Source organism: Salvia splendens, chromosome 6, assembly GCF_004379255.2.
Source record: "Salvia splendens isolate huo1 chromosome 6, SspV2, whole genome shotgun sequence".
NCBI lineage: Eukaryota > Viridiplantae > Streptophyta > Magnoliopsida > Lamiales > Lamiaceae > Salvia > Salvia splendens.
In genome coordinates, this window is record NC_056037.1 from 1245203 (window position 1) to 1385859 (window position 140657).

Here is a 140657-nt window from a genome sequence, read left to right on the forward strand (position 1 = left end):
ATAACACCTACTAGTAGTATTTGCTTTCTAAAATAATCAATTTCAAATTTTACTAGATAGGTCAAGATATAATTCATCTTATTTTACTAATATTATACGCATATATTCCTATCACCCCACCATAAGCAAGACGTTTTATTTAAGCATTCGTTTAGTTTTTAATAGTTAAAATAAAGAAAGAGTAAACTAAGAGAGAGAATAATATAGAGAAAAGTGCTTAAAAGAAGCATCTAACTTATGATTGAATGGAGGAAGTAACATAAATTTTATATATAATCATTCTAAAAATATACATATATTTCACATAAAGAATTATGGGACGGAGGGAGTATATATAAGCATTACATAGACATCTCTGTAGAGTAATAGCGAAATCAGCTTAATGTAATAGTATGTGACATAAAAATGGACCGACAGCCAAAAGTGACACTCACAAAAGTCAAGTTTCAGTTTATCAATCCATACAACCAATAGCTGGAGATAGTACTATTAGCCTTATCAACAAGGTAATGCAAAATTAAGTGGCTCTCATTAATTTCAATTGAGTTTCTATAGATTCATTTATCTTTATGTTCTGTGATTGCAGTTTGCAATAAGCTTTCCTTCCTTTGTTGAGATCTCAAAAATGGCTTCCAGTCTTCAACCTCTCATCACCATTCTTGAAGGAATCCTTGATCCTCACCAAACACGATGGATCGTTGATGAAAACAACCCTCAACTCCAATCCCTTCTCGATAAAGCTACTTCTCTTCAAAAGCTCCTTGATAGTAAATCTTCATTAACCAAACTAGACAGCCGAATAAGAGAAGTAGCACATCAAGCTGAAGACATCATTGAATCCCACATGGTTCATCACATGCTCTCTGGTTCTAATTGCGTCATATTCACTCTTTCAACACCAGATCTGCAGCAAGTAATACGAGATCTTGATTCTGTTATGGAGCAAGCGGAGAAGCTCGTGGAAAACAAGATTCTGCCAAGCAAGTCATCCAGTGCTGCGGTGGGAATTGATTCTGCTATAGAACAACTGAAGCTCGCAGATAAGAAGACGCCGTCTAGCAGTTCATCATCGAGTGTTGTGGTGGGAATTGATGGAGATCTGATGCAGCTCAAGGATAGGCTGGTCGGTCAGCAGCAGAAGAAGCTGGAGATCGTCCCCATTGTTGGTATGGGGGGAGTAGGTAAAACCACTATTGCTCAAAAGCTTTATGAAGATCCATTGATTGTTGATCAATTTGCATTTCGTACTTGGACCACTATCTCACAAGATTACAATATGCTGCAAATTCTCAAAAGCCTTCTTCATTGCATAACTGGACAAGAATTTGATCAACAAATTGATGAGTTAAAAGTCAAGCTGCATAAGAGCTTGTTCGGTAGAAAATACTTGATTGTATTAGACGATATTTGGAGCACCAAATTCTGGGATGAGATGAGGATGTATTTCCCAGATAACAACAACGGGAGTCGCATTGTGATCACCACAAGGGAATCTGATGTGGCGAACTATGCTAACTCTTCGAGTCCACCACATCAGGTGCAGTTGCTTAGCAAGTCTGAAAGTTGGAATCTGCTCCGCCAACTTGTGTTTGGAGAAGAGGAGTGCCCTCTTGTATTGCAAGAGATTGGTCCAAAGATCGCCGAGGATTGCGATGGGCTTCCTCTAGCCATCAGTGTGATTGGAGGGCTGCTATCTAAGACGGAAATATCAGAAGATGTTTGGAGGAAAATTGGGGACAATGTAATAGCAGCAATTTCTGGATCAGATGACCGATGCTCTACTATACTGTCTTTAAGTTATAACCACTTGCCAAATTACTTGAAACCATGTTTTTTATACATGGGAGCTTTCCCTGAAGACTACAAGATTACTCGCCCCAGACTCGTACGTTTGTGGGTTGCAGAAGGATTTATAAAATCAAATGGGGAAAGAAGTTTGAAGGAAGAGGCTGAGGATTGGCTAAAGTCTCTAGTCGAGAGAAATCTATTTTTGGTTAGAGTATACACGAATGGAAAACCATGGAGTTACAGCATGCATGATATGTTGAGGGATCTGTGCATTAAGAAATATGGTGAAGACATGTTTCTAAATGGTCCCAACAAGTTCACATTCTCTAATCCACGCCGCGTGAGTTTTCACACCAAGTTTCAATCGGAAGTTATTAATGATTCAGCAGAGTCAATGTCACTAACTCGATCTGTTTTATACATTGATTTTCGGAGTGCTGAGTTTCCATCTGGTGCATTTTTTGCTGCAAGATTGCTAAGGGTGTTGGACTTGGATATGCGTACGCATAGGTTCCCAACTGAAATATTAGAACTTGTCAACCTACGCTTCTTACGCGTCAACCTAGACAACTCAGGCACCATACACATTGTAAGTATGCCAAAAGGAATAACAAGATTGTGGAATTTGCAGACCTTGATTGCTCCTCTTTTCCATGTTAATGAGCCAGCTGAGCTATGGAAGCTCTCTGAGTTAAGCAATCTTGAGTTATTTGATATTCGGTTGTTAAAAGATGAGGAAATGAACTATAGTGTCCTGAAGAAGCTGGAAAAGATTTCAATTCGTATGGGAGTACAACTTATAGAGGAGGCAACAAGTTGGGATGGTTTCCTCAAAAGCATTCCAAACATTAAAAAGTTGTCAATCAATGACAGAGACCGAACTACATCCACGGCAATTGATCTTAGCCATCTTCACAAGCTCGAAAACTTAACATGCCATTATATGACAAGTACATCCTCTCCAGACGGTTTCGGTTGTTGTTTCAGAGTAATATTTCCTTGTAATATTAGAAAACTAAATCTGTCTGTATGTAAAATAAATTCGGGAGTGTGGGGGACTCTGTGTGCACTACAAAAGCTGGAAGAGCTCGAGATATGGCAATGCAGTTTTGAAAGGAAGGAGGAGACATGTGAAGAAGAGTGGGAGTTAGCAGATGGAGATGAGTTTCCCTCACTGCAGGTTCTACGTCTTGTACACTCGAGGATTGTGCGCTGGATAGCCGATGAGACCAATTTTCCTAGACTCCGCCACCTCCATTTATATAAGTGCAAGCGTCTAGAGGAAATCCCAAGTGGCATTGGAGAGATCTCAACACTCCAATCAATTCGTGTAGACTGGTGCAGCAAATCCACAGCGGCCTCAGCAGAAAGGATTATGGAGGAACAATCTGAAAATGGAAACGACGATCTCAAACTGTATATTCATGGCACTTCCGAAAGGTAATTAACTTGAAGATTTTGAGTGCTAAGTTATATGCAACACTGTAATTTTGATTGCACATTCATGCATACACTTTTCATTAATTCCATAAAAAATGCACATGTTTTTTAGTATGAGTATTTTTTTTTTCTTCAAAACATACTTTTAACTTAAGGCAATTTGGAGGATTTTATATTCTTCGGAGTGGTCTCTTCTTTCCTACCTAACTTTTTATAGCAATATAGAAATACTTTCTCTGTCCCGCACGCAAGAGTATACACTCTTAGTTGGACACGATTTTAATACATAATTGATAAAGTAAAAATGAGATAGAAAGAAAAGGTAATTAAATTATTGTTAATAGAGAATGAGTCTCATTTCATTAGAGAAAAAAAAAACTTGCTAAAGTTAGAAAGTGCATATTTTTATTGGGCGAACTAAAAAAAAAGAATGCGTACTCTTATTGGACGGAGGGAGTATAACAATTAGTAAGTTATTTCATTTGATTTTTAGTAATCTTTTCTTTCTAATTAGGTGATTTCATTTCCACTAACCATATTCAATTTTTTTTCTTTTTATTGCTATCTTAATTTGACAATTCCACATTAAAACTTGCATGTGCCTTCCCGGAATATGTTGTTTTGGTTGATGTCTGATAATTAACGTCTCGTAAATAAGTTATCAAGCTATGTCATTGTCATAACCTTCATTGATTGCAAAATTATAACAAATTAATAGTTTGTTGCAAAATTAGAACAAATCAATAGATCAAATGCAAAATTTGAATTTAGTGAACATTTAGAAAGGTACAGACCGGTTAGAATTTTGAATTTTTATAAATAGATAGTATAATTTAAATTTTAAAAACATAAAATTTACTACCATATGATCTACTAGTACTTATTTTCAGTGGATCATAAATTTGTTGAAGTGCAGTATTTTTAAAGAAATTGTACATATTCGTAATTTAGCTTGGACATTTTAATTTTTAACCCTACCCAAAATTTGGTGAACGCTATCAGTTTTCTCATGCTTTGTTTCGATTGAGTTGTTAAAATTTTGTGATGTTACCTATTTGTGATTATATCATGGTTTGATCGATTGTGTATGCCCTATAAATATGTTAACCCATTAATATGTTGATAATAATGACAATGTTAATGATGATAATATGTGATGTTAATGCTAAGGCTAATGTTGATGTTAATATTCTGTGGTGTTAATGGTAATGCTAATGTCAATAATATGCTCTGTAAATGTTAATGTTGTTTGATGTTATTGCCTTATCAATGCTAATTCAAAGCTAATGTAAATGTTTTGCTAATGTTAATGTTGATGTCAGTAATCTTTAATGTTAATGCCCTGTTAATACTAATTCTAATGCTAATGCTTTGTTAATGTTATTGCTGATGTTAATAGTCTATGATGTTAATGCTAGTATCAATGCTGCTGCTAATAATATGTGATGTTGTAATAATGTATTGCATCATGCATGCAGGGATGATGATAATGATGAAGAAGAAGATTGAAGACTATAGACAGACTGTGTTTACTTGTGATGTTAATTTTGGAATACCTCATTTTTGTTTTTTTTTTTGTGTTTTAATTTGGGGTATTGTTGTATTTACTTATGAGTATAAGTTGATTGTGAGTTTAAGTTTGATAATACACTCATTTAAGTTGGAAAAAACTTCTCAATTAAAAACTCACCAATAGATTAATGATAAAAAAAAATATGTAATTTTGTCCAACAAAGAAGCATATATAAAGGCATAAATTGTTAGGGAAAATTACAGAGAAGGTGAACAATCGGATATTCTGAAAGGCGTGAAGATCACTTTCAGATCAAATCAATTTCGGTGGTTCTACCAATTATTTGATCGAATACAATTCAGGTTTCGAACGATTTCGTATATTTTTCTGTCATCTCTTCGAACCAGAAATGATCAATAAGAAGGAGCAGAAGCGAAGCGATGCGTCTCTTCATCTTTCATAACTGTTTTAACAGTTTTTGGCGGTTTGAGGAAATTGCAATTTGGTCCTTCAATTATCGGAAATTACATTTCCGGATGAAGATTTCTGCATAGTAACTTTAATGAAGATTCCGGAAATTACATCTTTCATAATTGTTTTAACAACTCGACCCCAGCCAGGGGCTCAGCCCCTTGGACCCCGCCAGGGGCTGTCGCCCCTTGGACCCCGCTACTCAGGGGCGCTGCCCCCGTACCCCCGTCTAATCATAACGAATTCAAACAAGTGTGCACTCCGCACTTCCAACTTATTTGATGTCTCATTATAATCATATTGATCAATCAAGTTAATCCAATTACACTAAAATATCCAACAATCCTCCCCTATTTTAGTGCAATCCATGATTAACTAAAACAAGTCATCACAAAATTCAAACTTTTGCATAAATGAATATCGTAACGATTGAATTTCACCTTAGTACATTATACATTTCATACATTCGAATACACATGGTGTCTCTAAGGATTGAACCATGGGAACTCACTTTGAATACACGAAGATAATGTACACAAAAGCTTACATACAAATATGTTCTATCTTGACACTATATTTACTAGCCTATGTCCTTATCCTTCATAAACATGTCGAAGCCAAGTCCTAGCTTCTTGAAGCGGCTAAACTTCATGTTTATATAGGTAGTTCATTTATTCTTGCACCTACATATGCAATTTTTCAAAAGAACTATTAAGAATATATACATTCAACCTCCTTAACTTGTAGGTTTGAACACATACCTTGGGATGATTCTTCAATGTGTTCCAATATCCAAATATTAAGCCTTCCACATTGAATTCAGCATCTAGTATCATACTAAATGGGAATTGGGTATCTTAATATCAAATATTTGCAGTGGACTTTAATCCCATCCCTATAGCCGACTTGTGCACAAGATCTCTACTTGACCCTTTGGTTAAATGATCGGCTAAATTGTTATGAGTTCTCACAAACTCCACAGATATCACTCCATCCATAATAAGTTCACGAATCATGCTATGTCTAACACCTAAGTGTCTTGACTTTCCATTATACACTTGACTATATGCCTTAGCCAAGGTAGCTGCACTATTGTATCTGATAGATATGGGCGATATCGGTTTAGGCCACAATGGAATTTCATAAATTAAATTCTTTAGCCATTCAGCCTCTTTACCGGCTGCTGCTAATGCCACAAACTCTGATTCCATTGTTGAATTTGTGATACAAGTTTGTTTCTTTGATGCCCAACATATAGCACCACCTCATTGTTAAATTATAGACATAATTATAAAAACATACTAGTACTGCAAAGTAAAGCTATATTTTTGTGTGTAAATCTTGATAAAAATTAGTAAACTAAATATATATATAGTATATAATTGTTGCGTGATTGTACACACATGAATGATGAATGCATGTTTAATAACATGAATTTAAACACCAAAAAATATACTATTAATTCCATTGTAAAATCCTTCGAATTCCACAATAAACTTATTCATACTAAAATGAAACAAAAAATAACAAAATCCCGTCGCTGTCAGCAATGTCTCCAAAAAATAATCTGAAGATCATCAAACAAATAAAAAAATCCTCCAAATTCTTCTTCTTCTTCAACCAATCAAAAGCTCCATAATCTAATATCTTCTTCTTCAACACAACAACCGTAATCACTCCCCATCACCATACTCGAATCAAAAAACACCCCATTCATCATCTCGTAGTACTTTGGGGATTCAAAGTTGTACCACGACATCTCCCCATCACCATCACCGCCACTGCCGCCACCGCCGTCACAATCAGCAGCAGCCAATAGAACTATACAGCATATTATATAATAGTAATATTGAATGTAAATTCGGATTTTGGTTTCTCATAAATCAGAAAATCGAACACAATTTTTAATTTTAATGGTCCGATTTTGGATATTTTGTCCACCCTACTGATAATTATCGTTTTTTCTCCCGAATAATAATACTAGCAGTAGTAATGCCGTATGCAGCATATTTTTCAATATGTATTTAAACTTATAATCGTGTGAGAAATCGATTTAATGTCTATTATATTTAAAATGTTATATATTGCACGTCATAATTGAACAAAACCTAAATTAAAGCTTTAATAATAGCAATAATATTAGTTCAACTAAAAAATCACCTGCATGTTTATTGAATGATTCTATCACCTACTACTAAAAATAACTTTATACTTAAATAATTAAACTTTAGGGATGTGATCAATTGCTAATTAATTAGCAATCCAAAATTAAGACCATTTTTTAACTATTAGATTATAAGATCTAGCGGTTGATATAATGTCAAAGGGGAAAATTTAAATGACTATTAAATAAAATTAAAGGGCATTATTGTCAATTCTCTCTGATTAAAATTATCCTAAAAGTAACTCTCTCGATTTACATTATTTTTTCGCAAAAAATATATCAAATTAAAGGTAATTTTATAAGGATTCTAACGAGATATCACTTGCATATGTTCTGACGACGTTCTTATGATGAAATTTGGTGATTTTTGTTTCGGTTTTCGTATATGTTGATAAGCATATTTTTATCAACAAATACATTAAAAATCTCAATATAATGCATATAAAATCTCAATATAATGCATGTGAAATCTCAATAAAACTCTGTTGATATTTTGTCTACTATTTATTGAGATTCGTAAGATTTAATCTCATCCACTCATATTAAAATCTAAGGGTGGAGATTTGATCTTGATTTTGGATTATGATGCTATAAGCAATAGATGAGGACCCTTAAAATTTATTAGTTATCTATGATTTTCATGTTATACATTTATATTAATTATCTTGTAATCTCAAGTTTTTCTTATATATGCAATCTTTAGAGTCAAACTAAGTATCCCAATTCCTAGTGTAAATTTTTTAAAAGATTTATAGTGGTATTATATTTCTTTTATATACTTCAAAAAGTCAAAAAGTATGTGCTCAATTAGGTGACTTACCACACTCATTTGTCACAACAATCTCTAATCTAACTTTTGAAATAGGATAAATTTTAGAATTTAGAAACAGCTCCATCTTGCTAAAATATTATACATATAGTCAGAAAGTGCATATATGGATTAGTGTTGTTACAATTTGACTAAGCAGTCAAAGTTGATGAATCGATATCCTCGTAATATTAATATTAATAACAATACTACTACTACTAATAATAATAATAATAATTTTATTTCGTATCAATTTTATTAGTTCTTCCTAAGTATTTTATCTTATATTTATATATAAATAATAAGAGCCGAAGTATGGTTTGATCTATAAAAATTTTAAAAAATCTCAGTAAATTGTAAGTTGGACAAAAGAAGTGTAAATAACAATACTAGACATGCCATCTTCCAAACAAAAGGTTTAATCATATCTTGTAAAACATAAATTTTTGCAAAGTTCAATTCTTAAATGAGTTTAATGAAATGATTACTTGGCATATTCGTCTTGCCTTTTATTGGAAAGGAAAAATAGGGCCTATTTTTCAAGTATTATCATCATTTTCTGAAGTTTTGTACTTTTGTTTGGATTTAAATCCCGGCAATATAAGATAATATCATATAATTTAAATAATATATAATTTAATATTAATAGTCAATTTAATTATATAAGACGCTAATGAAGCGGAACTTAGCTAAAGAGGTTTGTCCTTTTCAATAGGTCGATGGTTCACATAGGTAAATAAGGAACTATCGATCAATTTTTTTAAAAAAAGCTCGGATATAAAAAAAAATTAACTAGCTATTATTCCTTATATTATAAGGAATCATGTTGTATAATAAGCCAGCCTAACATAATTATAACATGAAGAATAGATATTCCACATCATGGATAAGGTAGAAAGGCTTGAATTATCAGAAAATGATCATGAATAATAAACAATTGATTGCATTATAAATGTCCCCTCAAATTGAAGGATTTGGATTTATATAAATATATAAATGTCAATGAGTTGAGTAGATTGTGAACCAATGTTCATCCGAAACAAGTGTTTATTAACGCTGAAAACGACACTTCATTTAATTATTAGAGATGAATCATTAACATTAAAGTTTTATATATAATAAAGGGAACTGAATTATTCTCTCGTATGTATAATTATTTCAGTCAGATATGTAGCCACATAGTTGAAAAATATTTCATCAACTATTTGATTTATAATTGAAAAACAATTCTAGTCTATGTGTTTATTCATGTAGAGTTGATTGAGGAGAAAGTGAGGATCTACACAATAAAATATATAGGATTGATTATATTAACGCATTCTTAATTCATACAGTATTAATTTGAAGTATGCATTTTCTTTAATTGAATGAAACAATTATATAACTAAATCATAAATATTTTTATCCAAACTATCTCCAATTATGCTTGAAATAAAATAATTTTGCTGTCGAAAAAATAAAATGTTGAAATGTAACAAACTAGTGGGTAAAAAAACAAAAATAGTTATTCTGCTTGCATATAAGAGTAAATGTTGTGAAAATTTAAATCAATTAACTCCAAATATATATACTGTCATACTTGAGAGATCGATTGACTACTATATATGACCCAAAATTTTAAAAATTCCATTTAACAAATCTTGTAGGTAATTAAAAACAAATTCAACTTTTTAACCCATTTGAATGTTGCTATCTTTCACTATTTACTTATTTAGTAAATTCATTTCTTTTAACTTGGGGGATGGGGATGATATTTCGACATTTATTTGACATAAGAATTCAAAATTTATCAAATACTTTTGAAACTTATTGCTTGACGATTGCCCTCTCTTATTATCAATTTCACCATCTTTTATCAGATGATTGGAATTATTTAAATATCCCATCACAAAATTGATAATATGTGAAGCCAAACCAGAATTTTAAAATCTAGATAAATAAATCAATTTTTAACATCCCATAGATATTTACATCTTCAACTCTAAATGAACTCAATTATATTTGAAATGACTAATAGTACTACTATATATAAAATATACTATTAACTTTTATAACAAGCTATTAACTTTTAATTTATTATTATTCTCTTTCAATACAAATATCTATCATCACAAATCTCTAAACTCCAAAAGTGAATCGAGCAAATTGAAAATTTTATTTGGAAAAAGAAAAATTATTATCCCTTAAGACATGGCACCAGATCCAACGCATCAAACTTCCTAAATAAATTTAAAAAATCAACTCATCAAACTTCAATAAATAAATACAGTAAATAAATAAATGAATAAAATTGAAAAAGGCATCTAGAGTAATGTGATTTTTCGGAGTTTGAACCCCCAATGGGTAACCAAAGGTAACACCACTCTTATATTATAATCCATCAATTTCATAAACATATGGATTTAATAATTTTTGAAATGGAAGGGGAGTGCTACACGGCATTGCACACAATCATACATACTTTAAATAATTTTTAAATGATTGAATTTTTTTTATAGCATATGTAATGTTCGTTTTATAAGGTAAAGACTACTAATCAAGAATGTCTTTTGACGCAAACTCTCTAGGATAAGAACATCAAGTATAATATCATATGAAATGATATAGTATAAATTATGGAATTTGATCCGTTTTGAAATTTTAATTCTATGAAAATTATGAAATTTGGATTAGCTAGCATGTAGCGAATTTTTTTATTGAAATTGTATCGGAATCATATGTAAATGATACCATGTGAGTTGTCGTTTATTTATGCATGAAATAATGTCGTTTGGTTGAAAAACATCAATTATAATTTTTCTGACTGATTTTAAAAGTTATGAGACGGATCATTAGACAACCAAATTAAAGAAGGTTTTTTCCACAAATTTCCAAAAAATAGTATTGATAATCCAATGGATAAACTTTATCTGCATCGAAAAAAAATTGCAAGAAATTTGAATATAGGATGGTGAGTAAAGCGAAGAAGAATATAACATGGCTCTATTTCAAAAATTGAAAAAGAAGCAAAAGTAGTTTGCCTTTCTCATGCTAAAATATTAGTACTACACAAAAACACAGATTGCGGGTCAAGCTACAAAAAAGTTGAAGATATTCACCAAAATACCCAACCACTTATATTTTTTTCAATGAATGTAACAATATTCAAATTCAGAAATCAATATGCAAAGACCATCAATTAGAATGACAATTCAAAATGCACAAAATATGAGGTTAACCCATCTCCTTTAACAAATATATCAATCTCGCAGCATACAACATATCTAGATAATGCACACGCAACATTCAACGCAATATTCTCTTATTTATTTTGTGTATTTACCATTTTATAAATCCAATACAAAACCAACGACATTTTAAAACAATAACAATATATTCTATGAATTACATGATATCATCATAATAAAATAAAATAAAAGTGATCCCATAATATCTTATGAGACCACAAAAATCATTCTTTGTGTATGAGAACATTGATTTCTTTTGCAATTTATGATGAGAGATATCTCAATATTTTCTTTTTGGCAAAATATTTCAAAAGCTTTGTGCCAAAAACCACGTCGCAATTACGTGAGAAGCATATCTCAGTTGAATCCGACAAGCCACTTGCTTGGTTAGAATTTTATAATTTGGATATGAGGCAAATCCATATATCAAGACCATCACAAAGGAATAAGGATAAGGCCAAATATTATTTGGATACAATCGAATCATATCTTTTATAACAAGGCTATAAATTTCTTATCATGTACTAGTATCAGAATAATAGAGATAAACTTATGGAGTATAAATTATATGCATATAATAAACTTAAATTCAAAAATAATCGGACTTATTTATAATAATTTTACTTTTATGAATAAATAAACAAAAATTTTAAGACTAAATTATGGCGAATTCGTACCCGAGACCTTTAGTCTCATGTATTGCACACCAATTTTAATATTTCCTTATTAAATTGTTTTTGTTATATTATTCCCTCCTCCAATAATAATAATCGAAGTATAGTCATTTTGTTATTTTGGTTAGGGCTGGGAAAATATACCGAAATACCGCACTTACCGTACCGAAAAATACCGAATTTTCGGTATACCGTACTTTTCGGTACGGTATGATACCGTACCGACGGTTTTAGGTACGGTAAAGGTATGCATTTTGTATATACCGCGTATACCGCATTATACCGCATCATACCGCAATTGCGGTATATACCGTAAATTTACGGTATATACCGCAAATAACACGGTATACCGCAAATACGGTATATACCGCAATTGCGGTATATACCGGAAATCACGGTATACCGCGGTATACCGCATATTGCGGTATACCGAAATCATGGTACGATATACCGACAAAAGCGGTACGGTAACGATATCTAAATTTTGGTATACCGACTTTTCGGTATACCGCAAAAGCGGTACGGTAAATGTATGGTTTTTGGTCATACCGCACGGTACGGTATGCGGTATGGCCATTTCGGCGCGGTATACCGTACAGTTTCAACCCTAATTTTGGTACGTTTCATAATAGTGGAGTCATTTTCATTTTTATTAAAAGTCAACACATTTATTCTCGCTTACTTTACTCCTTCATCTCTCTACCATTTTAATTTTCTACTTTATTGTTCATTTACTTAACTCATTTAACACAATTTTTCTTAAATTCCGTACTGAAAAGAAACATTTCCGCTATTATAGAACGAAGGGAGTAAGTTATAACGTAAAATAGATCAATTTTAAGAACGAGAAAATATGATTAACGTATTACTCCTATTAGTTTAGAGTGAATAAATAAAAAAGTGAAAAAATAATGAATCATGCTACCAAAAATGGAAAGAGGCTAGTACATATTTAGAATGAGTCAACATAAGAAAAGTAACCTTTTATGATAAATTCACACATGAATTTTAGTTTGATTTGAATATAATTATACTAATATCCAAAGGAAAATAACCTTTTTCAGAATCCACAAATATTTAATTTTAAAACCATTTTTAATAATTATTCTATCCATCATAATAAAACTATTTTTTTCATTTTGAGTCATCTCATAACTATATCTCATATTTCATTCATAAATATATTTAAATATAAAATACCTAAAAGGTTTAATTATACATACAATCCATGTTCATTTATATGACTACAAGAAAGAAACTGATCCTATATCTTGCCTTCTCCAATCCAGAACACATTCTTGCAAGAAATGGATATAACATGGTCTATGCAAGATTTGACAAATAGATTTGATTTAAACCTTTGCTGGTATTCCAAGCATGAACAATACCAGCAAACAGGAACTGACATTATAGATAAGATATTCATCCAATAACAAACAGACAACAGGCTGGGATCATGAATTTTGGACTCAACAAAATCATGGGCCTCATCCATTGAGTTTGACCCCACTCAAAAGTAGAGAAAAAGGGAGCCAAAAAAAGATTTGATCTTCCATGAAAAATGATTCATTTTTTTCTCCATGGAAGGATGATGTATACATGGATTCTATGTACAGATTGATGTATGGTCGACCTACTCGGAGCACGCCTCCCTCCGGCTTATCGGGGTGGCGATTTCTTTCATTGCTCCTTTAATAGAAGCCCGGTCGCGGGCCAGATTTTTAACAGTTAGTGTCGCAAAACTTTCGATTCTTCCTATTCTGAACTGCTTTCACAGCAGCAATTCTTGCAGCAGTGGCTGCCTTGTTCGCAGCAGCCACAGCCGTCTCCACCTTCTCGTCCACACGCCGCAGGTGGATAGCACTTTCTGCCGTCTTTCTTGAAGCCTGCCATCGTACGAGAAGATGGTTAGACATCAACATTGTGCAGAAAATACTCCCTCTCGTCTCACTCTAATTGACACATTTCCAATTCAGCACGAGATTTTTATGCAAGTTAAGTAGAGAGTATGTTTTCATTTCCAGTCCATCAGAGTAAATGTAAAACTCGTCCAAATTCTCGATATATACCTGCACGGCGCGAAGAACTGCGTCTGATAGAGGGGGGAGGGGCGTCGTGAGGCTGCCACAATCCCACTCACCGGACCTGTTCATTCCGTTTCTGAACGTGTACGTACCATAGCCTTGCTTGCGCCCCTCATGCCATGACCCCTCGTAGCAGTGGCCATTGGCGAAGTGGTAAGCTCCGAAGCCGTGGATTTTGTCTCCGAAATACTCCCCACCATATCTATCTCCATTCCTATAGAAGCAAGAGCTTGATTTAGACTTAAGATTGATCAAGCAAGAGGTGAAACAGAAACAGATGTTCAAGAAATGCGGTGGTTGATTTCTGGTGAAATTTCCTCAACTGATTGACTGGTGAAGACAGAGACATCAAAGCTGTATAACAACTTGTGCATTATTCAACATCATTAAGCATCATTATCCAACTAATTATATACAATTGGATCATGAGACCAAATGATTCTATAAGGTAAACATTAAACACACACATCAAGCACAGATTTTTCCATTTCGGGACATTATCTCATTTAATCATCTCTCATTCAAGCAACACAAAACCATCAAATTCCATACATAAAAGCCTGCAAACAAATTCAAGAACTGAGAGTAGGGAAAAGGGATATCACAAAAATCAAATCTTTAGCCAAAATAATTTTCTGTTTTGGGAAACAACAACAGATCATCATCTCATTTAATCACATCTCATTCAATCAACACAAAGCCATCAAATTCCACACATTAAAGCCTACAAACCAACTCAAGAACTTCAAGTATGGAAAAAAGACACAATAAAAATCGAATCTTTAACCTGAAATGGTAGCATCCAAGGCCATGCTTAACACCATACTTGAACTCCCCAACGTAACAGCTCCCATCCGCGCAAGTCTGCACTCCAACACCATGGCTCTGCCCATTACACCACTCTCCGGCATACGAATCCCCCGTATAAAACTTGTACACGCCGTATCCATGGCGCAGGCCTTGCTTATACTGCCCTTTGTACTTACTCCCTTTCGCCCAGCTCTCAATCCCATACCCATCATACCTTCCATCAATCCAATCCCCTTCGTATTTCCCGTTCACAACGAAGCTATAAACCCCACTCCCATTGCACTTCCCGTTGTGAAACTCACCCTCGTAGAAATCCCCATTGGTGTAACACTCCACGCCTTCCCTCACCACAACAACCTCTTCATTCCCCTCCAATTCCTCCGAATTCGGCTCACCGATGAACCACTGCACCGGCTTGGATTGACTCTTTGAGGAAAAACAGCAACACGAAAGGCCCAATCTCCCATCACAGAGCCCCTTACACAAAACGAAGCTTCTCCCAATCAAAACCCTGTTTCTCGAAACGAGGAAGAGCAAGACCGCGACGAGGATTAAGGCGAGGAGCAGATTCTCCGAGGTGGAGGCGCCGTCCCAGTTGAGAAAAGCGTAGAGAAGAAGGAGGAGAAAGGCGAGAATCGGGAGGGGATTAGGTCGAGCAGGTGGTGGGCGTGGATTTCGGTGAGGCTTCTGCTCCTCGAGGTCTGCTATTTCTTGATCGGAATCAATCTCGCTCACCGATGAAAGGCTCTGAATCGAGGAGCGGACGGTGGGGGAGGAGCGGAGCAGGGAGGAGTTGGTTCTAGTGAGCTTCAGCTGGCTTTTCTGACCGTCCATTTTTAAGCTGAGCCCCGCCGTTGGATGGATATATCTCCGGGGGTGGGATTCGGCGCCGGTATCATCTCCGGGGGGGAGCAGAGATTAGCGTAGAAGAGAGAAGAGTGTTTGTTGTTGCGTGGGTGAGAGAGGAAGAGTGTGTCTGAAATTTTAGAGAGAGAAGGAAGAGTTTGAAGCTGAGGAAATGATCAGACTGGTCCGGGTTTTTTGTAGAGGAGGAATATGGTGGGGCCAATCTGCATTTGATTGTGACCGTTGATGAAAGATCTACGGTTGAAATTGGTTGGAGATTCTCCGCCGTCGGATTGAGGAGGATGAAGAAGACGATGATAACCAGATATTTTTACCGAATAATGTTATTTATTTACTTTGCGTGTTTTTTTTTTGCTTTTCATTTTTTTTCTTGGCGGCGTAGTTTTATTGTGACAATTTTTTAAGATAAGTTATAGGAAAAATCATGAAATTATGTAAATTTTGGCTTATTTTCAATTTTATAAAATAGACAGTACAGCGTATATATTATGGTGAAACTATATATGACATGAAAGTGGAGAAATTATGCATGGACATCATCACATGCGATGATGTCAATTCATAAAGAAAATGTTAATGTCTGATTAAAAATATTAATAATATATTAAAATTTTACTCTTAAACCACCGATATTTTTTTGTCCATGGATAATTAAGAATTAAATCCAAAAATTTTATAATTTTTTCTAGTGATTTTTATTGTTGTATTACATACTGAAATTTAACCATGCTTCAATTTGCCTCAAAAGTTTATAGGAAAATAATATCTTTGGTCTAATAAGAAGAATCTTACTTTTTCTCTTGCACGGAGTTAAAAAATACTAGTAGAAGGTACTGGTTTTATATTTATATTTTTATGATTACATATAATTGAAATGAACTAATGCAGTATGCAATATTTATCGTAAATAATAAAATTGGAATAAAAATTTTATTGTACTATAATTTAAATGACAAGGATAAGATTTTTATTAGAGGGAACGATTAGTGAATTTAAATCTAGGCAACGATTAGTGTTATTAAATCTAGCCAACGAAAAATGGATCTTAGTTTAAAATTTGAATTCTAAAAATCAATTGAGTTCAACGTAGATTTGTACGCACTTATTTCATTTGAACCCAATTCAGCAAGTATACATTTTTAAGTAGTCAAATTGACCAGTAGAATACACACATTATTATAAAGTTCACATTTTTATAGCACATTTCATGTGTTGCAGATAAAATTTTATAAATGACGACAAAATGCAACGCTGTATAGTCTTCAAATTGATCGGAACTCATTCCGATTCAATAATCCAATTTTTTTAAAAATTAATTTAATCCAATTCGGATTAACCGAGAATCCGAACAATGCTAATCCAAAAAATCTGAAGTTGTATTTTCCTATTGATAGCTTGACTTAAAGCATGCTAAAACATTTATACTAAATTTAAATTTATTTTAATATAAAATATAATTTAACTCTAACCAATTATACTGAACTTAAAAAAATATTCTATATATTATGTTTTTTACTCATAAAATTTGAAAATAAAACTAATTTTGTTTTAGTGTAAATCTATAAATAAGACTTTTTACTTAAAAAATCAAAAATATGATTAATTTTGGACCTCACATTCCACAAGCTTTATCTTACTATAGAAATAAGACTTATGAATTACTAATTTTTTCAAATACTATACTCCGTATTTCTTAAAATTCGTGTCGAATCAACTTGTGACATTCAATAGCGGACGAATGGAGTACAATATTTTCCATCTAAGAAATCTTATTCCAAAATGAGATGTTCAAACAAGATAAACTTATGGGCTGAGATCCTCCGCCGTGCAATTTTGTACCATAGCAGCTCTTGTTGCTCCTAATACAACCGAGTATGTTCATCATTTCTTCTAATTTATTTATTTTTTATTTTCGTATTAGGAAGAGCAAGAACAGCTCTACATTCGATGTGAACTCATTTATACTTTCTCAATCCCATAAATATATGGGCATTGGATATGACATGAGAATTTAAGATAAAATTGGTAAAATAATAAAGAGGAGGATAATGATATGATAAAATAAGATAGATAGGAGGAGGAAGAGAATGATAGTTAAATAGTGTTAGTGGATAATGAGACCTATATTATAAAATTGATATAACTTTTCAAAAATAAAATACATATATTTTTGTGGGACGGACGAAAATGAAAAGTACATATATTTTTATGGGACGGAGGGAGTATTAATTTTTAGAATATTTGAAGATAGATGAATCATTTTCAACTTATAATAAAAATCAGTTACACAACTCGTATTTAACATCATTAATTGTCATGTTCCATAGAAGCGCGAAGTATAGGAGCCAAAAATGATTGAAAGACGCTCCAATCAATTTTCCCGCCAATATTCCCTCCAAAAATCACTGCCCTCTCTCTTCTCTTTCATTCTCTATCTGAAACCCTAATTCACAGCTTCGTAGAGCTCAGCTAGTGTCGCAAAAAACCAGTAAAACCGCATGAAAATTCAAAGAAGCAAGAGGAGAATGACACCATTAGATGAGTCTTGGAGAATCACACCCGCCAAGATCCACTCTCGCAAGAGACAAAAGAGCAGCCGACCATCCCCCAATCCCAATCCACTCGCTACCGTCTTCACGCGCAGCAGGTCCCGCATATTCTCCCACCAGAACCGCTCCGGATTCTCCAGACCCAACCCGATCGCCAGAAAACCCGTCCCCACGATGGAATCGTTTCTGGACGTGAACTGCATCAGTGCCCAGCGGGCTCTGCTGACCAAAGATCTCCGGCATAAGAGGGTTTTCAGTCCAGTCGTCAATTCAATCGAGGAGAAAAACGAAGAGCAGAGCAATCTGTTGAAGGGCTTCGCTCCGAGCACGGTCCCGGATGTCGATGATGCGAACGATTTTGAGCTTGGAAAATCTGAAATTGATGGGGTAAATGATCTGAAATTGAAAGATCAGACGATTCCTGGAAATGCGTCTCCTCCTAAATTGAAAAAGGTAACAAATTGCTCTTCTTCAGATTATACGCCTTTTATTCTAATTTCTTGGTGTTTTTGTATTGGATAAAAAATGGTCATGGAAATTCTTGGTTTGATTTATAGGGTATTAATGGTTGTCAGACGAGGAAGGTTTTCAAGACTCCCAATTCATTCAGCTATAAAAGATTGCTTCCCCATTTGATGGATATTGTCAATGATTCATCTAGTAAGCACTTACTCAGCTGTAGTTTTAGTAAAATACGATGTCGGGAATGCTAGATTTAATTACTTTTTATGATGTAGGCGTTTCCACATTTGAATTAGTAGATGCTGGAACTAAATCTATGTTTCCAAAGTTGGATGGTGTCGGTTTTGAATCGAGGTCTATTGCTGAGAATAGCTGTGCAGTCAAAACTGAGTGTGTTGCTCCTCGGTTTAATGATTTAAGAAAAGTCTCCACCGTTAAGCTGAATTTGAGTGGTGCGGATGATGAACTGGATCAGACTGCAGAAGCTATTTGGCCGCTGGAAGTGAAGGAAGAAGGTCGTCAGAGTGATGTGAATGGAGTCGATGCATCAGTTGAGGAAAGGATTCAGACGACCCCTCCCGACCCTTGCATCCTCGCTAAAACAGAGGTTGGTTGTGGCAGGGAATCATCGGATGCTAAGAAGGACCAAACTTTCATTGTTGGCTGTGAGAAGAGCAACAATGGCTCCTTGAAGCGGTGTCCAAATACCAAAGATGGTGATAATTTGATGGACAAAGCCGTATGTTTTCTTTGGTTAATGAGCAATAATTTATCTTGCTGCATTTCCAATGAGCTTCATTAATGTCAATTTGCTTTCATCCAGGCTTTGAATCCGTGTTCCCGACTAAAGTTCTTCAGGAATTCTAGGTCAGTCAGTTACAGGAGACTGCTTCCGTTTCTGATGGACATATCGAAAGCTGATTCCTGTAAGTAAAAATATTATGCTAGAAATATCACTTGCACCGAGAAGATATACTATTGTCTCTAGGTTTCATCACGTATTATTAACTATTGTACAGGTACTGCAGCAAAGCTCCCAAAAAAATTGCATCAGGTTGTTTCGGAAGAAGATAGACAGCCAGCTCCTTCCGCCACCGCTCAACGCTGTTTTGTGAACAATAATCTGAAAGAAAAAACATGCGAAAGAATGCACGATGAAGCTAGAATTCAAACTGCTGCAGATGGTTCGCCTCCTGATAGTAATAGTAATCTGAGGTCGGTTAATTCTGCAACTCTTCCTGATCTAGGCACCGTGACTGAAGAAACTGGACAAAGTCAAAGTGGTCTGGCAAAGTTACCACTAGATCTTGGATCAAAAGAGAGTAGTTTAGTCTCGGAACCATCGTCGGTCTTCAGTTGCATTCAGACCAAGCAACATACTCCTGAAGAGCCCAGGTCAGCTGAGAAACACGATACGTGCTTGAGTGTAGGATTAGAACTTCATAGTGGCAATACTGATTCAAGTGAAATAGTTAACTTGAAGCAACCCTCATCCCCAATCAACACGTTGGATCATTTGGGTGCTTTGGTTTCTCCTAACAACAAGCCTTTCAAGGGAATACTTAAGAGAAATCGCCCAGGATGCAGAGGGCTATGTGATTGCTTGAACTGTGCTTCTTTTCGTCTTCATGCTGAAAGGGCATTTGAGTTTTCAAGGAACCAGTTGCATGATGCGGAAGAAGTTGCATCACAGTTAATGAAAGAACTAGCAAATGTCCGTCTTTTATTGGAGAAATCCATCGCTGGAAAAGATGATTCTGCTAGCATTCGACCCAATACAGTAAGTTAAGTCTTTTAGTTTTATATCTTGGTGAAGGCTATTATATTCAACAGTTAAAATGAGTTTATTTACTATGTAACTATTTTAATATGTGATTGGTATATAAGTAGCTTATCACAACCTTCTTTGTTTTTATGAAGGCTATTATTAAAGAAGCGTGTGATAGGACGATCGAAGCAGAAACTCTGGCAAAGGAGCGTCTTGGTGAATTGAACAACGAACTTACTGTCCATTGCAGAATCCCAGTATGTATATCCTTCCAAGATAGATCTAATATTTCAAATGTTATCAGCAACTATAAATGGCAATTGTTTAACTTTATTTTCATCCAAGCAAAATTCTGCGTGTATCGGGAAGTAGATGCACACCAACAAGTTTCTAATTGGTATTCTTCAAACCAACAAGTTTCTAATTGGTATTCATCAAATTCAGGTGATGCTGCAGCCCAAGGTAACTTTTGCTCTTAACAATCAATAAAGGGATAGCAGCAGAGAAGCTACAAGAACTAATGCGTGTTTGCTGAGACGCGCCTTACCTCTGCAATGTATGCATTGGTGTCATATTATGTGATAGCCATTAGATTCCAGAAGCGTAATATACATATGTTGCGTGTTTTATATAATGAAAGAGATCTCATACTACAGTCCTTTGAGAAGAAGCTTTTTCTTGATCGTCCTGCATTCTCGTTACTTCTTATTTTCGCGTGATAATGAAGTGCGGGTATTTCTCAGATGCTCAATTTGTATATGAATATAGGACTAGCTTTGTTTCTGCTTAGGAAGGTAAGAAGCGTATGAACAGGAGTACACATTGTAACAAACTCCGTAGCCTCCTTTGGAGCTGGAGGTTTGTGCATTGAAGTTGCGATAATAGGCTGTGAATGGCGCCCTCGACCAGTCTGTGGTCACCACCCCGCCCCTCGTTGCTCAATCATCAGCATTCCATAGTTTCTTTTTCTTTTTCTCTATTTTGTAGTGGCATTACTGAAATTGCACATCAACAATTCAAACACCATTTCTCTATTTTTATCATTAGTTTTTTATCTCTTCATTTAACACCAATATTTCTTAAAATTTTGTGTCTTCGAATCTGACAACTGCTTCGGAATGAATGGAGTAATTTATTGCATTACTTGAGAGATACTACATTGCAATTTCTACACAATATGTGAGCTATAGAACTCGAAGAAGAATCAAAGCAATTCATACCTTTAACGAGAGCTTCGGAGTCAGCTTTGATTAAGAACAAACCAAGATTTGTTGGCAAGTTCACCTTCTGATTTTCTTCCTTTTCAATTTTCTTCCAAAAATCCAAGAAATTATTTTACATATCATTTTAAAGTATAATTTGAAACAATTATCACCTTTACATTGTGATATTTTCATTAAAACGCTACAACAGAAACAAAATCAAATACTCCATTTATCTTTATAGTACTTAGTAAATAGTACTCCCACTTTCAATTCTTTAAACTTTATTCCTTGCTTCTCTCACTTTATGAAGGAAGGGATATATAATACTAGTAGTATTTAATTTATGGAAGGTTTATTGAAGAAAAAATTGGCAATTGTTTTGGTTAATTTAATATTTTAGTTAATGCTTTCAATTTTTAAAAAAATAGTACTTAAATAAATACTTTATGAGATAACGCATATATTTAATTCCCTGCCCCTTTCTAGGAAAGAAATCAGAAGTGCATCAAACCGACGCCATAGCGTCCACCTACACAACCGCCCTCTCTTCCACCTTCCGCCGATCAAACTATGGAGGAAGATAAACCTCTGAAGAAGATGGCGGAGGCCTTCAATGAATTGAGCATCAGATTAGATCAATTCCCCGAAGGAGAAGAAGCCCGCCTCGAACTCTCCCCCTTCTCCAACGCCTGCTCTCTCGTCTCTCCTCTCTTCCGTTGTCTCGGCATCGCTTTCAAGTTCGCCGAGCTCGATTATGTTGCCAAAGTAATTCATTTTTTTGTTATTTTAACTGTTTCTGCTTGTTGTGGTGAGATTGAAAATCGAACGATCTGTTTTGTTTTTTATAAGTGTGATTTTGTTTGTGGAAATCTGATTAGTCGAAGTCGTATTTGCCTAATTGTTAGTGGTATTGTGTTGATAATTTGACCTAATTGCGATTTTCCATTGCTGTGCCTGTGTTTGATTGGTGAATTTCGATCAACACAATATTGTGATTTACTGGAATTACATGTGAATAGTTGATGTTGAATGCCAATTCTTTCTCTGTTTAGTGAGTCTGAATATGTTATGTTAGCTGTTCTATTTGTGCCATAATCTGTAACAGTATATATGTTGGTGTGTTTTGCAATTATGGTCATGTCATAATGCAGGATATAGTGTCCGTGTGCACATTTGCACTATAATATACGTAGTTCAAGTTCGTTACAAATGTATGGTTTGATCTATCTTGCATCCTAAGTATGTATTTTCTGGTACAAGTCCTTGAAGCTTTGTGATATATGAGAGGTTACATATGATTGATATGGTTTGATTGCCATTGTTCAGTGTGGTTGCCTGATATGTACTTGTACGATTCATTTAAGGTGAACGATCTTGCGGGTGCATCAAAATCAATATCTGTGCTGCCGCTGATGATGGATGATGATGTTAAATCCGATTGTGTGCGGAAGGCAGGGAGCCACACGAGGAATCTTTTGAGAGTGAAGCGTGGAATTGACATGGTGAAGGTTTTGTTTGAGCACATCATTTCTACACAGTAAGTCCTCTTCCTGTCTGTAGTTGTTTCATGGTGTTTGTGCTGTGTTTTCTATGTGTCTCCCTTAAGAGTGCAGGTTGCGATTAATAGCATTAAAAGTGATCAATCTCATATTTGTGAATCATTTTTGGATCATATATCTAGCAGTCTTAGATAGAAGCCTGCGAAAATCAGGTGCTCAATTATTAACTCTATAAGAGGTAAACTAATTAGATTTAGTAAATGAGCTACATTGCATTAGAATCATACTGAAACACCGGAATCAAAATTCTGCATGAATGAAATACAATCTGAATGTGAACCAAAAAAATGCAATAATTTTGCATCAAGCATAAAATTGTGATGTAGCATGTATGCGTCTTGGATTGTGATCTTAATGACCCCTTGTATCCCAGTGTCTATCCGTACATATTGTGAATTTCAAGTATTTTAACAACGGCCAGAACCTCACAGCTTGTTATTTTAGAAAGCAATCCTTTAGTTTCACGTTGCTGTTGGTTTCTCATTGATCTCTGCGCAGTGCATTGACTTATGTTGTAATGCTTCAAACCTTGATGTCTACAGGGGAAATTCCCTAAAGGAACCAGCTTCAAAAGCTTACGCACAAGTCTTTTCTCCATATCATGGATGGGCCATTAGAAAAGCTGTAGCTGCAGGAATGTACGCCCTTCCGACAAAGGCACAGCTGTTAAACAAACTGAACGAAGATGGTGAGTTTTACGTTTCTACTGATCTCTTATTTCATTAATTCATATTAGCAAAGAACATACATTTGTCTTCTCACGCATCCTGAACACACGCCAAGAATCCTAAGTCTACTGATCAGCAGCCATAAGCCATTCAGTTAATGATCATGAACATGAAAGAATCAATTATTTCAATTTTATTCCCATTTGCATGACCTTTTATCTTTTCAAAATGTCCAAAAGTATTTTTTCTCTCTTTCAGAAACATCAGCAAGAATACAGATGCAGAACTTCGTAGCCTCAGCAGCTCTAGTTGTTAAGTACATTGACCAGCTCTTCATCTCAAGAGGATTGGGAACTGATTGGTGAAAATGGAGGGATTTGTATAGTTCTCAACATCTGATCTATTTATCTTAATGTCTGTATTTACTGATCTAATCCCATTTGTATCTTCAATATGTCGAACATAAGAGTACTTCATTACTTCGTAGTATTGGAGATATTATTACCATGGACACATTGGGTCTTTTGGTTAAATCAACATCAGATGTTTCATTCTTTAGTTTCAAATTGGAAATTTTGTTTGGTAAAAGTGTAGTTATGAAAACCACTCTTATACTTTCCTTAAACCAGGGGCAAACGCAGAAATTTGAAAGAGGTAACCTTCTCCTTTTGCTTCAAGCCGTAACTATATTTCCATGTATAAATCGGCTAGTTATTCAAAAAATAAAACATTTAGAAATTAATATTTCAATCTCACAAATTATTTCCCAAAAGAATTTCAAGAATTACAGCACAGAAACTAGACAAAAAATTAGTTCATCAACTAGGTTTGTTGCTGGTAAATGCTTACAAAAGCTGGTCTGCTGTAATAACTAATGCTTGAAATATTTGTAAGAGAGTTTCATACAAAAGGAACAACATTATAATCTCAAGCACCTGATTTTCTCTGCCAAAAGCAAAGGCTGTCGAGAAAGTCGCAGTTCTCCCAAAAAAAGGACCAGTGATAGCAGCAGGGAAGGTTTCAGGCATCTGCTCCCTCCTCGACAAAATTATGATCGTACGTGGACTCGAATTCAAAATCACGGTCCATGTCTTCCATTGTATCCCCGTACCTGAACTGTTTTGTTCCCATTGTGGTAAAAGGCATCAAGCCAAATGCGCGAGCCGTCTTGATCTCACGAGCAACTTTCCTCTGAGCCTTAGCACTGATTCCAGTCTGCTCAACACACAATCAACAACTAAGAACTAGCACATGTCACTTACCAGCACAGGATCGTTAGTGGTGTTACAGTTTCTTACCTTGCTCCTCTTGTTGATAATACCAGCTTCGGTGATGAACTTTGCAAGGAATTTCACGTTCTGCCCAGAAATCAAGCAAGCAGTGAGTAACAAAGTTCAAGTGAAATTTTTTCACGTAAAATGTAACAAGAATATCAGCAATTTTTGCTTTCATAGTCGCACAAATCGTAAATAAGCAATACTCAAAGTTGAGGAATGGCCAATTGCAATGATCTCATTTGGTTAAAAATTTGGATAATATAACCTGAATTAACAGAACTGTTTTTATGTACAGAATCAGCTCTTCAAGGCTTTTTACAAATACATTAAGACGGTACCCAAAGAATGATTAGAGCATAATGCTCAGGAATTCTTCGGGTTATTAACAACAAAAAGTGAGAATATTTTTTGAAAATATGAAAAGGGTGATCCATATGCATACTTTGAGAAGAGGTGCCAATTGGATTTGCAGAAGATAATCAAAGTTAAATCAATATCAACTCTTATATGCCAAGAAACTTTTATTGAAAAATTTAATACTGTATTTAAAGTTTTAGACGAAAGAATCTCCTAAATGCCATAATGCAACATAAATTGATCAGAGAACTATGCCTTTAAATAAAGGTACTGTTAGACAGATGCGCATATACCTACCCTGAAATCAGCTTCTCGCAATACTTCCTCTGTCGTTGTTTCAAACTCCATCCTTTTGGTAGGCTTGCGCACTCCAGGCTTTCTCAAATCAAGATCCTGTATATTACCAAGGCAAGCTATTAAAGCAAAACTGCGTCATAAACTGAGGGAAGAATCAGTACCTCAAGATATGCAGGTCAGACATTCAAACGAGGCCAGATGATTGCTGGAACCAACTTAGAGTTCAATAACAAAAGATATAGTACAATCCTATACTTACAAAAGTATACAAAACTATATGTAGCCATGGAAACAATAATGCAATTGACCAAAAAGGCACTGCTGCATTAACCTTGTTTACAATATGCAGTCTTCAGAAATAGGATTTAACTCTGTCAGGATAACTAGAGGGAGCGATGTCACAAATACTAGTTGACACAAAAATATATAGTAGCTCAGACAATCAAACACAAGTATGAACTACAAAACTTACAAACTAATGTCGCACCACACAGGTCACACTTTACAGTTTATACCTTGGTATCATAAGACATCCCACTCTGGAAATTGACATCAGGCCTGAAACTATAATCATCTCTAGTCACTTCGAGTGGATCAAACTCAAAGTAGGAAGCCGCTTGCTTTAATTTATATTCCATCCCGTCAGCCAATGAATTCATACTGTCACCAAAACCTCCTTGCAACCCAAATCTATCATGTTTCTTCTCAGCATTCTCAAGCTTCTTGTAAAAGGCAGCCATACTAGACGCATTCCCATCGCCTGAATCGTCTTGCTGAGAATCCCCAAATGAACCAGACCAGTTTAATCCACCCCAATCATCATTAACTGTTAAAGCATTAAAGATCAAACTTTACATAAACAACAATCAACAAATTGAAAGATCCCATACAAAAACCAACCAATTCAACACCTATAGTGGAAAAATGAAAACAAAACCATAGAAGACGCACAGTGTCTGAGGCTCCAATTGATCTCGGAATGACGCCTTAATCGAGATATTCTACAAGACATTCTATACATACAGCAACTCACACTTAAAGCAGAAATCATGTTCCTTTCTTTATTTACTTTGGTCTTCTTATTCTATTGTCCTACTGAGTTTCGAGCTGCTCTAATTTTCCACATAAAATCATCAAATACAGCACAATTTCCACAACCAACAATTAACAACGCAAGCAAGAAATCAAATCGACAAAAGCACATTTTAGCTGAGAAATGTTTACGACGAGACGCGCTAGCAGAAAATGATCTAACAACACGAGGGGTCTGAGATTGATGAGACAAAGCGGCGTTCGCAGACCGCAGGGCGTTTCGAAGGAGTCTCATTGTCCCTGCACATGGACAAATTTCAAGCCCAATAAATCAATAATGAAATCAATTGAAAATTTCTGTTAAAGAATTGCATTTCAATTAGTACCTGAAATTGATGAACGAAGAGGAGTGGGAATTATTAGGGTTTAAGGATTGGGAGAGTGAGAATTAGAGATTGGCTCTTCTGCAGCTGAAGAAATGGATTTAGATCCGACCCGTTAGATATTTGACCCGACCAGATCCGGATGACTCATTTACGAGTATTAATAATGTATTTTCTTCTATTCGTTTAGTTTAAATTTAACATCTTAAAATTTATTACTCCCTCCGTCCCGGACTACTTGCACTTATTTCCTTTCTGAGCGTCACAAGTTATTTGCACTCTTTCCATTTTTAGTAAAAATTATCACCTACAATTGTTGACTTTGCTATACACTCATTCCTTAATCTCCGTGCCGAAAAGGAAATGTGCGAGTAGTCCGGGACGGAGGGAGTATTAACATTATAAATTATATAAAATCACCACTCAACTTATCCATTTTCTCATCAAAGTTTCTATTTTGTCATTAGATTTTTATGATGTTGTCATTGTATTGAGATAAGTTAATCGCCATATCATAGAGATATGTGTTTGGCAATGGCCAAACATGCTTATTTTTTAAATTCTTATAAGATTGACAACATAGGAAAAGAAATGATGCACATTGATAATTATATATGTGAGTAATCTGTGTATGAATTCATGATACGATCCGAACTCTGAAATGCTCTAATAAATAAATACCAATTACTTAAAGAAAATTTTATTTAATTTCTTGAAATACAAAAGCTTATTCTTATTACATAATTTAGGCTCTAGTAGGCCTTTAATTACCACCATTCAACATTTATATTGAATTTTTCTAATATATATTAATAAGTTAAGGGCACTTAGGATTGCCCTTAGAGTTCTTCATGTCCCTATAACAAGGGCACTCGTCTTTGTTTCCATAAGTTCCCGAAGGGACACAATTACACTTCTCGCAACATATCCCGCAATACTTGAGGCAACGGTCTTGTCGCCCAGCCTTTGAACATCGAACAGAGCACTTGGAGTCGCAAAAGCCCGACCCGTGGACGTCCTCCTCCGCGAATGCGGTGGTTAGGACGAGGAAAATGGTGGCCAATGCAATAATTGTAGGTTTCATGTTTGCCCTAAATTTGCTTCGATTGCCTGGAAACAAGTCACTTGGTTAGAATTTCATGAATACTATAATAACCCAAATATTTTTTCTTTTCCCTTTTCCATTTTCGTTTGTATGTGTTTAAATAATTTATGAGCATTAGCGGACACACATTGACCTAACAAAGAGCTTATGCTCCTACTAAGCAAAAAAAAAAACTTAGTAAGTATTTGTTATTCATATAGCATAGTCAAATCGTTGAGTATTTTATGTGAATCGTTATGCAAAAACTCTTATCATCACAAAAAAGAAATGAAAATTATTATCTCAAAATTTCAAATTCGAAAATTCTAAACAATTTTCTACGTCCATTCTCTTTACCAAGACGAAATCAAGCTAGCACAAATAAGGAAAGGGGTGAAAAAGCAAATAAAAAAAGAATTATCATGAATATATGTAGGCATGCACCTGATTTAATTATAATAACGAGAAGGAGAAGAGCTAAAAAATGCAGAGAGAGATATAGAATGATGAGATGAAATTTCATAGTGATATTAAAGGTTATTTATAGAGAGCAATCTTGATAAAATTGAAGACATTGAAAAGTAATACGTAGGCATGCACCTGATTTAATGTAGGAAAGGGATAAAAAGGCAAATTAGAAAAAGAATTAACATGAATACTATATTTGTAGGCATGCACCTGATTTAATTAATTATAACAACGACAAGGAGAAGAGCTAAATAAACGCAGAGAGAGATATGCAATGAAGAGATGAAATTTCTTAGTGATATTGTTGGTTATTTATAGAGAGCAATCTTGATGAAATTTGAAGACATTGAAACGTAATGACTAACTGTTTTGTCTTGGCTTTGGACATCTGTCTTCTTTAAGCTCACGTAATCTTCAAACCGTTTCGACATTCCTCTAGAAAATAATGTTGTCTCTAGATGGTTACCTTACCAAACCATGTCTCTCCTTTTGAATACTCCCTTTGTCCTAACTTTGATAAGCTTCTTTTTCTCATTTTGGATCGTCCCAACGTAATTGAACTGATTTACTATACATGTCACGCACCCTAACTCATCTGAAAACAATGAAGCGCAGTTCAGCTGGTAAGACGCTTCTTCTTGCATCCAGCAGATCGAGTGTTCGAGTCATCTCGATGATAAATGGGGAACCATTATTGATCATTTTTAAAAAACTATCTGAAACCCACCTTCTCCTAAAGGCTATTCATGTGTTTAAATGCACATTACCTTGTTCCCTATACTATAAACACTCATAAACATGGGTGGATCCAGGATTTAAAAATCGTGGGGTCGGACGAGATAATTAATATAATAATATTATATATATTATAAAAATACATTACAAATAAAATTATCTTTGTTTTATCACGATAGTTGACTTTTACGAGTCCATATTTTTAACTTTTACGAATATTCATATTTTGAAGCTGACCGAAATTTTATCATTGGAAATAATTGCAAACATATCTTCCAGTCGTTGATTGTGTTCAACATTAGCACCAGAAGAACAGATAAAACTCATGAGAACAGATACAAACTCAAGATATTTTTAAAATAAATTTATCCATTAATTTAATATGGATGGTAATTAAAATCAATAATAAAAAAACATAAATATATAATTATTATATTCATAAAAATTAGGTCAAATAAACAAAATAAAAGTAAAAAAATAGATTAAAAGAATATCAATAACGCATCAATTTTTTTTGTGCAAAGCCTATGCCCCTCAAAAATCTTAATCTTAGTCTCCTACTATAACTTTCTATTTAATCAAAATAATAATTCGGTAGAAATATAGAATTTTTATTTATAAAGAAAGTTGTAACTCTTGTAATAAAGAGAAAATTATTTAAAAAGGACAGTATTGACTGATTTTTTTAACTAATAAACTTAAATAAATTAGGAATTTATGTAAATTTGTGGGAAAATTAAGGAGAAAAAAAGTTAATACTACATGGCTTAGAAAATTATTTGCAGGCGAATTAATGAAAAAACAGTATTAACGGCGAGTGACCAGAGGCAATCAATTAGATTTTTTACTTATAGATTTTCTAACCCAACAATCAATAGGAGTATTAACCACTCCTCAGCCCAAAAATCAATATTAACCTCTCTGTTCATCTTCTTCGTTGAGAATACATCAGCTTCTTCTGCAACCCCTCCCCTTATCTATCTCTACTCTATTCTTATTAGTATTGTTCCTTTCTCCTCTTAGTTTTTGGAAAAGGCGGAAGGCTTCGGGTAGAGTTGAAGCTGACCGTGGGGTCGGAGACGGAACAGCACCAGGTCAAAGGTCGAAGATGATGTTTTCCGGCAGTGTTCGGTGGACCGCCGGTGGGGTCGGCCGACCCCGCGCGACCCCACCTGGATCCGCCGATGCTCATAAACTCATTCATAGTAATGAAAACATGTACTAAAAGGGGAATGTTATAAAAATTTGAACCATCATTGTTAGGTATATTTAGATACTTTAAGCACTCTCTTAACATTCTCTCTTCAAGTTGTAGGTTTTGTGGAATTATTTCATTCCGAATATGCCTTTGTTTATATAATTTATTAAATGCAATAAAACCACTATGATGACATAATTTCCTTGATGAATTTCTTACCATTTCTTGATGACTATCTTGAGGGAGTACTATATTATAAATTTACAACATTCTAAGTTATTATATGATTATAATGTTACAAATTTTAGTATAATCTCTCATACCAAATGTCAAGTTATTGTCTTGTTATTTTTTCAAATTCCTTAGTTCAAAATGTTGAAAATATAAAACCTATTTACATATGTCAATTATGTGTAAATTAATATAAGAAATTGCACAATAATGTTATTCCCATTTTCCGTACAATAGCTCCCACCACACAAGATCTTTTATCTTCAGACTTTTGCATTGTTTCATTAATCTCACTAATCCCAGTAGTACGATGCAATGCAGAGCATCTTTGTTCTATTCAGAGTATATCCTCCATTATTCAAATAAATTTCTCATTCCATTATTCAGTTTGGTAAACGGTCACACAGCAACAAGACATGTATCATTCATGCCCTCTAGCTGTTTGATGCTTTGTCTGAGCGAGCTGGGATTTTTTTATTTGCAGAGTTGCACTCTTTGTTAGTTTAGACCAAAAACATCTCATCTTTTTATGCTTCTCTCTGTCTCTCTTGATGTTGACTGTTGTTAATCACACAAGAGAAGATACATACAGTTCAAAGTCAGCTCATCCCATTATTGGACAGGCGGCTGCAATAACTACTAAACTAATTAACACTCCCCATCTCTCTTACCGTTGACATGCTAGCTGCAGCTTTTCTTGATTAATTAACGCCACGTTTGCGTCACTCCTCGCCGAAATCCATCTATTTTATGCTTTTATTCACTTCATCTCTCCCTTTCATATTTCTTGAAATTAAGATTTTATAAGATACAGGATGAAAAACTAATCCATAAGTCAACTCTGTGATGGAGACAGATGAGTTGAGTTATGATCTTCTTGATTTTGATTCTTGCATTCATTCATTATGATGGATCTCTCTCTCATCTTCCTTCTCTCTCTCCATCTCTCTCTTGCATCCGCCGCTCTCTTCCCAGAGTTCATATATCCAAACTTCACAGCGACACATCTCAAATTCATCGACTCCTCCGGCGCCTTCCTCGTCTCCCCCAATGGAACGTTCAAGGCTGCTATGTTCAACCCCGGCGCTCAGCAGCTCCGGTTTTACTTCTGCGTCGTCCACGCCGCGTCCAACGCCGTCACCTGGTCCGCCAACCGCGACGCGCCCGTGTCGAAGTCCGGGAGCATGATGCTAACGGGAAACGGCCTTGCCGTGGCCGACGAACATGGGAGCATCAAGTGGTCCACTCCGGACTTCCGGTCCCCAGTCTCTGCCTTGCAGCTGACAGAGACTGGAAACCTCGTGGTCCTTGACCAATTCAACACGTCTATGTGGGAGAGCTTCAGCTCTCCCACAGACACGATTGTGATGGGACAGAGGTTGAGTATGGGGACAACTCTCTCGAGTTCTGTCTCGGCCGACGATCTATTGACAGGCGGATACAAATTTGTCTTAACGGCTTCAGATGCCGTTTTGCATTGGAGGAACCTTACATATTGGAAGATGTCAATGGACGTGTCAGTGTACGTGAACTCCTTTGCGACCATCGGCTTCTTGGAGATGAACCAGTCGGGAGTCTACCTGTTTGACCACAATGGATCTTCTGTCGTGGTCAGACTAAATCTGCCAGAGACTGGCTTCAGATTGGCCAGGATTGACCAGTCTGGCCAGTTCTCCATCTTAAGCTACTCGGGAGCTACTCGCAAGCAGGATTTCGTCATGCCTGTTGAAAAGTGTCGTGTCCCAGTCGTCTGTGGGACGAACGGATTGTGTAGCCGTGGGGCATCTGCAGATAGTACTGTCTGCACATGCCCCACAGGCTTTCGAGCAACTCCAAATAATCCGAACTTTTGCGTTCCATCTGATAGTGCTTACTCCTTACCTGTTTCCTGCAGCCAGTCTGAACGGTCGGAGAGTTTGAATTCTTCGAATTCGAACTACTTGCAGCTCGGCCATGGTGTAGACTACTTTGCGAATGAGTTTGTCGCACCTCAGAATTACGGGGTGGATGTGTCTCAGTGTCGAAACCTCTGTTCACAAGATTGTTCTTGCTTGGGATTCTTCTTCGAGAATTCATCCGGTTCATGTTACAGGCTTGAAGACGCGGTCGGATCAGTGATGATGAGGGCCTCGAGCAGTCGCGTGGGATTCATCAAGGTCGTTGTGCATTCTGCAACATCGGGTTTTGGTAGTTCGGACGATGAAGAGGGGCTGCCTTTAGTTGCTGTGGTGCTACTGCCTACTAGTGGACTCCTTGTGTTGTTTGTTATCGGCATTCTTCTATGTAGAAAGTATAAGCAAAACGACGTCGAATTCGTGAATAGTCTGAAGAACTATTCGAAGTCCATGTCGTTCGATGATCTCGAATTCTCCATCCCCGGTCTACCCCTGAGGTTCGACTACGAGGAGATTGAACGAGCAACAAAGAATTTCAAGACGACGATAGGAACTGGAGGTTTCGGAACGGTATACAAAGGCATGCTTAAAGACAAATCACTTGTTGCTGTTAAGAGGATCACTAATTTGGGAGTGAGAGGTAAGAGTGACTTCTGCACTGAGATTGGTGTGATTGGAAGCATTCATCATCTCAATTTGGTGAAGTTGAGAGGCTATTGTGCTCAAAGGAGGCAATGGCTCTTGGTGTACGAGTACATGAACCGCGGCTCGCTCGACAAGACCCTGTTCGGGAACGGCCCGCCTCTCGAGTGGGAGGAGCGGGTCGAGATTGCGCTCGGGGCCGCGCGGGGGCTGGCCTACTTGCACAGTGGGTGCGAGCACAAGATCATTCATTGCGACGTGAAGCCAGAGAACATACTCCTGCACGATCAAAATCAGGCGAAACTGTCTGATTTTGGCCTTGCCAAGCTTCTCAGTCGTGAAGACTCCAGTCTCTTCACGACCATGAGAGGCACTCGGGGCTACCTGGCGCCCGAGTGGCTCACAAGCTCCACAGTCTCAGACAAGACTGATGTGTATAGTTACGGGATGGTGCTACTGGAAATTGTTAGCGGAAGGAAAAACTGTATGACAAGGGCAAGGAGCCACAGCCTCGACGAGGACAGCTCCTCCCAAGGAACCGCACCATGCGAGTTCGTTTACTTCCCGCTCTACGCGTTGGAGATGCACGAGCAGGGGAGGTATTCGGAGCTGGTTGACCCAAGACTAGTTGGTAGAGTGACGAGCCAGGACGTGGAGAAGTTGGTGCGCGTGGCTTTGTGTTGTGTTCAAGAGGAGCCGGGGCTGAGGCCGTCCATGACGAGCGTGGTTGGTATGCTCGAAGGGAAAACACCATTGGGCGCTGTTGCGATCGAGGCGCTCAACTTTTTGCGATTCTACGGCCGGAGGTTCGTCGAGTCGTCCGTTGCAGCGGAATCTGGAGGGCTTAGTGACGTTATGGTGTTTCCAGGTGCAAATGTTTCACATGGTAGCAATGTATCTATGTCTACTGCAGCTTTTTCTTTCATCTCATCCCAGAATATCTCTGGTCCAAGATAAAGAATATAGTTTACAAATTTATATTTGTTATTTACATTTGTTTCTTGTTGCATATACATTTATAAGAGATAGTGTATTATTTTTGTGTGATTTTGCTCGATTCATTCTCAAGCTACTTAACAAATGAAATCATTTTAGTAAGTCGTTTTCTAATGTACAATATTTAATCAAATCAATACTTCGATAGTGTCATAGGATGTTTAACAATGTTAATCAATAATTCAATAGTGCCATGTAAGTAAGATGTTAACTACGCCATAGACTCGAAATTATGATTGGTTGTAAAATCATATCAAATCAATAATTTGATATAAGTTGGAATAAAAATCAGAATTTAACAGAAGTTGAAGAATACAACGTGTATAAAATTGGAGATGAAAAATACATTAGTATAACAAGAAAATATTAAAATAGAAATCAAATGAAAGATTTATGTAAGTTTCCACCCATATTGAAAGTAAAATTGCAACAAAATCAACTTTGGCAATCCCTCGCAAAGTGCCCTTCTTCACCACAATTGTAGCACACTCTTCCACCACCACCGCCGCTGCCGCGACCTATTCCGCCACCGCCGCGTCCATAGCCACGGTAACCACCATCTCCCCCATCGCCACCTCTGCCTCCACCACGGCGTCCATAGCCACGATAATCACTATCTCCTCCCCCATCGCCGCCATAGGTGCGGTAACCGCCATCTCCAAATTCTCCACCTCCACCGCCGCCGTCTCCATAGCAATCCCTAGCCAAGTGGCCGATCCTCCCACAGTTATAGCACTCCACTCCATCACCGAACCTACCTCTCCCCCTGCCATAACCGCCGCCGCTTCTGCCACGTCCACGGCCGCCGGATTTCTGATTCCTAGCGAGGATCGCGACGTCGACGGCTTTGCTCCGGCCGTCGTCGCAGCAATCGACGGCGAATTCCACCCTCTGGCCCTCGCGCAGCGTGCGGAAACCCTCGGATCGGATCTCGGTCTGGTGCACGAAGAGATCGTCGCCGCCGGCGTCCGGCGAGACGAATCCGAAGCCTTTCTGGCCGCTGAACCACTTCACCGTCCCCGCCGATCTCGCCGCGTCCGCCATTAATCCGAGGATCAATTCATGAAAATGACAAAGGAACTGAATCAATTAAGCGATGGCTGAGGTGAGGTGCAGAGAGATGAGATTTTATGGATGAAGATGATTGGGGGAGATTTATCCATTTTTGAGGCGAAATGAAATAATTAGGATTTTCGATTGGCTGTGGAAAATTGACGTGTTAATCTGTGAAGATGATCCATCTTCAAATTCCAAAATAAGCTTTAACTATGGACCTACATGATCGACACACTGCGTTAACATCAAGCATTCTCTCTCTCTTTTTCTTTTGCTGCAATGCTTTTGCTTTTTTCAAATTAATTGGTAGGGAAGCATTGATCAGATTCAAATTTGAATCATTTACCAACTAGTTATACATATGCACACGGTCGGGCGGAGGCAGAAAAAATTAACGGTAAGAGATGAACTTCACTATATATTTTTTCACGGTCAAACATAATATATATATATATATATAGGGTTGTGATCAATTGAGATTTTTTAGCCTAATTGAGAATTGAGATGCATTATTAGCCACTCATTTTTATTAAATGAGTGGTCCAGAATTTACCACATGGAAAATATTTTTACATTAATTAATTGTGAAAGGGCAGAATGGTAATTTCATCATACATTTTATTTAATAAATATTTTTTTATTTTTTTAAAAAAAATTAAATTTTTTTTTCGATTTTTTATTTTTTTTATTTTTATTTTTTTTGTCAACTACATATACAATTCATGTCAACTACACACATATAATGTCAACTACATATACAATTCATGTCAACTGCACATATATAATGTCAACTACATATATGATTCATATCACCTATACACATATAATGTCAACTATAAGCGGTTGACATTTGATGTGCAGGGCTATTGACATTTGATGTGCAGGCTACACATCGTAGTTGACATCGCGTGAAAATTAAAAAAATTAAAAAAAATTTAAAATTTTTTTTAAATTTTTTTTAGTTGTTGACATTTTAATACGAGTTGTTGACATTTGATATTCTGGCTATTGAAATGAAATGACGATAATACCCTTAGTTGATATAATCTACTTGTAGTTGACATTTCAAAATGAGTGGCTGAAAATGCATCTCAATTCTCAATTAAGCTAAAAAATCTCAACCTAACAAGACCCTATATATATATAATTATACAATATAAAAACCGCAAAAATTATAAAATGCATATATATTTAATACGAAATAGTCCAAAATATATCTAATAAAATAACATGTCATAGTTGCGGTTTTACGTCTAAAGCGGTGGCAACTGAATTCTACTTGTTCTCATCGATTGAAAACGTTGTAAGATTTTTTCGTTATCAATCGTTGAAAACATGTCATTCTCAATGTATACAATTAAACTAGCATTCATCCACTCATCTCCTATCCGATTTCACAAGTCAGTCTTGATAGTCTTCATTGCAGAAAATGCTCTCTCAATAGAAGCAGTAGCAACAGGTAAAACCAATGTCAACTCAATAATCCGATAAACCAACGGAAAAATCAAATGCTTACCACTTTTGACCATTTCCGTAGCAATGTCTCCTAAGTTGCTTAAGGCAGCAAATTGAGGATCACATTGTACATTAACAATAAAATTACTAAGTTGAAGTGGAAGACGTGAAGAATCATTTGCATAGAAGTCCTCGTGATATAAAGTAGCAAGACGGATTACTTGATCATCTTAGAATCGAGAGAAAGAATTTCTTGGATCAAGACATGATATGCATCCTAGCAACTCAGTGCTAGCGTCAGAAAATCGATTATACATCTCTTGAATAGTTAAATCAACCACCTTGACATTGCAACCACAATAACATAAATTATGATATATATATATATAGAAGACATGAATAGGAATATTATAGTACCTGATTAAAAATCTCTACACGATAATGATGCAAATTCGTGATCAACTCTGCTCCATACTTCTTATAATCACGGCGTGGTATAATTTCATCCATATCAACTTGTGAAATATTATGCAATTCACAAAACTTTGTTGCTTGATCATGTATATATTCCCATCCATTCTCTCTAAAACTTTGCAACTAATGTTTCACACTTTGAATCAATGATATGACTTGAATAACATTTTGATCTTTCTTTTGCAAGGCAATGGATAATTCATTAGTTATTCCCAATAAATGTTTCATCAAATGCAAAGTGAAAACAAACTCATAGTTATCCATCCTTTCAATCAATCCTTCAGTGGTACTTCTGTTATCACGGAGAGTAGCATCGTCACGTACAACTTCCAACACTTTCTCAACCGAAGACCACATAGAGCATAGACGAAGCAATGTAAAGTAATGTGAGCCCTAACGAGTGACTTCTCCATCATTAAGTTGTTCAACTAATTTGTCATGTTGCAACTGCCTAAGTTGGTCCTTTCTCTTACAAGATACCCCGACCATATTCACAATCATGGAGACATGGCTAAAAACACCATTCACAACTCTAATACCCTTAGCAACCGCAACAATAATTAATTGGAGTTGATGAGAGAAACAATGAATATGCCATAGATTTTCTTGCAATATTAAGAATTTCAATCCATTAAACTCACCCCTCATATTAGAAGCTCCATTGTATCCTTGCCCTCTCACTTTAGATAGAGATAAATTATGCTTCACCAATAAATCATCAATAGCACATTTCAAAGTATGAGAGGAAGTGTTAGTTACATGCACGATTCCAATAAATCGCTCAATCACATATCCTTCGTTATTCACATATCTTAAAACAACTCTCATCTACTCATTCATTGTAACGTCTCGAGCATCATCAACCAAAAGAGTGAAAACTTTATCTCCAATATCATTAACTATGGCAAGCGTATTTGAAATGCGTGACCTATGAAGCACATGCGTTTGCTAATTCCTTTTGAATTCGTGGTGAATTCATTTGATTGTTAGCAGGAGCATTTGCAAACAAAGTTTTGGATACATCATCGTTAAGTTCACTAAACCATAGAAGCAACTCAATAAAATTACCTCGATTTGAAGAACTACTTGACTCATCATGTCCACGAAAAGATAATCATTGCTTTAAGAGAAACCGGGTCACATTCAATGAGACTGTCAACCGAATGCGATATGCAACTTCCATCTCACGGGTATTTGACCGTAATATACTTGTCACATTGTTCCTTTGATCTTGAAAAGCTTCGAATTGAATTCTAGCATTATTATGACAACTATTCACGCTTCCAACATGATAATTGAATCTTTCTAATGAATTTTTCCAGTTGCTACAACCTATCTTTGTAAAAGCATCATCTGATTATCAACCTCCTTTATCTGATTTCTTGAAAAGGTAGCACCAAAAGCAAAAAGTTGCATCCTTTGATACACTATACTCTAACCATGTATACCTTTTAAACCAAATATCTTAAAAAATTCTTTCTTGATTACCATATTTCTTTTTTTTCATACTTAAGTCCAATTGGTTGACAAGGGCCTTTATTCAAGTACTCTCTTCGTACTCTATCTCGAATTGAAACATCGAACTATTCAATTGGCTTGCGTTTTCCCAGATCACCAACAATATCATTCAAGTTCAACTCAACTTCTCTTCGGGGTTGATTTTCCATTGCTTCAACAATGGGTTCACTTGGAGAAGAGAATTCATCCCGACGCTTTTTTTTAAAGAAGTGTTCCATCCTCTACGGTCAATCTAAGCAATAACGAGAGAAGTACAATATTAGTTTATATACATAACTCCATAAGATATAAAGATACTATCAACACTCACTAATATAAACTGTATTCTATACTACAATCACAAATATTAGCTTGCAACTAACCATTATTATAACTTTTTTAGCTTGCAACTATTCTATCAAAATTTTACCAAAACAAGAAATAGAATATAAAATTAACTTTAATAAACTCATTACCTCACAATTTGTGTAGAATTTGAATATTAATTTCTCTAAAGTTTCAAAGACTCAAACCCCACTTTTACAAAATGGCGTTGTTTCTGTATCGCCGCGCCATTGTAAACTTCAAAATGAAAAAACCCTTATGTTTCTCTTTTTTAATTTTTAAAATCTTAAAAACGTGTGTGCCAATTAAAATGTAAACTTACTAAAATTTAATAACAAAAACGTGTTTCACTTTAAAAAGTAACAACACTTTTAGAGTACAATCTTTTTTAATAAGGTACGAACCGGTCAAAGCATTTAAAGTGGGGTTCATGTGACTTTTACTTTTATATTAATTTATGTATGAAAATACTCTTCTTCTTCTTTATGCTTCTCCAATCTCCAACGCCATTGTTATATTTCTTCTGTAAATTTTAACTTTTCATTTCTTTAATTTTCAGCCCCATACAATTATTCATCCAAAATAATTTGTTCTTTAGTAGCATTATTTGGTAAGGGCTTAACACGATTTTAAAAAATTTTAAAAGTAGAAAAAAAAAATTAGGTAAGGGCTTCCGCCCTACCCTCTTTGTACGTGTGTCCGGCTCTGCATATACATAATGTTCAAATTTGTAATCATTTACCAACTACTTTTACACATACATAATGTTCTATGTAGGGGGATTGGTCACTTAGAGTCATCTCCATATTTTTGGGGGGAATGGCCTTTTTTGATCGACTATATGTGTATTTTGCGTTTTGCTATCTACAAGTGTATCCTAATTGGCAAAATCCATCCCCTTGTTAAACGAGCAATCTACAAAATGTCATAAATGAGAATTTCGTTGCTCGGACTTCAGAGTCATTGTTTCCATGTGTACAAAATGTCACTATAGAGAGTTTTGCCATGTCATATCATATGCATGTAGGTTTGAATGTATGATGTCCTATTTATATGTCGTATTTGATTTATTTTAATAGGTTAATTCAATGGCTGATCCAGAAATTTCATATTGGGAGTACGATAAATAATTATATTTACTTAAAATTTTTAAATTTAATCAAGTTTTTTTCTTCGGTTATCTCCATTAAATTTTTTTTTGCAATGAGTCCTTCATTGTGAATAAAAGAGATTTTTTTAGGCATTATTTACTAAAAAAAATTTAATATAAAAAATAGAGGTTCTTAAATATTTATATAACAAAGAGTTTATTTTAGTTTGGAGAAAGTTTTAATATTTAAACTAAAATAAAATACATCATATTTCTATTACAAATCATAAATAATAAATATTATCTTCAATCATACATGCTTTATTGTAGAGTATAAAACAAATTAGAACATAAATAATCAGTTATATTTACTCAAATTAGATACCATATGGGGGTGGAACCCGGCTTTTGGGAGTACACTTGTACTCCCTTGTACACTTGTACTCCTTTGTTCTTACGTGCATCTGCCAGTGGGTTAATTCGTTATCGGATCGAGTAGCGGATATATCTTCTTGAATTATTCAATCACACGTGCACTTTTAATTGTATCCGTCGATTCTATTGGATTATCATTCGTTCAAGAAGTGGATTCTAAACAATGCGTAACATAAAATTATTTTACTCGAATTTTGGGTTTTAAAGAATTAGTAGGTGTAAGCACCTTCACTTTTTTTAGCGGACTAAGTTCAATAATGCTCATTAAAACTCATTAACTCTAAGAATGTCTAAAGAATAGAAAATATTCTGAACTTTGAATATATGCTAAACTTTGATGCACCACTATTAGTAAAAATATTATTCTTCTTTTTTAACAAATAAATATTTTCACAACTTCGAGTGCTTCTCATTCTTTAATACTCCATCTATAATTTTTTCCACCTATAAATACAGTTCATAAATGAATTATGTTTGTCGTCCACATTAATCTTCGCATATCCTAATTGTAGAATCAAAATTTGGAGAAATCATGGAACTCGTCAAAAATCTTTATTTCCCATTGTTTCATGCTTCAATTCTTTTCGCATCGGGTAATATTTATAGCTACATTTTTTAATTTATTGTTCTATTTTTCTCGAGAGGTTTTTTCTAGAATGATTTTTTGCAGGGCCAAAAACCTTCCGACGGTGCAAGAGTTTTCACCATCGTCAACTATTGCCGGGAAACGATATGACCAGTGGTATCTCCAGGGGAAAATTTCAGCGACGGCGGCGGCTTCGCCTTCACCGCCCCCGTGGGCTGGAGCGGCACATCTGGGGCCGCACCGGCTGCAAGTTCGACCGCAGCAGCAACAGCCGGTGCCAGACCGGCAGCTGCGGCTCCAGCCTCAAGTGCCGCGATGCCACCGGTGACACTCCAGGCTAACCCAAGCCTTCAACTTGCCGGTGACGGTGAAGCCGATAAACGGCAGCGGAGGCAATTGCAGCGCCACCGACTGCAACGGCAGCGACGTCAGGCCGAGCTGCCCGAAGGAGCTGGCGGTGCACGGGAGCAGGGGCTGCGTGGTGGGATGCAGAAGCGCATGCGAAGTCTTCAAAAAGGACAAGTATTATTGCAGAGGGGCGTACGGGAATCCAGTGACCTGCCAACCGACGTCGTATTTGAAGATCTTTAAGAAAGCTTGCCCGACCTCGTACAGCTACCCCTGCAACGATCCTAGCAGTATTTTTACGTGCGTAGCCGCAGATTACGTTGTCTCCTTCTGCTTCATCAAATAACTACATCTATTCCGATTCTATAATAAACTTACCATTTACGACAAACAGTGAAATGAGACTCTTATTGACGATGAGAATCAAGGCTGGCCCATGAGCCTGACTAATTTTTGGCCCACTGAGCTTCGTACGATTGGCTCAGCAAGCTCGGGCCGGGCTACCCGACAACATGCCAAGCCCAATTCCATCACAATAATACAATTGATGTAAAAGTAAAAGGGAAAGATTCGAAGTAGGAATACCTTATTCCAATGGCAAAACACCAAACTAATCCCAAAATTTGAAGCATTCTTTTTTTCTCATGTAGATTCACTGAGGTAGCAATGTGCCTTATAAATGGCTATAATTCTACAAATACAACATCTATCACTAAAGTTTGATAAATATTGCAAATAGAGTTACCTCACACTGGGAGCCTTCTCCTTCTTCAGGTCAGCGAGTTGCTCGATGAGCTTCCTCTCGTCGCCACTCAGTCGCTTCGGGATCTCGACTTGCACTTTCACGAGCTGGTCACCCCTCATGTTCCTCTTGTTGAGAAGCGGCACGCCTTTCTTGGCCATGACCAAGGTCGTCCCCGGTTGGGTGCCCGATGGAATTTTGAGGTCCACCATTCCATCGACGGTCGGCACTTTGGTCGTCATTCCTAAGATGGCATCTATATAAGAAACCTTGCACGTATACAGAATGTTGGTGTCGTCCCTTCTCAGAACGGGGTCGGGGAGGACGTCAATTGTGACAAAGAGATCTCCCGGGGGTCCCCCTTTACGTCCGGCATTTCCCTCATTACGCACCCTCAAACGGCTTCCGGAATCCACCCCGGCCGGAACTTTCAAGCTGATGCGCTTGGACTTTCTTACTCGGCCTTCGCCCCCACATGTGTTGCAAGGAGTTGACACGTCTCCCTCTCCGCCACAAGTCGAACAAGTCATGACCTGTTGGAAGACACCTAGTGGCGTCCTCGTGGATGCTACAACTTGCCCTTGGCCTCCGCAAGTGCTGCACTTGGTTGGAGTTGTTCCCGGTTTCGCCCCCGAACCATTACAGGTGCTGCAGCTCTCGAGACGGGTTATTTCAATCTCCTTCTCAATGCCAAACACTGCATCTTTGAAGTTGAGGATCAAGTTGTAGACCTGATCTTCGCCTTCAGTGGCTCGGCTGCGGGATCCCCTTCCTCCCATACCTCCCATACCACCCATGCCTTCGAATAACGACTCGAATATATCAAATGGGTTGTTGAAATCCTGCCATTGAAAGTAGACAAATGTTAGAATTACTGCAACATGAACCAACCATCAATTTACCGACAAATAACAATAATGAGACATTTTGCGCCCTATCCCTATTTTTCGTTCCTCTACTTTAATGGCTTTTAATTTCTAATAGTGGCAGTCCGACTTACCCCCATACCCATGCCGGCACCTTTAAGCCCAGCCTCACCATACTTGTCATATATAGAACGTTTTTCATCATCTGATAACACCTGTCACAGAATTCATGATTTAGAAAATTTACGCATATTGAATGCTCAAGCAAAAAATGTGAAGTGCATATATTTTACGAGGATCGGATTCCTACCTCGTAAGCATTACTGATCTCCTTGAACTTGTCTTCCGCTCCCGGTTCTCTGTATTTCAGATGTATAGCTTAATAATAATGTTTCAAGTTTTCAAAGCTTTGTATCATTACAGAAAACCTCAAACATAACAACCACAAAACGAACATCCTTCAATTGGCATGTTAATGGTTCTTAATATCAGCTTAAATATTCAATGCCAGCTATTTTAGTATTTCATTTACACATCAGTTTCATAGCTTATTCCTCGAAAAGGTCCCAGAAAATACGAACAAGTAAAAGAAATGCTAATATGAACATGAACACCAAAGCAACTTATAAATACGAGTAACAAATATACAAAGAGAAAGAAAGAAGTAGTTGAAGGCTAGAAGCCAATAAAAACCAAAGGTGCATCATGACTTACTTGTTCACATCAGGGTGATAGTTCCGAGCAAGCTTTCGATATGCTGGTGAAGAAAGTGAAACAAATGAGATATAGATCAAATCCTATGCTTTCAAAGGCAGTACAAGGATACAGATTTGACTAATTAAAACAGGTATTAGGAGGATGCACATTTACTATTCAGATTTCAAAAAAATCAAAACGCAAAGATTTCTAAATGAGGGAGGATTACAAATAATGAAGGAACATGTTACAAAAACATTTACCAATTGAGAGGATAATTCAGTGATGATGATATATGGTGTTCACAGAAAACATCTTTATGTTGATTCCCATAATGAGAAGTCAACGGAGAAGTGAATATCATGGCAGGAATCAGAAATTTGATGTAACCAGCACAAATTGACGGAAGTTAATTCGTCGATTAAGTCATTTGGGCAAGACTAATTAGCGCAAATAGACTAAATTAGGTTGTCGATCAACTCATTTAGGTAAGACTAATCAATGCCTTAGGCAAATAGTGGAGGTAAAAAATAAAAAAAACATGCTAAATGTGACGCGGAACATTATTGAACCGTATACAACATTAAATCAAGATATTCTTCTCAGTGCCCGGGTAACAGATTTTACAGATAAGCAAAAAAGTGTCCAGCTAACACTAACCACTTTTGATCTCAGACTTGTTTGCATTTTTAGAGACACCAAGGACAGAATAGAAATCCTGCAAGGAAAAAATAAAGTTACTTCTGAGTATATGTGTGGGAATACATAAACCAGATACAGTTGCAAACTCACTTTTTCAGCTCGAACAACAAGGCGGGCGCCTCTACTCTGACGTGGTTTGATGCATGATGCTGAACCAAAAAGTTCACCCAAGGGTTTCTGAGAGAAAATTGTTGAACTTAGCGATGGGGACCTTTTGGACAAGCTGCACACAATAGAGAACAAGGTGAACGAGAGATTCTGCAAACAGGATATCATGTCCTTTATGGTAATTTGAGCACTGAGAGGAAAAATCGGAGCCTAAAACACTAATTTATGGATGTACAGGCAATGATAGAAGAACTCCACAAAACGTCAAAAACATATAATCAGCACAAAAGTGATCGGAGAATATTCCAAGTATCCATGTGATGTGACTAAACTAAATGAGAGAGAAAGAGACAAAACATATCGATGCTCATGATCGTCGGACGATGGCACAGCGAAGTAAAACACAGCATTGTCAAAAGTGAGTTCAGACAAAAACATACATGTGTCAATAGTGTGACAGGGTGCACACGTGCAGGGCGCGTGCATAGGGAAAGAAAGGATAAGTGACATGGAAAGACATTAGTAAGACAAAAAACAATATTTATTGCAAAATAGGGAGTATAAATATGACCTATTACTAATCATCCATTTGGAAGTGGGGATCTGAGGATTCTACGCTTCACATTCTATTAATTGGTCTTATCCTAAACCTCAACATGCTAACGAAAATGAGAATAAAAAACGAGCTGCACTTAAAACAAGTACTAACAGCTATGGGACAAAAAAGAAAGGGCGAAGCCATTAACGAGCACCAAATTTCCCCAGCACAAACAAATAAAAGCATTAATAACCAAATTCTTACGCCAGGATCATAAAATACTAAGCATAACCAACAGCGCAGTTAAGCCAAGAACAACAATGAAAAAACCTACCAATGAGTAGACATCGATGCTCGAACTACAGCAGAGGATCCGAATACGAGCTGAGGCTGAACTCCCCACATCACAGCCCGCATACTTCCACAAGGAACGACAGCCATCCAATGCCCTGCTCATTTGGACCAAACAACAATGGAAACATCAATTTTAGCAAAAAAAAATAAACTTTATCACTCTATCGTTATTTTCTTTCCCATTCTCACCCAACCCTAATTCCAAAAGCAGAAAAAGATAAAACCTTGATTGAAAAACAAACATCACATGTCCTCATAGAATCTTTTTTGAGACATCAGACCTCAGTGGCCATTTCCAACTCCGATTCAAACATCTCACAAAATGATTTAGGGAAAACAGTAATGGAATCCAAACTCACTGAATTAGGCCACCTAACTAAAATTAGTTCGATATCTCAAAACACATATGAAGAATTCTACGGGGAAATTCACTGAGCTCTGATAAATTAGGAGATTGAGAATGGAAGATTGAATTTTCATTTACCTTTTTGAGTGGATATACCGCGTCGAGGAGGTGAGGAAAATGGAGAAAACCAGAAGCTAGTAGAGAAGAAGTAGGCTTAACCAGAAACGGGAGCATCAGCATAGGGCTAATCGTTTTCATTTGGTTATATATCACCCGGGTCGGGTCTGGATCCGATCCCGTTCTATATTCTCGCAAATGGGTCGGTTTTTTATTCATGGATGCTCCGAATCTTTAGGGTGAAAAATTCATGTTATGTTATGTATCAATTAATTTATTTAATTTTATTTGTGGGTTATGATTTATATTAGTACTATGATGGTGTGGATTAATTTATTTTTTATTTCGGTGAGTTATAGTTTATTCTAGTATCAATTTGTATAATTGTGTGGAATCAGATTTTTAGTGTGCATATTTTTATCGTAATATTAACTTATTAATCATGTAGCGTGAACTTTAATTGAATAATATTAATATCAATTTTGACGTACTTGTTTTTGTGTGAATAGTGTGTTGGGTTATTATCATGTGTTGTGTGTGTCACGCAAATTCCTAATTGATCCAAATAGGAGAATCATGTGGTTTGAATAGTAGTAATGTAGTATAAGAGAAGAAGCCAATTGATTGACTATATTAGTTCATCATACGTTAAGATTCGAGATTCTTCCTACTTAACTTCAAAAGAACCAAACACCCACGCTTACATATATTTTATACACACTCCCAACAGACCAACACCATATTATATGAAATAGGATCAAGATAACAACTTTTTGCTACATTTGCAAAACATAAGCATAAGTAGGTAGTATTAATAATCCATCGATAATATTGAAAGTGTTTATATGGCTTATCTTCTCTTTAAAGTGTTTTCTGGTAACCAGTCATAAATTGTTTGTCGGTCGAAGGCTTTGATCATTTTTTTTTGTTTAACCACATGTGTTCCGAATCCGCCTTCAAATGCTTTGGTCTTTTAGTTGTTGTAAACGTCGATGTGTTGATAAGAGGCCACGATGATGAAGCTTTTTCAAGTCCTTCCTCAAGCCTATAAATAAGAGTGAGCTTTAGAAAAGAGACATATATGCTTCTACGTGCAATTGCATCCATCACTTAGAAGCATTGGTCTGTTCGATTATGAGGATCCAATTATGTTCATCGGTGTATGGTAAGTTTGAGGTGCTTTCACGCTAAGGATAGCATGTCAATCTGATAGCACCAACAAACACGCAATTTATCTGGCGGAAAGAGGGTTTTCTCGACCCAACTTAATGCTAGTTTGTAGTAATTTCCACTTCATTTCCTATATTTTTATTTTAAAACTTTGAATTTGGGTTGACTTGTTGAATGAATTTCATTACCGACGGGGACAATGTCTTGAGCTAGGATGTATGGACTGAAGTTGACGAACCTGTGAAAACATTATACTATTATTCAAATGCTTATTGTTTGAAATTATCAACAGAAAATGATACGCTGATTTTCAGGTAATTTGAATAGTGGAACATTATTTCGCAATTTTTCTGGCAGCAATTTATTTAGTGAACGTATATATATTCAAGGAAGTGACATTAATTAAATTAATCACGCAAGTTTGGCTTTTTATCATATATTCCAACGATAATTGCAATGATCCAAAAATTTCAAAAAATTAATAGGAAATGGTTTATTTTTATGTTATCTTACAAACCTCCTATGTAATAATTTACTGCGAAAATACTTTATGCTGAGACCAAGACTGTTCAAGGTCTTCGTCTCGATATGTAATTAATTAATTTTGTTATTTTATTCCACAAGTTGACAATTCTTTGCTTTAGTAAATTGCAATAAGACAAGAGATTTTAATTTTCTTTTAATTACTCCTATGATAGTAACTATATCATGCTTAGTCTTGAATTATGATGTCATTATTAATATAGTGGATGCAGAAAACTACACTAAGTATTACTCTTGCTAAACCTATTTTCTTCCGCTTATATTAATATAGTACTAGTAGGTGGGGTTCGGTTTCCAAGATAAAATAATCCAAGATACAATCTAGGATTGAGTTATGAGATTATTTTAGTCATAAGGGGTTAACTATGACTAATTATCCCATAATTATCCATCTAGGATTGAGTTGTGGGGTTGAATCTCATGAACCAAACACACTATAAATTTAATCTCGAATACAATCTTGCAAACCGAACACCCCCGTAGTATATGATTAGATTAATGGACAAATTATGTTTAACATTTTTTTTCTCAAACTCATTTTTTGCTGCCAAATTTCTTTATTATTTAATTTATGCAATTTAATCTTGGTTAATCTTTGTAGCCTCTACCAATTTGGTTATCAACAGAAGATAAGAATATAACAAATTAAGAAAATAATCTAACAATTAAATGTGCAGCATTCTGGTTTTAGAAATTAAACTTTGACGAAACTCATATAATATTATTTGCATATTTTAATAATATGGCAATGTTTGAAAATAATTAAGATGAAGATGCACCATTAATATATCCTAGTACTTGGAATGAAATACCCCTATTTAAATACAAATGAAAGTAGAAGACAAAGATCGAAATATACACACGTCATTCTACTTCTTGTAGATATTAACTCCATATTGACTTTTGTTCTAAAATATTTAATTACAATAAAGAAATAAAGAAAACCATGACTTTTACCTACACATTTTATAGTGTGAGCCGCGACCCTTAGATTCTTTGTTATATATGTAAATGCGTGTCAGAGAATTTATTGTAAATAAAGTAAGTGTAAAAATGAGGCATCAAAAATCTCTAATCAGAGATTTTTAGTTTGATCTTAAATCCAATTTTCGCAGCCAGCAAGAGATTTTTAGTTTGAACCAAGATAATATATGTGACAAAAGAAATACTACTATGCACATAACCATCTCAATATCATATTTGTTCAACCCACAATTTTTTTAGAGTGAAACATAATTCCTTGATAATTGAATTTTAACATTTCTTTTTCCTAGTGAATTTAAATATCGTAAATAGTTTCTAAATATTATGATAATCATATTTGATGTCATTTACACTATTTTAGACAATATTGCTATTTCACTTTTGGACCTAAAAAATCATCCTTGACTATATCTGCTATAATTGGTCATTTAATTACTTTAAGGATATTTAAAACTATGTTACTTAATTGAGTATATCTTCATTGTGATTTTGGTTATGTCTCGCAATTGTCTTATTCGTATACAGAACAACGTCTTTTTGCGATGTCCAAAACCAATTATTTAGTAAAAATGCTTAAAACCTCATCGTTTTTAGCATCAACCAAAGACGTCGTTTTTTTCACATAATACCATTGAGAAGAAAATAATAATAAAAATTAATAATTTAATACTCCCCTCTTCTTCTTGGTTGCTTCATTGTACCATGCATACTCAGTCCTATCCATCCCCCACAAGTCACCTACTTATTATACTCCTATTTCCTTCCACCTTCAATTAAACAACACTATAAAACACACACACACAGAGAGATCTCAATTTCCCCCGAATATGGACTGCCGGAAGTTCGAAATAACCCTAATTTCCGCCACGGATCTCGAAAACGTGCGCATCCTCGGCAAGATGAAGGTCCACGCCCGCGTCTCCCTCAGCGGCGGCGCCGCCGCCAACGGATTCGAGAAGCGCTCGCCGACGGACAAGCACGGCGAGACGAATCCGGCATGGAATCACACGATGCGTTTCGCAATCAGCGAGTCAATGGTGGAGAATTTCAACACCATGCTCGTTGTCAAGCTCTACTGCAAGCGCAAGCTCGGCGACCGCTACGTCGGCGAGATCCACACCCCGGTGAAGGAGCTCTTCGACTTCGCCCGGAGCAGCGGCGGCAGCGCCGTCGTCTGTTTTCCAGTGCAGCAAGGCTGCGTCAACTCGCAGGGGATGCTGAGGTTTTCGTACAAATTTGGGGAGAAAATCATGATCGATAAGCTGCTGCTGGCCGAGAGCGTCGCCGGCTTGAACCTCGCTTGATGTCGGCCGCCGGCTGTTTGCGTAGATAGGAATTTGGGGCTTTGTTTTTGTGTTTCAATCTCATATTTTATTGATCATTCGATCAAAATACTCTACTAAAGTTAGATAGGAAAGTAGAACGTTGATGGAGGTGTAAGTAAATATTGAGAATATGGAAAAGGTTGAAATTCGACGGTCGAAGAAGGTCGTCGCCGATTTATTGGCGTCGCGTGTGGTTATCAGTGCTAAGGAAGCTCTTAGTTTTCCTGTTTGGTAGATATTCAATCACGAAATTGCATTTTCTATACTGAAATTGTATACTGAAAGAGTGTATAATTGTTGTAGGTTGTATATGAGGCTGACTTGTAGAGTTTAACTATAGATAGAGATCAATCATTGAGTTTCTGACTCTAATTATGTATAAAAATTTATCAGAGAAACGAAAAAAGATATTGGTTGGTAGGGATCAATAGTTATGTATATATAGAAATAGTTACAGCAAAATTTTAAATTTCTTGATGATTTATTGCAAACCGTTTGAAGGTTGATAAGATGTTTTCTGTATGCAATAGAAATATTCTAACTAGAATTTTGAACTAAATTAATTAGTAGAATATTAGATTAAGTAAATTAAACTGCACAAAATAGCACATGATAAGACGTTTTCCTCTAATTAATGTCGAAATTCAAGTCTCATTAATTAGATGTGTAAGAATATGTGAGTTGTAACTCAAAATAATACTAGTAGGCTTAAGTATAATATTACTGAAATATTAATGAACCTAACAGGAATGACACAAATAATCCAACTTGGTTTTTGTTGCATTAAATATTGTTTTGGAAGTTAAGTTTTTATTTAGACTTTTCTCCATACACATATATAATTGTTTTTATCGTTATCAGATCAATCTCAAGAAATTTGGGGTTAAGCTAGATTCCAAAACAGTAGACTTCTAATAAAATACTCCATCTTCTGAAATTTCTTATTAAGAAAATATCGTATTAGTTATATGGTCAATTATTCAAAAATCGAACAATTACTTCTGAATAATGATTTCTCGGCCACAAAATATATGCTTTATAAATAATTTTTTGTGTATCTATATATGAGGTGAAATATTACGGTCGATCTCTATACTTTTGTTAATCATGAATCTGGGGTTTTAGTTTAAGTCAATCTCTATACTTTTGTGTATCTATATATGCTTTATTATAAGTGGGGTTTTAGTTTAAGTCAATCTCTATACTTTTGTTAATCATGAATCTTATGTGGCACTAATTATCTTACTCACATTTTATTATAAAATATAATATATAAAAGTAGGATTCACATTTTACTAATTTTTTTCACGTACATTTTACTATATTTCTTAAAACCTGAGCCAAATCAAACGGTGTTAATTAATGAGGGACGGGAGGATTAACTATAAGTAACCTGTTAAAAAGGATAAATTAGAGTTTTATTAGACCCATATCTATAATTTTAGTTTTGTCATAGTATCTCGTATTTATAATTAATTCAACCTTTTCAATGTATGTACATATTAAGGTGCGTTAAAATGACAACACCTTTTAAAGTGACACTGTGACATCACGTAGCATGTAATATTATAAACGCTACACTGCAATAGTATAAATGCTACATTGCAATCTATAGATTGCGGTCTAGCGTATTGGATATTGCAGACGAGCAAAAATTGCAGTCTATCGTACTGGATATTGCAGTCCGAAAAAATTTGCCCTTGAGCGTTTTTTTATGATTGTCACATGACAGCTGATTATTCGTCCACATATACAAATGATTGGCTAGGAATGGTGGTATGATGTCACTTTAAAAGTTGTTGTCATTTTAACACAAACATATACATATTTGATTCACATTAGTGAAAAATATTAGCATTGTTTATTGCAAAGTATCGCGGCTGAAAATGAATTAGTACTTACTATGGATGCCCTCGTGACATTTCTTTTTGAAATTGAACTCCAATTGGCAAGCAATGTTAGTTCAAGAGTTTAGAATCTGAAGTTTCATAGTTTTGGTGATGCAAAGTGATGAAACACTTTCCAATGCGAAAGCTGAAAACACTTTCTTGTGATCTACTCCTTCCATCCCCTAACAGGAGTTGCTCTTTGACCGGGCACGAATTTTAAGAAATGTAGAGAAAAGTTGGTTGAAAAAGTTAGTCAAATGTGGGACCCACATTTTTATATTGGTTTTATAATAGAATGTGAGTGAAGTGAGTTAGTGGAATGTGAGGCCTACTACCATTTATGGTAAAAATGAGATGTGAATCTTAATGGGGGACGACCCAAAATGGAAATTAGTGACTCTTATTCAGGGACGGAGGGAGTATTTTATTGATGGATATCACGATGCTTATAGAGAGAGAGAGAAAAGATTTGTTCTCTTGCATGCAACTGTCACAACTGAATGGAAGCCACGTCACATGCATGTAGTTCAATTTCTAATTCAATGTTAGTATATGAGTGACTAAGGTTTTTATTGGAAGAGATGACTACAACTATATTATCACAAAGGAAGCTCCTTTTTCATTTTTTCCTACCTCATTATTTCTAATAAGAGATGACTACAACTACATTCAATTTCTAATTCAATGTTAGTTCTACCTCATTATTTCCTACTTTAATTAATTAAGAATAATCATTCAAATCCTATTATTATAGACATGCCTATGAGTGGCTTAGACCATCCACAATAGGCGCCCAGCGACCGCCCAGCCGAGCGCCGGCGCTGGGCGGTTCGCTGGGCGATCTATTGCAGCCGCCCAGCGGGCGATTGGAGAGAGAAACCGCGCAGCGCTGGGCGGTGCGCTGGGCGGTCCGTTCGGCGCTATTGCAGCGCCCGGATCGCCCAGCGCGATTTTTTTTTTTAAATTCGAATTTTTGAAATTCGAATTTTAAAAAAAATCAAATATAAAAAAATATTATTTATTTATAAAAATTGTTTTCTATATATAAAAATCAATTTTTATAAATAAATTTATACTAGAAATTCGTAATAGCCCATATATATTTAATGGGCTTGCGAATTTATGAAACTCATTCTTGGTTGTCTCTCTTTTATAGAGACATCCTTGAATGTTTTATGTTCCACTTTCGATGTGGGACAAACTCATTCAAGGATGTTTCTCTTTTATAGAGAGATATCCTTGAATGTTTTATGCTCCACTTTCGATGTGGGACAATCTCATTCAAGGATGTTTCTCTTTTATAGAGAGATATCCTGAATGTTTTATGTTCCACTTTCGATGTGGGACAATCTCATTCAAGGATGTTTCTCTTTTATAGAGAGATATCCTTGAATGTTTTATGTTCCACTTTCGATGTGAGACAATCTCATTCAAGGATTTTCTATAAAATTGTATTTTAAATTATGTCATTTTTATTTTTTTAAGATTTTAATTATGTCTTTTTTTTATTTTTTAACTTTAAGTTGTAATGTTATTTTAAATTTTCATTTGTAAATTTAATTAATGTAATTTTTTTTAATTATGTACTTTTTAAATTTTATTAATATTAGTGAATTTCCCGTATATGTCTCGTAAATTAAATTTCATATATTGCGTTATTGTTAATTATTGCATTTTGTATATATTTGTTAATAGTGATGTGGATAGTATGTGGCTAGGCTATGGCTGGGCTATTGCTGGGCTATTTGCTTGTTTTGATGATGTGGCAGAAGGATTTTTAGTGCTGATGATGTGGCAGTGGCTAGGCTATGGCTGGGCTATTGCTGGGCTATTTCTATTGTGGATGGCCTTATAGAACTCACTTCTCAATAATGCCGTAGTTTCCTTTCCTTTTCTATCCATTAAATGATGTCAGTCTGCCTGTCGTGTCGGTTGTGAGTTGTCGATCAATCTGGTGATTAGTTGTCGTTGTAGATGTCACTTAGGATTGTTTCAAGAAGAATATGTTGATTCAAAATTTAAGATTCTTACTTTGCATTATGATCCAACAACTAGTCTATGGCTAAGTACTATGATGCATGGGGTATTCTGTCCTACCAAAAAGTAAGATTGTGTGATCTTAAAATTAAGATAAGGGGTCCATCAAATTTTGATTAGCATTAGGTTGTCTTAAACATGTTGTCTCAGTGGTGGATGAGCAAGTTGCAGACATTGAACCCTACATCATTTTACTCGTACGGACATAATCAATGATGGAACCAGACATATCATGTTGGAGGCTTCAAGAAAATCTTGTGTAGTTTCCTCATCAAGGAGTTTTTTTTTATGTAAAAATAGACGAAACTCAAACACAATTTGTATAAAAATAAACATATCTCTCCAAAAGTCCTAGTTTTATTCTAGCTTCTTAAATAACTTTTAAAACAGGTCAAAATAGTAAAAAAAAGAGAGAGAAATGAATTAGTTATAAAATTAATCTCACATCCAACAAGAAATGTTCATGGACGCACCCAAATAAAGAGCCCATGGAATTTCGCCTCTACTACATTTATTTTTTAAAAAACAAAATTCTAGCATAGAATTTGAAAATATGTTTGAATTTTTACTAATTATTATGCAAAAGTACCTATCAATATAATTTTAAATAAAATACAGAAAATATTTATAGTTCGATTTTGCCACTGATTAGACGTGACAATAAATAACTCCGAAATACCGACCAAATCCCTACCCCCACTTATTTTGTTAAATGGGTTATGATTATTCACACAAATAAATGAATACTATATGGTTGGTTTGTGGTTGAGACTTGAGAGGCTTATATTTGAGAGGGGCAAAAAATACTTATCATTATCAATGTTGTCGGCAGTTGCAAACACTATTTGCTGGTTTTGTCCAATTCTTCTTCGAGAATTCTCTAGACTTAGGTAATTATAAGCTGGATGATTGTAAAATTATACTCCTATGATGCAAATCTTTACAAAACACAGCCCTTTTCACTCTTACATGATAAGTTGATTTAATAGTATATGATTTTGTGTGGGGACATAATTTTGATAATGAGATGCCCAAGAAGTAAGTTTTTAGTTTCGCCCTTTTTAACTGTTGTAGGGTATTTTTTGGTGTCGGATTGCCAAAAACTGCTTTGCTATTGGCGGTAGGGGACATGGAATGAGAGAGATGGCTTATAACTTATAACGAGAGAAAATCAAAGCAGGGGTGGTGTGCTAAGTATCACGACTATTATTAGAAGCAAAATCAACATGTAAAGAATTGATAGTTTCGCGCAAGCAATAATGAAGTCGTCAGCTATTAAGCCGTGAGATAGATAATTAGAAAGTTACAGAAGAAGAAGTGAAGTCAAACTGAGTGACACGAGAGAGACAACTGCGAAAACATACGACAAATGTAACAAATGTATTGTCAGACGAAGAAGAAAGTAGGAACTTAGGGATTCGAACCAATTCCAATTCACCCATTACATAAATGAAATTCATGAATCGAATGCAACTATTTATGGATTAATTGAGAAATGTTTTACTAATTGGATTTCACTTCATCATAATTTCATAATATACCAAATTATCTTTTACTAACCGAATCTATGATCTATTAACAGTATAGAAAATTGGGTATGGTTTTGGTAGGCCTACCTACTAGTACAATTGTGACAGTGTGTAAAAACGTACCTCCTCCGGCATATTTCTGTGGGCATGAATCTATTTGTGACTAATAATATGAAAATCAAAAAGGGAAATGGGAATTCTTGTCGCATGTTACTTTACATTGTTTTCTGTTGGTAACAGTCCAAGTTTGCGTCAAATCAGAACTCCAATAATCTCATAACCAAATCAAACATCAAATCATATTACAACTTAATATCTTTGTTTCATTTTTTTTATTACCAATAAATACGAGATTTATAAATATCAAAATTCGCATTAAAAAAATTATACTATAAAATTAATACTGGAAATCATATGATTTCATATTTTAATATTGAAATATGTTGGTGCGTATCCAAACTTCTTCAATTCGATATTATTATCGCATATGAGCTTGTTCTTTACGTGAAGGGAGTAGTAACACATGGTTTGGACACACCAGATCACAATCCAGTTACAGCCCTACAGAACTTCAGTGGTGCACCGCGTAGCCGACCAACCTGAACCTCATCTTCCTCTTGGTATTATGCGGGGCCTAACCGCACCTAGACCCGACCCCGACCCTACCCTAATTTTATGATTTTGTTACATATGCCCTTAGTCTTTAGAGATAACAACTTATCAAAATTGCAAGGGGAATAACTTTTGTGTATCAACGAAAATGAATAAATGAGAAAATATGACAATTATTCGGAAATATAAAAAAGTAGTATTTGAATATTTAAGCTCTCTATATAGGGGTGCATTATAATGATAACCCCAATTTCCGTAATAACCCTATAACTAAATCTGGACCACACATTTTTAAAATCACGTGGTCTAGATTCAAACTTAGATTTACTTCATAAAAAAAAGCGCGGGGGTAAATATGTCATTTCGCTCATGATAAAATTTACGTATCCAAATTTCGCTCATTTAATTTCTGAATTTTGCTCATTTTATCATTTTATCAGTCAGTCAAAAGTATCATTTTATCAACTCAGAGTATCATTCTACCGGGCAAAACTATCATTCTATGCAATAAACCTAACATATATCATTTTATCAGTCAGTCAAAAGTAACATTTTATCAACTCGGAGTATCATTATATCCGGCAAAACTATCATTCTATGCAATAAACCTATCATTTTATCATTTTATCAGTCAGTCAAAAGTATCATTTTATCAACTCAGAGTATCATTCTATCCGGCAAAACTATCATTCTATGCAATAAACCTAACATATATCATTCTATCATTTTATCAGTCAGTCAAAAGTATCATTTTATCAACTCAGAGTATCATTCTATCCGGCAAAACTATCATTCTATGCAATAAACCTAATATAATCGTCACAATACATAATATACAAACCTACAAAGCAGTAAGCGTATCATTTTATCAACTCAGAGTATCATTTTTATAATGTTACTGTCATTTTATCCGCTTAGATTATCATTTTATCAGGTAAAAGTATCATTTTTATTAAACAAAAATGTCATTTTATACACCAAAAATACCTATCATTCTATCGGCAAAACTATCATTCTATCGGCTGAAAGTATCATTCTATCCGGCAAAACTATCATTTTATGCAGTAAACCTAACATTTATAAGCTAAAAGTATCATTTTATCAACTCAGAGTATCATTCTATCCGGAAAAACTATCATTTTTATAAGGTTTCTGTAATTTTATCCGCTTAGATTATCATTTTATCAGGTAAAAGTATCATTTTATTAAACAAAAATGTCATTTTATACACCAAAAATATCTATCATTCTATCGGCTGAAAGTATCATTCTATCCGGCAAAACTATCATTCTATCGGATGAAATTATCATTCTATCCGGCAAAACTATCATTTTATGCAGTAAACCTAACATTTATAAGCTAAAAGTATCATTTTATCAACTCAGAGTATCATTCTATCCGGCAAAACTATCATTCTATGCAATAAACCTATCATTTTATCAGTCAGTCAAAAGTATCATTTTATCAACTTAGAGTATCATTCTATCCGGCAAAACTATCATTCTATGCAATAAACCTATCATTTTATCATTTTACGTAGGGCTGGCAAATCGTGCGGATTGGGTCGTTATTGGGTCAACCTGATAATGACCCAACCCAATAAGGCATAACCTGAACCCGACCTGTTAAGAAAACTGTAAATCCGAATACGAACCCGACCTGCTACCTTCAAATCCGAACACGACCCGCACCCGACACGAACCCATTATCGACACGATATAATATGGGTTGACACGACACGATAACAACCCGAACCTGATATTACACGATTAAAACCTAATATTACACGATTAAACCTTAATTTTTAACCTAATTTACACAATTAAAATTCGTTTTATACTATATAAACCTAATTTATAAGAAATTAAAAAATTAAAGTAATATATATATTTTTAAATAATAATAAAAATAATAATATTATTTTTAATGGGTTACCCGTATCCGACCCGCATCCGACCCGAACCCAACCCGAAATTATCGAGTTCTTAATGGGTCAACCCGATAAGGACACGGATCCAATAAGACTTGACCCCAACCCAATAATTTCGTGCGGATTCGTGTCGGATTATCGTGTCGTGTCGAAAATTGCCAGCCCTAATTTTACGTGATATTTGGCGAAATTCAGAAATTAAATGAGGGAAATGATAGTTTTACCCCCGCGCTTTTTTTTATGAAGTAAATCTAAGTTTGAATCTCAAAACTATCATTCTATGCAATAAACCTATCATTTTACGTGATATTTGGCGAAATTCAGAAATTAAATGAGGGAAATGACAGTTTTACCCCGCGTTTTTTTTATGAAGTAAATCTAAGTTTGAATCTCAACTGCATGATTAAAAATATGTATGGTCCAGATTTGGTTATAAGGTTATTATGATATTTAGGGGTTATCATATGATCACGACTATATATACATAACATGTACAGAAAAAGTTAAAAAGAGAAGAAGCCTCCAACTAAGTTGAAAGTGAATCAAGTCCCCACAAATCTAGAGACAAATCGCAGCTAATGCGGCCATCATTTGTTTCCGATAAAATGTGTATAATAATATTTTATTTATTCTTATACGTGGGTGCCCAAAATACAATTTTTTTCAACAAAGCTGAGTTGGTGATGACATGGTTGTGTTTTTAATTTTCTTCCTTTTTTAAATAGAAATTGAAATTTAACACTACTATTTTTATTATTTTCAGATTTTAATTTTCATAAAATAAAATGTAAAACCTCTCTAAAACTAAGCAGAAAATATCCAAGATAAATAAAAAAAGGTAATACTGTAACAATATTTTAATTACGCTTAAATCCCAAAACTACCAAATGTCAAACTACACAATTAAATCCCACGCAAATATCTCGACGCCATCTCACTTGTTTTTACTAAAATTCAGCTCAACTTTTGGTCTTTAAAACAAACCTACATATCATCATTAATCCACAATTAAATTACTCCATAAGTCACAATTAAATTTTACTGTGCACCTTCAATTCATTTTAGTACTAACTTCAATTAAAAATAAATAAATGCGACATAATTCAACTGCCACGTTGCTCCAATTCCTTTTCCCACCCGTCACTTTCACCCCCACCCCCAACAACACCACCCCCTAAAACCGCCGGCTATAAACCCCACCGCCACCGCCACACAACTGCCAAGTCATCAACGCCACCGGAAATTCTCCCACTCTCCAAATCCAATTCAATAAATTCCACACACACAAAAACCGCAAATCTCTAATCCGGTTGAATCCTTCCTCCAAATTCCACCGCCTAATTTCGCGCATTTCAAATCGCTTCTCTGCCACCACCGATTTGCTGCTCGCCGCGAATTTCGGGGAACGATCGGTGCAATTTCCATGACGCATCGATCCAAATTATGCTAGTCAATCCGTGTGCTATGCATCATTCTGCTGCATCACATCGATGAGCATCCACACCAACTCCGACTTGCCGCCGCCTCCTCCCCCTCTCCCGCCGTCAGGCGATCCGGTCATCGGCAAGAGCCTGAGCGCGGTGGTTTCTAGGGCTCTTTCGTCGCGCGATTCGCTTCTGGATCATGGCTTCTCGTTCAATAGCAATGTATTCAGCCGTAGCCTGAGTCAGAATCACACCAGCCGTGACCTGAAGATAAATGACATTGTTGGGAATGGGATTTCAGGGATTTTGCATAAGTGGGTGAACTACGGGAAGGGGTGGAGGCCTAGGTGGTTCGTTTTACAGGATGGCGTGTTGAGTTATTATAAGATCAATAGGCCGGATAGGATTAACCCACAGACGGAGAAAGGATCGAGAGTGATTGGGGAGGAATCGATGAAGCGGTTGTCGCGGAAGTTTACCGGTCTTCATCGCAGGACTGGGAGCTGGGGCTCCATGAAAGGCAGGAAACCTGTTGGAGAAGTTCATTTGAAGGTTCCATTTTCTTCTAATTCATTTGCATGTGATGTTATTACTAGCTAGCTAAATCATTTAGAAAATGTGCCATACTTCCATATGAGAGATCACTATTGGGCTATTGGCTATTATTTGCTGCATATGTTGGAATCGTTTGAATAGTTTCTATCTTTGAAGAAATGCATTAGTTGCGTCATGCTCATTTGCAGATTAATCTTTCGAATTTGTGGCATCGTGTTGGTATGGATGATCGAATCTATGATTTTTCTTTGATGATTATCGAATAAATAATACTGTGGTTTATTGGTGAGAGGTTTTGCCTCGTCTTCCACGTTAGTGTTAATCAATAGAAGTAAGTGCATGAAGCTTTTTCCTCTCCCGTTTATATGACTCATATGCTGGATGTGTGTGTGTATTAAAATAAAAAAATGTGGTTTCGTTGTCTTTTTCAATTGAGTAACCTTTTGTAGGTATCAACTATCAGAGACAGACGGTCAGATGATCGGAGATTCTCAATTTTTACTGGTACAAAGAGGCTCCATCTGAGGGCTGACAGTGCAGAAGACCGTGTAGCATGGCTTGAAGCTTTGGAAGCTGTGAAGGACATGTTCCCAAGGATGTCAAATAGTGAGTTTATGGCTCCTATTGAAACTTTAGCTGTCTCAACAGAAGGTCTGAGGCAGAAATTGTTGGAAGAAGGTTTGAGTGAGCCTGCGATCGAGGAGAGTGAGCAGATAATGAGGAGTGAATTTGCATCACTGCAAAATCAGTTCAGACTCTTGAGCCAGAAGTATTGGCTCCTTACTGATACACTCCGACAGCTAGAGGTATGTGTTAATTATGGATACAAACTCTGATAAACCAATTTCAGATTTTTCTTCAGTTTCTTCGACGTATTGTGCATGGGAATTTGGAAAATGACTTTAGTGTCCTTATGATCCATTTTAAGAGCCTGGGCTTGTGATCCATTTTTCTCTTACCTTATGCTTATTTGAGTGGCTGCAAACATTGGGGTTTTAGCGTTCCATTCTCTGGAGTTTATGAGAAATGCTTTTCGTAAAATGGTTAGGAATTAGGATATCTTGTGTATTACTATATAGTGTGACGTCCAGTGATTGAAACTTAATTTTGTTGATCCAATTAGAATTCTTTTAAGATTAGTGATTCTACATTATGCTGGGGTTGAAGTTGAGAGTGGTTTATTCCTGTAGATAAAATCTTGATTCAAGTAAAGCAAAAAAATGTAAGAAGTGATGGTCTCTATTCTCAAGGAACAACGGTTAATTGCATTCTGCAGTATGTAAAGTATATTTCCTTATACAGTCATGTTTCACGAAGAGGATCCTCTATTCCTTGGTGTGTGTTTTTCCTTTTGTTAGTTTCTTGTTTGCAATTTCTTCATGTTATCCGAATGGAAAATGTTCTCACACTTTCTCCTTTGCATTGGTTGGTGTTATGGGTAATTGTGATTTTTGTTGATCAAATTCTGATATACATTCTTGAGAATTAATAAGTGAAGTAATTCATTGTACTGAAAGTATCTGCATACAAAACTTCTTGTGCTGTCAAATTGTTAGGCTAAAATTGGCTGGTACTTATATGTAGACAGAAAAGGTGGATCTGGAGAATACGGTTGTTGACGAAAGCCAAAGACAGTTCAAGGATGTAGAAGCATCTGCCAGAGAAAAAGATAAGTATAGTGGTAAGGTTTCTTCGGCATATGATAAATGTTTTTGCACAAATTTGAATATGAATTTGAGATGATTTGTTAATGTTATGGCTGTTGGGTTCAAGTTAGTGCCCCAAGTAAGAAGCTTCTTCTTCTTTCCTGTGTGATCTATGAGATGATAAAAGAGTATACTGATATGTTGTGTCTGCCCTTAATATGTGAACTTATGTCTTGGGAATTGGGATATTATTCATTAATAGTTGGTGCTATTGTAATAGTATAAGTAGTCTGAACTTTTTGTTTCTTTTATGTGTATTTTCCAGTTGGATGAGCTTTTACATACCTACTGCAGTTTTTTTTTTCTACTAGGAAGTGCTACTGAATCTGAAGATGAAAATGAAAGAGTGGATGTGGTCGATGAGGACACTGATGAAGAAGAGAGTACTTTCTTTGACACCAAGGATTTTCTATCTTCCAGCTCTTTTAAAAGCAATGGGTCTGACTTGAGGACATCGTCTTTTTCATCTGATGATGATGACGAGCTCAATGAAGCCGGGGATAATCCTGAACCTGGCATTAAGTCTGCTGGAACAAACTTTGCTCATGTTAAACGTCGGAAGAAATTGCCAGACCCTGATGAGAAAGAGAAAGGGGTGAGCTTGTGGTCAATGATCAAGGATAACATTGGGAAGGATCTTACAAAAGTATGTCTCCCAGTCTACTTCAATGAGCCTCTCTCTTCTCTGCAGAAATGTTTTGAAGACATGGAATATTCATATCTACTAGATCGGGCCAATGAATGGGGGGAAAAGGCAAGTTGGTCCTAAGAAAATTAGTTGATTCAGCTTCCTATGTTCTTGCATTGACTGATTTGACTCATTTTCATTTACTTGTTCCTAATGCATCCTACCATATCTGGAATTCAGTTTTTTATATAAAATGCCAGTGCATATTCACAAGATTTTCAGATATTTTATAAAAGAAATGTTCTTTGCATGATTAGCAGTTGTCACTTTTATTCATATATGTGATCCAAAGGTTCGCACCCTTAGCATCTAATCTAGGCTTTTTAATTCTGTGTAGGGCAACAGCCTTATGAGGATTCTAAATGTAGCTGCATTTGCCGTGTCTGGGTATTCCTCCACAGAGGGAAGAATCTGCAAACCATTTAACCCATTGCTGGGGGAGACTTATGAAGCAGATTATCCAGATAAAGGCCTCCGGTTTTTCTCAGAGAAGGTCTCTGCTTAGTACCTGGATCAAATTATTTCTGTTTGCTTATGATTTTTTGCTCATATCTTGCATTGTTGCTAAGAGAGATCATGAAATGTACAAATATGAAGGAAATGGGAAAGGAGATTGATGTAGTCACTGCCATTGAAAAAATATTTTGGGTTTGCATTTGTTGCAACCAAACAAATAGCTAACATCATTTTCTTTTTCATTAGGTTAGTCACCACCCAATGGTTGTTGCTTGCCATTGCGAGGGTACTGGCTGGAGATTCTATGGTGACAGCAATCTGAGAAGCAAATTTTGGGGTCGCTCCATTCAGCTTGATCCAGAGGGTACCTTAACTCTCGAATTTGATGATGGTGAAGTTTTCCAATGGAGCAAGGTATCAGTCAGAGAACCTGCAGCAAACCCCCCCCACCCCCACCCCCACCCACCGGTTTAGTTAGTAACCTGGTTCCTTGGTGTTTTACAGGTGAAAACATCTATATACAACCTTATTCTGGGAAAACTATATTGTGACCACTACGGTACCATGCGGATACAAGGAAACTGTGGTTACTCGTGCAAGCTGAAATTTAAGGAGCAGTCTTTAATGGATAGAAATCCCCACCAGGTAAATTGTGTATCTAACCTAGACGAGTTTGCATTTTAACAAATGATCATTTGGTGTTTCTCATGTTTTTATTGGTTGGTAACATGTAGCTGTAAACAAAACTAGGATAACAACCAAAAGGTCTTGCTATGAGTAAAGTCTGTTTTCTTTTTCTGTGTGCTAGTTTGTAGCAGATGGGGAAGGAAAAAAACTAGGATATAAGCTCGTACCCTTGTCTAGAAAACATATCCATCCAATTTATATAAAGATATAAGCTCTTTACTTTACATTACTCTAGAGGCATTGCATTAAACCAAATTTAAAATTTCAGGTTCAGGGGCTAGTCCAAGACAAGAGTGGTAAGACTGCCGCAACATTGATTGGGAAGTGGGACACAAGCATGCATTATGTCAATGGTGAATTCAAAGGAAAAGGCCATGATTCATCAGAAGCTCACTTGCTCTGGAGACGAAGCAAGCCTCCGGAGTTCCCTACACGTTACAATTTGACACGTTTTGCCATTACACTCAATGAGCTAGTTCCAGGAATGGAGGTAAATTTACGAAGTTTTTATGTGCCTTTCACCTAAGTTAAGAAGCAAATCTGCCTCTGCTTCAACACTAGTCCCAGTGATGAGTGATGAGTTAATGTCATATCGTGGTCTAGATGAGTCGTGTTCAATAAGTTACTGTATTAGTTTTGTTAAGATTCCCTCCACTGAAAGCCATTTGTTGGAGCCAATAATAACACGCGCCAAATATTATTTTTGAATCTGGCCTCTTTCTTGCTGTATGGGTTATTAAGCTATCACATTTTTTTTTGCAGGAAAAGCTGCCTCCAACAGATTCAAGACTGAGACCTGATCAAAGGTGCTTGGAAAATGGGGAATACGAGAATGCAAATGCCGAAAAACTGAGGCTTGAGCAGAGGCAACGTCAGGTAAACATATCATGCTTGTTCCCTTCAATGCTTTGAATTGCCTAGCATTGCTGGTCAGCCTCTCAACACTGACTTAATTTCTAACTACAAACTGTTCGATGGAAACCAGGCGAGGAAGATGCAAGAACAAGGCTGGAAACCTCGTTGGTTCGCCAAAGACTCCAATTCTTATCGCTACATTGGCGGGTACTGGGAAGCTAGGGAACAAAGCAACTGGGAAGGATGCCCGGATATTTTTGGTCAAGTGCCTCCGGATCAGATTCCGAACGAGTAAGGCACCTCATTTTTTTCCCGATTTTCATGATAGTCTGTAGGTAAACATTGAAAAAACAGCTGATGATTCATGGTAGATGTGAATGGTTGTTTCGAAATTTGAAGATTTACATTCTTGAAACTCTGAGATTTCCTTTGTAGACAAACCATTCCTTTCAAATATAAGGTACATAATTCGTTTCATCCCATGTTTCACTATCGTAGTTCTTCATTTCCGGTCGCTTCTTAGAAAATGTAAGGACACATGCAGAAGCAAGTAGAGACTTAGAGCATCCACAATGGCGGCGAGCGGACCGGCTAGCCGATTTCCGGCGCTGGCCGGTTCGCTCACCGCTAGCCGGTCCGCTCGCCGAACCATTGCAGGCGGCGAGCGGCAATTTGGCGAGAAAATCGGCGAGCGCACGCCGATTTTCGGGCGTTGGCCGATCCGCTCGCCGGTTGGCTGGCCGCCATTGCAGGCTCCCGATCGGCGAGCGATCGGCCAGCCCATTTATTTATTTATTTATTTAATTTTCGAAACACTATATATACGAAATTTGCACCACTTGGGAGTGGAAGAACTGTCCCGCTGCCTGGAAGGGGTCTACACGACCGGCTACAAGGGAAAGAATCCCACAATGATCATTGAGGCCGTAGCTGTTTACTGGCTGTGGATTTGGCATATGCGTATTTTGGGGTAGCTGGGTCGAACAACGACCTCAACGTCCTCAACTCGTCGCCCCTTTTCAACGAGCAGTGCCAGGGCGTCGGTCCGGCCATCAGTTTTGTCGCCAACGGCAACCGGCATGATATGGGCTACTACTTGGCGGATGGGATATACCCTAGGTGGCCCGTCTTTGTGAAGACTATCAGATGCGCATCAGATGAGAGTAAGGCCTACTTTGCAGAACGGCAGGAGTCGGCGAGCAAGTACGTGGAACGTGCATTTGGTGTGCTCCAGTCTCGATGAGCGGCAATTAGGGGTCCAACGCGTTTGTGGCATGTCGACTGCATTGCTGATATAATGTACGCTTGCATTATCATGCACAACATGATTGTCGAAGATGTAGGTGTACAACTGACTAGTTGGGCCAACGACGACAATGAAGCCGGTCCAAGCCACGGCGTGGCCGCCCCCAACGTACGAAGCGGGGTACCTCACGATGAAGCCGGTCGCCTCCAAGCACATGCTGACATGCGCCAAGTGGATGCTCATATATTCGACTCCAAAAGGATTTAATTGAAGAGTTGTGGGCGCGGAGGACTGCACGACGTTATTTTTTTTAATTATGTAATTTTTTTTAATCTACCTTTTTTTTAATTATGTAAATTTTTTTTAATTAATGTACTTTTTTAAAATTAAATATTATTATTGAATTTTCCCGTGTTTGTGTCGTAAATTTAATTCCGTATTTTGTGTGAGTGTTAATTATTTATTTTTTATAATTTTGTTTATTGTGGTTAGCCTATGGCTAGCCTATTGCTTGTCCAGTTGCTTGTCCTGATGATATGGCAGGAGGAGTTTGTGGCTAATTGTTGACCTATTGCTTTTTTCTTTTAATTTTTGATATTTTATATGAATTGTTGTGCAAAAGCCTCTATCTATTGCTACAACATCAGCACATGTTTGAATTGATTAATTTGGTTTGAGGTTATTATCATAGTGATGTGGTATTATTATATGTTAAGGTTCAAATATACTGTATGAGATATTTAATGTTTTCTAACATGAAGATAACATTTTTAATATAACTAGTACGATAATATGATAGAGTTGACGCAAACTTGTGGTTGAATTCGATTCAGTTACAACCACATGATAAACCACCATAGTATTCTTTAGTTGTACATTATAATAAAATGAATCATCATATTTTATGTGGTGCTGTCGATTTGGATGGGTAGTCACGGTAAACACCTTAATTGATAATTATTCTTTTTAATTTAAAAAATATTATTTTCTTGTTTTGTAATCGAATAGTAGCATATATTAGACTAGAAATGTAATCAAATCTCAAATAATAATAAGAAAACTTAGCTAGTAGTAATAAATTACAACTGAATGAATTCAATTCTGTATTAAATGAGGACATATGTCAATGTAGACCCTGAGTAGACTCGTAAAGAATATTTAAGTTGGAATTAATTTAGTCGGCTGTTTTATCAACAAATTTTAATAATACAATTAAACAGCTGAAAATTGAATGTGAAAGCCTGTCGTAATTTCTACCGCCAACAGCATTAGCTAAAAAGCAAAGCGATAAATAGAAAAACAATGAATAATGTGTCTGAATCGATAGATTTATCTGTCTATTTATATTATCAGCTATGCTAGTATACAGGAGTATTAAATAATTAATACAGCCAAAACCAGAAGTTATAGAGTATATTTATATTATCAGCTATGCTAAAACTTAAAAGTACTAGAGTTATATATTAACACAGCCAAAATCAGAATTTATAGAATTAATATAGGTCATCGTCGAGCAAATTAAAGTTCGCTCAAATTCTAATTAATTTGTATAATAATAATTAAAAATATATTATTAAATTATTATTTTGTTATTTTTTTATTTACGTTTATATTTAGAACTATGTACTACTCCATTTAGTAACCATTAGAATAAGAAATGCAAAAAGAATAAAAGGAAAATAAAAGTGTACTTATGCGTATTGTCAACACATTGTCCGCCCGTATTAAATCCTTTCAATCACATAGAGACGTAACCGGTCGGCAAATTATCTCAGCATTGCAGAAGTGTACTTGTGCCCTCCGACAACTTGCTACTAGGCAAACTGCTGACCTCTTCGACGAGTATTTGCATGAGGGTGAGGAATTCCTTCGGGCACCCACCACCGAAGATTGTCAACGGTCTTCACGAAACAGTCCACGGTTTTCCCGGTATACTTGGCAGCATTGACTGCATGCATTGGAAGTGGAAGAATAGCCGGAATGCTTGAAGGGGGCAACACTTAAGCGGCCACAAAGGCGGCGACCCAACGCTTATCCTTGAAGCGGCCGCCGACTACCGTCTATGGATTTGGCATGCATATTTCGGTGTTGCCGGATCCAACAACGACTTGAACGTGCTCTATTCTTCACCACTCTTCAATGATGTTTTGAATGGTATAGTACCGGTGATCGACTTCACCGTCAACGGAAATTCACACCACATGGGTTACTATCTCGCCGATGGTATCTACCCAAGGTGGTCGACTTTCGTGAAGACGCTCAGCAATCCGCAAGAACCGAGACGGGTTCTTTATTCGCAGCGTCAAGAGCCTGCTCGGAAAGATGTCGAAAGAGCTTTTGGGGTCCTTCAAGGCCGATTCAACATTGTGAAGGCCCTGTCTCGGCTGTGGTACGTTAAGAATATTGCCGACATCATGTACACGTATATTATCTTGCACAACATGATTATAGTTGACGAAGGACCGAGGGCGGCTAACTTTTACGACGAGGATGAAGCTGGAAGCTCAACCGCGAGGTCTCCCCAATGCCGAGGTGTGCATACGACGGTGCGCGAGAGGATCGAAACAAGACACACAATGCGCGATTCCAAAACTCACATTGAGCTACAAGAAGACCTAATCAAACACATTTGGGCGAAATTCGGCCACGAGTAGTGGGTTTTTTTAATTTTATAAATTTAATTATGTAATTTTAATTTTTAGGATTTAAATTATGAAAATTTTAATTTTTAGGACTTTAATTATGAAATTTTTTATTTTTAGGATTTTAATTATGTAATTTTTAATTTTTTAGTAATAGTATTTTGGGTATTTTTAATGCATTTTAATATTGTAGAAATATTTTTATTTAAATTGAATAATAGAATGGTTGGACCATTGAGCATGTCCTTGCGGAAGAGCATGAATGTGGGTGTTGTGCTCTTGCCAAAGAGCAGAGAGTAAAAAATGAATAAAATTTGCATGCTATTTGGCAAGAGTATGGATGGGGATGCTCTAAAGACGTGGACTAAGGTGAAGTCAAGTGGGGTCGGTTGACTCCATCGTTGGTTTATGAGTATCGAAAAAATCTATTTGCCCGGCCTTAAAAAAATAGATTAGTTTTAATTATCAGTTTGGGCCGTTTACTAAAATTTGACCAAATCTAAATATAGAAAGTTTTTAACCAATTACACATGTCACTAATATTATGGACACAATCCATTAACACTATTATCACTACCTTCTCTCTTATTTTTTCTTATTTCACATTAAAACTTATGATAACTATAAATTTATCTATTTTTTAAGGATTATATTCATTCAGTCTTTCAAATCGTTGTCAACCTCACAAATATTATTTCTTTAATCTGTCACGTGTTTTGATTATTTTGATCAAGTAAAAATAGCATGATCGGAAAAAATTTCATAAATATGAAAATATGGCAAAAGATGAAATTTCGATCATCTTTTTATTAACTTCTTGTGATCTTGTATGTCCCAAAACTTTTGAAAGTGAATTAATCACAATTTTTCAATTTTTCTGCAGTTAACCTTCAAAAAATGATGAAATTGACCAACAACTATAAAAAAAATTACAGTATGATTTAAATGACAATAGCCCTTCAAAAAAGCAACCTTTACTTTTAACATTTTAAAGGTCAATATGTCATTTTTAAAAATGATCCAAAAATCGGAAACATAATTAAATCGTAATTAAGCACTTTCTCTTTGTGGTATACTATGACGTATATCCATCAACTTCTAATTTTATGGAAAAAAGATTAGATATGCCCGCAGGGCGTAGCGCAGTTGGCAACGGAGGGGCAGATCTTGCTGCAATGAGTCTGGGTTCGAATCACACTGCTGTCGTGTAGTTGCTTCCATCTCTCAGGCACAAGTGTGAGGCCTTGAGAGATGGGCTTCTGGCAGCCAGTGGGTTAGGGCCTCCCCCTTAACGGGCTACTGCGTACTCTGATTGAACCCACTCACATGATGTCGGGCCGGAGTGTGGGGGCCGCCAAGGCGACGGAATCGCCTTTTTTGCTGCAATGAAAAAAGATTAGATATGTGCTGACCCATGTTATAAATGTGTGCTATTAAATAAGAACACATCTAGCTAGGAAAATAAATTGTGTGTAGCGCCGCCCTTGGTCATTTAATAACTCGACCTATATTAAACGGTTCATGTTATGAATTTGGATTATTATTTATCGAGATGCTTAAATTTTTTAAGCAAACAATGACACAACATGTAGTTTATATAGGTTTGACAATGTTCTCTTTTAAATGAAAAAACCATAGATTATAATCCACATGAAAATGCGAAAAATACTCTTTTTATTGGTATTATTAGTTTTATAAAGTAGTATAAAAATTAACGTACATCAAAGATGAGCACGAAAAATAAAGAATATAATATCCCTTTTGGTTCGTTCTTTGTTATCACCCTTATTTGTGTCTATTGTGACCGTCCCTAGCATTTCACTTGCTTTCTCCTCCCTATGTCTCTCAACAATTGTCTACGTTGGTTCTGGCAAGGATTTTAAAAAATGTAAAGTAAAGTGAATTCACTTTTATAATAAAATGTGAGTGAAATGAGTTATTGGAATGTAGGCCTACTTAACATTTATGGTAAAAAGTAAAAGTGGACAATTAATATGAGACAAACGAAAATTGCAAAAGTGGACAGTTAATGGGGGACGTATGGAGTAATTGGTAAAATATCATTAAAACAAATAATTAACGCAAAATATGGACTAAACGATAGAGGTGTTACAAATCACAGTGCTAATCGCAGTCTTACCCCGTGGTATTTGATCTTTTTCATGATATTCTTCTTTCAAGCCTAAATAGTTATGCGTAAATTCGTAATTGTATAATTAATAGTAATTGTTTTTATTTTATTTCCTAATTAAGATATTAATACACACACATGTATCTTCGTATTATCCAAATCATATCAATCACTTCCATTGCACCTTATCTACCATATAGTCATGTGTATATTTTCTCTTTGCCAACTCATACAATGTTGTTTAAGAAATTTGTTTCCCCTAATTGCATAATGCATTTTGCATACTCTACTCTTTTGTCCACATTTAAACAACACATTTGGACATCATTAGATATGACTATATAACTTTTTTTTAATAAAAGCGACAAAAAGCCAGTAACAAAAATAAACCACGAGAATATGAAATACTTAATCTATCATGAAGTAATCAGCCATGATTTTTTGAATAGTAATTTAATATAATTATATTTACTTTAATACGAATAACGTCTAATATATATTTATCTTGTCAAGTTACCTTTTTTATATTATTATTGAATAGTCAACATATTGCCCGAACATATTGTTATTTAGCCAAACACCATAGTTCAGAATGATAAATTGTCATTGCCATTTTCATAATTTTCTAATATTATAAGATATGATTAGTTTCTGTTAACCCTCAATTATTTACTAGGTTAGGACATTTGTGGATGAACAATGACTACTATTCCAAGAAAACACCTAGGATTAAGATGTTTAATTATCAATCTTTAAATGGGAAATTAAAATTATGATAATGACAAGACAATTACTCTTGTGAGATAATTGTAATTTAATTGGTGGGATTCTTACTAGGCAAACCACTATGTGAATGGGCAAGAAAGGTGGCCCACAAATAGGTTTTTACCTAGGTTTTATTGACTTTACAATTCATTATCCACCACCATTTCCAAGGTTTGAATATTTTTTTAATGGAACAATGAAATTATTTTTGTATTTATTGTAAATCAAGAAAGAAAATGGGGTTGAGAGGAACTATATTTGATTGACTCGATTTGGAAGTTAAGTTTGCTCCTAACCCATATAAAGTGGTAGATTAATGATGGCTAACAGCCTGTAATTTGTTGGAATATTTTCATAAAATACCTTGCAATGTTGTATTTTTTTAAAGGTAAGTCTATGTGGCCATAATGTGGCTGACCATAAACAACATTTCAGTAAATATATGTGTTTTAGATATTAATAAAATAATCGTCTCATTTAATGCTTAATTCAGTTGACAATATTATCCTTTCTTTATAACTCACTTATTCCATTTTTTAGACGTACTTTGCCAATTATGGGCAGATTAAATAATTGGTGCTGCTTAAATTTTCATTATTAATGCATGTCTGTAATTACGATAAATTCTGTTATCAGAATTAAATTGTAGTGGTAGTAGTAGTAGTATAGTTAAAATAGATTAAAATCATAAAACTATTTTTCGTAATTATCATTTGGGATTAATTCAGTTAATATAAGTTCAAATTGATTGTAGCATAATTCAATAAAGAATAGTAAATTGAAAAAAGAAAATTTGTTTTATAGAATACAAATTATTAATATTATATTATAGTATGTGTTATGATTAAAATTAAATTATTCACTATAACTAAACACTAAATTAATCTGTAGTATAATTAAAATTGAATTGTTTTTATATCAATATACTGTTATATTTATATGTATTTTATTAGCAAGTTATTTTATAGTTTAAATTAGTTTAAACAAGTGAAGGTGAAGGTGAAGGGAAAGGGGAAGCTAAACATAAATAATCAATAGTAATAGAATTGAAATATCAGGAGCATATTTATTTAGACTTCAAAATCATACAGTACATATGGAATAATTTGAATAATTTATTACCTCATTTTGAATTATTAAAATACGTGTTTGATTACAAATAAGTGCATGTTTGATTACTAAATAATTTTATAATAATTAAAGATTAGTATAGTTAAAACTGACAAAATAATTAAATTACATAACTAAAGTGTATGTTTCAATGTTTTTCAAATGCTGGTATTGGGAAATAACTAGGAGAAAGTATTTTTTTTCCATCATGCATTATAGTTGTATCTATTAAATTTCCCATCAAATAAAAAATGGAGAATGGAATTTGAAGTTCAAATTGTCGTAATTCGTATTAATGGCTGGATACAAATAGATGCTACTACTACTACTACTACTAAATAGATATTCTACATAAGTATTTTATATTTGAGGGTATATTAGTCTTTAAAAAACTGTTACTCTCTAGATGCATAAATTTCAACAATTTGGCATTAACTATACATAATTTTAATAATTTTTTAATATTATGACTGGCCATAATATGGCCATTTAGCATCACTCAATTTAAAATATATTTTAGAATACAATTTGAAAATTATAGTAACTACAAATCTTTTTTATTTTTCGTTCGCCACCCATGATCATTATCACACGTGCCTTTAATTTGCAATAATGTATTATTATCTAGTTTGTTAGTTTTCAACATAGGTAACAAATTTAAGCAAATCACATGAAAATTTCTATACCGATATAGTCATAATTAAACCTAAACACACATATGTTACGCCTATGTCATTTTTATGTCTAGTCAACATTCGTCAATTGATAACCCTATTAAAAAATTCAAAATGCACCTATCCCTTCTAACAATGTATGTACCTACTTCAATTATTTAAATCAACAATAAGCGAAGAGTTTCAAAAACTATTCATACCAATTAATTACAAACAAAATAAAATAATACCTTGAACGACTGATGATTAGGAATTTGGAAGACGTTGCAACCATGCCTCAACAAATTAAATCATTTTGACAGCATTTAAGAGCTTTATTTTAATATCAAATTTGTGTTAATAATAAATTGTTCCTAAGTTGACAAATTTTGATCACAGATGTCAGATTGCTAATTAATCCCTCTGTTTTTTTTTATAATAGTGATAGGGATTTGATTGCATTACCTCATAGCCCACCAACCAATAAAAATTTTGACCAACAAAATATATACAAATGAAACAATAATTGTATGGTTATATTATAATCTAAGTTCACGATAAAATCGTCCAAAAATTGAGCATAAGCGGACACATGTGTAATATTTGCCCATCTCTTTATTTTTTACTCTTGAATTTGTCGAAATTGCTAAAAATTAGTAAATTACTAACTAAGGTGTGGCTATTGAACCCAAAATTACTAGAAATTAAAGGATTAAGGGCACAAGTTGCTTAAAAATAATTAAGAAGAATAAATAAACTTTGCATGAAAAAATATAGGCTTGAGAAAAGAAAATAAAATGTTAAAAAGTCTTCAGCTATAGCATTTAATCTCTACTTATTATCTCAAGATAAAAAAAAAGGATCTTCAGACCCACACTATTCAGTCATTTCTATGTCAAAAATCAACATATTAATCTCTATTTACTACCAATGGTAAAAAGCTTCTGCTATCTCATTTAATCTCTATATATTACCTCAGAAATAAAAAAGTCTTCAATTCTATACTATTTCTGTCAATTTTATATCAAACGTCAACATATTTAATTTCTAGTTATTATCTCATAATATACCCTGTCTCCAATTATTTACATTTTATTACTATTATTCGAACTTTATTTTCTTTCTAAACATATTTGTTGATCTTTTCTCCTAATTTCTCTCTATGTAATTCATTAATCATTAGCTTCTTAAATTCTATGCTAAAAACGACTTAAGTAAAATTGGATTAATTGTGTTGTTTTATCTATCCTACTATCACTACAAAAAAATTGATTTAATGAGAGTTTTGACCAATAATTTTTCTACTTATGCCCATAATTAAAGGCTAATTTTCAATGTGATGTAGTTAGAATGTTAGATAGACTGAGATATGATACAAATACAGAGTATAATAAGACATAATTATTGCTAATTACCATAATTAGGGTCACATAATTAAAAATTGATTTAAAATCGAAGCTGTTAGAATCCTTGGATGGTTCACCTACACGTGAACCACCGTATAAAAAATTCCCGCGATTTACGTTGATGGAATTATGGTAATTTAAGGCATATAAATAGGGTATTATTGTATATTCACATGACAGTCTGCCCTTTTGCTTTGTTAATGTCAATTTTCCCATTTGTTGTGAACCTATTATTGTACACTAAAATAATTTTAATTTCATTTTTGTTATTTTTCTAGTTTTGTTATTATTTATTTTGGCAAAGTTATCAAACTTCCAATGTTTTTCAAAGGGTCAGGTTTTTTTGAAGAACATGAGATTATAAAGGAAGTTGTTAGGGGTTAAAATACACGAATTTTTTTGAATATTTTAAGAGAATTGATAAAATTTATATAAATTTGAATCTTAACTGCCATACATCTAAAATTAAGAAAATTATATAGTCATATGCCATACAAACTTATCTTAATAAGAGCTAACTACAAAATTGGCCACGTATAAATGTAGCATATTTGCAGTATCCTAAAAATAAATATCACGAGAGGTATTTAGAAAAATAATATTTTTTCTAGTATTTTTTCTAAGCACTATTTCTTTTCAATTTTACACCCTTTTCCTATCTAAGAAAATTTCTCCATAATAATTAGTAAAGTGATTAAAAAATTAATACACGAGCTATTGTAATGTTACATTCTAAGTACCAAACTCACAACTTTATGTAATTACTTCTCAAACTTCAAATATCCCTAAAAATTCATGGGCGATATCATTTTCGTAGAATTTTGGGAAAACCACATTAGATAAATTTCATCTAAATTTAACAAGTTTAAAATTCATGATTTTAAAGTTTCACAACCGATGTTTAAATTTGTCGGACAATCACTAATTTGACCAAAATTCATGAATTTTTTCTGCAATTTGTCCAAATTTATATAGAAGGAATATACATTCACAAGAAAACCTTAAATAAATGAAATAAATTTGTATGAATTCCATTTCCAGCTATTTGATGAGGGGTACTTTTGTCATATTACCTGCAGACAAACACACATACGTACAGAGACGATCCAGTGTCTTTGTATGTATAGGTTTATTACAATCCAAACATCTCTCTCTCTCACCCATCTTTCTTTTCTCTTCTCTTCTTTTCCATATCTGCTTTTTCAGTTCTCTTCTTTTCTCACCTCATCCCCTCTCTCTCTCTCTCTACACGTTCTCTCTTAACTACTCCCATCGGAAAACCAATCTGCCGCTCTCACACACCGGAAAATGCTACAGAAGCTGGATTTCCCACCTGCATCGCGACAATTTCCGCGGCCGTAGCCGAATTCAGCAAACCTAATAAAAGCTTCCTTCGATTGAGTGAGAAATTCGTCTATCATCTGAAAAAAGAGGGGTAAAATGCCTGAGACGCTCCTACGCGTGAAGCCAGCTGGGAATTGCGACGAGAAATCGCTAGATAGCTCTACCACCACCACCACGACTACGCCGAGATCAGTGATAATCGTTCCAAGGAGTAAATCTCAGGCGACGTGCCGTAGAGTGACGCCGGCGGCGATTCCTGACGTTGTAGAGAAGCGCCTCCCCAACGGCGATCTGTACATCGGAACGTTCTCGAGCAACACGCCTCATGGATCCGGGAAGTATCTGTGGAAGGATGGGTGCATGTATGAAGGGGATTGGAAGAAGGGGAAGGCAAGCGGCAAGGGGAAGTTCTCCTGGCCGTCGGGGGCTACGTTTGAGGGCGAATTCAAGTCGGGTCGGATGGAGGGAACCGGCACTTTCATCGGGTCGGATGGGGATATGTACCGCGGCTCGTGGTCCGGGGATCGGAAGCACGGCTACGGGGTTAAGCATTACAGCAATGGCGATTACTACGAGGGGCAGTGGAAGAGGAATTTGCAGGACGGGCAGGGGAGGTATCTGTGGAGGAACGGGAATGAGTATATTGGGGAGTGGAAGAGTGGGGTGATTCACGGGAGGGGGGTTTTGGTGTGGAGCAATGGGAATAGGTATGATGGGAATTGGGAGAATGGGAGCCCTAAAGGGCAAGGGGTTTTCACTTGGCCAGATGGCAGTTGTTACATGGGATGTTGGTCCAGTGATTCTTCCAAGAATGGGAATCGGAATCTGAATCAGACATTGAATGGGACGTTTTACCCAGCTCACAATGGGAAGAATGGCGTTGTTGCCAATGGGGAAGTGAAGAATGGGGGTTTTAACGCCAATTTTGGGTGTAAATTGTCGTCGCCCTTGCTGGTTGTGGGGGAGGAGAGTGTGGATATGATGGTGGCGGGCGGCGCAGGGAAGAAGAGGTCGTCTGTTGGGGTGGACAGGACGTTTCCGCGGCTATGCATATGGGAGTCGGATGGTGAGGAAGGGGATATAACGTGTGACATTATTGATAATGTGGAGGCGTCTATGTTGTATAGAGATGGTTTTGTGATTGATAGGGATGCTATTAAGCAGTTCAGGAAGAACCCTTGCTTCCTCAGTGGGGAGGCCAAGAAGCCCGGGGAGACGATTTCCAAAGGGCATAAGAATTATGAGCTGATGCTCAATCTCCAGCTGGGAATCAGGTAATAATGGGGATCCTAGTTTTGATTCTGAAGATATTTTGGTGTTAATCTTTGTGTATTGAGATGTTTCTGTTTCTTGTGTTTGTTAATTAGGTATTCAATAGGGAAGCATGCTTCCGTGTCGCCTACTCTTAAGCTCAGTGATTTTGATCCTAAAGAAAAGTTTTGGACAAGGTTTCCACCCGAGGGATCTAAGCTTACGCCGCCTCATCAATCCATCGACTTTCGTTGGAAGGACTATTGCCCTGTGGTTTTTAGGTAATTGGTCTTGTTGAATGAATTAATTTTAGTGTGTGCAGCTGTTCCTTTGCCAATGAGTGCTATATTATGACATATGAGAAAGATTATAGAAACTCTTGAGCATATTTACTGCTGGATTTCGCTTAGATGCTGATATATATATCTCCATGTTCAGACATTTAAGGGAGCTATTTCATGTTGATCCTGCGGATTATATGCTAGCCATTTGTGGGAGCGATGCTCTGAGAGAGCTTTCGTCTCCTGGGAAGAGTGGAAGTTTCTTTTACCTGACACAAGATGATAGGTTCATGATCAAGACAGTCAAGAAATCAGAAGTCAAGGTTTGTTGTCTAATTCTTTGACTTGTTTATGTTAGAAAAGAAAAAAAGAAGATAACGATTATATCTATGATTGTGCAAATATCGTGTTATCATCTTTCTGCATTGGTGGACTTGTTCAACTTGGCTTGGACCACCTTGCTCTTGATAATTGTCACTAATATTAAAGATTTGAAGTTTGATGAATTATTTTGTTCAGGTGCTTACTAAGATGCTTCCAAGTTATTACCAGCACGTTTGCCGTTATGAAAATACCCTTGTGACTAAGTTCTATGGTGTCCATTGTGTCAAACCAGTTGGGGGGGTCAAGGTAAAAAATAATTATTGCTATTATTTCGGTTCCCTGATAATTTTATGAGTTTGTAAGAGGTAGCTAATTTAGAAACATTTTCTTGAACAATAGACACGTTTCATTGTGATGGGAAACATGTTCTGCTCAGACTATCGAATTCATCGAAGGTTTGATCTGAAAGGATCTTCCCATGGCCGCAGAACTGATAAGCCTGAGGGAGAGATTGATGAAACCACAACTCTCAAGGACCTTGACTTGAACTTTGTATTTCGCCTGCAGACAAATTGGTATCAAGAACTTATTAAGTTAGTGCCTGGATCCCTCCTGTTTACCTTTAGATTTTTCAATTTTAGATGATGGCTTTGTTCTAATATGCTTAAGCATCTTTACAGGCAAATTGATCGCGACTGTGAGTTCTTGGAGGCAGAGAGAATCATGGATTACAGTCTCTTAGTAGGTCTTCATTTCCGCGATGATAGCACTCGAGACAAAATGGGGTTGTCACCTTTTCTATTGCGCACAGGTAATGATTAATATCACGTCAAGTGCTTGGTAATTAGTTTGTGGCACTCGGTAGAGATTGCTCACATTAAACTCTTTCTTCTCAGGAAAGAGCGATTCATTTCGAAATGAGAAGTTCATGCGCGGCTGTCGTTTCCTCGAAGCTGAGCTGCAAGACATGGATCGAGTTCTAGCTGGCAGGTAAATTTTCCAACCCCACCGATTATGCTCTCTTTTTTCGGACATTTCCATAAATTTCAGCATGTGATCTTTAATTTCTGGTTAGGTTTTGATTAATTACTTTTTAGTATTTATATAGAATTTGAATGTGGTAGTTGAATAATTCAAAGAGCCTTTTGGATGGGGGTGGCTATGTAGTTTAGGCAGTTGATTAGAAGACAGTTGTTTGTGGGGTATAGCTAGCTTTTATTGTACCTTTCTTGCAATGCTGTGTTCTTAACATAATTTGCCAATCTATATCATTTAATGACAAAGTTGACATGCTGGTTTTGTTTCCTCTCTTAGCAAAATGAAATCTGTGGGTTTTCATGAAATCCAATTGCATCTCTCTAGATGCATACAGGTGTACACACCTTCTTATAGTAATATTTGATTCTTTTGTTCATCATCAGGAAACCACTGATCAGGCTAGGTGCCAACATGCCGGCCCGAGCCGAGCGCGTGGGTCGGAGGAGCGACTTTGACAATTATTCTAGCGGAGGATTTAGCAATTTGAGACCCTCACGCAGTGGTGAAGTGTACGAAGTAGTTCTCTACTTCGGGATCATTGACATTCTACAAGATTACGACATCAGCAAGAAGCTCGAACACGCGTACAAATCATTGCAGGTGGATTCGACCTCAATCTCAGCCGTAGACCCGAAACTGTATTCCAAAAGATTCCGGGATTTTGTCGGACGAATATTTATGGAAGACAGGTGAACTGGTGCCAATTGTCGAGTGTTGTGTTCTTAGGCGAGCCTTCAATTCTACGGGACGAGCATTGCCACGTAGGATATGCCAACATGCCATGCCTTGAATCGAGGCTACAAGAAGTATCTATAAGCACGGCCAGGGCACCCAACGACGGGTCCAGCCGAGCCAAGGGAATGGCGGATCGCGCGCACAAACCGAGTTGGTAACTTGTAAGTTTGTTTGTACATTCAAATGTGGGCTTTTTTGGGTTAATTTTTTGTTAGTGAATGTAAGATTTGGGGAATAGGAAAAAGGGGAAATTAGTGTTTCCCCACGAAAAAGATTCAAATATGGGAGATGGGATTTTGAATAATGGCATTGTACAGCATATACAGGAAAAGGAGTTATTAAATTATTGAAGAAAATTTTGTTGAGATTTCAAAGCTTCTCTCTTTCATATTATGTGTGTGTGTGTGTGTGTGTGTGTGAGAGAGAGAGAGAGGGCATTTGCTTTTTCTTTTGATTGCTGCAGTGAAAGAGAGAGGGGAGGGGCCTTTGGACAGATGAAGTAGATAGTATAATAATACATGAAAAGGAGAGAAAGCAAAGGGAGAAAAAGATGTGTTTGTAGCACTTTTGTTTATCACTAATTTCCTTTCTAATCCCTATATTGTTTAAAACAGGAAAAATATAAATTTCGATCTATTCACCAAGAAATTGCCACAACATTTTGACCCACAATCTGGTCCCCCCTCTATCAAGAAAAGGAGTAGTAAAAAACAATGAAGGAACAAACTAACATGACACCACAATTGTATTTACTGCACCCAGTGAAATATATAATAATTTAATAAAAGGTTGCTGAAAAATCTATGAATTTTGGTTAAATTTCAGGTCGTTTCGCAATATAAAAATTAGTTGGAAAATCATCTATTTTGGTGAAATTGTATATTTGATATAAGAGTTGGGAAACTATATGAGTACATCATTGTTGTTTGGTTGAGAAACATCAATAATATATTACACGTAATAATATATTACACGTCGTCGTAAGATAATTGCAAACAAACTAAATTTCATGACCTTTTTGGCTGATTTTTAAAATTGCGGGATTGACCAGAACTCGATCAAACTTAATTCATGAAGCATGATGTTAAATAAAATAGAACTAATTCCACGGTACTAACATCATCGTCGGCCAAGACTCGTTCATTTCCCAAGCCAATATTAGGTGGGCCACTACTTTGAGTCGTTTGAGTCTCTCAATAAAAATCAATATTACAGACAAAACATGAGAACTATTTTTTTAAAAAAAAGAGAGAAGAGAGGTGGATTGGTTATTAAATTTCACCTATATTTCTTGACAAAACCTATGTGGAACATTATTGGAGTCCATAACACATGACATGGTTGTTTCTTGGGAACGTGGTAGGCATTATGGTCAATTTGATGCAATGATATATAGAATAGAAATGAATAATGATAGGGTTTCATACCTTTATTATAAGTGGGTCAAAGATTTTGAGAGTGGGGACTAGAGTTTGTCTCCTCTTTTTGACCTTGTTCTCTTTTTTCATAGGATCTTCCCTTATAAAAAATAATTTCTCTCACTATTCTTAAAATTTTTCTTCTCTTTTTATCACTTCCTCACCCAACACACCTAAAGAAGCTAGTTTTTTGCAATAATTTTTGCAATGTTAATGTGTATGATGATAGATAAGGTTAAATGTTATCCTCTTTTCCTAAGAGTTGAACTTTTGTCGCAAAATAGATTGCAATTTTACATGATAATGAGATTGTACGACACTATGATTTTTATAACAATTTTGAAAAAATTAAACACAAAAAGAAGCTTATATGAATTGTATCAAATACTACTATATAAAATTTATATATACAAATACATAGTACATTACTAGTTTATCTTATAAAGAAAATGAATCCTTCTTACTCTTGAACCTAACTTATATAATCGGTAACGCACACTTTATGAAATCGAGAAATTATAACCGAAAAAGAACAGATTGTTAGATTTGGTGTTATCCTATAACTCATCTTATTTTCATAAAAAAATAATTATAGTACATCTTGAGACTAGCTACAATTTTTATTTTTTCCATAAGGTTTAATATATTGAAACAAAATAAACTATCCTATATAAATCATCAAATAGATATATAGTAAAAACAAAATATCGATACAATATCTATGACCTCATAGCTGAAATTACATCAACTTGTGGTCTACTTTAGATTGAATTCTTTTTCAAGAAAATCGTAGCAACTAGGCAATCAATCATTTGGTAATTATCCTAATATGCTCCCATCCATCTATTTAACCAAAATATCTACAAATGTGAAAATAGTGAGACTACTACTATAATTTATGAACCATAACAAAAGTAAAAAATTGTTTCATATGTAAATATAAATATCACCGGCCAAAATCGAAAAAGTGGGAATATATAAGTTAGTGACCACATATAATGGCGTTACGTTATTGTCTCTGTGTTTTGAGGTTTATATAATTTGATATTCCCATGTGAAATATTATATGGTTTTCGGACATATACGGTAAGGTAATATCACCTGAAAATGATGGTTCATTGGAAAAATAAAGAAAATAGAATTATGTTATTATTTATTTTATTTTTTAAATCAAGAAAAATAAATATCGGTTTGTTTGTTTGGTATTAATTTTTATTGATAACAATTTGAATATATTGTGGCAGTGAGCTCCGTTGGTGTGCCCTGTCTCGTGGTCGGGTTGCCCATTCGGTAAGTCCGATAAGAAACTCTGGACAATTTATGCTATATTGTTTCGTGATTAATTTGAGATATTTAAAATAAAATGATTTTTCAAAATTTTGTGCATGATTAAGAATTAGAAAAAAAATATTATTGTAGTGATTGGATGCTTTGGGCGATATCAAAAATCTGGTTTCAAAACGACTTGTAGTAAGGGATATAGCAGGGCATATGCATAAAATTGTAATAATAAGGGGTGTATATTCTAAATTTTGTAAGAGATACAATAGTTTTGTTATATTTTGTTATTTTAATAAGTCTTTTGCACATTAATTTACATAAAATACTGAAAATATCATAATGTTATACTATTACTTAAAATAAAATAGTTTGGGAAGGGCTTAAGCCCCTCCCCTTGAGCATATGTGTGTCCGCCAATGTCGACATCACTCGTGATTTGTACTACCAATTCAGTCCCGGCCTCACTCAAAGCATTTGCCATCTACTTCAGTAATAAAGGAAAATTCGGACACCAACTTCTAGTCTGTTTATCGAGACATCAAAGTAGTCATCTCTTTGTAAGGTTTTATAATTATACTACTACTACCTTTAGCTTTTCAGTAATTAATTAATTTATTTAGGCAAAGTCAATATTTTACATTCATAAATTGTTGAATTATGATAACATAGTATTAAGTCTGAGTGCTTAGTAACGTGCCATGCACTTCCTTGCTTAGGTCAACAACATTTGAGTTTTGACATTCAATATTTTATTAATCTTTACCTGAAATTTTAGTTTATTTTAATAAATCTACACATTTGTCGAAAAATCTTGTCTATTATTTTAAACATGTACTTAGCCAATTATTTCTCATCCTTCGAGCGTGACAAGATGCTGAATCTCTGGTGCCATTATTGTCAATAAAATACAAAATCCATTTACTTTACCATAGTATATCGTAAAATTTGATTATATAATAGAGTTAATCAGTTTGTTTCGTACATATATATGTTCGAGTTCGAAATTATATCATGATTCATGAAAGATATTAATCGTGAATAGCTACATGAAGATATACTTTTCATTTGAGTGATAGAATGATGTCGTCTTGATGTTGCAATTATATTTTTCAACATTATAATTAAATGATGCTCTTCAAACATCAAAACAAGTTCGTTTTTACATCATTTTGAAAATATATTATTTTATGTAATTTACAAATTAAAATTAAATATCTATATCGGTTTTAAACTTTCGGCGTCAAAAATTCTAGGTTGAAATTTAAAGATGTAGCATATGCTATATTTATTGTGGCTTGAGCGTTTTATAACCCATAAAAAGGTAAAGTCATTTTCCAATAAAGAGGTGAAGGAAATAAATTGCTAATTAAACATGGTTTTCTACAATAATAGTCACAAAACAATGGGCAAAAAACTTGGATATATACGCAGAAGAAAAATACCTTTTAACAAAAAAGATAATTAAAAGTTCACTAATTATATAATTGTTTGACTCACAAAACAATAAAAAAAAATTCCGCCTAAAAAACATGCACTCCTATTCATGATGAAACTATACCAAATATAATCATTTTGATACAAATAAACAAATTCATTGAAATTCCATTCGTGTCACAAATTTATGGTCTCAACAAATTCAATAAATTTCCCATCATCTATCAATTTATTTCCATGGACTTAGTAAAGTGGTATTGTATATCATTAAATTAGGTGAGACAATATGTTGGGGTAGAAATTAGAATACTGAGTATTTCCAACATAAGGCTTGTCCAAAGGCCGACAAGGGCACTTTCAATACTTGATGACAATTTCAATAATTTTTAATTTCATCTTAAGATTTTATAAAAACTACTATAACTTATAAAAACAAAAAAAACAAAATAAGTTTGTGCCCATGTACCTAATTATTGGGCCTATTGGTTTTGTATAATGACCTTAATAAATACTACTCTCTCCGTCCCCAAAGAATATGCACTTTGGGGTCGGCACGGATTTTAATATAAAATTGGTAAAGTAAGAGAGAGGTAGAGAGAAAAAGTAAATAAAATATTATTAGTGTAAATTTGGTCTCACCTCATTAGAGAGAAATGACTTTCCAAAATAGAAAGTGCATATTCTTATGGGACGGACTAAAAATGAAATAGTGCATATTCGTGAAGGACGGGGGAGTAATAGATACCGAACTGATTTTGTTAAAAGTTGCAATACCACTTCCGTTTGATAGTCGAGTTTGGATTTGTCATGCTAGTAAATAGAAAATAAAAAATTGTGGTACTAATTTTTAAATGATGCTCGCTTATTATATAAGATACATGTCTAATATATGTTTATAATAATATAAAGTAATTTGTTGTATTTGAATAATTATTTTGTTGATTTACTTCAAAAAATTATTGTTTATGGGTCCAACATGATGGGATTAGGGATGGTGCAGATTTTGGTCCTGTTTAGTAAGTAATGGATTTTGACAAACACAATGAATATCTTTGGACCAATAACCTTTAATTTATGGTGACTTTGGGCCAATAGTCCTTTAACTTCTTTTAATTTAAATTCACAACAAGGTATCCCAAACACACACCATAACAATAATTCATAATTGATAGTATAAAAAATGTTTCAGGATTATAAAATGGTGTACCAAGTCTTTTGTGTGTGGATGTGCACTCTTGGAATTGCCCATTATATGTCAACCACTAAAGGTATAACCATAATTCTTTGGGACCTCCATATTAAAAGTTGATTAAACATAAATATTTGTTTATTTGATACCATTATTTAAGGAGATATCATTGGCATGAAATATCTCACCAAGAACTAGGAATTAGGTGTGGTGAACGAGTTATGTTCACACCTATAGATAGTTGTTATCTAGCTTCTTGTATCTTACTTATGTTGGATAGTTATGTTATTATTGAACTGGACAACCTATTCATGTTTTGCTTATTATTCTCGTTGATACTTTTTGAAAAAGAAATTACGATTACGGACATGCAATTTTTCAACAATATACTAAACGTAGCCAACTAGATTTGTTAGTCGTGGGATAGGCTGAGAACAAATCCGCACTTCATGACTTTTTCCGTCTGATTTTTTAAGTTGTGGGACGGACTAAAATTTAACTGAATTTCATGTTTGTTTGACAATTTATCCCTAGTTATTTGTTTTATTAAGAAAAGTGTGAGCAAGAATATATAGTTGCGCCATCACTTGATTAATGTAATTGACAATGCAACAATGTCATAAGCTTATGTCTTAAATGAGTTAAAATTTAAGACATGTCGTGTTAGGAGTAGGTGCAACACATTCAACTGTACAACCACCATACGAAATTTACACATGAAAAAGTAACATGGTAATGTTTTTAGATCTAAAGTGGGACTTGTTTGTTGCTAGACATGCATGCATATATGCACATTCCATATTTATTTATCAAACTAATTGAAATTATAAGATATTGACCCAAATGCAAGACATATTTCAAAATGTCTAAAATTTTTAATAGTATAATTATGGCGTTTAGAACATAATTAGATAGTGTCTCTTTTCTCGAGAAATCAAACTGTTATTTGTCCCCTTTTTAAAGATATTTTTGTACCATTATCTAAAGGGTGGATATCAAAATGTTAATGGCAAATTAGTGAAGGTTTTGAATGTTGTTACGTTGAGTGAGTATCAGTATATCACACACATATATGTGTAGCACAGCACGAATAATCATTCGTGTCCTTGGATTTATAATTATATTCATTTTTACATAATTGAACTTACAAATGATGGGCCGAGTAATTCACCATGGCCAAATTGGGCCTGCTCGTTATATAAATAACACGGCCCATGTTGATAGAAACGCAGCTGCCTAGTGGGCCTTGTGGGTATCTTAAGATACAATCATGGATGGCTATTTGGTTTTCGAGTCGATTTTTCACCAAATTGAATTATCAAAAAACTTCTAACTTGAATCGTGAAAGTTAACCCGAACCGAAAAATCGAACTAGCACAAAAAGTAAAAAAATAAAATAATCCAAACAAAATGAGAATTAATATTTTTTGTTATTTACTATCGGTACTTTTTAGAAACAACAAATTTTTGACTGTTAAGTTTAAAATTACTACACTTATATTTATTGATTACCTTACTTTCAAAAAACAATATTACTTTTCAGTATACATAACAAAAATCGAACCGAACCAAACCAAAAAAACAGAGTAAGAAACTAAACCGAAAAATATAGCGAACCAAATATAATAAACACATATGTGAAGAACGTGACACAAATAAATAAAGCTATGCCTCTCACACTAGTTAATTTCGTTGATAACAACAAAAAATGAAAAACCTAAAGAAGAGAATGAAGAATAAGATTAAGGTCCTCCACACTCACAGCTCCATCTCCATCTCCATCTCCATCTCCATCTCCATCCCCATCCATCGCTCCCACAATCTCCCTACAATCATCCAACGACAACTCCACCCCCAACTCACAAACGCCTCGATGGAGCTCCTCCGCCGTCACGACGTCGTTCTCCTGCATATTGAGGCCTCGGATGGCCGCCTTGAGCGGTCCGAGGCCGCTCAATTGAAGACTCTGCGTGTTCATCTCCACGAACTCGGCCAGGCTCATCAGGCCGTCGCCGTGCGTGAGGGATTGTACCTCGCGCTCGGTCACGTTGTACCCGAGCGAGGCCATGATCCCGCCGAGCTCCTGCGCGTTGATCGAGCCGTCGTTGTCGGAGTCGAAGGCGCGGAAGGCCTCGATTACCCCGAGGATGTGGTTGAGCGAGTCGACGTCGACCGGCGTGGGAGATGGCTCAGACATGGTGTGGTTTTGGGATGGGGTTTTGGTTGCATTGGCTAGGGTTTATTATGAATTGTTTAATTATAGCCGATAATTTGTCTGAGTGTTCACTTTTTTTGAAAGTGTTCATTTTTTTCCTCACATTTGTTTTGTTTTGGTTAAATAAATGGGTTGATTAGCTTACTAAAAGGGTTAATTGGGTTTTATTAGCCTAAATTGGGTTTAACAATTGGCCCGATGTATAGATTAATTAGCTTAAATTGGCTTGCCTAATGGAATTAATTAATTAATTCCCTTCACTTAATTAATCGGCTTCATTTAATTTATGAGCTAATCAGTTTAATTGACTCCACTTAAATAAACAAGATATACTATGGAATTTAATAAGATTATAAAAACTAAGTGAAGAAAACGATATCGGTAACAATGAAGATAGAAAGCAACTCACGATCAGTTTATTAATGTCTGAAGCAGTACATCAAATGGTAGTTTTATGTCATCGTTAAATATTTCTAAAAATGGAAGCCATCCATGTTTAGGATGGACGATAAATGTACACTACACCACAGATACTTTAAATAGCAAAAACACATACAACATTCATTACTTAAACAGAGAATCTCAGGACAGCAGATTCTTCACATGCGCCGATGATCCGGATTGAACGCGAGCGCCTCCTGGTAGATCAGCTCCCTCATCTGATCCTCCGTGAGAGCGTGCTGCTCGAAGTCGAAGCTGAAAGGAACCGAACAACTTGGCTCGTCGCTGATGTCGTGGAGCGAGTTCAAGTATGGGTGGGCCAACGCACCTTCGACTAGAAAGCCACGACAGACAAGAAAGAGATCAGATGAAGGCTGTGTGGACCATAGGATGACTAATATAGTTTCCATGACGCGTAGATTATAGGAAAGTGACGATTCTAACCTGTGAGCCGTTGCCTGGGATCAAATGTCAGCATCTTCTCGACGAGATCAACAGCAAGAGGGTGCACCTGAGGGAACTTTTCAGTGAATGACTGTCGACGATAATGTGGGAGTTGCCTGATGTATCGTTTTGCATTTTCATTCAAAAGACCTAACTCAGCCTCTGTTGGTGTACCAATCAGCTGCAAGCAAGCAAGTAGTCACACTAACGATCAGTATTTAGCTTGAAACAAAATTTATGAATACATCGTGAAAGCAGAAATAAGCAAGCATCGATAGCGACTGAAGTAATTTTGACTTTATCTGAAACTAGATGATAGATACACAGAGATACCTCTATGAGCAGGCGTAACTGGTGCACGTGATCTCTACCTGGAAACAGTGGTTTCCGGTCCATCAATTCCATAAATATGCACCCGACTGACCATATATCGATAGCTGCAGTGTAATCGGATGAATTTAACAAAAGTTCTGGCGGCCGATACCACCTTGTGACGACATATTCAGTCATAAAATCAGTTTCAGATGTGACTCGTGCCAGTCCAAAATCACAGATCTTTAGGTCACAATTTGCATTCAGAAGAAGATTGCTTGGCTTTAAATCCCGGTGTAGGACATTTGCTGAATGTATGTATTTCAGCCCTCGGAGGATTTGATACAAAAAATACTGCAAAAATGACAATATGAGTTATTTTGCCATCAAATTTATAACATAGAATGCAGAAACTTCTTCTACAGAAAAGTGCGAAATTGATAAAGACAATGTAAACAAAAATAACATCTTGGATTTAAGTATAAGAAAATGCTCATACACAAAATTATTGACACACACACACACATTAAAATCATCTGTTTTTTTTTAAGTACAAACACTATGAACTGCAAGATGATTACGAGAAGATCAACCACAATTTGATAGTAGAAGAAAGGAAAATTTATGAACTGGAAAGTGGAAGGTGAATGTGAAATATTTTCCACCCATTTGAGGGAGGATTATAATAACATAAACAAACTCACACATTAGAGGGAGAGAGATTTCTAGCAATTTTGGTATGTATGCTCACCCAATACTACCACAGAGAACAAGACGGAGGAACCTTATTTATCATTTGTCACAGTGTGACAAGTTGAGGTTGATCTCTTAAAGACGAAACTTTGGAAAAGGCTCTGAAATCAGTAAGAAAATGAGAATCTTCTATAATTGTAATCAAACTCAAGATTATTCACACTTTTTGGTCCAACTAGATGTCTAGATTAAGTAATTTAAAAGTACCCTTCCATATCAGTCTAGCTAAGGTCAAGCCAATGAGTAGGTAAAAGTAGTCTAAAGAAAGTTAAACTCGTGCTGCCTTGTTAACCGATTGCATCATAAATAAGACAAAAAATTGGCGCCATGTCAATAAATTGTATGGCTAAATGAGGATAATAAAGATCCAGTAAAACAGCCAATCATGGCATGAATAATGCTAAAATCGAACCTGACAATGCTCCTCTGACAAAGGTTGATTAGACCGGATAATTTGATGGAGATCAGTATCCATAAGCTCATATGCAATGTAAACATCGTTAAACACTTCCCTTTGTGGCGGTGGAATTACATCTCTGATTGAAATAATCTGCACCATACAAAAATTTCATTCTCTCATTAAATGAATGAAATTATGGCAACAAAAAGTGCTTCAAAAAGTGTATTAAATAATCGGCACCATACACGATACCTTTATTAAATGTATTAACAGATGAAATCAAGCACGGGAAAGTATGATAGATGGAAGTTGCCAAATAGCTTAGTAATTTAAAGTCTACCACTAAACGACAAAAAGTGGATAGACAAAAAAGTTAAGAGTTAGGAACACATGTTGCACAAAGTGAGGATCAAAAGGACTTCGTGAACACCAAGAGATGCTCAGCAATGGTAATAGATAACTGTAGTTGCGTTTTGAAGCAGCAAAAGTAGAACAAGTAGTTACATGACAACCGAATGAAGGAAAAGAATTGGGATTTCTCTAGAAGGCAGATACCATCCTAGGAAGTTTAAATTTTTATAAGAATCAGTAGACATGATGTTACTGGATAACATGCCATCATGGAAACTAATACAGCAGCATTAACAGTATATGTGTGACAAATTTGCCCGAGGTAATAGAAACCTCATAATTAACAGCATACTCAAACAAGATTAGGTTACTTATTTCTGCGATTTTTTATTTGCTAGCAAATTTGGCTTTTTAAGGGTTTACTTCAGGCCTGCTCAGACTGTAAATGTAAAAGCATGAGCCTTTCTCCAAAGGGTCGTTTTGAGGTAACAAGAAGACACAGAGAAGTAAGCTTTAAGGCGTATACATGTGGCAAATATGGATAAGGATAGTACTTAATGCACAGTCCTTTGTAGGAATTAATTTACTGAACACCCTAATTTCAAATTTCAGAAGAATGATTGAAATGGAAAATAAGATTGGTTATTTCTGATGTAACTCTCTTAAATTCCTTATTATACAGTAAATACTAATATAAGAAAAGAAAGTAGTAACACATGGCTCAATCAAAGCAGCACATCAGTAAACATGCACAAGAACGTAAAAAGCCACATCTCCTTCCCTTATGGCCTTACCTACAAAACCCTCGAAAAATTTTAAAAATGAAAAGTTCAATAAATACCATTAACTCCAACTGCAAGATACAAAAAATTTACCAACAACTGGTAGTTTAGAAAAATAGTCCTCTCACACTCCTACCCGTTCATCATTAATGCAAACGTAATCATGTTAGTATTTACTATTTAGTAACACTACTAATTGAGAATGAACTCCCCTATTTAAATTGGCACCAAATAGAGAGTATGCAAAATGGGTGTAGTTTTAATCTCTAGCTACAGCTCATAGTGACCGCATGTTGCTCGTATACACATGGGATGTGGCCGATTAAAAGGAATTGTGTGTGCATGGTTATTGAAGGCGTGATCGACAGAATGGGAAGATAGAGATCGAAGTGCAAGGAAGAGAGCGACTGAGTGCAGGAGACATTAGGTTTTATATTTCAAGTAGGAGTCTTTAGTTGATGTGTGTTTATCTTTTAGAAGTCTGAGTTGTAGTAGGACTGTAGGAGTCTATTTCAATATCTATTTAAGCTCCTTTGATGTTAGAGAAGGAGGTGTTTGTGTCTATTGTTGTATCCGGCAAGTGCCCTGAGTGTGGTTATGACTTTGTAATCCTTTCTTGGTTAAGACTTGTTCCTTTTTGTTATCTTCCTTTCATATGCATCAATCCACCATTATTATCACGCTGATGGTGCGATATGCTTCTTATGTTGACATCATCTTATTGAATGCTTTCGGTACCACCACATTTCCCTCCATGTCAATGACAATAACAACAAAAATACTATACCTAATGACTTCCCCCATTTGAAATAAGATCATTTGTTAGTATATCATAGCATAATTGCACAAACTATACAGAAAGAAAACAAAGGGGTAAAGAGTTGCTAAAAAGGGCTAGTCTTTCTAAAAAGGACACTAAAGCTTAACTGTATCTCTCATCATGAATCAAAAGAAATGCCAAAAACTTACTACACACATATAAGACTTACATTTATAGTTCATATTCCAACTTTTTCACACATTAAAAGAAAAAAAACTTGTCTCCTTGTGCTAACCACAGATCCATAGCCATCAAATTAGGAAGGCTAGGCATAATCATTGAACACAAATTAGAATCAAATTATGTTCCTTTCTGGAAAAAAAACAACTCTCAACCTTTCATCAAGGAAAACCTAAAATCAACCACTAGCTACTAAATCAAACTCATAAATTGAATCTGTAGCATAATCACCCAAATCATAAATCAAAAACAAAATGTACCTTGTAAACCAGCTTCCACAGCTCATAACAATCAGAAATCAAATAAAGCTCATAGAAAAGTAACAATTACATCAGAAGCTCCCAAAATGAAGAAAAAAGCACTAACATTTTCATGATCCATGTGACGCAGAAGCTTGATTTCACGCAGAGTCCTCTTCGCATCGATTTTATTATCGAAAGCATTCGCTATCTTCTTAATAGCAACATGCTCACCCGTCTCCGAATTCACAGCCGAGCTACCAAAAAACACAAAAAAAAATCCACAAAATAAAAACAAAAATAAAAATAATCTCAGTTGCTCGCCGGAAAAATCGAGGATTTAAGGTTACCAAACGATGCCGTATGCGCCTTTTCCGATTGGCATGATTGGGGGTTTGTATCTGGAGGTGACCTCGAAGACGTTGCCGAAGATGTTGTACTGGATGAAGCGGCCGCCGTGGCTGAGCGCCGCGGGTATTTGATCTGGCGTCGGCGCCGGCGGAGGATGGTGCTGCGGCTCCGCCTCCGACATCTCGTCGTCGGCGGGGTGATTCCCGTCCACCATTTTGTGAGTGTATTGTCAGTTGCTGAAGAGGAAAAAAAAAGATGCTACTGAAAAAGGGAAACAAGAAAATGAATGTCTGCTTCTCAAGTAGAAATATAAAATGTGTATGTATATACATTATACATACCTATGTCCTTCTTATAGTATTTTTTTCATCCCTAGTTTTTTAGGTCATAAAATTTGAGAAAATTGTAATTAATGATTATGCAAATATAGAATGAAGTGTGATAAGAAAAAGAATAAATTTGTTATTATAAAAAAATATTCAAGTAACTTGAAAACTCAAATAATATGAACGGATGACAATATTTTTTTAACGATGTCAACGTTGTTTTATTTTGTATAGTCTTTTTTTTATTTATAGTTCTATTTTTTTCATTTTGATTTGTTCATAAAATTTAATTTAATTTATGGAAAATTGCTCTTTCATTCAATTATTTTTTCTTTCTATTTTAATAATCATGAAATTTCAACTTTTTTTCAGTTATTATAAAATAATGTATTCAATGATGCTTAAAACAATGTTATTTAATTCTAAAATTGAAAAAAAAAGTAAAACTTGTTTCAGTGAACAACGTCGTTTCTAACATGACCAAGACTGGTTTTGTATACAATCGAGAAAAAATGAACCTTCGTGATTTAATATTTTGTATTCACACGTTACGGAATTAATCAGAATTTGATCAAATTTTGTGTAGTAAAGAGTTACTATTACATAGTGTCAGTGAAATATGAATTCAATCTTTGAACATGAAATAAGATGTAAGTTACAGTTTAAGACGATTTTGTTACAGATATCTGAATTCATAATTAGTTGTTTGAATGAAAGAGCGAATTATTGGGGGTTTTAATCCATAATTAAGGCTAAAGTGTGTTAGGGTTATAATTAAAGGAAGTCTATGACGCTCCAAATAATCAAGTGTTTGATGTTGATTCCCACTTATTTCAACCAATGCAATGCAAGTACTCAAATAGTTAAATAGTCCTAAGCTCATATATTTATTGGATAAATAATTACACTTAAATCCTAAACCACTAAAATATTTGGAGAACCGGCATATCAATTATGCTGGAAAAACCATGGAAAATCAGGAAAAAACTCAAACTGCAAGAGAGTAAGAAAATGGAGTAGAAAGTAGTAGTACAGTACAAATGAGGAGCAAGAGCACAAGCACAAACATTGATCACAAAAGTTGTGCTGAGTATTTCTTAATTTATGCCAAATCCTGTGCTAACTATTTCTGGAACTACATTGTCAAATTTTGTTCAACAACATAAAGCAAGTTCCCCCAGGCATAGCTGTACCCACATTATAATTTTAAAACAATCTCAAAACGGTCCGAGTTTGATGTACGAGCCGAGCTGAGCTGAGCTTTATCTGCGGTCTCTCGACCTCCTCGCCTGCCTCGTGAACAAGAGTCGGGCGTGTGGACGCGCGATCTGGGAGATGTTACGGCCGGTGGTTCTTGAGGCAAGTCTAGCCTGTAGCCTGCGGAAGAACCCCTCGCCGAGAGAGTCGTAATCGCCCTCGGGAGCGAATGGGGAGTCGTTCCACCCACCACCACCGCGAGTTGGAAACCTGAAGAATGTTCCCTCGAAGAGCCCGTCATCATCGTCACCACCACTGGCGATGCCGTGGTTCCCCTCTATCACGTAGTCGCCAAAGACGACTGCCCCGGGCATATTAGCTCTGATTGTACTGAACACGTCACTGAGATCTTGCTCCCTCTCGAGCTTTTTCCACTTCTCCGCCAGCGAAGGATCTACGTCCCGGGGGCATGCCTTTGGGTGCTCCACCTTTACATGTTTCTTGATCTCCTTGTAAGTTCCAGCAAACGAGCAATTCTCTTGTGCGCAGGCTCGTTTCTTGGAATTCAGGTACCGGCGAGCAGGCTCCAGAACAGTCCAACCTTTCACCTCCGAACGACAAAGGGGGCACAGAAGCTCGGATAATTTACTCTTCATATCGGGACAACCGGATTCTTCTGAGAAATTAAAACTAGCAATTGACCCTTGCCAGGATTGTGTTTCGGGGTTCGAGGTTACCTTGGCAGAGGCCTTACTGTACTGCTCAAGACAGTTGGAGTATCGGTTGCTTGTAGCGCACATATAGGGACGGCAACCCTTTTCATACGAGGAACAAAGCAGGAGGACCGCATTGTGAGGAGACTCTAAGCAGATGGAACATACAGCGATGTCCAACTCTTTCTTTTCTGATGCACTCAGTTGTAGCTTTTCATGGTGCGTGTCTCCGCAAACCTTCTTATGTCGAGATGATAACTTATGCAGGATAGCTCCTTGGCAGTGGGAGCCAACTTCCGACCGCATCTTCTTGGATTTCGCCATTTAAACAATTGGACCAGCTATCACACTCCTGCCTGACCACCAAGAAACATAATAAATAAACAGAAACCCGGAAGGAAAAAGCTTTTGAGAGCAACTCAGATATCAATCAGCATCACCCTTTTATTGTTATATTTCATTTAAGAAATAGAAAAAAGTTCCAAATATCTTCTACGTCACTGTAATAAAGCTTGTTTGGTGACCCATGACTTTCCAATAATATGAACATATTTAAGTAAGCATCGACTCATCAATCAAAAAGACTAAGATACATGGCAGTTCATCAATCAATGATGGTTTCAGAGATATCGACCCTATTTGGGCATACAATAATACCTAAAACTACTACAGAAAAACATACATAATGTCATTAAGACCACAATGATTTCAAACACTGGAATGGGTGGTTTTTTTATATATCTATCCCCTAAGTAACGGAACTGAACAAGATACAACTCCAGCCAGACTAGGAAAAATGAATAAATCCATAAAAGACCTACATCTGCACACATAGGGATGATTCATTTGTTGGATTCCTTATAGCCTTTGCATCATCATACCAAGATATCTTTGTTCATAAATCACAACTCAAAAAATTATCCTGGTAAGTCATAGCAGCAATAATAAAAGATACAATATATAGACTAATACTCCAATAGAAAGAGAAAATTTCCTCATATATTAGCAAAACACAAACTATCATCAATTTTCCATCTTCTGAATTGTGAGATTTTAAAGAAAAAGCCATTGGTCCTATTAATGTGCCGTAATAAAGATCACAGTAAACTGTAATACAATTATACAACCCAACAACGATAGAGAGGCAACAGAAAAAGATAGTATCCAATCAAAGCATAAGATTTTAAATCAGGCAACAGTACTCTACAAGTAAAATAGAGCTGTATATATGTACATAACCTCTGTATCCACTATCCGCAAGCTTTCTTTCCAAAGACTAATTTCCAGAGTTAATATAAAGATAAAACAAAAGATGAAAAGATTTCATAAGATTACAGAGAGACAGTTGATTATGCATGATTAACAATACTCCATAAAGACAATTTTAATGCTAAGCAAAAAGGATAAGCAGTTTTTGCTAACATGTTATCAAGTAACACACCTAGTGTCATGACTCATGAAGTTACTCGATTGTTAAAATTTTACTGGAAATCTGAACAAAGAATACCACAATTAACAACCATATGATTGCATATAGACAGCTTCATGAATTCTTCATGCGATTCCAATGTACACAAGCAATATATGACCAAAATAACATTCTCATTTAACTAACATGTTCAAATCATAAATAGTTATCATTAAAACAAGAAAAGAATGTCAGCAAGAAAATATCTTTTTGGTTCGTAAAGGGGCAAATGCCAAATAAACATAAAAACACTTCCAAGTTCCAATAAACAAACGCAATCTAGTCCTTCGCACATGAATTTGGGGTTTTCAGCACCAATTTAATGAGATTTACCCCTACTAAAACTTTATTTTCGAGAAAGCTTCTAGAAAAAACTTAAATTTAATAAATGTAGCTCACTTATTTGAAGTTCATCTGTGCACTTGATGAAAAAAGTCACCAGCTATGCGGCACGGATACGGATACGCGTATCAGTATCCGAAGGATACGGATACGCGGATACGGCTCTTTCCCAAACAACCCGATACGCGGATACGTTTTAACTATGTTTTTAATAAATAATAATAGTGCATAATAAATTACAAAATAGATATTCTAATGTTATTATACAAATAAAAATAATAAAATTACAAAATATTAAAAGCTAAAGTCAATTTCTTTTATGGTCGATTACACCACATCGATTTTTTGGTTATACTTATCCATATTACCAATAATATTGATCAAAATATTTATTTATAGTTACAAAATTAGACAAAGTTAATGGAGTAATAAATTGGCCCAAAAAATGAGCCCCAAATATACTCCTTTTCCATCGTGACTACTTCTTGCCCAATTCATTCTCTCATTTCCAATTTTCTTCAATCCCTAGTTGAGGCAATAGCGGCGCCTCCCCTTTCTTCTTCTTCTTCTTCATATCCGATTAACTGTCGATTTTGTTCCCAAATCGGATTGAAGTTCGTAAATTGAAAGTTGCGAAGTTCTTCGACAGAGATGGACGTTGATTTCGAAGAGGAGAACCTCAGATCTTTGCAGATAGAGGAGGATGAAGGCCCAATACGGCCCAGCTCGCGGATACGCCGAAGGATACGTATCGAATCTGAGGTTTCCCGGCCCAATACGGCCCAGCTCGCGGATACGCCCAGGATACGTATCGACGGTGTATCCGTCGCGTATCGGTATCGGATACGTATCCGATACGCGATACGGCAACAGGGTGGCGTATCGGTGTTATATAGGTCACCAGAATCGCAATATTGTTGTCCAGAAACCTTAAATCTCAAAGCTCATCGACGAATTTAGGCAAAAAAAGACCTAATTATTTTCAGCTGCCGTTATTCATCACTCTTAAAAGCGTTTTGGATTAATTTTAAACACCTAATTATTTTCAGCTGCCGTTATTCATCACTCGTCAGCGAGCCCTAGGTAACTCCATTTTCACGAATTCGACAAGAAGAAGACCACAAAAAAAGTTATCCCCTCAAATCTCACATCACCGATTTAGCAGCACGCTTATGTAGAGCATATATTCATAAATTTCAAGGAGGGAAAAAAGTCACCAACAACAACAGCCCATTAAAAAAACAAAAATTCGCGATAAGCGCCGCATCACCTCTTTCAGTTCAACTATAATCCATTTTCAAAATTCGTATAAAAATCGTAAATCGAAAAAGTAAATTGCAAATTGAAGTTTACCAGAATCTTCTCCGACGCAGTAGAAGAAATGGATGCAGAAGTTACAGTTTCAAAAGCTTTTTTTATACTGAGAGAGAGGGAATAGAATTTCACCACGAAATGTAACAAAGAAGATTTAAAATGGTACTCCTCATTTACCAAAGAGATTAAAATTCATAAAAATGGAATGCTAAATACTCCCTCCCTCCCGCACTACTCGCATATTTCCTTTTGGGCACGGAGATTAAGGAATAAGTGATAGACAAAGTCAACAATTACGGCTGTAGGTATAAATTGCTACTAAAAATGGAAAGAGTGCAAATAACTTAGGACGCCCAAAAAGGAAATAAGTGCAAGTAGTGCGGGACGGAGAGAGTATTATAAATATATAATTTTATGCGCATAGGTTGATGCGGGACGGAGAGAGTATTATAAATATATAATTTTATGCGCATAGGTTGATTTGGATCTGGATCTGGATCTTGTGACTAATCATGGGTTTGATTTTGTGTTAAGTAAATTTGGATTTATGGTATACTTGACAAAATAGCATGTTGTTGAGACGGAGAGCGCACCGTTCAATTCTGCTGCGGAGAGTGTACACGTCGATTCTGCGACAGAGACAAAGTGTGCAAAAGCACACGGAAGTAAGCATGCACGTGGTTCGAAAACCGCCGGTTCTGAATTCTGCGGCGGAGAGTGTACACTTCGATTCTGCGACAAAGACAAAGTTTGCAAAAGCACGTGGAAGTAAGCATGCACACGGTTCGAAAACCGCCGGTTCAGGTCGGAACCGGCGGTTCACGGTTCAAGATTTCCTTGAACCTGAATCAGCCCGCCAAGGTCCCCGGCAGTTCCGGTTCAAAAAACCGGCAGTTCCGGCGGCGGTTCGTAATTTTTTTTTTCTTCTTGTTTTAGGGTTTATTTCAACGAGACTACAAGTCACAACTTATAAGTTACAATTTACCCTTAATGTTGGACTTGAGCCTTTGGATTGAAAAGAGAGTGTATTGGATTATTCCCTTTTATAGCTACATGTTATTGGATATGTTGCTCTTTCTTTTAATGTGAGATAAAACTCCTTATTTATAAACTACATGATACATCTCAATCATCTTTGTGTATATTAGTTTATATCTTGACTATCTTCTATTATTATAACTTAACAACAAATATAATTGCATAAAGTATTATTCTTTAATTCTTTATCATTATCGATTTGTTTATGTATAAGTTTATGTGTATGTTAACTAATAAATACCATTATACACATTAAGAGAATAATTATTATACAAATTGTATTAATCTGGCGATAACTATAATATGAATAATTATTTATCTATATACAAATCATATTACTCAATAAGTGTTTATTCTTATCTATCAAGAATATATTCACAAATAATAATTTTATTTATATAAATTATACTACATCTATTAGAATAACAACTATTATACAAAATCATACTATTAGTCTACTACTAATATATAAATATATAAACTATATTATACCACTAAACAAATCATTCTTTAGTTATCGATTTTTATCATTATTATTCCAATTATATTAATTGTTGTTTTTTTCACATTTTAATCAATATATTGAGAACAAAATTAGCAACATACTTACATTTAAATCCAATTATTTGAACACGTCCACATTCTATAAATATACAAATTATTAGCAACATGCAACATTCAAATTTAATTAAACTATTATAGTTGATGCTATTATTATCTATAAATTTGTCTTAGAAAAAGAATCATAACAAAAATAAAGATAAAGTTAGTGAATAATAAAATGTAGTAAAAAATAAAGAAAACTAAAAAACAAAAGAAAGTTTTGTATCCCACATTGGAAAAAGATGAATGAATGATCAAAAGTTATAAAAGAAACTTCAACATATTTTGTCCCACATTGAAAGTGAAACAAAAAATATTCAAGGATGTCTCTATAAAAGAGAAACAACCTAGAATGGTTTCATAAATTCGCAAGCCCATCAAATATATATGGGCTATTATGAATTTCTTGTATTCATTTATTTGTAAAAATTATTTTTAAATATAAAAATCAATTTTTATAAATAAAAAATATATATTTTTTAAAATTTCGGTTGAACTGGCGGTTCGAAACTGGCGGTTGCTTTCACATTTCGTTGAACCTGAATCGGACCGTGTGAACCGCCGAACCGTCCGGCGGTTTGGAATCGCCGCTCCGGTTCCGGTTCCGATTTATGAACCGGCGGTTAACCGCCGATCCGGTTCGGTTTGTGCATGCGTACGTGGAAGGATGACCAATCGTGACTTGCATTGTAGCTCACCCGATTTTTGTATTAATTCGTATTTATCAATTTAAATAAATAATTTTAAAATGTATTGTTAGAATTTGATTTCATAGAGTATTAGTACTAGTAGTACTAGTACTATTATTTAAAAAAAGGGGGTTCGTTTTATTATTCTCCGCCAACTAGTTTTAATTTTTATTATCGCCAAACATAATCATCATTAGCTAATTAAACTGTACTATTTGTTGCGTCGTAAAGATAAAGTAAATCTCAATAAGATATTCAAAATGCAATTAGCCTAATTTATATGATCAAATCATTTTTCCACAATATACACAAAAGCTAAAAATATAACTACAAAAAAAAAGATGGATATTATAAAAGGAATTGGAAATATCAAGTTAAAAAGTTAGAAGGGAAATTGAAAGCAATTTCAAATATATGATTAGATTATGCCACTGATCGTAACAAAATTTATTCAAAATTATGTACATGAAGCTTCAAAAAAGAGAGAAAGGAAAAACATTTCTTGAGCCCAAAGCCTCTTGTTTCTTTATGCATTAATTTAATTTTGTTTCCTAATAGCAAAGACAAAGTAACATAATTTTTTACCCGCTATTTACATGTCCAAAATTTTCAAAACAATTTCTAACATACATTATATAATAGTGCTACAAAAAATTACCACACATATATATCTATGCAGAAAAAAGAATTTAAATGATAATCTTGTTAACGTAACAACTATATGACTCAAAACTAGCAGTTAACCTAAATCAAATCAACCAAATTAATTCATTTTTCCATTTTGTAAGACCATTTTAATGATGGATGGGATGATTCGAATTGAATTTAATGTTGAAAAAGGTCAAACTCAGCAGATAATGCTCAATAAACCAAACAACTAATAATATTGAACAAATAGAAAAGTGATGGAACTTTCAAAGTCAAATGGAGGCAAAGAAATTACAAATAATTTAGTATGAAAATCAACCAATTATGCTGGTCTTCTTCATCCACACTTCCACGAAAGTTGTCAGAAATTTCAAGAATTGAAAATTTTCAATCATTTTCTATGTATCAATAAATATAATATGAATAATTGTCTGCATCAACAAATGTCACTGAAATGAACATAAATTTCACAAGACCAAGAAATTCTATAGAATAAAAGAAGCATCAATTACAGTTACTATTATCAACACTTACTTTACAAGAATCACATACACTACAACAACACTACACAGAAATCAACATACACAGAGAGAGAGAGAGAGAGAGGGAGAGAGATCTAAAAATCTTGAATAATTGAAGAGTGGAAACTCTTGAGCCTTATAATCACAAAATAATGTGAATTCCTCCGGGGTTTTCAGTACGTAAACACCATCAACCTACGGATATAAGAAAGAACCGCGTGACAGGAAGAAAAAGAAGACGGAAATAAATAAAAAACGATCATTTAGTTCGTTTAGAAGTGAGAAGCATGTGTTCTAGTAGTTTATCATTACTCATCAATTATTTCGTATTGTGGTATTGATGGAGACAGGGATTCATTGTTCGTATGAGCTAACGGGTTGTGAGGCTTACCTCGACTGTCAAAACTGCCAGCCAACGCTGTGAGAAGATGATGAAAGTGGCTGCTTCACAAAGGGGTGGTTTAGGAGCTGGGCAGCTGTTGGGCGTAAGGTTGGGTCGACTTGTAAGCACTGAAGTATGAAATCACGTGCATCACTTGAAAGAGTATTCGGGACATCTGGTCTCACGCCCTGTCCTATGTGGAATAAAGCCGTCATCTGTCATCAGAGAGAATGACTATCAAGATCTAAATTCGTTAGTGGGATATTATCAATACGACCATACCAACAAACGTCGTGCATATATTACTGCGAACGTAATAGTGTTCTGCGAATAGCAAGAAGAAGACGGAAAACTGAACCTCGAGTGATAAAGCTGAGTTCGACAGTTGATGGCTATCCAAAACTTTGCGATAATGAGAAACTCGACAAAGATAGACGTTCAGAACTATCGTAAATCACACAAAACTGACAAAATATCTCACCAGAAGAAGTTTTCGAGTCAAATAAAAATTCCAAAATAGCAAGGTGCTTTCACTTACATATTCCAAACCGAAATATGGAAAACGCCTGGTCAACATCTCCAAGACTGTACATCCGAGACTCCATATATCTGCAGCAAGCCCGTAGCCCTTGCTCCGAACAACCTGCAGCAGTACGAGATGCTATTAAGTAGATGTAGGACCATTAGAGTTCCGTCAACATACCCTTTCCCAACCACATCATACTACATTAGATTGGTTTTTCCATACGTAACTCCTTTGATACAATTTACCAATGTTATGGATGGCGTATGGCGGCTTACGGCGGTGAGCCCAAAAACCGCCACAGGGATATGGCGTATCAGTATGGCAGGATATGGCGGTCGATAAATAAATTAATAAAATATTAATAATATATGTATATATAAATTCAAAAAATTAGAAAATAATAAAAAATTATAATATATCAAGTTATCAACTATTAAAACAATAAATAAAGCATAAAGTCATAAGCAATTATATAATATGCCTACCATGATAAGTCTTAGTTCAACAATCAAAATATAAAGTCATCATCACAAATTCATAATACATATCAAATCTAAATTAAAACCATCCTCAATCATCACCATCCCCAACATAGAAGTATGATAAAAATCTGCACAGCTACACCTTAATTAAAAATGTGATTCTAATTAAAAATCTGACCCTAATTCCTAATTAAAATGGCATGCAAATTAGAAAATTGATAATTAAAAGGGCATGCAAATTAGAAAATCTGGTACAATTTCGGTTATCTCTGGGCAGTGGGCTGCTCTAGACGGACCGGCAGGCGGCGGCGACGTGACTAGGGCAGTGGGACTGGGGGCGCAGCAGGTTGGGTTTGTTTGAGAAGGAAAGAGATACTATGAAAAAAACCCTAGATTTTGACTTAATTGGCATTTTATTTCATTATTTGGGCCGGGTTTGGGCCGGGTTAAGGGTTAAAAATCATTTGGGCCGTGTTATTTGGTAATTGGGCTGAGGTTTGGGGCAGCCCAACCAAAAGTGACGCCATAACTGCCATGGCACCGCCATGGCGCCTCACTCATGGCGGCAAATGGCGGTCGCCATAAAAAAGTTTTGTGGCAGCTCGTGGCGATGGCGTTTTTTCCGAAACCCGCCACGCAATGGCGCCACGGCGGCGCCATGGCCGCTTTTTAATAACATTGCAATTTACTGTTCTGAAAGACACAACACCCTCCTATCCTTATGCTGGAACTAAATCTTATAAAGGAGTGTTTACTTTGGGTGATATATTAAACGGTGCGTTTACTTTGTGTTACTTTTATTATCTATTTAAGGTGTCACCCAAAGTAAGCACTCAGAATATCAAACAAATCAACATCCAAACGAGATAATAGAGACCTCAGGAGCCATCCAAAATGCAGTCCCCTTGCAAGACTTCACATCATTCAACTTGGCAGCCTGCATAATTAAATAATCACAAGAGACATGAAAATATTATTTATCAAACCATTTGCATGCCATGAGAAGCACTGTGCCAAATATGCATATACGTATACATTGCATATATATTTATAAGGGGAAAATAAGAGAGTACCTTAGCAAGACCAAAATCAGCAAGCTTCACCAATCCATTCGTGTGCACCAATATATTTGCACATTTTATATCTCTGCAATATGCAAGACAGAAAGATAAGAAAATTGACCACTTAGAACTCAGTTTATATCTCTACAAAAAAAAGTTAAGATCAAATTAAGCTCCCTTAACATAGGAATTAATCTTAATATAATTGTTGTGAAGCCTTACTTCCTCGGATGCAAGTAATGGGACTAGGTTGGATTCCAACATTTTGTAAGAAAAAGTAATTTACACAAAGAATGTAGTTAATGCTGCAAGTAATACAATGATGCGGAAAATGGTGTATGCTGTAATGACAAGAAATTGAAGATTAAGCACCCAAAAGGTCTAGGTTCATCACCTATGGATGACATCTCTGTCATGCAGATACTTCAAACCATGTAGAATCTGCCTTGAATAATTGGACACTTGTGGAACTCGAAGGTCATATTTCTGGTAAAGTCTCAAAAGGGAGCCTTGTGTAACCAGCTCAAGAAAAATACAGAGATGCGACCCCTTCTATTTTATCGGAAACAGGAAAATAATAGAAGTTAGGATAACTTACAATGATGGGCAAAGAACGTAGCAGATGATGATACTGTGGAGAATCTAAAATGAAATTTACAGAAAGAAAGGACAAAAATATTCCAACAAGTGGTACCTTCTCTGTCCCATAATACCGGACGATGTTCTCGTGTTCAAATTGACTCAGAAGAGCAATTTCCTGAACAGATTAAGAGGAATTAGGAGATTAGAAGTGTCGGAACAGAATATGAAGCAACTTCCTCATTGGTTAGTTTTAAAAACAGAGATGGTTAGCAAACAAGCTTCATTACAAAACTGCTAGACCTGTTCAAGTTGGACGACACATTGCTTTCCGTCCTCTCCTTGATCAAGCAAAGACACTTCCTTTACAGCAAAAAAGAATCCACCACTGCATCATTGAAAATAATGAAATTACTTCTTCCCGAAATTCAGTCTCAGTACATATTACAAAGCTCCGAATTATCAGCAGTTATTATTATGTCATAGAACAGGCAGAGATTGTTGAGATAGTTGACTGACTTGTTATAAGAAAACACTTCTGGCAACTACTTCTCTGCTAACAAAAGGCTAACAATTCACCACTAATTTTATTTAGGTTTCTTTCTATGTAAATACAGAGCAACTTCAAGATCCTCCCAAAACTATGCCCAAAACTAATTTTACAGTCAATGGATACAAAAGTCTACATTCAACAACATGACAATATACTCTAAATCCTAGAAATTTAATAATGCAAGCAACAAATAGCTGCACACTCAAAACTTACTCTGCAATTCCTTCATAAACAGATCCAAATGTTCCACGCCCCAAAAGCTCACCCTTCTGCCAGTCATGAATGACACGCCCATATCTATCATTTGATGAAATGCTAGACAAAGGCTCAGTCATGGAACTCGAGGAATCATCCTCATTTGAAGAGAAAGAGCAAGACTCTGATAATGCACGGTTCTCTTCTATTGTCAACCCCCCTATTCTCGCACCCGTCTCTTGTCCGGTCCTATCCCAACCAACCCCCTCAGTCTCTCCATTATTCGGAAAGAATCTGCTTTGGAACTTTGGAATACACGGATCACTCTCCTGCAAAAAACCTGTCGTTGTATCCCAATTGGGCACCACTATGGTCGGCCGCGCCCCTTTAATATCATTCATTCGAGATGCTTTCGATCTCACTCTGAGCTTATCACTATAATTTACACCATCCTCTAACCTCTTCGATACCCCACTTTCCCCCAATTTCTTACCATAACTATTATCTAAATTTCCAACACACAAACCCTCCATTCTCCGATGAATCACATCAAGAGCCCCAATATAACCATCACCATAAGAATACTGAACAACATCATCACAATCAACTTCAATTTCTCGATACAAAGGCTCCAATTTCTTACCGGAAGAAGAAGAAGAAGACCCCAACTTCATCGCCTCATATTCCTCCGGCGAAATAGCGAAATCGTCTATTCCAGAAAAACCAAAGGCTTCGCAGATAACCTCAAATTCGCCCTCGGTCCCATCCACGCGGAAGCTCGTCGTCTTCGCGGCGTACGAATCCAAGGAGCTCGCGCGCTGGGACTCCTCCGGCGACGACGAAGAAGAAGTAGACGGAGAGAACTCGTAGGTGACATTCCTGAGTGCGTTGCTCCGCTCAAGCTTCCTCGGCTTCGCCGGCCGGCGGCTGGAGCTGGAATCTGGGCGCCTATGGGAGAAGAGCTTCGGAAATCGATGCATTTTCATCACCCGAAGCAAAATCCATCAATTGGGCAAGCAGAAATCTCAGCTCCTTTCTAGCAATTAGATTTGATTTCGAACTTAATTCCTTGTCTGTGATCTTCAATAATTGCGCGAAATTCGTGGAATTCAGCTACTTTTTGGGCTCCGACCAAAAGCAGCAGCGTGTGTGAGGGAGAGGGAGAGGGAGAGGGAAGCAAAACGGCGCCAGAGTGTCAGAGAAAAGAGCGAAGGATCAAAGAACTGATTTTTATTTTTATTTGTATACATTGGAATCTGAATTTTCATTCTCTTCAATTAGTCAATAATTATCTTTTTATTTTATTTTTTAATTTGGAGAAAAAAAGGGGCATCTCATATTTTTCTCATTTTTTCTACTAATCGCAAAATTACACTTTTGCTACTCCATATCTACACTTTCTATTTTCGTCCGTCCCAAAAAAATATGAGCATTTGAACTTATAAAATATTATTCCTAATTTATTACTCATATACTACATTAAATTAAGAAATATAAAAATTTAAATTCATTTTCACATTTATGACTTTGTTTCGGTCAACGTAAACTTTTTGCCAATGCAGTTTGTCTTGAGTGACAATGAATTGAACTAATTTGAATGTCTCCATTAATTTATTGCGTGTGTTCATACATATCTTTGTTCCTAAACAATTGGATACAATATTATTCAATTACTCCATATACTATCTTCCTGCAATCGAAGATGATCTATTTTTCATTTTTCCCTTTAATTTGTCCCAATTAAGATGACTTACTATTAAAATTGAAAATTTTATCACTACTTTACTTCCCCTCTCTTACTTTATTCTTTCTATTTAACATACAAAATAAAGCTACGTGACATCCCATGCCGCTCAGGAAGGAGTCATCTTCCTTAGGACGGAGGGAGTATTTTTTAAGTTAGTTTTATCTAGTTATGACGATCGCAACAAGAACAACATGTGCAAACACAATATGTCACGCTGCAAATGATGTTACATAGAGGGCTTAGCTCAATGTGCATTAGCAATTCCACCCTCCTCCCCCCAGGAAACCTTCCTAGTGAGAAAATTGGTACCAAGCACGAAGTTTGGACACACGGCAACTCAATGAGCCCGGCCAAGGCCAACACAAGGAAGAGGGAAGTAGAGACGAGAACCCGGAGTTGGCGAGTCAAGAAAAAGAATGACGTGACTAGGTAATCCAAGGACATGAAACAGGGTTCATATCTTGTAATTTTGGTATATTCGTTCTTTATGTTTTATCATTTCATGTATGCCACCTAAACAAAACTTCCTGAACCACTATGCCAACTAGGCAAAATAGATTCGATCATCCATCGTCACGCAGCCCTCAAATTTATGTTTATTTGCCTATATAAAAAAGATTCGATTTGATTTGGATCATCTCTCCCACACACAACACTTACAAACACACAGAGCACAATGAGTTCAAAGGGCTGGTGAAGTGAAATTCTGTGGTAACAAGATACTAATATACAGACAAGATATGAATATTTGAAATTTTCTGCACCAGCAAAACAGTAAATGAACAACATTCTTCGATGACATATCAACCCGGGTTTTTCACACAATAATAATTCAGCAAGGTTTATGCACATGGCCGAATGGCACAAACCAACGAACAGCTAAAGACTCAGACGACGTGAATAGCTCCAGTCTCTCTCGTTCGGGTAATTTCAGCACAGATTAAATAACAGTGGAAACTCTTTGCACAGGAAAGTTATTCAGAGGAATGAGATATCCAATATATCAGGCCACTGCAATAAGAATTTTCCAAGATCAGGAATGATCATAATAAACGTAGTAGTTCATTTATGCCTTTATAGTTTATATCCCATGCACAAGGGCAAATAGGGGCAAGAAAGTCGCACCTGATTAACACAAAGACACATTGAAGAACACCTGCAATTCCAGTCCACGCTGAAGGACCAGTCTCCACCAGTGCATCTTGTATCAAGAGTCCAACTGAAGCAGCTAACGAGACAAACGACACAACATATGCAATGAAAAGCCAGAGTTTCAACCTGTTGAGAACAGATGTGAAGAAGCAACCACAGAGGTAAGATGGGAAACATCATAACCTTTATTCGTAAACTCAGTGCTTCCTCATTTCACAGCATAAATGTAGGAGGATGATGCAATTAAGACTTGTATGAAAAGCCACTACAATTATTTTTCCAACAATAGTACTCTACTAAGCTACTTGGCAATATGAAATCCAATACCAAAACATTGACAAGAATTTTAATATCATCAACCTTGTTATTTCCTCGTTTCACAGTATAAAAGTAGGAGGAAGATGCAATCAAGACTTCATCTATGAAAACCACTGCAATGATTTCTCCACCAATAGTACTAACGAAGCTACTTGGCCATATGAAATTCAATACCAAAACATTGACTTATTAAGAATCTTGACATCATCAAACATCGTTATTCCCTCAACTTCTTCTCCCCTAACATTACTGACATCCAAACACATTTCTACTAATACCATCAAACCATGGTGTCCTCAATTCTTATAGCTAAGTCCAACTGATTGAACTCGTCAAGAATACATAAAACTGTCATCGAGAAAACATATAACTAAAATCGAAGTTTTTTTTATCACATTATAGAGTAAAAGCTCCACCCAAAACTAACAAATCATCTCCATCAAGTTGCAAATTGAAATATGATCATCAAAAACACAATATTATCAATCTTTTATCCAAACTTCCTCCCCTTATTTATAATATTACATCACACCACACCCTAATTAGAGAGTTTTCACGAAAAAATTTATCAAAAATAAATGAGAAAACTGGTAATAACCTCCATTCACCCTCATCGTATGGCGAGTAATCAATATCCTCTTTCCTCACGCAATTGAACATCAGAGCAGACAACGAAGCGAAAATTCCTATAAATACAAATAATTAAACTAAATTAAGCAAAAAAGAATGAATTTGAGGCATAATTCGCACGCAAATACCTGGTAGGTAGTGGAGGAAAGGGACTTGTACGGCGCTGCAGACGACGGCATCCACCCAAAACCACCACCCAGCGCCGAACACCGCGCCGGAGATTCCCGGTCCGAATATTGCCAAAAGCTCAGACAACTCCATTTATACGCAACTACTGATTCCGAGTTGGGTGATTTTGATCGTTTTCGATCCGCCGATTGTCGGATGGGATCGAAAATACTTCGAATTGGGGCAGATTATGATTAATTGGATGTGAGGGGTTGTAGAATTGGAGGATTTTTGAATTAGGGGTTTGATTCAACGAGTCGACAAAAATCGTTTCTTTGCCACTTTTTGCTTTGATCACAACTCTCTCTCTCTGTCTAATTATATATTTTTAATGAAACTATTCTAAATTATAGACTTAATTCAATACTAGAATTTTCATCTATTTAATAAAAAGAGATCTTAGATGGATCAAATCTTATTATAATTGAATACTGAAGTATGCTAGAATCTAATTCAAAGATTATGTGAGTGTCATAAATTATTATTTCTTGATTAAACTGTAATATAGTACTACTATTATTAAAATTGATTTTTGAATTTTATTATAAATGAATATTATTTAAATGTTAAAAACAAGAAATTTATGATTAAATTTTTTTTTCAGTAATGCATACTTCATCCATTCCACAAATGTATACACATTACAAGTTGTAAATTTATGAGTTGGTCAAGCGGTAGTGAAGTTAATAGCGCGACTTTTAAATTTATGTCATTTAACCATAAAAAGAAAGTTTTCAAATTAAATAAACATTGTTATACCCTCAACTTGTTTCTCCCTAACATTATTGACATCCAAACACATTACTACCATAATACCATCAAAATGTTATGTCCTCAAATACAGTAACTAAATGGATTAAGTAATTAAACTAATTCAATACAACCAAAAGCATAAGATAATATTACATGTATTTGCTCAAGGTCAGCAATGAGCTTGGCTTTCACTAATTTCAATTGATAGATCAAGTTTGAGTTATTTAATTATTTTAGAGTCGATCATCTTCTTTTTGTTCCATAACAGAACCAATATTTCGTGTTACTTTCTTTAGATGAGGTTGGGATAACGTAAATCTGACGCAATTAGATCCGGAGAGCATGTGACGAACCATGTGGGATTCAATTATGTCAAATCAGAGAAGCAGCACATCAGACATAATTGAATCCCACATGCTGTCCGGATCTAATTGCGTCAGATTTACTTTATCCCAACCGCGTCTGAAGAAAGTAAGACGAAATCTTGGTTCTGTTATGGAACAAGCGGAGAATCCCACAAACTACATAAGCTGGAAGTACTCCTAAACTAGAGGAAATGAGAAATCCCAACACTCAAATTAATTGAGTTTGATGATTGCACCAATCTGAAAATGGAAACGCCCATCTCAAACTTCGCATAAAGCTAATTAACCACTTGAAGATTTTGAATTGTTTTAATGCTTTGTTAATGTTAATGCTAACGCTAATGTTGATGTTAATAACCTTTGATGCTTCTACGAATAATGTTGTGATGTTAATGCCCGTTTAAACTGAATCAGAAGATGGAAAGGTGAGAAGATGTTTGGAGGAAATTTGGGGAGAATGTAATAGCAGCAATTTCAGGATTAGATGAGCAATGCTATAGTATATTGTGTTTAAGTTATAAGCACTTGCCGAATCACTGCTTCGTATACATGGGAGCTTTCCCTGAAGACTATAAGATTAGTGGCTCCAGACTCAAACATATGTGGATTGCAGAAGGATTTGTAAAATCGAATAGGGAAAGAAGTTTGGAGGAAGAGTTTGGCAAGGTAGGATTAGATAATTAAAATTAAGGTGAGTCAATTAAGCATAAATATTTTTGTTGATTTTTGGGCTTGTATTAGGAGCCCAATAATCCGGTAAAATTAGAGAGTTAGGTTGTAGTTTTGCAACCCGAATATAGAAATGGATTATTAAGTCCCGTTCGAATGGGTTGAGCAGGCTGGCTCGGTCGGGTTGTGAGTCAGCACGACGGTTTGCACTTTCCCATCAAAATTTTATTATTACCTTATTCATTTGTTTGAAGGGCACTATTTTATTGAAATTGTACATGTTCATAATTTGGCTTCGATCTTATATATAAATATATAATTTTCGACTAACTAACCAACTTTGCTCTCATGCAAAAATTAAAATAATTATTGAATGCATTTTCAAGTTTCAGCTATGCTATAATTTGGAGAAGAAATATGAACATTACTTTATACTTCAAAGTTCAAATCAAACGCGTCAATACAATCACGATATCATATGGTTATACTCCATTTGTATGTTATTGAGGTATAATATGGGATAAATAAAAAAATACTCATATAAATGGAGTGGGGTGAATAATCTCGAGACACATATAAATGGACTTGTTCAGTTACTCAGTAATGTATTCCACCGTAATTAAAACTGATCCAGAATTGGTGAGGGCTGGCCCACCATCGATGAAATGGAATATGTTGTCAAGTATATCAGATTTGGGTGAGTTTTGTTCCAATTCAGGTATTAAGAATTAGGTGAACTCACAAAAATACCCCTCATCAATTTTAAAGTTGAAATTGACTACCCATCCACTAAGACATGGCGCGTCAATTTTGACGAGTGCAAATATGTCTTTTTGATGTCCACTTGTCTCAAATCTGGTCAGCTCAGATTTGTAAACCACACATCTGTGATGATTTATTTTTGGAGTATTTCTGATGAATAGTGCGGGCCAACCCCCCATTTCTTCGGCCCGTCGAATATAAATCATCCAAACTGAACAACTAAAATTGGACAGAATTGGAACCAAAACATGTCATATCAGACTAACTGAACACCTCCTTAATACTAAAGAGATGGATCATGATATAATATACGGGCCAAAATTTTTAAATAATGAATAATCGAACAAAAGATATTAATAAAACATGATCTCTAGTTATGAGCTATAATGATAAAACAATTAAATTAGTGAAATTTTTAAATATGATCAATAATGAAATAACACATCTTCGCCCATTAAATCATACCAAGAATATTCATTTTTGATAAGTAACAACACAAAATTATTCGTTCTTGGTTTTCACATTGATATTAATAGCAACTATATATAATTAATCATCCATTTTTGGATAATGCATTTTAAAGTAACATAGAAGTAAATCAAGGGGCATAGCCACCATGACCACCACCTTCGCCACCACCGTACCCGCTGGCATGTCCCCCACCAGCGGACGCACTGCCGCCGCCGCCACCGCCTCCTGCACCTCCACCATATCCTCCACCGTGGGCCCCTCCCGCGCCGCCACCTGCACCTCCACCGCTCCCATATCCCGATCCCGAGGCGCTCCCGTCGCCTCCCGCCGACGCACCTCCTCCACCGCCACCATGACCCCCGCCACCGCCATATCCTCCGGAACTGGCACCGCCTCCTTCACCACCTCCTTCGCCTCCACCGTATCCACCGGCATGTCCCCCACCGGCCGCCGCACCACCACCACCGGAACCTCCTCCGCCGCCGCCGCCATGCGCTCCACCACCACCGTATCCACCGGCAGCGCCTCCTCCACTTCCACCTCCTTCCCCTCCGCCGTATCCACCGGCATGCCCCCCTCCGGCAGCCGCACTACCACCACCTCCACCCCCGCCAGCACCACCACCGCCGCCGCCGCCGGCACCGTATCCCCCACCAGCACCATGCCCTGCCCCACTGCCGCTGGCATATCCACCTCCGGCATAAGCGCCGCCGCCTCCTTCACCTCCGCCTCCGCCTCCACCGCCTGCGTAGACACCAGCATCGACACCCGCACTGAGCCTCGCGGCGGAACATATCGCCGCAAACAAAATTACAAAGAAAAGAAGAGAAACAAATTTGTTTGCAGCCATGTTTGTTGATATTCTCTGCATGCATGATCACATATTTATAGCCAATCTCAGAGAGAGAGTGGTCCATTAACCAATCACACCTTCCAGATTTCTCTTACTAGTGAGCTTTTGCTGTTTCCCAATATCCCATTATCAAATTATATTTTTAGTATATACTGTACTATAATTTATCACTCAAAATATAAGTGAAAGGTTGTTATTCAAAACAGACTAAAATAGTACTGGCCAAATGGTTTGCTCAAGGAACGAGGTGTTAAAATATCAAAACAGACTAAAATTGTAAAAGTGTTTGAATAATATTTAAGCGTTTAATTTTAAATATTAATTACCAATGTTAGAATAAAAATGTGATATGTTACTCATGCTTTAAAGAAGAAGTTTATAACCTTGAAAATATGTTACCTAATCGAAAAATCCTAGTTGGAAATACACTTCATCAACAACTAAGTTTATTTTGGTGCAGGTATGTTTGGAGTTCAACTCAAATGTAGTACGAACCAATAAAATTACGTACTTGTGGATTTTGTGTTTACTAATACCGAATTAAATAATTAAGAAAAACAAATGTTGATTAATAACTACTCTATAAAAAAAGCTAACAATTTAGGTCACTAGTAGTGGAGCAAAATTCATATGATTTTACAACCACTTTTTATCGTTATCTCTTACGCATGATGATGGAAATCCAACTCAAACTTATTCGTTTCCCACGTATATTTTGGTTTTATGAACATGATCACAATTGCATTACTATTACTTTTTCACTACTTATACATGTGCTATGTTATGTTGCCTTTTCGGCTTGCTTCTTCCGCGTAATCCCACCACCGATGGTGATAATTAATGGCGTATTCAGAAAACGGAACACGTGGAAACGAACACAGTGAAGAAGGTCGTCATAATAGAGGTAGTGCAACGACCATCGATGTCGGACGAAGAACATAAATGAACCCCGACCTTGAACGACTGGGAAGAGTTTCCGCACCCCACGTGTCAACAGTAGTGGTCGATTTTTAAACAAAAAAATTGTGAAGAGGTATAATTAAAAAAACATACTCCTAGTGCAAGAACTTTGAATGTGTTTGCCTACATTTCACTACTTAACTTGAAATTAAAAAGAAAAACCAAATAAAAACTTAGGAAATTAGTCCAACTATATTTGCATATATGCTTATAACCATCCAATATGATCAAACCTAAAACCATTGATAAGACCCAATCTATCTCAAGGTAGAATTCTCAGATCTAGAATGATAAATAAACACTAGTGAGAATGAAGTCATGCACCCAAGTAAGTCCCTACAAAACTCTCTTCTACTTCTATGTTTTCACAAGCTACGCTACAAAAAGTCATAGAATGTTCAAACTGCGTATCTGTAAGTGATGTATCTTCCGGCAGTTTCACTCGGGCGGATGATCTTCACGACATCCCCACTTTTCAGCCCGTGATATCTGGCGACAGGGTCAGTTACCTGAATACGAGGCAGCTGGCGCAACACAGAACGTTAAAATAATGTGAAAATGGAGATGCTAAATAAAACCAAACAGAGCTCTCATGAGTCATGACTTGATTTTCAATTTAACAGAAGTTCCATGATTATGATCGTTTAAGGCATTTATGCAGCACCCGAACGATGACAGGAAGAGAGAGTACACCATATTGTAACTATAGCAGAGTTCGAAAACAATTATTCCAGATGCTTACATGTGTGCTACAATTAGCATATACAAACCTGAGTTTCTTTGACAGTGTATCTTGCAAGCAGAGTTGTCTTTTCTTCAGCCGTGAGGACTTGATGCGGGGGAACAAGCTCATGATGGTGGATGTTGACTAGCAACTCAGCCTCCTGCATATTGCAATATTTAGACATTAGTATCACCTAGGTCCAAAAATAATAGCCACACCGGGTTTCTAGAACTTATCCTATTGTTCATAGCGTTTACTTTTCTTGATTATAAACGAAGGCATGAATCAAGTTCCCATGCTTATTTTCGATTTGATTGATTATGAGCATATATCCCACCTAAAAAGGTTGAGATATGACTTACTCTTCTCCGCCTTCTAGTGTATCACATCTTAAAACAAATCAACCCACCATTTTATAAATATTGGGAAAAATCAAGCCCCTAAATTGAAATCTTCAGTCATAATAAAAGAAGCTGTATAAGGCATGTCCTCTACCAGTAAAAAGTAGACCTAAAACGTTTATCCAAAACATGACACAAATGTGATTAAAGAACAAAAGAACTGGACAACATTTTACCTGGAAAACTTCCACCTGAAATTTCTTGGCTACCTCCTTTATCATTTTTTTAGCAAAAGGAGTCAAATTCTGCTGTGAAACTAGGATGGCCCGAGTAACATTGTCATCGTTCATTCGACAAATCAAAGTCCTTATTGTCTTAGCTCCAACCTTGGCCTCATCAGGAAAGAACACATATATCTGGAAATAAGTAGAAAAACTATAAATAAGTTGGGGAAAGAAAGAGAAATGATATATTGATGTGCACAAGCACACCAAGCACTACTGATCCATTTAGAGAAACCAAAATATCCCTGAAATCCATTGTCTGTGCAAGGTTTAAAGGTGTACTGGACACAAGTAGAGACTAGAGATTACAAGCATGAAAGCCGAACAGTCTAATAACTATCAAAGCTTGTGACATCCAATTTGAGAGATTGGACAGAGTTGGGAATAAGATGTGAAAATCTAAATTTATTGGACAAATATCCAGTCTATTGCACTTATGTCACAAAATTACCCACATACGGAGATTATGCACCCGGTGCAGAATAAGGCCAACTCAAAGGAGGGCTCGCTGACGGAACTGCCATGAAACGACTTATTGGTAGATTAATAGATTACTTTGGAATAGCATATACCAGACTCATGTTAAGAGGATTAACCAAACCAAAAATACATCTCAGTCATCTTATTACATTTAATAGACATCCAACGCCTCAATAAAATCGACATCCGCAGATTGGGCTCCAAAGAACTCAACAAAAGTTAACAGATCACATCATCACAAGAATACCTGTTCTCCACTGTCACGCTTGGCTTTGACAAGCATAAGGTCCTCTCTCTTCATATTGTGACCATACTTGGCAGTGAATCCTTCCATGGTCATCGCAATCTCATCATCAGTCACCACATAGCCCCTGTCCCTCAGCATTTGCAGCACCGTTTTCATGGCTCTGAACAACCTCCTGACCTCATCCTCAGGCAGCACCATTTTGCCACTGCCATTTTCACATATCAGCAGAAGAGTCGCAGCACAACAGATTCCACCAAACACAGCCAATAATCATGTGTTCATACACACTATTATTGAATAATTTATGTTAACCATATTATAAAAGTATTAGAAGCACGAAAAATTTCAGATAACCCTAGAATTCATGGTTTGTAATTCAACCTATGTTAATGATTTCAAGTAAAAAACACACAGACTTCAAGGTAACTTCCAATTAAATGGCAGTAAACGACGAAATTAATGACTTAGATTGACGTAATTAACAATTAATTAATGCAACTCAAGTCAACTTTCAATTTACTGACGGTAAATAAACAACGTAATAAGCTTTGTTCTGTCATGTATTGAGAAAAGCGTTGGTTTCCGGCGGTGATTGGCGGACTCACCTTCGCGCGGGAAGCGGCGGAGGAGGCCGGCGGCAGCAGCGGCGGTGTGGGGATTGGGATTTGTGTATTAACCGCTTTCCTTTATATTTTCTCAAATTTTAATTTCCATTATATATTAACTTGATTTACCCTTTCACAAAAAAACTTTCATTAGTACTTTTTCATTATCTTTCTTTTGTTATAGAGGAAGTTTGGTTATATCGCTTAATTTAATCATCTTTTTATGAAATTCTCATCATTAGTTTTTAAAAGTTAAGAATATTTTAGTTTAATATTTATCATAAATACTTAATACTCAAATTTTGATTACATTATTTTACTATATAAACATAAACATGCATACTTTCATTCACTTACATACCTATAAAAAAATGCATTACTGTCGGTTTTTATCTTTCATCTCTGTTTCCATTAAAATAATATACATGATTTTTCATGATAAATAAAAAATAAATTACGATTATATTTTTACTATAGTAAGAGAACATCTACTCTTTCGATAGACCAAAAAATGATAAAGTGCGATTTTGAGGGATAAATTATTAGATTACATAGTTTGAGACGAATTTGAAATTCGTGTAATTATATATTGTGGTCAATTACTGTAGCGTGTAAATGGACGCGTGACACTGTACAATAATGGTCATTTACATGGTCAAAAAGTGGCTCTTGACCTATTTTTTTGGTTGTAAAATGTTAGTAACTTTTTGTTTTAATATTGTAAAATTATGATATGTATGTATATTGAAATAATATCTATTAGATATAAATCCTTGAGTTTATTATTTTGGGGTATTATATACTTCTATTCGACTTTGCTGATCGTGGCCAGACCAATAAGCGCATGTTATTTATCGTTTAGTTGGATTTAAAATTAGTTTGTAAGCAATCACAATAATTCAGTTTGAAGTAAAAAACAAATTTTATTGTAAAGTCAGTAAAAGAGTGGTAATATTAAATTAAAAAACACAAACTTATTAGCTAGATCCAACCCACCATAGTATCTTTGTGGATAATATTGATGCTGTATCAGTCATCACTTTATTTAATTCTGCAACTTCCTTAAATGCTAGTAGTACCAATTTTTTTTATTTGAAATAAAAATATACATAGAGCAAATTATACATATTTTTAGTACTCACTGTCATATTTGTTTATTAATTCAGCTTTCTAATAAAATAAAACATACTGATATTTCCTCTCTTCGCAATTGGTAGAATTAATCAGTAGTAGGAGTACTAGTTTTTTTCATTTTTAGAATTTTAGTCATTCATAAAAATTACTCCTAGTTGTGAATTAAACTAACTGTCATCGTACACAATTTCACTAAAAAAATTACTTCAATATAATTATAACAAATTAAACCAAAATTTGTTTAAATATAATTTCATGATTTTTTTAAAAATTATTTCTCTTATAGAATACACTGTACTCGCAGTACAAAATATAATGACCGGCAAAAATGGGACAATATCATAATCAAAAGAAAAAATAAAAGGAATCTAAAAATTGAAGAATCCATTTACATCCACATTAATTAGAGCTAACAATATGATTATCACCTCGGATCTGCAATGTCTCAATCGGCGCCCCGTTAAATCTCCTCTTCCACAGATTTGCATTCCCCTCCGCCGCCTTCTTCACCACCGGCAGCGGCGGATCAAGCTCCCCCACGTCCACCACCCTCGATCTCACTACCAATTCTTTCCTACTCGCGCAATTAATCTCGCCTCCGGCTGCGGCGGCGGTGGTGGTGGGGAGGAGGGTTTTGCCGGAGAAGAGTTTCCTGAGCTTGGAGTAGGTGCGGGTGGTGGGAGATGGATCGCGGCGGTTGTTTCTCTTGAGTTGGCCCATGCAGCCGACTCTGGGGGAGGAGGGGGATGGATCATCGCGGCGGCGGCGGGGGAGGGCTATGTCTTTGAGGGACAGGCGGCAGAAGAGTGGGAGGAAGATGGTTTTGTAGTGGAGGAGCTGCTGCTGCTGATGCTGGCGGCAGCGGCGGTCGTATATGCTCCCCATGTTTTGTTTTACTCTCTTTGTGTGTGATTGTGTGTTTCTGAGAATGGTAGATTCAAATGTGAAGGGCTGGAATCGAGTTGATATATAGTTGTATTTAAATATATGACTCGTGTCTCGAAGGGAAAATACCATGTCTTTTTTGGCACCAGAAGTATGAATCATCATTACCTTCCAACCAATAAACTACAAAAATATAATCTTTAAAATTCATCTATTTTAAAGATTATAAATTTTATTATTATTTTTAATTTTATGGTAGAATCTAATTTAGGTGAAATTGTATTTTATTGAATATTACTCCGAGTCTAAAAAATTCTACAAGGAAATATCACTAGGATCTTTTTTCTCCTCAATCTACTCACAACATAATTTAACTGTATTATCAATTTAAAATATATGTGCAACTAATCAATAATATATTACAATAAGAAATTAGAATATGTCATCATGAAAAATTTAAAAATATATAGTAAATCTAATTTTAAAACTAGGTGACTGGTGATGACCAAAATTCATGGATTTTCCAAACCATTCACTCTTATTTTTATTATTCATGTATAAAATATTCGCATGTCATCAATTTTACTCGGACTCTTGACACAAATTTAGCTTAAATTAGCCAATTTTTGTACTTAAATGATTAAATGAACAACAAAAATAAATACGCAGTTCTTTAATAATTCTAATTCCAATAGATAAATTGCACAAATCTAGCCTAAATGGTGTAAGTCAAATTTTGCTTAAATTAGCCAATTTTATTACTTAAATTGTTAAATGAACAAAATAAATATACAATTCATTAAATATTTTTAACTCCAAATCCTCCAAAATAAATTGCATAAATTAAGCTATATGGTGCAACTCTGGCACATGGTTGGCGGTGGACACGCGTCCTGAAAGCCGACATCATGTGGAAAACACGTGATCCTTTAATAAATATTTTTCATTTTAATGTAAGTATGTAATACTTAGATTGCTCGTGGTAAATAAATATTGAGTAGTGCTAAATGGTCATATTATGACCAGCCATAATATTAAAAAATTATTAAAATTCTGTGTAATTAATGTAGAATTGATGAAATTTATGCATCTAGAGAGTATCAATTCTTTAAAGACTAATATACTCTTAAATATTAGAGTAATGCTAAATGGTCATATTATGGTCAGTCATAATATTAAAAAATTATTAAAATTTTGTATAATTAATGTAGAATAGATGAAATTTATGCATCTAGAGAGTAGCAATTCTTTAAAGACTAATATACCCTTAAATATTAAATACTACTTATGTAGAAGTAAAATAAATTGTAAGGATATTATATTTATAAATATTATTAAGTGACACAATATACTTGTACGACAAAATTGCAAGGAGTCTTATGTTATAAACAAATTCTCAATTTAAGTATATAATTCAAATTCTCTTTTTTCAGTTTACTATCTTTGTTAACTTATGCTATAGTCAGTTTGAAGTTACATTAACTGAATTAATCCCAAATGATAATTACGAAAAATAAATTCATAATTTTAATCAATTTTAACTACACTAGTAATATTTAATTCTAACAATATAATCTATCGTAATTAAAGACATGCATTGATAATGAAATTTACACAACAACAATTATTTAATCTTCCCATATCTGGATAAATTCTTTTAATTAATAACTAAAAATTTAATATTACTAATTTTGTATTTAAAATACATCTAATCATAATATTCAAGTAACGTATAAATATTAGTATTAATAAAAATATTATTTTAATATTTTTCGAAGATGTGTACTTCAATATTAAAAATTTAATATCATATTTTGATACTATGAATTAATTTATTACATATGTATAATATTCATAATTTATAGTATATAAATTTATAATATAATTTATGGTATATAAATATTATTATTGATTTTTGTAACAAATTACTCTAGAAAAGAATGAAATAAATAAATTAAAAAGAAACTACAATTAAAGACTAAGGGTAGTATTGTTAACTAAATTAAGCATTAAACGAGACAATTAAATTATTAATATCCAAAAATACATATATTTACTGAAATGCCATTTATGGCCAGCCAAATAGCTTTACCCTTACCCATAAATGTAGATCTAATTGTTACCACGAGTCTACGACAGTATAGAAAAACTAAAAAAAATTGTCTTCGTTTACTATGAATAAAAGAAATACTACTATGTGATGCCTGGTTATGAAGAGGCCAAAACTGACACAAATTTAAAATAATTAAAGCTAGAGTTGCTTGTGTTTGCAGGTTGTCATCGTATTGTCTAATACATTTCTGTTTGCAGATCCAATGAGATTAATCTAATCTAATCTAATCTAATCTAATCAAATCAAATCAAACGAACAAGATTATTTTGTCATTTTTCTTTAATTTTCAATAAATGAAAAAAAAATATGTTACTGTTAGTCTGCGATCCAATTAATTAGCAGACAAGTGAACGTGAAACATTTATAATCGCGCAGATACCGAAAAAATAATTCTTCCCCATCCAGCCCTTAAGTAATACATTTCAGAAAATTAAAATTTAAAAAATTAAATAAATAAATAGCATAGAAAATAATAAAGTACAAAAAAATATAAAGAAAATATAATGAAGAATAAAGTAGGAGAGAAAATAAACTTTTTTTTCTACGACAAAAAAGAAATGTATTGGTTAGCTCGGGGCCAAGGATGGACTTCGGCCCCGTTCCTCCATAAAAGAGGAGGGAACATAGATGAAGAGATGAACAGGTACGCACAAAACTTATAGTAGTCCATACAAGCAACAAAAATCAAACAATGGTGCTTCCACAAACAAATGCAGAAACACCACCACCTCCACTACAACAAACTCGAATGGCGAAAACCACCAGCCCTACTCCTACTAAACGCGTGCCAAGTTCGTGTTTCTCTCAAGTATCTAAACAATGTATACATGTATCCGACCTCCCATTTCATAAAAAAGAACCCGGCTAGGAGAAACGTAGTCTACTCAATATAGCTCCTCGTCTCTTCGTTTTTTGAAGAGATATCTTGAGTAAGGTATCTAACCTGTTTATACGCATACAAGTCTTGCTGTGTGATGATGGTGTTGATGATCTACGATCCTTGTGCAGTGTACTGCGTGTATTTCTTTTTCTTTCTTTCTTTTCTCGCGTGAGATCCTACAATAAAGCATGCCAAAGGGCCTCTTCTCCTTCACCACATTGTTCGTGTACGAATTTGATCTTTTCTACTGATTTGCAGATTCCACTGCAGCTCCAATCGAATGAGGCGATGCACACATTGCCTGCTTGTGCCTTCCATTCACAATCTGCAAATTGGCAACACGGAGTATAAATCTCGAGGCATTATAGTGGAGAAGCTTATCCTCGTCTGAAATTACACACGGATCCTCTATCATAGTTTTCTACGTCCCACTATTAGTTTTTTGTCGTTTTTCTGTTTCTATTAAGTTCTCGTATACCTGGCGGAGTACCACAACACATATTACGCTCGTCAATGTGCTCGACTTCAAGACCAATAAGCCAAGAACCAAGCGACACATCTTCATTGGCATACTTGTGCAGTATGTGCCTACAGATTGCAATTGTCGTTATTGTGTGTTATATTGCAATTGCATAGACAGAAAGCAAAATCGAGTTCGACTACACATTATATTGCAATTGCATAGACAGCAAAATTGAGCTCGACTACACACCACGCCACTTCATACACCACGCCACTTCATATGTACCTATCATGGCAACTATAAACCAAATATAGGAAAAATATAAAAAAATCAACTTTGTTTTAGGTCTTTTTAGCTTCATCAATAGCTTTCAAAGAGGTCTTGCTTCTTTTCTTTTTTTTTTGTTCGAGTTTGTGTTCATGAGAAAAGAGTTTTGTTTCTCCAACTTCACAACATACACCAGTTGATGCACAAAACAAAAGAAGCACGAGTGTGTAAGACCAAAAGCAGGAGATTCTTACTGGTTAATCGAGATGTAAGTTGCCAGATCCTTCGAAATGGCATAAATCTGCCCAGTTGCATGTCGGAAATATTTATTTCCGTCTTCTCCGAATTTCCAGTACTCGGGCTCGTGGTACTTAACAGACCTAAAGAAAGAACATATCCAGTTAGTAAAAATCCAAAATTAAGGGACATGAAAGGGTATCAGTTCATTGAGTCTTGACGATTACTTCTGAGCAAGAACGGGTCCGGATTTCATACAACCGATGTAGACTCTGGGTTTTGATCGATGACGAGCAAGAGTTGCAGCAAAAGTACCTGTAGAATCACTCACAGTTCAATTGCAAGATAAATATTTAGACTGAACTATATGAAGGTGAGGCATTAATGGCAGGGGGAATTACCCAAATTAACATAAACATCATCATCCACCTTCACGTAAAAATCAGCATCCCACTTCGCAACCGCAGTGGCAAAGAAAATCTTTGTTTTTGCCGACAATTCATGATATCCCTCAACGTGTTCCTGCAATATTTTATGCCGCGGTGAAGGTTTTCAATGAGGGAGAAGACAAAAGAAGGGTGTTGGGCAGAAATGTTTGTACCAGCCTAAGAAAGTCCTTATGTTGAGCTTCTTCAGAGTCGAGAGCTCTATCCAATATGCTGTTCGACGTTGCACTGATCAATCAAGAAGCTACCTTGTTAGTTCATTTCACTTCATGCAGTAAACATTTGAAAAAAAAAATATTCAGAAAATCATCGAATGGTAAAATTCGTCCATTTAATCGCGAAGAACTATTCAGCAACTAGCAACAATACCCTCCTGTCACATAATGCCTATCCACGTCAACTTTTTTTATAATGTCCTCGATTCACATCAACATAGTCCCTTAAAGAGTACTCGAATCTCACAATCTAGGCCACAACCTACCAGGACTAATTCCAAATCTTATTCTTATCCAAACTTCACAGTTTAAGGTACGAATCAAGATAAAGAGGAAATATTCAAGCCAATGAAATCAATGGGAGGAAATTCTATAAATTCTACAATATTTTAAGGAAGCATATATAAAGGAAAAAAAATTCAATGGCACAAAATTTCCAACTTTACTATTAGCAGTAGCATATACCTGTGGCCAATCATAAACCTCACAACAATCCCCTTCTCGTCCTCCAATCTGCGGAGTTTATCACCTGAAAATACAAACAATCACAGATCAGTTTCTCCTAAGCATACAAGAATATGCTTCCATTCAGACGTGTTACCTTGAGGCATCCATGTTTCCCGGACAGAATCACGCCTCTTTCGACTACTGAAAGCTGTGTTTATACCAATGACCATGAATGCCTTCTTCCTGACAGGCTCTTGATTAGCAGTTGGCAAAGGGACATCGTCTCTACTCTTCTCTTGAACACTTCTAGATGCAGAGAGCTCCATCTGGAGCATCGAAATCGATTTGTCCAATCCTCTGAATCAACACCACAATTAGATTTTACCATCGTTTAGCTTTGGTACTTTTATATATGGGTAGAAAACTCACTGGATTGCTTCATGTGTTTTATAAACCTCCTTCATTACATCATTCCTATCTTCTGCCTTCTACAGATGTACATACAATTATACAAATATACAATTAATTCGTATCTTCTGCCTTCTACAGATGTGCATACAAATATACAATTAATTGAATACATATAAATTTATAAGGATAACCGTTAATTTCTGGTCAAATCCACGACTTTTGAAAAGTTATGATCTTATATTTACGGTTTCAAAAGCTACGGGACTAATTAGAACTCAACGAAAAATGTGATTTAAATGACAATTTTTGCAATTAATAAATGCCTCAAAAAAAACTAGAGAGATTTGAATCAAAAAGGGCTTTAGAATCTAGAGCAAAAATGAGAGTGATAGCAATCAGATTGGGAAAAGTAAGATAACTTTAGCTGATCTAATCCAAAAAACTGAATCTCTAACCCAAAAATAAATAAAAATCCAACCTTTTTCTTAGTATTGCAATCCTCGGAAACGATCTGCAGCTCCTGATCCCTTCTTTGCTGAGTTATGAGCTGACGTTTCGATTCCAACGAACCCCAAAATCTGCAAAATCAACCACGCGGAATCAATAATTACAGCTAAATCCCCAAAATTGACAATAGAAAATCACGAATTTTCGAAGCAAACACGCACTTGTTGGTGAAGACCATGCCAATCAGGAAGAAGGAAATGGAGAAAATGGGAATCCATTTCGCTGAAACCTTGGCATTTTTACCCTTCATCGCTTCTTCTCTTCTTCCCCTTCTTCGATTCGGTAGACGGAATCGCGAAGGAGAAAGAGAAGAGGCAAAATCCAGAATTCGAACTGGATTATTTGTCCGAAATCTGGGATGAATCCACTCGGAGATGGAGATGGAGATGGAGATGGAGATGGAGATTGAGCTGGGAGAAGATGGAGGAAGAATGTCTATTGAAATTCGGGATAAAATCACAACATAAATTATAGTGAAGTGAAATACTTGTCTAATTTGAAAATTCGAATTCTTGTTTTTATTAAGGCGATGTTTGGTTGCCAAGATAAAATAATATGAAGATATAATCTAAGATTGAGTCGTGCGATTATTTTAATTATAGATGTTAGTAATCCATCTAGAATTGAATTATGGGATTAAATCTCATGAACCAAGCATATAAACAATCTTGCAAACCGAACACCCCGAGAGTACTTGCCAAATTGCCACCAAAATTATCAATTTTCTTCAAATTTTGGTTCATATCATAATTATAGTAATAGTAATAGATGTGATAGTCGAAAATTCATATAATTACGTACATTTGAAATCATAGGTAGTCGTCTATATGTGTAAATAAAACGATATACTATATTTATAAAGAAAACAATATCAGTTTGTTGAACAATTTATAATGTAATAGGGATACTATATATGCGTGAATATATTGTTTATAGAACAATTCATAACAAATTCAGATTTTATGATTTTTTTATTGATCTAAAAAATTGCATAATGAACCTATATTTGGCAATACATTATTAGGAATATTATTTTGGCAATTTGCTCATTTAATTTCACTTACTATGCTACTGATGCTACTTTCGTCCAGTGTCAATAATTTTGATTGTGGACAATGCTAATTTAATACTAAATTAATGAAATTTAAAAGAAATAAAAAACAAATAAATAATTAAAATATTATAAGTGAAAAATTGGATCTAACTATTCAAAAGACCAACTACTTTTTTTTATGGACGATATCAAAAGAAAAGAAGAATTGTCAATAATTTCTAACGAAACTAGGTATGTTTGGCAAGATATTAGGTGGGTCATGTGTCATATGCTAGAGGCACGATTTGTCAAATTAGTTAATTTAATATTAATTTATTGTGTTGTAACTATTTAATTTCATCCTAATGGGTTATTTGATGTAACTATAATCTATATCATGATATAGTGTAGTTTGTGGTTATTTAAGTGCTAAAAACATAATTTCCCGTAAAATATGAGTTGTAAGGTAATTTAAATCAAAGTTCCATAAATGGAATGTTAATTACATTTAATGAAGATGCAGTTTCATATTTATATTTTTATTAGTGGTTAGTTATAGTATGAGTTACTAGGCACTTAAATAAGAGGGAAGATTGTTTAATGGTCCATTTATTAGCTTGATAATGGAGTACTATTTATTAACCTAACACATCTCAGCCAAAATAATTTCATTTCAGCAAAAAATGAAGGTGAAACAGTTTTTATGCGATAATAAATATAATTAAAATCAAGCTCTTTAGGTAATATTTCTCCATTGGTATATTTAAAATTTTTGGGTTTGTGAATCACACATTATACAAAGTGAGAATCAAAACTTGTTAAAATGAAACGCTGCACGTTCTCTTCGCAAATTCATAGCTAGTTATGATACAACAGTAAAAAACAACTTATAGAATTATGAGAAATCACATGCACTATAAGAAAAAATCTGATAAAGACACTTTTTAATGCTATTAAGGACGTTAATTCGTATGTTTAAATTATACCATCAACGCTTCATAAATTGTTCTTATTATTAGTGTCCCAGCTAAAATTAGGAGACACAAATAGAAACGTCTTAAAAAACAAAAGATTAAGATAATTTGCTTTCAACTTAGAGACACTTTCTTTTACATCTTTAATTATTGTTATTACAAAAAATCAAACTCTAATTATTAGGAACGCTTTCTTTTACGTCTTAAACCCTAATAATTGCATTTCAATTTCAGTGTACCCAAAATAAAAGTATTTTATAGTGATACACTTTTTTGAACCATGCTAATAGATTGAATTTGAAAATAACACAGAATCATAAACATCTGTCCGACCTCAGCCCAATAGGTTGGAAGATGGGCTTTGGGGCCGTAATGTTCTCTTAATATAGATAATTATGTAATATTCATTACTATTATATTGGTATAATTATACTAATAATTATTATTATAAATAATAATAGAAATATATAATGTTACTTTCATATTATATTTACAGTCATTATTATTATTATTATTATTATTATTATTATTATTATTATTATTATTGCATAAAGTAATAAAATTATAGTATCAAATGTCTAATTAATTTTTAGAATTCTAATTAATTTCCCAGTTTAATTAAAAAATTAAAACAAACATTGAATTTTACTTTTCATAAACAAAATCCTAACAAATAAACTCTAGATTTAAAAGTAAGTGTATTTTTAATATCCTAAAGAAATTTAAAAATTAAAGAATCAGATTTTTTTACAGGCAAAATCCTAACAGCTAAAAATTGAATTTTAAAAATTAAAGACAAAATCCTAACAAATAAAAATTGGATTTTAAAAGTAAAGTTCATTTTCCAAATTTTTTTTTTTTTTTTTTTGCATTTTTGAGGTTCCGTGTACAATTTTAATTGAAGGAGGGTTTTTCATTTACATTTTTTCTCCCTTTTTTCACACTATATATATTTGGTAGATTGTTTTCGCTATCTAGCACCGCTGCTGCCGCGTATCCATTACGCTTTTGCTCTCATCGTCCGAGGTAATTCTCTGATTTTTGCCCCTTTTTTTTGTTTTTACATATTTGATTGAATATCCGTGTATCCGATTTTTGGTTTCTGATTGATGTGTTTCGGTTTTGAGTGTGTTTTTATTTTTAATATATATCCGATGATTGCTCCATACACGTTTGATCGACATATAGTTTTTGCTTTTTGTTGAGCTGTTCGATTATTTTTCGTGGATTTAGATCACAGCAGAGCTATGTATAATTCAAAGGAATCACGATTTTTTGTGATATGCTTTGCATGAATCTATTTAACTTTAGCTGATTCAAAGCCCTATATCCGTAGAATTCTGGCATATTTGAGATGTTTGTCATGCACAGTAATTTATCATGTATAGTTATTTTCCAGAAATAAGCGAAGTTCATTAGAATTGTTAATCCACTTGGAGTAATCTCAGGATCCTTCAATTTTTATTTTATTTTTATTTTTATTTTGTTTTGTTTCTTGTACCTTGGTTGTGCTGAACTTGAATTTGTTGAAAATTTCTGATGTCAGAATTATTTGTTCAAATGAAACTGTATGTTAGATGCATGGTTTGCCTTGCTGTGAAACATATGGAATAAGACACTACTTTCTCATCAGTTGCTGTACCTATTTTGGAGATCAGGCTATACTACTATGTGTTTGTTTTCACTACCATATGCACATGGTATACATGTATTTTCGCTGTGCCAATTACTCTGGGCCAACAATTTCTATGCACATGTTTAGATGATTTCCTTCCACCATTTATTTCACGAGACTAACTTCTACGATTGATTTACTTGTTATTATTGGACGGCTTGGCATATGAACCTTGGTTGTACGTTCTTGTATAATTGTAGTCGTTACATTCATATTTTAAGAGTTTATGGGTTCGAAGAATTATTTTAAGGGATGGCTGATGGTTGTGTTATTTTATATTATTTTTAATATATTTTTCTCTCACCAAATTTGGCGATCCATTGTTTTTTTCCTCATTATCAAATTTTGTGTTGACATTTGTATTATGATTGGCTTGTACTTTCATAACACAAATCTCATGTCTCAGTTTTCAGCTCAAACAGGCTATGCTATTTTATTAGCTTTATTTACTACACGTTTTACCACCAGAATTCTGTTGGTTGTTTAACCGTTGTTCTTTTTGGATCAATTGCAGAACTCTTCTGCTGCTTTAATTTTCCATTTGAGAACAATGGCTGATGGTCATGAAACTGATAAGAATATTGAGATATGGAAAATCAAGAAACTCATCAAGGCTCTGGAAGCAGCTCGAGGTAATGGAACCAGCATGATTTCTCTTATCATGCCTCCTCGCGATCAAGTCTCTCGTGTCACCAAGATGCTTGGAGATGAATTCGGAACTGCATCTAACATCAAAAGCAGAGTCAATCGCCAATCTGTTCTCGGTGCAATTACATCAGCTCAGCAGAGGCTGAAATTGTACAACAAGGTTCCTCCGAATGGTCTCGTTCTCTACACTGGAACCATTGTTACTGATGACGGGAAGGAAAAGAAGGTAACAATTGACTTTGAGCCATTCAGGCCCATAAATGCGTCTCTTTATCTATGTGACAACAAATTCCACACCGAGGCTCTGAATGAACTTTTAGAATCAGATGATAAGTTTGGCTTTATTGTTATGGATGGTAATGGGACTCTCTTTGGAACACTGAGCGGTAATACTAGGGAGATTCTTCACAAATTTACTGTGGACCTCCCTAAGAAGCATGGAAGAGGAGGGCAATCTGCACTGCGTTTTGCTCGACTCCGCATGGAGAAGCGCCATAACTATGTTCGGAAAACCGCAGAGCTTGCCACCCAATTTTACATCAATTCTCAGACAAGCCAACCCAATGTTTCTGGACTCATTCTGGCTGGTTCTGCCGACTTCAAGACCGAGCTCAGTCAGTCTGATATGTTTGACCCTCGTTTACAGGCGAAAATTCTGAATGTGGTGGATGTTTCATATGGAGGGGAAAATGGTTTCAATCAGGCAATTGAGCTGTCTGCGGAGATCCTTTCCAATGTGAAGTTCATACAAGAGAAGCGTTTAATTGGCAAGTACTTTGAGGAGATTAGTCAGGATACTGGAAAGTATGTCTTTGGTGTTGAAGACACATTGAAAGTTCTTGAAATGGGTGCTGTTGAGACGCTTATTGTTTGGGAAAATCTGGACATGACCAGATACACGCTGAAGAACACTGTAACCGGTGAAGTTCTCATAAAACACTTCAACAAGGAGCAGGAGTCTGTGCAAAGTAACTTCCGTGATCCAGCTACAAATGCTGAACTAGAGGTACAGGAAAAGATGTCGCTGCTTGAATGGTTTGCCAATGAGTATAGACGTTTTGGCTGCACTCTTGAGTTTGTCACCAACAAATCACAAGAAGGGTCGCAATTCTGCCGTGGTTTTGGAGGAATAGGAGGAATCCTGCGCTATCAGTTGGATGTTCGAGCTTTTGATGAACTTTCCGATGATGGAGAAGCTTATGAAGATTCTGAATAGCAATCAATCAACTTTTCTAATCCCAGTGCAGGCTTCAGGGATGGAGCGGAGGCACTGCACTGGAGCGGGGGGGCTCGCCCCTCTGACTATGCCGCTCGGACTATATTGAAAGAAAAAGATGGAGCGAAGCAAGATGAGGTCTAGTGCCTGCATTTTCTTAACATTATGTATATGTAGGAGATCAACCATAAAATTGATGATCTGCAAAATAAAAATGTTCTAATTTATTTTCTCCATGTCTCCCCGGTGCAGGATCATGGTCAAGCATATGTGGAAGGGAAGAGAGATGGTGCTTGAGGAAGATATAATATGATTGGCTAAGTGCTTTGGCCGCATGGGCGAGGTAATATAGGGATGCCCTATGTGCTTTGTCTGTGAGGGCCGTATTTCTCTGTTGCATGAGGTGGTCTTATGCTGGAGTCGTATTATTATATATATGCGTTATGGAGACGATGTTTTGATCGAACATTTCCTATGTTGATGTTTAATGCTCGGGTTGTTTTAAATTGAGTGTCTGTCTTGTTTGAACTTTACTTCCAGACTGTGTTGGGAACAGTTTAGTGTCATGTAATAAGAACTGCATTTGCTGATGCAGCAGATTTCGACTATGTTATTATTATGTGTTTGGTTTGGTCAAATAAATTGCCTGTAAAGTCTTTAGTTACATTTGTGATTGTGACTACAGTTTCTAGCAAATTATGCTATAATATGAATACTGTCTTTTTAATACGAGCTGTGCATGAAATTTGATGGATATAAACTTTTAGTGTTAGACATGTTTTTCAAAATGTAAATATCTTTGCTTTCAAAAGTTTCTCCTTTTTAAATTTTATCCTCTATTTTGTCATGTTAACCAACTTTTAGTTTAAGAAATTCAAGATTACGAGGGTTGGCACATAACAAGTAGAGTTTATTTAAAGATACATACTTTCCTCATCCCATTCAAAATCAAAACATAAACGATTCTTTTGTCCATCCCATGAGACACAAACGTTTTTTTCCCCACTAATCTACCAATCGTTACAATAGCATTCTTAACCCCATTAAAAACATAAACGATTATTTTGTCCATTCCATAAAAACACATTTTTTCCCACACTAATCTACCACAAATTGTTACTCCATATACTAATCACTATATAGTCTATACAATAAGTACAATCTATGAAGTCGAGTCTTTTCTTCAGTCCCAATAAAACAATTTCGTTTACTAACGATACAAATAACATTTTTTTTTACCTGAAGATTTGTTAACGTTTTCATGGCCCGATAATATATGAAATTCATATTTTTGGATGGCTAGTAAAAAAAAAAGGCTTATTGTTAAAATTTAATGGTGTATTATAATTAGAAAAACACTACTAATATTTTTCAATTCAGAAAAAATCCCACGACCTCTTAAAAGTTTTTATAAGCATTGTTACACTTACACATCTAAAAATTTCTAAATTTATTTTGGGTCGACTAATGGAGTTAATTTCAAATAAAAATGTGATCTTGATTTAAAGTACATAAAAAAAAAACTTCATTTTACAGTATAAAATGCCAGGACTAAACCCTAATTCGATCCATTCCTCTTATTCAGGATCTCATTTGCGAAATGGGCAGCCGTGCGCCTCCGCAGCTCCGCCACATTTCCTAAGGGTGTCCACTATGGGTAAGGCGGGGCGGTCGGCGTGAAGGAGGGCGGAGGGAGAAGGAAGGCGCGGCTATCATAGTGAAGGGGGTGTCCGCCTCGGAGGTGGACGCGGCGAGGGGGGAGGGAGGCGGCGGATGCGGGATAGCCGCGTGCGGGGCGAGGACGCGGCGGGCGTCCCTATAGCCGCGCCTATAGGCGCGCCTCCTATAGCGGAGGACAACCGCCGCGGCTGGCGATTTTCCGATTTTTTAATTTTTTTTTTTTTACACTTCAATTCACCTATAAATACACCCCACTCCATTCATTATTTTCACACCATTCCAATACAACATCTATACAAATTTCTCTCACTACAAATTTGGGACGGAAATGAACAATATGTGGAGAGACAACTGGAATGCTCTGCTTCAACAGATGCAACACCAGGCCGCCCAGCAGGTAGCGGCCGATTTTGCAGACGAGGCGGAGGCTGCGGAGGATCCGATCCCTCGCACCATTACTCAGCGGCGGACAATCCCACGAGACCACGTCGGTGCTCACCAACGTTTAATGGATGATTACTTTGTGGATAACCCCCGTTATCCACCCGAGATATTCCGCCGGAGATTCAGGATGTCACAGCGGCTGTTCAACTATATAGCGACGAATTTGGCTGAGCATTACCGATGCTTCACTCTCCGGCGTGATGCGGCTGGCCGGATCGGGCTGTCCACACAACAGAAGTGCACCGCTGCAATCCGACAGCTTGCCTACGCCGGACCAGCGGACATGTTCGATGAATACCTACAGATGGGTGAGACGACTAGCCTCACAGTGCTTAGGCAGTTCTGTAAGGGGATCCGGGAAATTTTCGGTGGGGAGTTTCTACGGAAGCCCAAACCGGATGAGTGTCAGCGCCTACTGGATATGCACGGGGCGGTGCACGGCTTCCCAGGAATGTTAGGAAGTATCGATTGCATGCATTGGGAGTGGAGGAACTGCCCCGTGGCATGGAAAGGCCAGTTCACTACTGGATTCAAAAGCAAACATCCAACGATGATACTGGAAGCCATTGCGGACTACCGTATGAAGATCTGGCATGCGTATTTCGGCGTGGCGGGTTCGAACAACGACATCAATGTTCTTCAGTCGTCGCCGCTCTTCAACGAGGAGTGCCGGGGTGAGGGACCAGATATCAGCTTCGTAGCCAACGGTACGCAGTACAGTAGGGGCTACTATTTGGCAGATGGAATATATCCTCGGTGGCCCGTATTCGTGAAGACTGTCCGCCAGCCAGTAGGACCGAAGAAACAATATTTCGCGCACAAACAAGAGAGTGCTAGGAAGGACGTTGAGCGGGCTTTTGGTGTCCTCCAATCGCGGTGGGCTATTATACGGTGTCCGGCACGAGTTTGGCACGAAGATGATGTCGCCAATATTATGTTAGCTTGTATCATATTGCATAATATGATAATAGAAGATGAAGGATTTGCGGCAGAGCGATGGGCACCGGAAGAGGGCGCAAGTACAAGTCACGGTGTCGCCTCCGCGCCCATCCAGATGGGCGTACCACGGAGCAATGAATATTTGATCCAACGCTTCGCGGATATGCGCAGGACCACATCACATAACACACTGCAGGCGGATTTGATTGAAGAAGTGTGGGCACGTAGGGGAGGTGGTGGCGTTGTGTAAACTTGGTAGTGATTTGTATTAGATTCAATGTAGTGTGTAATTTTAATTTTAATTTTGAAATTAGTGTGTTTAAATACAAATTTTTATTTTAATTTGTATTTTAATTTAAAGTGAAATTTTATTTTTATTTTTAATTCGTATAGTCGACTTCTTCTACGTACGTATATCCCGATAAATTTGTTCGTAATTACTTGAAACATTAATAAAATGAAAATTGATTATAAAATTTGGGGGCTATTGGAGGTGTCCACTATAGTGGCGGAAATAGAATTTTGGGGCTATGGACAAAAATCCGGGGCTATGGACAAAAAACTGGGGCGGGGCTATTGGGCGTGTCCACCTTATAGTGGACACCCTAAAGAACACATCTTTGTTAAACGGCATTTCGATTTCGATAACATTTACGCCCAAACTCCAATGCAAGTCTAGGTCTGCAAATTCATCGGATGCTAGAATTGCTTGGGTTTTGAGGCAAATTTACCTTTTTTTTGAATTAAAAGTTTTGAATAAGCTTATGTGTATAGCTCGCTGATGTTGGTCGTTCCAAGTTTTGATTTTGATTACATTGATTTGTTCCCTCGTTACCCTTTTTGTTTAGGTAGTAGAGTGTTTGATATGTGGTTTAAAATATTAGGATGTGAGTTCATTGCATGCTTAAAATGCTAAATGTTCATATGCCTTACATCATTGGTTTTGAGAAAAAAGAAATGTTTTTGTTCATCTATTTTCCATTGCAATTTATCTAGAATTTTGCATATACAGAGAAGCCCAATGTTTGAATTTGAAATCTGAAGGATTTTTTTGAAAATATTGTTCATGAATTAACATGGAAATGATGGCAACTAAGTAAAAGGTATGAGTAGGAAACAATGTTGGTGGTCATGGGGTAGGGGGCTAGAATGAAACTCATAAAAAGGAAGAGGGCCCCTGTCCGTGCTTGAATATTGCATTGTGACTTTCGCAACCTCTTATATATTAACAACGCCATTCCTAACTTAGGCATGGCAAGGGGCTGTATGAAAAAGCAGGGATTGCGTCCTAGTATTGGATAGCAATTTAGACTTCAGCCCGAAAAAATCTTGCTCCCCTCTCCTAATTGAGCCATCAACATGTTTCCTGCATTGATCTCATTATCTTGCTGATCCATTCATTGATCTCTACCCTTATGCGTTGTAGGAGAGTGTTATTGCCTCTCAATAGTTTTTTTTTATTGTAACTTGATTGTTCATGTGTATTGATTGTTTAGCTGATAGACGTGTGTTTTATGTGTATCGAATTATCGATTGTTTTTTATGAAAAGTGTTGTGTAGCTGATAGAAGTGGTTGTTGATGTGAGTTCATTGCCTGCTTAAAATGCTAAAAATGTATATATTCCTTACATTATTTATTTTACAAGTTGATTTTGAGAAAAAGTAAATGTTTTTTGTTCGTTAGTCTATTTTGTATTGCAAATTGTCCAGAATTTTGCATATATGAAGAAGCCATGTGTTTAGATTCGAAATCTGAAGGTGTTTTTCTGAATGTTATTCATGGATGAAATTCATTGTTATATTTTTCTTACTTAACATGGAAATGATGGCAACTAGTAAAAGGTATGAGCAGGAAACTATGCTGTTGGCCATGGGGTAGGGGGGCTCGAGTGGAACTAGTATAAAGGAAGAGGGCCCCTGTCCGTGCTTGAGTTTTGCACTGTGACGTTCGTGATGGGGTACGTACTAAACAAGCCCAATAGCGGTGACGGCCCATCAGCCCAAAGCCCAAGGAAGAGTATCAGTTCGGCATTACCAAAGAGTTCGGCCCCAGCCTACAGCTCGGTAAAAGCCGACCAATCAAGCTCTACTCTCAGATCGGCAAAAGCTGCTCGGCAATAGTTCAGCAGTTCGGTCTCAGTATTCGACCGAACTGGGAGATAGTGGACTCATGCAGAACCTCCACGACCTCCACTACACGATCTATTTAGTGGTGTCAACTCATGCAGGATCTCATGCAGGATAGCGGACCAAACAAAGAGATAGTGGACCCATGCAGGATCTCATGACCTCCACGACATCCACAACCTAGTTAGTGGTGATGTAAGCCACGATCTAGTTAGTGGTGATGCAAGCCACGATCTTAGTTCAATGTATAAATAGAACTTAGATCAGATAAGGAGGGAGGGGCTCTAGACATCAAATAACATATAGCAGGTCTGTATTTGTAAGCTGTAAACCAGATCAAGCAATACAATCTTGCTCTCATTTCTTCCCGTGGACGTAGATTTACCTCAGTAAATCGAACCACGTAATTCCTTGTGTCGTGATCTATATATTTTTTACCCGCATTTATTATTATCAAAAATTCGCCCAACCATCACTGGCGCCGTCTGTGGGAACCAGAGAACCAAATTTGTGATAAAGCGAGTTTTTGATCCTCTTCCACCAAAAAAATGCATACCAGATCACGTAACACCCATAATACCGTTCGTGATAACCATGAGGAAGCTAGTCCAGCCCGCAGGTCTGGAAAACAGCCTGGGAGAAATCTACTTCCAGTTCTCACAGAGAAGGAACAAGCCGCTCAAAGACTCATCGCACCGAGTCTTCCCAGCAGCCCGATTTGAACGAGGCTGTCAAGTTGTTTTTGGCCGAGAAGCAGGAAGAGTTCTTAATTTTCCTGCAAAAGGGCCAAAAGCCGGAGACGAAAACGGTGGATTCTCCCTCCTCATCCAGACATGAAAGTCACTACCGCAGTAGTGCCGTGTCTTCCAGGAAGAAGAATCCTCAACCCCGACATGTTCCTGTTCCTCCTCGGTACCGGAATCACAGGAGAACTCCATCTCCTCCATACCGAAGAGATGTCGGGTTCGCCATGTACGGAGCATTGAAGACTCCGTTCTCGGACGATATCACCCGAACTCCCTTGCCACAGAACTACCGAACTCCGTCGATGACTTATGACGGGTTAGTGAATCCTCATGACTTCCTGGGACGCTATCAGTATAACATGGCGAACCAGGGTCTCAATGAGGTCCATATGTGCAAGCTGTTTCCCGAGCTGCTTATCGGGAACGCAAGAAGGTGGTTCGATAGCCTCCCCCAAGGCAGCATTAGATCTTACCGAGATCTAATGGATGCTTTCCACAGGAGGTTCTTTCAGAAAGCGGAAGCCCGAATCACTTCGGCTCAGCTGCTTTCTATACGTCAAGGTCGCGACGAAAAGATCAGCCACAAGGAATGCCTACAAGTAGATGATCTCAATGATCTACTTGTCATTTCGGCATTCCAAAATGGAATCCTGCCCGGAGCTCTCTACAGAAAGCTCGTGGAATGCAGTCCGCAAACAGCTCAAGAGATGTGGGACATTGCGGACCAGTTCTCCCGTGCCGATGAGGCAGACCGTCGCAAACGGTCTTTAGACAGCTCATCCCGAGGAGACAGGAGGAAGCCCGATCATAGCGATCAGGGACATCCTCGCCGAACTCCTTTTGAAAGGATTCAAAGGACTCCGGTGCAAGACCGATTGGGGCCACGTCTCAATCCTGAGAAGCCGCCCGCTCAGTTCGTACCATTGAACAAGCCAAAGGACAATGGGTAGAAAATCTCCCTCAAGTCCTATGGTCCTACCGAACTACACCCAAAACCTCCAACGGTGAAACTCCGTACAGTCTGGTGTACGGCACTGAAGCCGTGATTCCGGTTGAGATCGGCGTACCCAGTCCCCGAACTCTAAATTTCTCCTCAGAAATGAATGATGACGGACTGAGAGCCGAACTAGATCTGGCCGAAGAAAGAAGAGAATTGGCCTGCATAAAAGCAGCCAAGTACAAGGAGCAAGTAGCCCGGTATTATAACCAAAGGGTGAAAAAGCTGCAATTTCAAGTGGGAGATCTCGTCTTGAGAAACAACGAAGTAAGCCGAGCAGAAAAGCTGGGCAAACTCGAACCCACATGGGAAGGTCCATATCGGGTGTCAGAAGTCCTCGGCAAAGGGTCTTACAAATTGACTCACATGTCAGGAGAACAAGTACCCCGAACATGGCACATTTCCAACCTCAAGAAGTTCCATTTGTAAGAGACAGTCCGGTCAGTCAGTCTTGTGTCTAGTTCGGTCCTAGGGGTATGTGCTTTCTTTGTTTTTTACTTGTTTTTCATGTTTGTCTTTATGTGCGTTGTCTCTCTATGTGCGTGTCGTCTCTTACAAATGTTACTGAGGTATCTTGTTCTTCGAAGGCTGATCCCCTTTTTAGAACATATATAAGCCAACGATTGTGAGTCCAAGCTTCTAAGGAGGATACAAGACCACAATTCAGCTTAAGAAACAAGCAGTTCGTCTGAAACGAACTGCAACAAAGGGAAAGTCCGATCCACGCGATAAAACTCGCCGAATTAGGACAAGGGAAAGTCCGATCCACGCGATAAAACTCGCCGAATTAGGACAAGGGAAAGTCCGATCCCCAAATTAGGACAAGGGAAAGTCCGATCCGAGCGATAAAACTCGCCAAATTAGGACACAAGCTTAGTCCGGTCAAAGAAATTTACTTCATAAGACCAAAGACGAGTCCGGTCAAAGAAGTTTACTTCATAAGACCAAAGACGAGTCCGGTCAAAGAAGTTTATTTCATAAGACCAAGGACCAAGTCCGGTCAAAGAAGTTTACTTCATAAGACCAAAGACGAGTCCGGTCAAAGAAGCTTACTTCATAAGACCGAGGACGAGTCCGGTCAAAGAAGTTTACTTCATAAGACCGAGGACGAGCACGATGAAATTTTTTCGCTGAGCTGTAAATACGCAGTGATAGAAGCGAAATGAAAATTTCATTTATTAAATCTTGTTCGGCATATAATTCTGCTGCCCTACAAGAAGGCGTTACGCCATTACAAAGGACTATTCTACTGTCCATGGTTGCTAAAGTTGAGCCATCTATTCACAAAATCCTCGTGAAGCCGAGTTCGGCCATTCCGGGCAGCTGAAGAATAAGCAGGTCGACGAGATGCTCTAATCGACCTACCGCCTCTTCCCTGAGCCCGGGAAGCTCTAGCACCTCGGCGGCGAAGAGTCTCTTCACGAATCATTTGCCGATCTTGCTCACTCATAGTCACCGCTCCTCTGCGAACTTCAGTCCGTCCTCGTCTTGACGTCTCCGGTTGTTCCTGAGTTCGTTGCTGACTTGGAGTAGGGTTTTGAGCAAGTGAATCAGAGGTTTGAGCTGGAGTGCGACCATCTGTTGGCGGGAAATGCCTAAGGAATCTCTCGATTGAGGGACGCCGGGAAAGAATGATGTCGTACCGAGAAGCCCAGCGCCGCAATGATTTCACGACTTGTTGGCAAGCCGAGCTCTCCAGCGCATTGTTCCTCCGGAGTACATGATATTCCTCCCACAGTTCGTCAACTCGTTCCTGAACTTCAGAGATGGTCATTCCCCCGCGCCTGCAGATGAAATCCTCATACGCAGTCCTCTCAGCGACGGCAGTATTCAGCTCGGCCTCCAGATCTTTCTTTTCGGACTCTAAGTCCTTATTGTCGGCCTCCAGCTTCACTAAACAAGCCAAGAGTTCGTCATTCTTCATCTGGTCAGCTATGGCTTTTTTCTCAGCTTCGTCTAAAGCGGAAGAGTACAGCCGCTTCCAGTGAAGTACCTCCAGCTCCTTAAGAGTTAAGAATACAAAGCAGCTATGTCAGTTCGGCATTTCATTTTACTGAGTAGGTAGTAAACCACAACAGGAGTAAAAGAGAGTACGAAAAGCTATACGAAGACACAAGTGTAGAAAGAAGAATTTTTTCATTCATAAGAAAATTTTTTTTTTTTTACACAAGGAGGGCTTCAAGGCCATTTTACAAGAAGGAAGAAACTAAACTAAGAGAAGGGAGACGAAATCATACTCCGCCAGCTTCGTCTCCGGCTCCTCGGTGAGGTTCAGCTTCCTTCTCCTTGTCTGCCTCAGCTTCAGCCTCGGCCTCCCTGCTCCCCCCAGCCTGCTCGGTGCCCCCATCACCGATCAGCAGCACCTCTTGCTCGGCCTGCCTGTCTCCGGTCTGCTGATCAAGCTGCTCGGTCTCACCCTCTCCGTGGAAAATTGGAGCGGGTGAAACTGGCCCTAAGGAGGCAAAGATAGCCTCCATATTCTCGTCCCGGTCAGCTCGGCAACTACGAACTCGGTCAGCAGAAAGCAGGACTGAGGACGAAGCAAGCTCCTCAAGGAGCGGCAGACTCTGGAGACGAGCTGCTATCTCTCGGCCGTACAGCGGCAGGACGACTTCGGGCCCCTGCTCGGCATTATCGGTCATCAGTTTCAGCAGATCACCGACAAAGGCCGAAAATTGATTGCTCAGAAAGAGTTTCTCCGCGAAAGCACGGAGAACCTCCCCTTGGGCAACCACGGCGGCAGCATCCCTCCGTTTCGTCTGCTCTCGCTGGATGACGAGCTGGTTTTTGGCAAACTGGGCTTCATCCTGGGCCGAGATCCTAGCAGCTCTGGCCTTCTCAAAGTCTGCCTTAGCCTGTTCGGCCTGGTGACGAGCAGCCGCCAACTTCCTCTGCATCTCAGCATAATCGTTGGACGCTTTGGAGAGTTCAACGGCGACGAGCTTGGAGAGCATATCGTTCCTCTGAAAATGGAAAAAGGAAAAAGTCAACCGAGGGGCCACAAAAAATACAGGAAAAAAGCAAGGCCAGAAAATCAAGAAGAGAATTCACCTCGGCGAAGTCCGTGGGCCATAAAAAGGGCTCACAGATATGTTCCGAAGGAGGCGCCAAGACCACGTCTTTCTCTGGCGCTCTTGGGGGTTTCTGAATCCTCCCCTTCCCCCTTGCCGAAGTCGACTCCGGCTTCTTTGGATCCGAAGAGGTCTTTTGCCTCTTCGGATTCTTCTCGGCATCAGACGCCGAGCTGGTGGTTTTCGGCCTCTCCGGTTCCTTAGATTCGGAGGATTTGCGACCGAGCTTGTTTAGCAAGTTCACTGCCAAAAAGTAAGAAAACAAGGTTAGTTTTCGTCGTCAAGGCAGTAATGCATAAAAAAGAAATCCTCACCCTCAGTCTCTTCGTCCGAAGACGAGGAGTCGAACACGAAGTCGCCCTTGACGAGCTCAGACTCCGAGTACTGCTTCCTAATCATGGGAATCTTATTGAGCTCGGCCTCGAGCTCGTCCAACGGTTCTACCCGAGGATGAGGAATAACGGACTTCGGCCCTCTCCAGGAAAAGTCCGAAGCCGAAGTCCTATTATAAAAAAAGAAGCGATTTTGCCATTTCGGCCATTTGGTTTTACAAAAGGCTCTAAAGGGCTGTAAAGGGATCAAGTAAAACCAAGATCCCTTCCT

General features: G+C 36.2%; 20 protein-coding genes and 1 pseudogene across 24 annotated transcripts; 9 read left to right on the top strand and 12 right to left on the bottom strand.

Annotated features, from left to right (window-relative positions):
• Window positions 1–386: 386 nt before the first annotated feature.
• On the top strand, window positions 387–4874 carry LOC121808384 (putative late blight resistance protein homolog R1B-16). 2 transcript variants are annotated; one of them, XM_042208848.1, is made up of 3 exons: window positions 387–506; window positions 587–3228; window positions 4707–4874. In XM_042208848.1, exons 2-3 carry the CDS (start codon window positions 626–628, stop codon window positions 4735–4737), a joined length of 2634 nt encoding a protein of 877 aa, XP_042064782.1. In that variant the 5' UTR covers window positions 387–506; window positions 587–625; the 3' UTR covers window positions 4738–4874. The 2 variants fall into 2 exon arrangements, with proteins under 2 accessions (XP_042064782.1, XP_042064781.1); XM_042208847.1 differs by lacking the exon at window positions 387–506 and having other exon boundaries at window positions 539–3228.
• Window positions 4875–13252: 8378 nt separating this feature from the next.
• LOC121808569 (MORN repeat-containing protein 1-like) lies at window positions 13253–15975 on the bottom strand. Its single transcript, XM_042209122.1, has 3 exons — window positions 14957–15975; window positions 14155–14383; window positions 13253–13971 (listed from the first exon to the last, which is right to left on the bottom strand). The coding sequence occupies exons 1-3, from the start codon at window positions 15811–15813 to the stop codon at window positions 13807–13809; spliced, it is 1251 nt and encodes a 416-aa protein (XP_042065056.1). The 5' UTR covers window positions 15814–15975; the 3' UTR covers window positions 13253–13806.
• A 2208-nt stretch (window positions 15976–18183) lies between these two features.
• On the top strand, window positions 18184–21304 carry LOC121809858. The gene is made up of 7 exons (XM_042210685.1): window positions 18184–18848; window positions 18953–19055; window positions 19133–19596; window positions 19681–19783; window positions 19877–20637; window positions 20778–20882; window positions 21070–21304. Exons 1-7 carry the CDS (start codon window positions 18345–18347, stop codon window positions 21112–21114), a joined length of 2085 nt encoding a protein of 694 aa, XP_042066619.1. The 5' UTR covers window positions 18184–18344; the 3' UTR covers window positions 21115–21304.
• A 995-nt stretch (window positions 21305–22299) lies between these two features.
• LOC121809574 (accelerated cell death 11-like) lies at window positions 22300–24570 on the top strand. The gene is made up of 4 exons (XM_042210285.1): window positions 22300–22595; window positions 23195–23367; window positions 23932–24077; window positions 24316–24570. The coding sequence occupies exons 1-4, from the start codon at window positions 22401–22403 to the stop codon at window positions 24420–24422; spliced, it is 621 nt and encodes a 206-aa protein (XP_042066219.1). The 5' UTR covers window positions 22300–22400; the 3' UTR covers window positions 24423–24570.
• A 217-nt stretch (window positions 24571–24787) lies between these two features.
• LOC121809573 (30S ribosomal protein S18-like) lies at window positions 24788–27515 on the bottom strand. 2 transcript variants are annotated; one of them, XM_042210282.1, is made up of 6 exons: window positions 27407–27515; window positions 27213–27320; window positions 26504–26814; window positions 25989–26084; window positions 25356–25415; window positions 24788–25272 (listed from the first exon to the last, which is right to left on the bottom strand). In XM_042210282.1, exons 2-6 carry the CDS (start codon window positions 27313–27315, stop codon window positions 25078–25080), a joined length of 765 nt encoding a protein of 254 aa, XP_042066216.1. In that variant the 5' UTR covers window positions 27316–27320; window positions 27407–27515; the 3' UTR covers window positions 24788–25077. The 2 variants fall into 2 exon arrangements, with proteins under 2 accessions (XP_042066216.1, XP_042066217.1); XM_042210283.1 differs by having other exon boundaries at window positions 27191–27320; window positions 27407–27445.
• A 3819-nt stretch (window positions 27516–31334) lies between these two features.
• LOC121806557 (G-type lectin S-receptor-like serine/threonine-protein kinase At5g35370) lies at window positions 31335–34703 on the top strand. Its single transcript, XM_042206658.1, has one exon. The coding sequence runs from the start codon at window positions 32025–32027 to the stop codon at window positions 34611–34613; it is 2589 nt and encodes an 862-aa protein (XP_042062592.1). The 5' UTR covers window positions 31335–32024; the 3' UTR covers window positions 34614–34703.
• Window positions 34704–34946: 243 nt separating this feature from the next.
• Window positions 34947–36019, bottom strand: LOC121806515 (cold shock protein 2-like). The gene has a single exon (XM_042206576.1). It carries the CDS (start codon window positions 35694–35696, stop codon window positions 35088–35090), a length of 609 nt encoding a protein of 202 aa, XP_042062510.1. The 5' UTR covers window positions 35697–36019; the 3' UTR covers window positions 34947–35087.
• On the top strand, window positions 35749–42329 carry LOC121807878 (annotated as a pseudogene).
• A 176-nt stretch (window positions 42330–42505) lies between these two features.
• LOC121806311 (chaperone protein dnaJ A7A, chloroplastic-like) lies at window positions 42506–46528 on the bottom strand. Its single transcript, XM_042206308.1, has 8 exons — window positions 46429–46528; window positions 45925–46039; window positions 45035–45167; window positions 44903–44960; window positions 44261–44303; window positions 43857–43905; window positions 43681–43761; window positions 42506–43522 (listed from the first exon to the last, which is right to left on the bottom strand). Exons 2-8 carry the CDS (start codon window positions 46029–46031, stop codon window positions 42680–42682), a joined length of 1314 nt encoding a protein of 437 aa, XP_042062242.1. The 5' UTR covers window positions 46032–46039; window positions 46429–46528; the 3' UTR covers window positions 42506–42679.
• Window positions 46529–49931: 3403 nt separating this feature from the next.
• Window positions 49932–50408, top strand: LOC121807879 (protein SRC2-like). The gene has a single exon (XM_042208221.1). It carries the CDS (start codon window positions 49932–49934, stop codon window positions 50406–50408), a length of 477 nt encoding a protein of 158 aa, XP_042064155.1.
• Window positions 50409–59619: 9211 nt separating this feature from the next.
• Window positions 59620–65274, top strand: LOC121807094 (oxysterol-binding protein-related protein 1C-like). The gene is made up of 10 exons (XM_042207290.1): window positions 59620–60402; window positions 60855–61211; window positions 61990–62086; window positions 62423–62865; window positions 63137–63292; window positions 63502–63669; window positions 63760–63900; window positions 64211–64432; window positions 64705–64818; window positions 64928–65274. Exons 1-10 carry the CDS (start codon window positions 59917–59919, stop codon window positions 65090–65092), a joined length of 2349 nt encoding a protein of 782 aa, XP_042063224.1. The 5' UTR covers window positions 59620–59916; the 3' UTR covers window positions 65093–65274.
• A 10615-nt stretch (window positions 65275–75889) lies between these two features.
• LOC121808873 (phosphatidylinositol 4-phosphate 5-kinase 1-like) lies at window positions 75890–80097 on the top strand. Its single transcript, XM_042209438.1, has 8 exons — window positions 75890–77368; window positions 77462–77626; window positions 77784–77949; window positions 78146–78256; window positions 78350–78543; window positions 78631–78761; window positions 78847–78940; window positions 79372–80097. Exons 1-8 carry the CDS (start codon window positions 76191–76193, stop codon window positions 79679–79681), a joined length of 2349 nt encoding a protein of 782 aa, XP_042065372.1. The 5' UTR covers window positions 75890–76190; the 3' UTR covers window positions 79682–80097.
• A 6665-nt stretch (window positions 80098–86762) lies between these two features.
• LOC121807880 (probable calcium-binding protein CML29) lies at window positions 86763–87242 on the bottom strand. The gene has a single exon (XM_042208222.1). It carries the CDS (start codon window positions 87240–87242, stop codon window positions 86763–86765), a length of 480 nt encoding a protein of 159 aa, XP_042064156.1.
• A 412-nt stretch (window positions 87243–87654) lies between these two features.
• LOC121809772 (mitogen-activated protein kinase homolog MMK1-like) lies at window positions 87655–92629 on the bottom strand. The gene is made up of 6 exons (XM_042210571.1): window positions 92333–92629; window positions 92110–92239; window positions 89623–89760; window positions 88479–88811; window positions 88146–88326; window positions 87655–88035 (listed from the first exon to the last, which is right to left on the bottom strand). Exons 1-6 carry the CDS (start codon window positions 92545–92547, stop codon window positions 87860–87862), a joined length of 1173 nt encoding a protein of 390 aa, XP_042066505.1. The 5' UTR covers window positions 92548–92629; the 3' UTR covers window positions 87655–87859.
• A 1034-nt stretch (window positions 92630–93663) lies between these two features.
• Window positions 93664–97872, bottom strand: LOC121808016. Of its 3 annotated transcripts, none has more exons than XM_042208353.1 (2): window positions 97733–97872; window positions 93664–94925 (listed from the first exon to the last, which is right to left on the bottom strand). In XM_042208353.1, the coding sequence occupies exon 2, from the start codon at window positions 94891–94893 to the stop codon at window positions 93922–93924; it is 972 nt and encodes a 323-aa protein (XP_042064287.1). In that variant the 5' UTR covers window positions 94894–94925; window positions 97733–97872; the 3' UTR covers window positions 93664–93921. The 3 variants fall into 3 exon arrangements, with proteins under 3 accessions (XP_042064287.1, XP_042064289.1, XP_042064288.1); XM_042208355.1 differs by having other exon boundaries at window positions 93664–94921; window positions 97733–97868; XM_042208354.1 differs by lacking the exon at window positions 97733–97872 and adding an exon at window positions 95391–95486.
• Window positions 97873–101136: 3264 nt separating this feature from the next.
• On the bottom strand, window positions 101137–106215 carry LOC121808015 (mitogen-activated protein kinase kinase kinase 1-like). The gene is made up of 9 exons (XM_042208351.1): window positions 104989–106215; window positions 104526–104610; window positions 104338–104400; window positions 104038–104195; window positions 103656–103728; window positions 103460–103519; window positions 102113–102217; window positions 101584–101789; window positions 101137–101387 (listed from the first exon to the last, which is right to left on the bottom strand). The coding sequence occupies exons 1-8, from the start codon at window positions 105954–105956 to the stop codon at window positions 101592–101594; spliced, it is 1710 nt and encodes a 569-aa protein (XP_042064285.1). The 5' UTR covers window positions 105957–106215; the 3' UTR covers window positions 101137–101387; window positions 101584–101591.
• A 1230-nt stretch (window positions 106216–107445) lies between these two features.
• Window positions 107446–109299, bottom strand: LOC121808018 (transmembrane protein 50 homolog). Its single transcript, XM_042208357.1, has 4 exons — window positions 108946–109299; window positions 108786–108873; window positions 107843–107995; window positions 107446–107728 (listed from the first exon to the last, which is right to left on the bottom strand). Exons 1-4 carry the CDS (start codon window positions 109076–109078, stop codon window positions 107692–107694), a joined length of 411 nt encoding a protein of 136 aa, XP_042064291.1. The 5' UTR covers window positions 109079–109299; the 3' UTR covers window positions 107446–107691.
• Window positions 109300–113383: 4084 nt separating this feature from the next.
• On the bottom strand, window positions 113384–116584 carry LOC121808017 (DNA-directed RNA polymerases II and IV subunit 5A-like). The gene is made up of 5 exons (XM_042208356.1): window positions 116500–116584; window positions 115895–116099; window positions 115120–115299; window positions 114589–114702; window positions 113384–114342 (listed from the first exon to the last, which is right to left on the bottom strand). The coding sequence occupies exons 2-5, from the start codon at window positions 116090–116092 to the stop codon at window positions 114217–114219; spliced, it is 618 nt and encodes a 205-aa protein (XP_042064290.1). The 5' UTR covers window positions 116093–116099; window positions 116500–116584; the 3' UTR covers window positions 113384–114216.
• A 1448-nt stretch (window positions 116585–118032) lies between these two features.
• On the bottom strand, window positions 118033–118518 carry LOC121807881. The gene has a single exon (XM_042208223.1). The coding sequence runs from the start codon at window positions 118516–118518 to the stop codon at window positions 118033–118035; it is 486 nt and encodes a 161-aa protein (XP_042064157.1).
• Window positions 118519–121142: 2624 nt separating this feature from the next.
• On the bottom strand, window positions 121143–124978 carry LOC121808428 (beta-1,3-galactosyltransferase 7-like). The gene is made up of 11 exons (XM_042208912.1): window positions 124666–124978; window positions 124476–124575; window positions 124016–124074; window positions 123741–123943; window positions 123605–123668; window positions 123080–123152; window positions 122880–123000; window positions 122706–122793; window positions 122496–122621; window positions 121990–122099; window positions 121143–121836 (listed from the first exon to the last, which is right to left on the bottom strand). The coding sequence occupies exons 1-11, from the start codon at window positions 124752–124754 to the stop codon at window positions 121688–121690; spliced, it is 1182 nt and encodes a 393-aa protein (XP_042064846.1). The 5' UTR covers window positions 124755–124978; the 3' UTR covers window positions 121143–121687.
• A 2444-nt stretch (window positions 124979–127422) lies between these two features.
• On the top strand, window positions 127423–130716 carry LOC121806420 (eukaryotic peptide chain release factor subunit 1-3-like). The gene is made up of 3 exons (XM_042206450.1): window positions 127423–127537; window positions 128701–130188; window positions 130303–130716. Exon 2 carries the CDS (start codon window positions 128737–128739, stop codon window positions 130048–130050), a length of 1314 nt encoding a protein of 437 aa, XP_042062384.1. The 5' UTR covers window positions 127423–127537; window positions 128701–128736; the 3' UTR covers window positions 130051–130188; window positions 130303–130716.
• The last annotated feature ends 9941 nt before the right edge of the window (window positions 130717–140657 follow it).

Bases quoted from the DNA above. Each gene is read 5' to 3' on its own strand.
- LOC121807094 (XM_042207290.1), top strand. From the start codon at position 59,917: ATGAGCATCCACACCAACTCCGACTTGCCGCCGCCTCCTCCCCCTCTC. The intron at 60,403-60,854 runs GTTCCATTTTCT...AACCTTTTGTAG, and splicing joins TTGGAGAAGTTCATTTGAAG to GTATCAACTATCAGAGACAG. The intron at 63,670-63,759 runs GTATCAGTCAGA...GGTGTTTTACAG, and splicing joins AAGTTTTCCAATGGAGCAAG to GTGAAAACATCTATATACAA.
- LOC121808428 (XM_042208912.1), bottom strand. From the start codon at position 124,754: ATGAAGGGTAAAAATGCCAAGGTTTCAGCGAAATGGATTCCCATTTTC. The intron at 123,669-123,740 runs GTAACACGTCTG...TTGTATTTTCAG, and splicing joins GGAAACATGGATGCCTCAAG to GTGATAAACTCCGCAGATTG. The intron at 123,001-123,079 runs GTACAAACATTT...AAAATATTGCAG, and splicing joins ATAAGGACTTTCTTAGGCTG to GAACACGTTGAGGGATATCA.
- LOC121807879 (XM_042208221.1), top strand. From the start codon at position 49,932: ATGGACTGCCGGAAGTTCGAAATAACCCTAATTTCCGCCACGGATCTC.
- LOC121808016 (XM_042208353.1), bottom strand. From the start codon at position 94,893: ATGGCGAAATCCAAGAAGATGCGGTCGGAAGTTGGCTCCCACTGCCAA.
- LOC121808015 (XM_042208351.1), bottom strand. From the start codon at position 105,956: ATGAAAATGCATCGATTTCCGAAGCTCTTCTCCCATAGGCGCCCAGAT. The intron at 102,218-103,459 runs GTCTCTATTATC...GTACTGCTGCAG, and splicing joins CATTTTGGATGGCTCCTGAG to GTTGTTCGGAGCAAGGGCTA. The intron at 101,790-102,112 runs GTAAGTGAAAGC...CTCTGATGACAG, and splicing joins CATATTTCGGTTTGGAATAT to ATGACGGCTTTATTCCACAT.
- LOC121808017 (XM_042208356.1), bottom strand. From the start codon at position 116,092: ATGGTGCTGCCTGAGGATGAGGTCAGGAGGTTGTTCAGAGCCATGAAA. The intron at 115,300-115,894 runs GTATTCTTGTGA...ACTTATTTCCAG, and splicing joins AGCGTGACAGTGGAGAACAG to ATATATGTGTTCTTTCCTGA. The intron at 114,703-115,119 runs GTAAAATGTTGT...TGCAATATGCAG, and splicing joins TTCAGGTGGAAGTTTTCCAG to GAGGCTGAGTTGCTAGTCAA.
- LOC121808873 (XM_042209438.1), top strand. From the start codon at position 76,191: ATGCCTGAGACGCTCCTACGCGTGAAGCCAGCTGGGAATTGCGACGAG. The intron at 78,544-78,630 runs GTTAGTGCCTGG...GCATCTTTACAG, and splicing joins TGGTATCAAGAACTTATTAA to GCAAATTGATCGCGACTGTG. The intron at 78,762-78,846 runs GTAATGATTAAT...CTTTCTTCTCAG, and splicing joins ACCTTTTCTATTGCGCACAG to GAAAGAGCGATTCATTTCGA.
- LOC121806557 (XM_042206658.1), top strand. From the start codon at position 32,025: ATGATGGATCTCTCTCTCATCTTCCTTCTCTCTCTCCATCTCTCTCTT.
- LOC121806515 (XM_042206576.1), bottom strand. From the start codon at position 35,696: ATGGCGGACGCGGCGAGATCGGCGGGGACGGTGAAGTGGTTCAGCGGC.
- LOC121809574 (XM_042210285.1), top strand. From the start codon at position 22,401: ATGGAGGAAGATAAACCTCTGAAGAAGATGGCGGAGGCCTTCAATGAA. The intron at 22,596-23,194 runs GTAATTCATTTT...GATTCATTTAAG, and splicing joins AGCTCGATTATGTTGCCAAA to GTGAACGATCTTGCGGGTGC. The intron at 23,368-23,931 runs GTAAGTCCTCTT...TGATGTCTACAG, and splicing joins GAGCACATCATTTCTACACA to GGGAAATTCCCTAAAGGAAC.
- LOC121809772 (XM_042210571.1), bottom strand. From the start codon at position 92,547: ATGGTGGACGGGAATCACCCCGCCGACGACGAGATGTCGGAGGCGGAG. The intron at 89,761-92,109 runs GTTAGTGCTTTT...TGTATGGTGCAG, and splicing joins GTCACATGGATCATGAAAAT to ATTATTTCAATCAGAGATGT. The intron at 88,327-88,478 runs GTATCTCTGTGT...GCTTGCTTGCAG, and splicing joins AGTTACGCCTGCTCATAGAG to CTGATTGGTACACCAACAGA.
- LOC121807880 (XM_042208222.1), bottom strand. From the start codon at position 87,242: ATGTCTGAGCCATCTCCCACGCCGGTCGACGTCGACTCGCTCAACCAC.
- LOC121808018 (XM_042208357.1), bottom strand. From the start codon at position 109,078: ATGGAGTTGTCTGAGCTTTTGGCAATATTCGGACCGGGAATCTCCGGC. The intron at 108,874-108,945 runs GTATTTGCGTGC...TTGTATTTATAG, and splicing joins TTTCCTCCACTACCTACCAG to GAATTTTCGCTTCGTTGTCT. The intron at 107,996-108,785 runs GTTATTACCAGT...TGTTCTCAACAG, and splicing joins TACGATGAGGGTGAATGGAG to GTTGAAACTCTGGCTTTTCA.
- LOC121806311 (XM_042206308.1), bottom strand. From the start codon at position 46,031: ATGGCTGTCGTTCCTTGTGGAAGTATGCGGGCTGTGATGTGGGGAGTT. The intron at 45,168-45,924 runs GTAGGTTTTTTC...TATTGTGTGCAG, and splicing joins GCATCGATGTCTACTCATTG to CTTGTCCAAAAGGTCCCCAT. The intron at 43,762-43,856 runs GTAGGAATCCGA...ATTCTGTGACAG, and splicing joins AGATCAGTAATGCTTACGAG to GTGTTATCAGATGATGAAAA.
- LOC121808569 (XM_042209122.1), bottom strand. From the start codon at position 15,813: ATGGACGGTCAGAAAAGCCAGCTGAAGCTCACTAGAACCAACTCCTCC. The intron at 14,384-14,956 runs GTTAAAGATTCG...TTGCTTCTATAG, and splicing joins CTTGGATGCTACCATTTCAG to GAATGGAGATAGATATGGTG. The intron at 13,972-14,154 runs GTATATATCGAG...GTACGATGGCAG, and splicing joins CAGTTCTTCGCGCCGTGCAG to GCTTCAAGAAAGACGGCAGA.
- LOC121807881 (XM_042208223.1), bottom strand. From the start codon at position 118,518: ATGGGGAGCATATACGACCGCCGCTGCCGCCAGCATCAGCAGCAGCAG.
- LOC121809858 (XM_042210685.1), top strand. From the start codon at position 18,345: ATGAAAATTCAAAGAAGCAAGAGGAGAATGACACCATTAGATGAGTCT. The intron at 19,784-19,876 runs GTAAGTAAAAAT...ACTATTGTACAG, and splicing joins CATATCGAAAGCTGATTCCT to GTACTGCAGCAAAGCTCCCA. The intron at 20,638-20,777 runs GTAAGTTAAGTC...GTTTTTATGAAG, and splicing joins CTAGCATTCGACCCAATACA to GCTATTATTAAAGAAGCGTG.
- LOC121809573 (XM_042210282.1), bottom strand. From the start codon at position 27,315: ATGAGACTCCTTCGAAACGCCCTGCGGTCTGCGAACGCCGCTTTGTCT. The intron at 26,815-27,212 runs GTAAACATTTCT...ATGCTTTAACAG, and splicing joins TTCTGCTAGCGCGTCTCGTC to TTAATGATGATTGGGGTGGA. The intron at 25,416-25,988 runs GTAGGTATATGC...ATTTCTGGGCAG, and splicing joins TGCGAGAAGCTGATTTCAGG to AACGTGAAATTCCTTGCAAA.
- LOC121806420 (XM_042206450.1), top strand. From the start codon at position 128,737: ATGGCTGATGGTCATGAAACTGATAAGAATATTGAGATATGGAAAATC.
- LOC121808384 (XM_042208848.1), top strand. From the start codon at position 626: ATGGCTTCCAGTCTTCAACCTCTCATCACCATTCTTGAAGGAATCCTT. The intron at 3,229-4,706 runs GTAATTAACTTG...TCATGCATGCAG, and splicing joins ATTCATGGCACTTCCGAAAG to GGATGATGATAATGATGAAG.